The 118,358-nt window shown below is 39.2% G+C and overlaps 1 protein-coding gene across 1 annotated transcript; it reads right to left on the bottom strand.

The window, feature by feature from the left end:
- Positions 1 to 13,913: 13,913 nt before the first annotated feature.
- Positions 13,914 to 87,869, bottom strand: GOLGA4 (golgin A4; the record flags this gene model as incomplete). Its single annotated transcript, XM_082014819.1, has 25 exons — positions 13,914 to 13,943; positions 15,679 to 15,765; positions 20,828 to 20,931; positions 23,309 to 23,384; positions 24,048 to 24,116; positions 24,283 to 24,303; positions 29,380 to 29,493; positions 33,515 to 33,645; positions 34,691 to 34,812; positions 35,510 to 39,804; positions 40,691 to 40,846; positions 41,862 to 41,993; positions 43,077 to 43,255; positions 49,405 to 49,552; positions 50,417 to 50,500; positions 51,590 to 51,777; positions 53,067 to 53,205; positions 53,735 to 53,833; positions 57,423 to 57,479; positions 57,897 to 57,944; positions 60,404 to 60,718; positions 61,864 to 61,929; positions 66,503 to 66,601; positions 77,051 to 77,146; positions 87,783 to 87,869. 25 exons carry the CDS (start codon positions 87,867 to 87,869, stop codon positions 13,914 to 13,916), a joined length of 6,942 nt encoding a protein of 2,313 aa, XP_081870945.1.
- Positions 87,870 to 118,358: the final 30,489 nt, after the last annotated feature.

The following is a 118,358-nucleotide window of genomic DNA, read 5'->3' as shown; positions in this document are numbered from 1 at the left end:
AAACAGACCTCTACTCAGCGGTCTCTATTCAGCTATGCTATGTGCTTCACCAAGGACATGCTTAAATATGAGTGCGTGCTTGTGCTTTATTGACCTAAGGGGAACCGAAGGGCAGACCTGAAGCCAAGCACGTGCTCAGAGTGAATCAGGACTCAGGCTAACTTACAGATACGCTGCTAACAGCAAGTAGCCATCACGTTTTGCTCTCATATTTGCTCTCATATCTTCTGACAGCCATCGCATGTTTGTTTGCGTGTGGTTAGAAGTACAACCCTGTTGCACGTATTCACAGACTATATATTTAAAAAAGTACCCGCACAAACCTTGCAAACCAGACAGACACAGGCTTCTTTTGAATTGCTTTTTGTTCACTAGCGTTGGTCTCACTAGTAGAGCTGTCACGACATGTTTGTATTTCACACTGACATCAGTGAGATCGTGTGCTCAGTCACTCAGAGTTGATTGAACCTCATTACCACAGCCCAGGGATCAATGGATCAAAAAGCTTTTATCACCGTAACAAGAGGAGACACACTTTTATTTGGCAATATACTGTAATCAAATCCTCTCCGTGATATTTCTTTTGATTTACATATGTTAGAGTGGCTCTAACGAGGACCTGTAGATAAAAATGCATAAATCCAAAAATAAGACATGTGGCAATATATTCTAAAAGCACGTGGAATGTGACGCAGGTAGTTACCCCCAAGATAGCTGCGCCTGCCCCACAGGGCCTCTCTTAAGGGAAACAATGAAGAAATTCCGTTTCCTTCTTCTCTACTGACAGATGCCCATCAGGACCACTGTGAGGAAGGGGACCGGTTGTCCAGGTACGAGAGCTATGGTTAAGGAAGTGAAGCTCCGCCAGTGGACAATCCAGATTGCTCAGCACCTGAAGCTGGGCTTTCAAAAATGGTCAAGAGACAAAACCCTCCCTCACCCCTGACTACAAAGGAACTCCAGAACTGCTAACTTCACTACACCAGAGCTAGCCTTTGTGAGTACCTCCTAAATGGTCACTGAAACAGAGCCAAAAATATGATGGTAGCTCTAAAAGGTAACTCACGCATACTCCCATACTTAAGAAGGTTGATATGTTCTTAACTGAACTTGCTTGCCAGCATCATCCCACTCTCATCTAACTTGATGTTTCTTGGCTAACAAATGAGCTCTCCCCCATGGCTGAATTTTAAACTCAGACGAGACGAGGCTGTTGAATGTATCAAAGAAGTTGGAGAAAAAACGCGTCGCTAGCTTTCGAAAGGCATTGCCCGAGCCTATAGCTTTTCTCCACGATCTTCTTAATAACCTCATGGGGATTATAAGTAAAGGTGAATGCTGAAATTATAACTTTCCACCAAAAAAAAGCTCTTTCTTCCAGAGGACTGACTCTTTACTGCCAGCCTTGGGACTTCTGGGAAAAAGCGCTAGGCTCCCTGGAGAAATACATCAAAGAGAAATGATAGATCAAATCCCCCTACTGATTACTGCTCTTTGTCCAGCATCAGGAAGGGATTAGACCTGCCACAAAAAATGCAGCTTCTACATCAACCTCAGGCTGACAGGAATGTGCGTATCTGAGACAGGGACACAATGGATCCTTATCACAGTTTTCTTAAGTAGCTTAGCCCTATCCTCAGTCGGTATCTGCTTTGCAAACCACCGGCGGCTCTTCCCCTTTTTTCCAAAGGATCCCCAGGACAACGGGACAGTCTCATAAAGGAAAACCAACATGCTGCGACCTTGCGGTGAAAAGGATGAATTGTAAACGAAATCCTGCAAGCGCCATTTCCCATGCCGCAACCCCACCGCTTCCCCGCTGCGCACGCCCAAGTGCTAAGCCCCCGCAGCCGGAGTCTGCGGTTCCCCGAGGCGGGGGAAGCCACGCTGCAGCCTGTATGTCAGCAGCGCTACCGCAGCACGTAGGAACCGCCGCTTCAGAGAGCGCTAACCCTTCCCACTAGCTGCGCTCTGACCGTCTTCCAAGGGCTAGCCGATGAGCAGACCTGCAAAACAAATACAGGATTATAAACCAGGATTTATCCTACTTCGGGGGAGAGAGAGTTTTAAATCTTACTCTAAGTGGAATTAACTAGACTTAAAGATTATCCCAGCTTACATACAGTTAAATTTATGTACCTTTGTTTTCTCTAAAATTACAGCTTAAGACAAAACTGTCAGGTATTTCATTAAAGAGATTGCTGATTATGTTCTTCATTTCATTTTCCCTTTTTAGTGAAACTCTGGTGATAGAGACCCTTTTCAACAGCTTGGACCTAACCCATTGAAACTCAGGGAAAGGTTCCCAGAAACTTTAATGGATCTGGACTGTTTAGATTTTTTTTTTTTTTTTTTTTTTAAGCCTAATGAAAGTGGATTTTGTCTCTTATCTCATTTCACTACATCAAAACAAAAATCACAAGTGGGAAATGTGTACTAGATACTAGAAAGTCATGAAATACTGGCCGCATGGTAGATCTTGTGATCCACCACTTCTCTACAGGATACTAAATCTCACTGATTTATACATCGATGGAGTGTCTCTACTTTCCTATTTAGCCTCCATTCCTAAATCTATTACTCTGAGACCCCGGTGGTCACACAAGCTTTGGCCACTTGTCGAAAGGTCCAGTTTACATCGCAGCTTTCAAAGGTTTTGCTTGGCATTCTTGGCACATCTGCTTTCCATTAGGTGGCCACTCAATGTTTATTATTCCACATGTTAACTATCATACGCTGCTTGTGTGAAAAGTTCAGGTGGACAATAACCTATTTATCATCTTTGAGAGATCCAAACCTGTTCTACCCCCACAGAAAAGACACTTTTTGCAGTTGCATGCGTTGGCAGTCAAAGCTTGAGCCCTTAACCAAATAATTTTGGATAAACAGGCTACTTCTGTAACCCAGTTATTCCTAAACTGTCTAATGCACTATGGCTTAATTTGGTGTGTGCTTCATATACACACAGCAGTTCAGCAAAGTAAACCGTGGGACTCCATAGGACTTGTTATCGGCATGAGAGATGCCAGAAGAGGCATAGTTATCCAGCTTAGTAAGGTGAAAAACACTGAATTTGGGCATCCGGATAGCAAGGAGGATGCTGTGTTGATGCCAGTGATGAAAAAAAACCCAAACAACAAAAAAGAAAAAAAAAAAAAACCAAAACAAAAAGGCAACAAACCTCAACCCCTCCACTCTCTAGGACAAGATGTTTTGCAGATATAATTCAATTTGAATCAGTGGAATTGAGGCAAGGAATTTGCAATCCCCCGAGTGATACTCACTACAACTAATGCGAAGAGAGAAGCACAGCCGTTGCGGCAACACAGCAGGCTCTCTTGTCGATGAGTGACATTATTCACGCACCTCAGTGACTGGCCCAGGTATAAGAGAGATTCTGGGAGGAATCTGGCAGCAACAGCCCTGCCATCCTATAGACCAGCAAGAAAACAAGACAAATTTGGAGGTCGATATGACAGTTCTGTGGTTCACCTGCTGGTTTCTACTGAGTCACTTCTAGCAACACTCTATGAAAACAAAATTGTACGCTCCTAGCCCCCTCGCTCAGTTGATGAGGACTGACCAGGTGGAACTACCAATGTTAGAAAAGGCTTGGGACATCTTCCAAAATGGAGAGTGCGACTGTCACACCCAAGATATGAGACTAGGGTTCTGGTACAGGCTCCTCCCTAAGAATGAAACAGTCCAAGCTCAGCCTCATCTCTGATTTCAGAGAAAAGCAGAACCTTTGGAAAAAATGAGGAGTATGTGATGCTTCCCCACCCTCCTTGTGAGTGCTTACAGACCCGCACGTCCCAGGTGAAAGCAAGACATTCTTCTCTCCTCAGCATCACCAACAACACTGGGACCAGCCTGGTTGGGCTGGTCACAGTGCGCACGAAATCAGTCAGGCACTATGTTTAATTGCCTTGCCTTCCTTGACACATGCTAAATTAGTCCAGGCATCCCAGTACGATACATTCAACAAACTTACGCTCGCAATTAGTTGACAGCAGCAGTGACAAGAGATATATATATATAAGCAAAGTTTAATTGTCACCTTGTCAAAAGGGCATGAACTGAAGTTATTTTTACCTCCTCTTGCCCACCGCGTTTATTTGATTCCCTAACTATAGTATGCCATTCCAGCAGCCACAAAGGGCTTTCTGAAAACCATCAGGATCCTGCTGAAGGATGTCTATAACAATACATAAATTGACTTCTATTTTTAGTCAATATTAGAGCTTATCTAAAGTAAACGTTAATTCTGGCTTCCCAATAGTCAGCATCCCTCCCAGAAACACACACTCGTATTCTCAACCTAAAAATAAACGGGTGACTTCATGCATTTGCCTCTTGCGCTCAGTCTGCCCACGCTATATAAAACAAGCAGCGGACTCATGCTGTCTAGCGGCTCACGGAAAGTCACCCTCACCTCCGCCCCTTTAAAAACTTATTTCCAAGGAGACACTGATGCACAAGCCCTGGAAAGGGTCAGCAAAGACAAACGAAATAATGTGTTTAATGAAGAACGTTTAATGGATAATTGCACATAACCAGCAGATAAAAGTGGAGCTGAAGAGACCACCTGGACAATGCAATGCTGGCTGTCGCCCAGCAGCTCTCCAGTGCTCTTGCCTAGAGGAAGCTGCTGGCTCTGCCAAAAGCTTTATCGAGGTGCCCACACACGCCCATCCAGAAGGTGCGAGGTCAAGTCTAGCCCTCCAAGCAGATAGGCTGTCTCTAACCACTAAACTTTTTTTTTTTTTAAAAAAAAAAAAGGGTTTCATACCACTACAAGTAATTAAGGCAGGCATTTATATCTGCCTATGCTTAAAAGCCTAAACATAGCAGGTCCTACGCATAGCACTCTACAAAGCGACCACGCGTCTCCTTGTAAGACCTTATTCATGCTGGCCGTTCACACTGGTGCCTTCTCCCCTCTTCCTCTGTCACTGTATTAAGCGAGTCACATAAAAAATACGAACATGAAATCCCCCTACAGTTGTAGGTCAGACAGGCCCACAGATAAAGACACACCCCAATTCCCAGGAACTGGCACAGGAGTTTCATATTTATTCACCGTAAGACCAGCAAAAGTCCCACAGGTTTTTTTTAGCTAGCATGAGGATACCGTCGCCTTGAGGAAAAGTACAGGCAACCTGGATCTCTCCTGCTCGTCCTGTATTTAAAGCAACACTTCCATTGTCACAGGAGGCTGCAGGTCCATCTTAGAAATGAGGTCCCACCATAGCAGGACCTGCATAAAAATATATAAAACCTCTGCTTCATCTCAAAGAATTTAATACCTTGAGAATCATCACGTCCTGAAGGCGCTACATGAAGCCAGGAGGAAAAAGAATCCACACTTAACTAAGCTAGACTCTTCCTGCACTTAATTTACGGTTGGATCAGATTTTAATTCAGTGAGTAACAGCACTGGAATCTTGGGGCTGAAGCGTGCTGTGCTTTAAATAATGCACAGATAACGCTCGCCGTGGCTGCAGGGCTTCAAGGTGAGGACAGTTTCTTTCTATGTGGAAATGCTTTTCGGGGAAGTCGACACTAGAATTCAGTGTGGGAAAGCAAAACATTTGCTCTCTGAAGATAGCCCAGCCTACTTATTATTTTCATTACTGTAAAGACCACCTTAGTCTTTCAGCTCTTCCCTCTTTTTCTTTTTTTTTTTTCCCCCCCTTATCTAAAAGGGCCACGTAACTCTGGTCCTAGTCTAGGCTATGAGGAGGGGAAATAATCTCCATTATTTTAAGGCATACTACTTTGTATATTATAAGCCCTAAATAGGCAAGACCACAACACACACCAGTAAGAATTGTTGGACTGGATACATCATCTTTTTGTATAGTTTGAATTTTAATCATTTCATCTTATAAACCATCTCCAAATCTATGGACTGGAGATCTTTCGGATTTATCTTTTTCACTTCTAGGCATGGGGAAGTACTGCCCATTTTGTTAAGGGATAAAGAAAAGTGTTATTTTCAATCCCATAGTTCATTTCCAGAGTAAGTTGTTTCATCAGCAAGGACAATAATTTGGTAGTATCCATAAAGACATATAGATTTGTAAGTGAACCAGAATATCCACGGTTACATTAACACAGGATATTCCACTCCAGCAATTCTCATGCTTTGGGGCACAAAATCTCACAGGCAGTGGGGAGGTCTACTCCTAGGCAGCTCATGCCCACTCACGATAGATTACTTCCACCCTCTCCGCAACAGCTCATCAGCTGCGAGAACAGCTGGAGTGCTGGTGAGAGACATGGCAAATGTGGCGAACCCAAAATTTCTACACAAAACCAGTAACATGTTCAATGCTTCTCATGTGATCCACCATTCCATAGTGAATCCTACATCCCAAGTAACGTTACTCCGGACCTACTTCCCTCTTCCTTATCAGGTACTCATTCTCTTAGTTTCCCATTTCAGCTGTTTCTCCGAAGCCTGTGGCTTGAGTGAGGAAGACTGGCAAGACACAGTAGCAGAAAAAACTTGCAGTTAAGGAACCACAGAACATATGTCATGTTGGCTGCACAGAGATGCCCGCTCTAAATTGGTACATACTGTTTGTTTGATCATTTTGATTAATTTGAAAAAGATACAATACTGCCTCATCCAAGTTAGAAAACTTTTAAGTGCTTCCCTTACTCCAATAAAACTGGACGATGCATAATGCCGCTAAATGCGACCGCTATTTTTCTTGCAGACATCAGCACTGTAACAAGTATGAATCACAGATCTAAATAAGGCGGCTAAATACTTTCTTGGACCAGTAAAGTTTCCAAAGAATAAACAGTGGCAAAGATCACAGCACACACTCTGCTATTCATCTCTCTTCCTTTCAGTGAAGTTAAATGCTTATACAAATACCAGAAATTCAAGCTGCCCAGCCACAAAGACAGGCTGCTATGCTACAGCTCAGCAGGCACAGGCATCTCTGGTGCAGTCATGCTGACCTGCTTCGGCATCAGCCCCCAAGTTGCCCTCCAGACCCTGAACCTGGTGAGTCCCCAGGAGCCATGCAGGCCTTGGTCTCCGTTTGGAAAAGCCACCCATCAAATCGAAGCGGCTTTGGCTACAGCAACATGGCTAATTAGAAACCAACAACCTCATTCATTCGCCCAGTGGCCACCAGGTGATGAACGTGCTCTGGGCTGCTCTAGTAGCTGCAACCAAGAGAAGTAAATCATGTGTCACAACAGAGGTTTGCACCACACTTAACTCCTCCATCAACATCTGTTGCTGCACCATGATGTGCTACCACAGCTGTAAGATAACACGTAACTAGCATGGACTTAATGACGGCTTCTCTCAGATGTCATGCGGTATTAAGTGGCAACCGTAGGAAATAATAGCTGTCACTGTTGTACAATGAAAGAAATTGGTAGAGACGTGCTTACTTTGAGCCATTGTGCCTTTAAAATTGCTCCAATACATACAGGAAACTAACTCAATGTTAACAGAGGAAGGCTAGAATCAGTGTAAGCCAGAGCCTGCGAGAGAGAGAAAATTAAAGGTGGCAACTCCTAGATCATAGACACAACGTAGAATAACATGCGACTTACTGCTTACTTCTGTTCCAGCAGCTCTAATTCGCATCATTATGAATATACACAACCAGAGTTTGACAACCCCACACTAGCAATGCTTTTGAGGACCAGCGTCTAGGAACAGCCACGAGGATTCATACATATCTGGGTCTGGATATCCCACACGTAGGGGAGAGGCTGCCATTTTCTGCTCATCTTGATTTCCATAACGAATTAGTAATGGCCGTGCAAGAGAGTTGTCTTCTCTTGAAAAAGCAAATGAAAAATAAATTTCTCACTTTAATAAACTCCATAGAGGAAAAAAACCCCACAAATTTTCTGTAGCACATACAGATGGACTATAAAATTGTATGCAAATACGAATTACAAAATTAAACCAATCTTTTCAGTATTATTCCTAGTTTTTTGAGAGTCTGGAATCTTCATTTTAGAGGAGAGCACCAGATACCACATACGATGTAGGAGAGAAAATAAATTTTTGTATCGCTCACAGAAAGAGGAACTATATAAATGGCAGAACTAGAAGTTGGATGGATTTACAGATAATATTTTATAAAGTTGCCAATAAATATCAGCCTAGGCACTGAAACAATATGGGAATAAAAAAAACTGCTATTTTTAATCAACATAATGTTTAATCCTTAGGACACTAGAGTACACTTCATAAACATTTTTAAGTTTTATCTTTATACAGATCTACACATTTTTTTCTATGCACATGGGTATGGGTCCATAAAATTATAAATATGATGCATATTGCATGTAAGACTGGGGGAAAGTTCAACATGAGAAAATCCAAATACATTCTGTTGCAGCAGCATCTTTTAACAGTCCAGTCTGAACAAGCCTGGGATCCTCTAATATTTGCTAAAAAGGCAGCCAAAACTTTGATACAGTCTTTGGCTTTTAGCTACATGTGTCTAAACAAGAATATTTTATAATTAGAAGTATTTGTGGCCTGGAGTACATTATAGTCACATTTGAACTACTAGCAGTATTTTATGACACTCCAACAACAAAAAACCACTACTCAAAGTCAAGCTCTCATTTTCAGCTTTCACCCTAACCCATTTCCTTTGTTTGAACTCCAAAGAAATGCAGTATTTACATATTATTAAAAAAATAAATAAATCTAGAAGCAGTTAAAACTTCAGTCTGACAAAACCTGTACTTAACACACTTTCCCATTATGTTAAGGAATAGTTATGTGATTGCTTTTGAGTTACATATAGAAGGGGAAAAAACCAAAACTTTTTCAAAACATAAATTTGGGGAGGGGTTATGTGACTTTAGTTTAAAAAAAGAATCAAGGACAACTCCTTTGTGTTCTTTAATTAGATCAATTATTTACTCCCTCCAATGTTGTATGAATACTATGCAGACTATTTCAGTTTGTTCCACTGCACTTAGGTCATGCTTGACAAAGTACAGTCCATAACTAGTATCTTTCATGGAAAGGGAAAAGAACAAAAACAGAAAACGTGAAAAATAGCCTCTTTGTGAGGACAAGAGAACTGCAAGTGATCATAGTGATACCCCCTGTCAAAGTAACAGATCCCTGCATTTCATTTCCTAAAGCCTAAGACAACATATACCTTACATGGAAACCTGAAACTCAAATCCATGTTTTAGATTGCTGTAATGATAGCGATAGCAAAATCCTACAGATCCTCAGCCAGCTACGGGAGGAACATGCATTTTTCAGAACCAAACGTATCCTTGTCAGGTCTGGTCCAGGCTGCTGCTGTGTCAGGCAAACGTGCTGGAGGATGCTGTTCTGCTACGCAGCAGAAGCAAAGAGAAGCTCTTATAACTGAAACCATTACAAAGAATACTGGTTTTTTTAAAACCAAATTTGATATACTTATGTTTGATAAAAGGAAAAAGCTCAACACCCTCCCCCCCAAGCCCCCAGAAGCTACAAATAATAAAGCAGCATAAAAATGAAAAAGATTTTGCCAGAGACAAGGCAGTAGGAGATAAAGACATAGCTCTGGGTCCTTAACTATCAAAGGCAAGCCATAACCCTTTAGACTGTAAACAATAATTTAAAACCATATGTATTCCTTAGACAGCTAGTGGCCACAAGTGACCTTAGAGAACTCGAATTGTTGCACTTCTCCCAGTTTCCTTAGGATACAAAACTGCAAATCAGCTGCTTCGCTTCTTGCAGATGACAAAAAAAAGTGAATCCCAGTGCATTTGCAAAAAACCCCCAAAACAACCACCCCCCAAAAACCCCAAACCAAAGCAAACCCCAACTGTATCAACATCCTACATGTCATCGGCCTGCGTTTATTTTTCAGAGCCACGCACAAATATTAGGCTGCTATCTGTGCCCTGGCCTGAGGGTAAGCTAACTGAAGGGGATGTGGAAAGCCACTGGACATTACAAGAGAAATCACTGAACCTGACAGATAACAATATGAGAAGCTGACAAAAGGGGTAGAGTTGTGAGGAACGGCTGGATCTCACAGTTATGGTTATGGGGGGAGTTAGGTGAGAAATGGTTGGACTTCATAGATAATCAGAGGTGAATATTAGGGATGCAGAGTCTTGAAATGCCAACAATGCCGAGGTAATCGCAACTCTAATACCATATGAAGCTGAGATTATCCAGGTAACAGTATAATACAAAATTTGGGTACACAGAAATACAAAATTTTAGGTACTGCCCTTGGGCATGACAGCTGGAGCAGGACAACAAATCGTATCTGTCAGTGTGGACCACACCACACTAGCCAACCTGTTTCTGTGGTCAGGAGGACCCGCTGTTTCCTTTGGCTGACAGGAGAGCACCCAGAGGAACAGGCTGAGCATCCCCGTAGCAGGATGAACATTCCAGACCTGACAGCATTAGCAACTAACCATCACTTCCTAACAGTATTCAAAATACCTATCAGGCAGGCAGTATATTTAGAAGGCCTGCTTATGTTCAAAGATGAGCTATTCAGAGGACTACTGCTCCTATAAACACTTGTTGAAAATTGTATGCGTGGAGGACTAAACACCTTGAACCATCTAGGCAAGCTAGCATACGCAGTATAGATGACTGTTATTGACATGGTAGGTATCAAAGTAGATTGAGAACAAATTAAATACATCCATACTTGCATATCGCTTCAGAGGATCACAACTTATATCCCAAAAAGACCAGAGAGGCATTATTTAAAAGCATAAAAATACAGAATTAAAAACCTTTACAAAGCAAACTTCCCTACTTGCTATATTCTCATGCCAACTTTTCAGCTGTCCATACGTCTGTTTCACAGGTTGCGATCTCTTGAAAATCTGAAGATTTCCACTGACTTCTTACAGTTCAATGGACTTGAATAGCTCTTCTTATGAGAGGGATTTCAGCCTGGAAATGTCTCAGCTAAGGATGTCTCGAACAGGAATAAGAACAGAACTGGTGGATCCTTTCAAAAGAAAAATGATACCAAAGAAGTTCCAAAATTATACAGTAAATAAACTTTATTTCATCTCAGCTCTTGTCAGATTAGTGCTGTCAACTGTCACAGATCAGCATATGATACAGTCATGTATTAACTATTTACAATTTACAGTAATGTACTTTTTCTCCAGAAAATATAAGTACAAAAGCTAGGAGTAAACAAATGAGGTACGGCAATTTGGATTTATTGTAGGCAAAAGCATATAGAAGTGACCTTTAGCAAACAATCATAAGATCAAATCGGGAGAGAGTAGTCATCAAGAGTGCCTAGTTCATCAGGAAAATCACCTCAACCGCTACCCATCCAAAAGTGTATTGCACAATTCATTCAAAAATAAAAAAATAAATAGAAGAAACAAACCATTTATTTCAACTCTTAAAAAACACCCAGTAAAGCCTGTATAGAGATACAGTAGTGGGCAATTCCTTCCTAGGATAAAGTCTTTTCTCTCCTTTAAAAAAATAACCTTTAACACAAAATAGAAGACAGTGTTCAATAGAAGAGAAAGAAGACTCATCACCAGATAACCCCTGATTAGCAGTTCTTGTCAAGGCAGTTTAACTATATTCATGGTCCAAAGGTGGTGCTGAGTTTTGGTTCTTGCTGTTCCATTTGTGACCTTGAATAATAGCTTTTCTTCTTGTCCCTTCTCAAGGGACAACAACAGCGATATGAACATATTTCTAAGCAGCAGTGTCATGAGACATTCTTATCACAATTTCTTCAAGATGGTCGTAGCCATGACTAGAGGAATGAAAGGTTAAAACAAATGAACAAATGTTACCTTATTGAGAGCAACTCAGAAGCACTTGATATTAAAATCATAATGACGTTGTTTATTGATAGGAGCAGGCGATGGAAGGATTTCAGGTAAGTCAAATTGGCAAATTATTGATTTCAAGCAAGTAATTCCATGCCAGTATCTTCAAAACAGTTGAGAAAGTATGACAAAAACCAAACAACCTGTAGCAAAACAGTCAGAAGTCTCACTGGAAATAGTCTACCACATTGTTGCATCTTAATCCAATAAAAACCAAAGTTGTCCTTTCTGCATAAAGCTTGTTGTCAAAATGGAAATGATGAAGTAAAATTTTGGGGCTAGCAGAAAGCCTCCTCTACCAGGAAAATATTTATTGCTTTCACAATGAAGTATGCATCATCTGAATTTCTAAGGTTTATACATGCAAGAATATTATCCCATTTGCTGGCTACCTACTGACATAATACTACTGACTCACAGAAATTCTTGAGATAAAGTAAGAAACTACAATCCAATACTGAGGTCTGAACAGTTTCCATACATATTATCTTAAGTTACAAAAGTATAACAGGTAATTGCTGACATGAAGGTCAAAATCAAGCCCTTCTGCGATATGCTTCAAATGTGGCTGAGAAGGCCCGAACTTCTTACACCAGCATTGTACATAGCATGATGAGAATTTAAGTTTCAAACACGCTTTCTGCAACAGTGTTGTAAATAGCTTTGTCCTATCATTACCAACAATTGAATTATTTTCAACAGAGGGCTAGAAAAAACAGTTGCTGATTTTGTCAAGAAGTGATCAAGGCTAGGAGGCAAACGGTCCAAGCTCTATTGTGTTTTAAGTGCAATAAAGTGCATCTGCTATTGTATTCCAAGGCTTAAAAGAACACAAAATAAAGTATAAACCATGACTGTTTGCTAAGATGAATAGATTTTTTCCTTTGAAACAGATATTATTTTGTGTTGAAGGCTGAATCTGCATGACTGCAAGAGAGGAAGATAGCCTGTCAACTGCATTGTGACCACTGGCAATGGAAACAGCCTAAATTAATCCATTTTGCTCTGGCGGTGGTGCAGGCCAACTGCTGCATTTCAGCCAACAGATAGCGACTGCTTCGCATGCACTGAATCAATCCCTGGAAATTGTGCAAAGCTTTTCAGTTGCAAAGCAGGAAAAGGAAAGTTGGGCTGACTGTATCCTATGGAATTCATCTGAAGAGTTTATTAATCATCATACACCACCACCAACTCAAATTATAATCTTATCGGGCAGCGCATGAAGTTTTACCTGTGTGCTTCTATATCCTACTTCTCTCTCAACTGCTAGTGCTTGTCTGCTGCTGGTTTAGCTTGGCAGGTCTGATGCAAACTGCATCTTTAGGCCTAAATCAGCTGTTGCTTTTCTGTAACACTACAATTAGTCTTGCAGATTCATAATGAAAGTAGCTTAACAAAACCTGAAAACAGGCACAATAAACGGAGAGCATAAAGCTCCCCAAATTGTTCTCCCTAATGTCTGCTCTAGCTTCTCTTGATACCAAGCCAAAGCTCTGATTCAGAAAGGTGCTGATGTTTAAATGCAATCATATCCTAATTCCTCTACAGAGAATATTTCATCAATCTTTTAAAAAAAAAAAATCCTTTCTCATATTTATAAGATGCAGTAATTAATTTCAAGCAGTATAGTATGTTTCCCATAAATCTTATTTCCCTATTCAGAAAAGGAGCTCAGAACATGAATAAAGACAAAACAAAGCCAAGTGCAATACAATTTAATATTGCATATTAATTGATTTGAAATCAGATTTTTTTTTTTTTCTACAACTGAGATTCCTGTAGCTCAGTCAACATTTCAAGTTATGCGTATAACTCAAGATTGGTTTTGATCAGTATTTACCATTTTCAAACTTGGCTTTGTAAAGCAAAACAAAATTAAGGGTAGAACAAAGCTTATCATACAAATATAGAACAAAAAATTTGATTTTATTTTTAACGAACAAAAGCAGGCAAGAGAAAAAAGCAGACTGATTGATCTCGTACTACAGGTTTCATCTTTAAGTAAAACAAGTATGTATTAGGCTTCACTCACCCACATGCTAACTAAGCACAGACTGACGGGATATTCAGAAGATACCACTGCGAGGTGAGGCAAACTACAAAGCCAGGAAGAAAACAGCTTATTGGACTACTTTGTTAATAGTGTAGGTAAGAACTCTGTGGACATCTACTGCTTATGGATGAGACTGCTGCAATTAGATCACAACAACTATGTAGTAAAAGCTTGATTAGTAGAGATACGTTGATCTAGCATATGTTTATTGAGCTAGGAATTTGTTAAAAGTTTTAAGTAGAAACCTATTAAATATATGCCCACTAAGACGCTGAATAATTATTCACAGATACTTGGTACTTCACATACTTATTCTTTTCCAGTAGCACAGTTATTTAACAATTTACACATTAAAATATAGACATTTTGGCCATAAACTAACACACAGAAACAACAAAGATTTATGTTAAAAATGCACATTTATGTTGTACTTCAGTACTTTATGAGGTCTAAATGCTGGACATTTTCAAGTACCAGCATCACTTGGATATTAAGTGTGGAGAAACACTACTGTCATGTTAGTCAATGTCAATAAATAAAAACCAAAAAAACAAGCATATTTCTTGACAGAATAATTTATGAAGACCCCTCCAACAGTCCTAAACAGAATTACAAAAGACTCGCCAGAAGTTTACAGGAAAAATGTTAAAATATTAAATGATTTCCTCATATTTGATACTTCAAGCAGGTGAAATGCTAGAATTTTTTTTTAATTTGTTTCAATGGATCAACAGGATTACAATGTAATTGCTTCAATTGAAATGTAAAAATGTTCAAAATGTTACCTTATTTTCTTCCTCTCATTTTAATTCCTAAATAATTTACTAAGCTGACCCACAAAGAGAGGGATCACAGTGTTGACTCCAGATACAACACAGAGAAAACTATTACTGCAGTTTTTATATTAATAAAGATATCTCCAATACATAAAATAGTAATAGTAATATCAAAGAAATGTTCATGCTCATATATCTTTTTTTTTGTGTCTGCTTTTCAAACCCAAATTCATCTTTCTGGTAAATAGATCAGCTGGTAAATACCAAGCAATTGTCACATAGTAAGAAGTATACTTAAAGTGAGAAGAAAACCCCAACCAAACAAAACCAAAGTGAAGCAAAGACTCTTAATTTTGACCTGTCCTGACCCAGAGTGAACCTAACATATGTTGATGTTTTTTAAGTACAAAATTAAAGCAGGTTTTAAAAAAAGAAAAAAAACTTGTCAGGATACTCACTTAAGATAAGAATGACCTACATGTACATCTCACTTCAAACACATGTATCCCAGGTGATTGAGCTAACCAGTTTCCTATTCTACAAGCAAAATGGCTCTTATTTTTGCCAGAAATTTTATCCCAACATTGAAAAATCTCTCAACACATTTTTCATGAAAACTGGTATGACTCCACAGCAATTTCCAAATTTAAGAAACATGAATTTTCTGTCAGATTACTATTTTGATTAGAAAATTCATCTGCAGAATAGTAGCAATGACTGAACTTGCTTTGTTCTGTTGTACCCATAGCTCTCAGAAATACGGTTTAACTGATGACAAGAAATACTAGTTAAGAAAATATGCTTGCTTTTTTTCCTCACTTTTGTTATAAACTCAAACCTACAGCTGGAATTTGACATTCCACTGAAGAAGAGGGAAGGAGGGAAAAAAGGAGTTTTCTTGAATGCGGGAACAGGGAAAAAGGAGACTTAAAAGAAAGTTTCTAATTCCTTATTCCTGCAACCTAATCTCTTACATAAACTTGGTTTACTTATATAACTTACCAATGGTCGAGCATCTTCTCGTTCCAGTATCTTCTGAGTCTGATCTGCTGGGAACTTCAGCACTGTTGTTATAACTTTGGCCATTGTCTGGAAAAAAAAAAGGTCATCCATAGCTAATTTAATAAATTCCATATTCACTAAAATGTAATATTTTAAAATGCATTTCATTTAAGAATACTGGATGCTATTTTTAGTAATGCCAATGGAAAACATAGTGAAACCAGTAAGATATAACTACTTGTTTCACGTTGTATGTGCATGATACGTGATGTGAATTATATGAAAACCACAAAGTCTTTACTTCACGTTGTCATAAACTGCAGCTATTGTAATACAATGTAAGCTCTATGATATCTATGCTCGAATACTTGAAGTCCATTAACAAGACAGTGTACCGTTACAAATACTGGTCGTATCATATTTGATCTTAACAGGGCCTTTCTCAAAAATACATTTTGGGCACATGGCACCTGAGAAAGTCCTTATAGATTCAACTATATTTGCATCATCCAAATATTTTGTAAAAAATGAAACATCAAGAAAGTAGATCCCTATGTCAGATGTGGAACTCCAGTTACGTAAATATTTTTATCAGGTATACAGTAACCCCATATTTAAATAGAAAATCATGTAGCCATCCTCAGATGGAAGGTGTAAAAATATAAAAGCTTTGTGCAAAATACATAATGATTATTTCCATTTTATAAACAGATGAGTGGCAAGAAAAAACTCCAAAAGGCATAAAGCAATGTTCAGGTGACTTTTACAAGAAAGGCCGAAGTAAGAGCTACAGTGCAGCTCAAACAGAAGGTGATTGCTACAAAAGCAGTAACTGCTGCTCTTAAAGAATGTGGATGAGATAAGATTGCTGCTCTCGACGTCTACTGTTTATTACCAGTCTCACGTGTGGAATGAAGAGGAAGGCCACAGCAACAAGGCAGGACAAAGATGACTGCAGCTAAAAGTGAGAGGTAAAGCCCTAATTTGCAATGAGTGTTTCAGTATATACTTAACTAGGGATCAAAATGAAAGAAGGCAAAACAAGCCAAGCGCTGTTGAATCCTTTCAGCTCAAAATACTTATTTTAACATACTAATAGTTCCCATATTTAAGAGAAAAGTGCCTCTATGGCAGTTCCAAGATACACAAAGGACTGTGCTCAGTGCCACAAACTAACATAATACTTTTCTAATTTATTTTGCCAAAATACTCATCACAATTATTTAGGACTAAAAGATTAGAAAGCATTGAGCTTACAATCTATTCAAACTCTTTGTAACAGATCTATCAAGAAAGCCCTCTCCTAACGTTTTTCTACATGACATAATGGCATGCAAATATTAAAGAAAAATCTACAAACACTGAAAATACCCCATGAAAGCATAGATACTTATATGCCAACTTAAGTAGAGGGTATCTAAAACCTTCTTTCTGGAAAACATCCATTTTGTAATTTATCACTAGCAATGACTTGAAATCATCTCCAAGTTTTTGAGGCCACTAGGGAGATTTTGTAGCAGAATTATTTAACGTTATTCACAGTTGCATACTTATGAAACAAAGTTACAAGGATTGCAGAACTTCGGATACTATGTTTAACACAGGCTTCTACTATTAAAAAAAACCCTAAGAACTCTTCAAGTGTGTACGTACACACATAATATGCTCCTGTGTGTGCACCTCTGTATCTACCTATAGAAAGGCCCTGAGCTTTCCCAAACATAATAGCTAGTTCTGCTGTAAGAGATGACAGTTTGCATTCACATTTCTTTTTACGAGGCTGACATATTCAGGTATGCCATCTCTGAAATAAGTACTTTTTTCAATGATACTGATCAGTGCCCTCTATAATTTAAGAGCTGCTGGTCAAAGGCAGAACCTTCAAAATCAAAGTTTTACAGAAACACCCCTTATTTTTCTGCAATGTACAAGAGCATGTTGATGTGTCAGGAAAATAGCTGCATAAATTTACTATCTCTGACACACATGTGTTCCATTACATTTTTCCATGTACCTAATCAATATCAACACAAACATTTACTACAGACATACAAGCCTTGGATTGATTTTCCGGCCTCAGAACAGACTCTAAACAGCATAACAAAGTTACAAGTAGAGCATCTAGGATTTCTGCAAGATTTAAGATTTAGTGTGAAGTACAGCTGGATACTGCAATTGTTCACATGCCTGTAGAAAATCTTATTTTATTGGACCTAGTGCTTTATGCCATGTATTTCCAGGTTCAGATATTCTGAACAAGGTGCATGCTTAGAAAAAGCTGGCAATCTCATTTCATGTACCCTGCCAAGGACGAGGCAAAAAATGAAGTTGGACTGGAGGGCAAGACAGTAAAATCCCCCAGCAAAGACATGTGCAGTTTACAAAGAATGTGATAGGTGACGCGTTATGACCATAATTCCTGACCCTTCGATACTGAGCCACCACCAACCCTCAACATTTCTCTTATGTCACCAGCACTATAACACAACTGGTGCATTCATTAATGTCTCAATAGGATTCCAGGATCATTTACGAAGCTGCATAAATGGCAATCCACTTTAGATAGTTTGCACAGATTCTCTTGAACTCCTTTCAATAAAGAGGAAATAATGTCTCTAGAGATCACCGGTTCCACTGCTGAACCACCTCTGAGACATGGCATACATATCTGCACTATAAAAGGAGACAACCCTGCACAGAGAAAGGCCACCAGAACGACCTTACAAGAGAAAATTAGAAAAAATTGCCTTGTCTGGTCCAGGAAAACAAAAGCTGAGAGAAAGGTATGTCTGTACTGAGCAGGTGAACTTCAATACACATCTTTTAACTCAAAGACTATGTTGAGGAAAAAAAAAGTGTACATGTTAATATTTTGCTAACACATTTAGACTGTGTATTAAAAGATTTGCATTGTGATCAATCATGGTTTTCCAGTCAGTGTAGCAGGATGAAACCAGGTTTCAAGACACAGTTCAGTAAACTGAAGATTATATGATATAATCCCTATGAAAGCAGACATTAAGCTCAGTGTCTCCCAGCAACACATGTAATGGTTGAAAGAAAACCAGCAGATGACATCAGCTCAAAATTACTTTTTGAAGCAAAAGTGAAGAGACCAAAATATCTTCATATTTAAATTAGGAAAAACACTAGCTTTCATTTGATTTTAATTTTCCTTTGTAAGGGCCAGTACAGCTACAATCGAATAGAGGACTATACAATACCGGAAATACTTCCCTTCTTGCAATACATCAGAACATTTACTGTCAATTAGAAATTGCTATGAGGTAATCAAATTAGTATGAACACACAATAGAGAGGAATACAATTATATTCATTTTTAAGAACTCAGTCATCCTCCCTTACCTATCTATCTACATCTAACTTCCCAAGTTAAAAATTGTAGTGTTTTGAAAATTATTTCTGCTGGTTGCTTGTTTAAATATACTTCCCCTTTCAACAATATCTACTTTCAACCAATGCCTTCTCAAGTTACTGTACGAACCAGATGTCTATCTTTTCCGATTTATTTTTTCTCCTCCCAATATTCATCTGTTTTTTAGGAGCCAGTGTGCAGGCAATGTTGTAATGGCATCTTCTGGAATCCCCAGGGCAAATGAATACATACATATGTCTACAAACGCATACATACATATAAAAGCATACATAAATTTATTATATATAATTTTTCATATAACTTTTAATCAAAGCAATTGGAAGAAAGACCTAGAGTCAATTTACTTTAGCACTGATTGTTGTTTGTTGTTGTTATTGAAGACATCAACTGCAAATTTTAGTATACCACTGTTAAAAAGGAAAAAACCCTCACAATTTTATAAACCAAAGTTTTGAGGCATGTATAGTAATGTTTTGAAGATCTGTAAGAAATAGCCCTAATGAGTGAAAAACAGGTTTCAAATTAGGTTTTCTGGAATGCCAATTTGCTACATGCATCACCTATCTGCAATAGTCATCTGCAGCTGTCTCAAGACTTGTTTGAAGCTGAAACATTGCTGACATGTTTTTTAGCATTTTCACTTCTCTAAGTCCCTCACGATTCAAAATCATAAAATCCAGTAATACACATATTTTTCTTTAATTATTTCAGTTGTTTGTTATTAAAGTAGGAGAGCCGTCCAATGAGCCATAGGCTTGTAAACAGAAGGTAGCTAGTGATTCTGGATTTTTTGGATCAGGGATCTGTATTTTTAATAAAAAAGGCATTAATATCAAAGTGAAAAACGGGATAAAAAGAGAGAGAAAGAGGAATCCCATAAGAACAAGATGTCCTGCACAGACCAAGTTTTCTTCTGTACAGAGCACAATGAGAACAAAGCTCATTAACATAGAAACCTACATAAAACCTCTTTGCTTAATAGTAGTCCAAGTTGAAAGCAGGGCAACAAAGAATGGAAGAACTCCAGGGAGGAGAAAAAAACAAACAGAAAAAAAATCCATCCACATAGCCTTTATCATCCAAGAAAAATGTTTGTGTTATGTCATACCTCTTTTGAACCTGGTCAATCTCTAAGCATCAGTATTGTTAAAAGCTAGTAAAATTCCAACTTAGGAATGATTTCACAAGCTTGCAGCATACAACAAGAAGCCTACTGTGCAGTTTTTCACTACTTTTAAGAGTGAATTAATACTCTCTAGAGAAAGTATGCAGATTTGGGAGCCCTCTAAAATATCTTTAAGTAACAATTAAAGAGGTATTTCACCATCTTCAGAGCTACAAACTATTATTTAATCCAACTGTTACTTATCATGTTTGTGTCAAAATGAGAATCAAAAGAGCACTTTTGCTAATACCGTGCATACCAGCTTTCACAGTACATTAAGCTTGACTGACAACAGGACTTCTGCTAGTAAAACCATATCTGCCTATAAAGATTTTTGTTGTCTTAGGTACATTGGTGAGATATGTGACAATACCCCTTCCACCACCAGTCATCTTGGCATGCTGACAAAGTTTTTAAAGTATGGATCATGCCTCTTCAGGATTTCACTTTTTTTTTCCCCTATTGAACCCTGTGTCAGTAGTAAACAGCATGTAACGGATGACAAACAGTACTTCAAGTTGATACAGCAAAGATGATAAACTGCATTCTAACCTGAATCATGTATCACCATATTCAACTTTCCATACCTTTGTCTCACGACCCATCATATATTCAAAGACCACTTTCCTCAAGTATTCAAACTCCGTAGGCTCCCCAAAGAGGGAAACGTCAGTATGGTGAAGGTTTCCATCTGTATAAACAAAAATAAGAGAATATTCTTACTGAGAGTCACTCATATGAATCTAGGTTTCACTGATGAGATGAAATGGAAGAAGAACAAATGCTGGATTCTGCATCTGGGACAGAGTAACAGCAGACACAGAAAGGGGTCTGGGTGTGCTGGCTGACAGGAGGCTCAAGAGGAGTCAGCAGTGTGTCCTGGCAGCCAAGCGGGCAAACCACATCCTGGGGTGCATCAAACATAGCATAACCGGCTGGTCCAAAGAGGTGATTATCTCACTGTATTTGGCGCTGGTGTGGCCTAACCTTGAGTATCATGTGCAGTTCTGGGCCTCACCATTTGAAAAGGATGTTCAGGTACTTGAATGCATCCTGAGGAGGGCACCAAAGCTGAGGAAGGGGCTGGCAGGCTTGTCCTCTGAGGAGCGGCTGAGGACAGGGGGTTTGTCTAGTTGGGAGAGAAGGAGGCTGAGGGGTGATCTCCCTGCTCTCTCCAGCTTCCTGAGGAGGGGCGGTGGAGAGGGAGGTGCTGAGCTCTTCTCCCTGGGACCCAGTGCCAGGGTGCGTGGGAACAGCTCAAAGCTGCGTCTGTCAGGGGAGGTTCGGACTTGACATGAGTAAACATTTCTCTACCGAAAGGGTGGTCAAACCCTGGGACAGGCTTCCTGGAGAGGTGGTTGATGCCCCATGCCCGTCACTGTTTAAGAGGCATTTTGGACAACATCCTTAATACTATGGATGTTGTTATTGAAGAAATCAACTGCAAATTTTAGTATACCACTGTTAAAAAGGTGTATTTTGGTCAAGCCGTGAAGCAGTCAGGCAGTTGGACTAAATGATCATTATAGGGCCCTCCAGCTGAACTATGCTGTGCTATGCTATTCTGTTCTTCTTACTATCTCATCTTTTCCCTACCAGTACATGCTGAAGAAATCTGCAATGTCATTTCTTCCCAGCTCTGCGGTAAACATGTCTCAGCCTAGACACTGTCTCTGTCACGCTGTGGGAAGGAGGCATGTCCCTTCTGATGGGGGTGAGAGCTGTGGATCATCTCAAGATCATTGGACCATCTGAACAAATTTGCAAAAAGCAAATGTAAAGTGAGGTTTCTCAAAGTCTTCTGTTTTCATCCGGTTTACCTGGGTTTCCACAGGATGGCAACACCCCACATCTCTGACACTAGTGAGGCTCAAAGATCAAGCTCTCAGTTTGAAGCAGGATGTGCTCCTCAACTAAATGGCTGCAAATATTTCTGAGGTGACCCACACCTGTTCATTTCCCTGTGGATTCTTTTTTTGCTCCTTGTACTCATTTTTAGAAACTCCTGAGCTGTTTCCCATGGAAAAACCATGCTAAAACACAAGAGCCTGAGGACAACAGTACTCCATCAGAGAGAAGGTCCATCTGACCCAGCACTCTGTCTCCGAAGCGTCCAGCCATCAATGTCTAAAGCAGAGCGTATGAGCGGCGCAGGTCTGCTGCTGCCAGGGCCCTGGGGGTGCTCAGAGGCCTCGGTGGCCGGGACCGGCCTCCCCTGGGACCCCCACCCCCACCGTCTCCTGCCAGGGCCCCGGGGACGTGTCTCAGCTCAGCCTGGGGCCTTCAGCCCCTGCCTGAGCAACGCTGTAGGTGGGCCCGTCTCTGACCCTGTCTGCTGGTGGGCCTGGGGCCTGCACTGCAGAGAGCTGCTCTCCTGGATGCAGCCCTCGGGCCTCGGCCGTAGCGGGTCAGGCAGAGCTCTGGGCATAATGGAGCAGAGCTGTTCTGTTCTGGTCCCTGCGCTCGCCATGAGTCGGGTAACGATGAGACTGTCACTTCCCTGAAATGCCAGGGCTGCTTTCAGCTCCAAAAATGTTTTCAAGGACACATGAAACAAAGGTTACCAGTGGAAACAGGATTTTATTTTGTTTTATTTATGACTGTGTCAGAGCAGGAGGTCTTGCAAAGGAACTCTTAATCACAAGAAGAATAAATGCCCAGACATGTAACACAGGAAAGATCCATAAAATCTACTATTTGTATTGTTAAGAATTTTAAAGTGTCATGAAAATTAATTAGTGAAGACAAATGAGTAATTCCACCCCACCTACTTTTGAGTGCCACTGCCTATACTACTCTCCCTGGGGATACAGAAAGCTGAAGAACTCTGACACAGACCTCTTTTTTTAACTGTATGAAATAAAAACAAAGATCAAAAAAAAGCTGTGTGATTTGCTCATCTGAAATCACACACCAGCTCTATTATAACAGACAAAAAAAAGGATAAGATGTCATAAAAATATTATACAAGTGTTTTAAAGAGACTGACATTTTAATAAATTGTCTAAACCAAAGCATATCTTTCAAACAAACAAAAAACTTACTTGTGATGAAAACTGTGCACTTACCTCTGTATGGTGTTCCAACTGATGTGACGTACATATTCTTCTCATAATTTTTCAGCCGGTCTTCCAGCACATGAATCTAAACAGGGAACAGCCAAAATGATAAATGGTGTTCACAAGCAGCTAAATAATCATAATTGAAATGGTTTTGAGCTAAACATCATCTCCTTCTATGAAAGCAAAATACATTTGCTTTTTAAGGAAGGAAAACATTATAAATTGTGTTATTAATAACTGTTAAAGTATTAAAATTGTAAAATGTTAAGTATTAAATTACTTAAGGAAATGTGTATACATATGTATACACACATAAGAATATCTACAGCAAGTGTTATGCATATATATGTATTTATATACATATATACACATATCTATTTTAGACAAGCATACATAAAAAAGAAAACATGACAAAAATCATACTTAACATCAAAAAAGATTTAGTTTAGAAAAAGAAAAGATACATAATTTCTTGAAGCGCATTGTCCCATTTTTCGCTGTGCAAATGTTTTGCTAACTTGTATCACAAGCATGTGGTATTTTCATTCTCAGGGGATAGAGGAGTACTTTGAAAAGTGCACAGATTTTCTGAGAGCAAGTATGAGTCAAAACTATTTTACATGCATATTTTTCCACAGTACGTGTACAGAGATGTGCTACATCATTTGAAAAGAACAAACCTTTTAATAATGCAAACAATGTATCAAACAAGAATACTTTTTATTTGTTCAAACAGAACCCTTACCTGCTCTTTGAACTCCTGCTCTTTCAGTTTTGAATCATTGACTAGTGTTGTCTTCTGCGCAAGCTGTGCCTGAAAGAACAGCCACATACAGAAATCATCAAGAAACTGCCAAGGTACCTTTTCAATAAGCTTTTCTCCTTTTAACACACACAAACTTATAAGCAGTATTTCTGCTTTCAAACCGCTGTGATACAGAATTAGCTAGAAAGCAAAATCAATAAAATTTAAGACTTACCTGAAGTTCTGTTATTGTGACCTAGAACAAGAATAACAACAAATTTAGATTAAAATGTATGAAAAATACTGAGTATACCAAGCACTGGACATGGGTAAAAAAAGAAATAAATATCAATCACCTAGTTCTGATGCAGTGTGTTAACTGAGGATGATAAAAATTGAAATTACCAAATCACATATATACTCATAAAAATAAGTAGTTCCATAAATAGAGTTTATAACTTACATGTATTGACAGTACATAAAGTTATATTTAAATTCTCACATTTGATTCTGTAACACAATTACCGTAAATATCACTTCAAGATCCTAATCTTTCCAAATCTTTACAAAATGCATATCGGATATGAATAATAATTGAGTGAGTATGAAGCACATGATAGAAAACCCTAACTACTATTAATACAATTCACAATATTGTACCTTTTTCCTTAATTATCCAAGTTGCATTTGGAAATGTGAACATTTATCTGAAAATAGCTTCAGCTTAAGAGCTTCATGAGCTCTACATCTTGCAAAGATACCAACGTTTATGAACTACAGAAACAATTGTAAGTTGAAATTTCTATCCTTCAACGTTCCAACTCTAAGGAAAATAATTCTTTAATAGTCATGGGTATAACTCAAGGTTGTAAAATCATTTTAACATCAAATAATCTGTGTGTGAATTTTTTTTTTTTTTAAGGTAACCTAAACCTTAACACAGAAGTGGTACACACTGCTTGCTTCTTCCTGAGACTCTTTGGAATTGCATAGACGAGTAAAGCCATCCCCCATTTCTGTAGGTTCATAAAACCTGTGGGTTTTCCTACACTCCACAAACAGGATATAGGGGAAAACCTCTCCTCTATGGATCCCAAAACTGCAAGTATAATTCTTGCTTCTGAAGAGCTCAATCATCTGACCAGACATTTATTTTCTCCTGAAGAGAGACAGTTTCTGATATTTAATACATCCCAACACTAGCACTTAAGGATGTTAATATTTACCAACTGTTTATCACAGTCAGACAAATGTTGTTCAAAAGTATAGTTACATTTCATGTCAAAGTGGATCTGTTATGTGTGATGTTCGGCATAGGCTGACAACAAGCCACAAAGTAGGTTTTATAAGAGGTTTTTTATAAGACTTCTGAACCATTTTACTATTAGTGCCGAAGGAAAAAAAACCCACAACATAAGAGAAAAATGTTACAAAGCAACAAAACAAAAAAAGAAAGAAGGTGAGACAAAAGATACCCCAGCAAATACAAAGATGACAGAATTAGTTTGAATGCACATGTAAAATCCAGACGTGAATTTGTACACTTCTGCTCAGGCATGTGGCCACGGTACACGGGCCACATCAAATTTCCTCATTTAGCTCTGTAACGTTGCACATATACGCTATTGTATCAGTTGCAAATATATGTTATTGTACTAGGTAATAGCAAAATTAGTTTCCCACAGACCTATCAAGGACAGGTAATGGACAAATTAAGACAGGTAAGAATTAAGAAGAAGAACTCTTAATTTCCAGGGACGAAAAAAGAAAACTGCCTCTTGATCCCTGAACAGACTGTGTCTAAGAGTGAGAATTTGGTCCTGAAATACTGATAAAACAAGCCCACTTACTCACAGCACTCTAAATATTTGAGCTTTGACTGGACCAGAAGATGTACCAGGAGCTATCTGCACATTCAATAGCATAATCTGACTATTAGAATAGTTATGTTGTATTAAGATGAAGTCACCATTGCAAACAGTATGAAATATGAAATTCACGTTTGGTTAAATCAGAGCTATGCAAAAGAAACCTTGTGAAAAATCTGCTAAATTTGAATTCAGTTGGAATTCTCAAAATTACGCAAGAAAGCTTGATGCCTGTATGCCAGAAAAATCATGGATATTTAATAGTCTTACAGTCACCAAAAAATTCCATTCTTATTCTGCAAGCAATTGAAATCTGAATGCTTCAACTGTACTTACATACATGTGCTGCCACAAAACCTGTTTTTTCTCCCCTCCAAATAAGACATCATTTATCCTTTAAAACAAAGCTATTCACCACCAATGGAGTTCTCTCAACTGGTTTATATCTGCCACAGATAGAACAACTCCGAAGTTGTTTCTCCGAAGTCTGCCATGGAAACTCCACAGAGTGGAGAACTATGGACAAGATTCCAAAGACAGGCAAAATTAGCTGTATATTTTGTTTATTGTAAGCAGATTCATCTCCATATAGAGATGTAATATTTGCAATATTCAAGTATTTTACAGCTTTGTGCTACCATTGCAAATCTGTGTGATGCATTTCTGGAAAGAACTGAGAAATACATGAAATACCATTGCTGGTATGTAGATTTGATGTAACTTTCATATCCTATCAGTGAATATGTAATCCCGAAGATGCACGTATAATACAGAATCACAGAATCATTAAGGTTGGAAAGGACTTTCAAGATCATCAACTCCAACCATCAACCCAACACAACCATGCCCACTAAACCACGTCCTGAAGTGCTACTGCTACACGTTTTCTGAACACTTCCAGTGATGGTGACTCCTACCACCTCCCGGGGCAGCCTGTACCAATGCTTGACCACTCTCTCAGTAAAGAATTTTTTCCTAATATCTAGTCTATACCTCCCCTGGCACAACTTGAGGCCATTTCTTCTCATCCTCTCACTAGTTACTTGGGAGAAGAGACCCACACCCATCTCGCTATAGCCTCCTTTCAGGCAGTTGTAGAGAGCAATAAGGTCTCCCCTCAGCCTCCTCTTCTTCAGACTGAACAACCCCAGTTCCCTCAGTCATTCCTCATAAGACTTGTGCTCCAGACCTGTCACCAGCTTCATTGCCCTTCTCTGGACATGCTCTAGTATCTCAATGTCCTTCCTGTAGTGAGGCGCCCAAAACTGAACACAATATTCGAGGTGTGGCTTCACCAGCCGAGTACAGGGCCACAATCACTCCCCTACCCCTGCTGGCCACACCATTTCTGATACAGGCCAGGACGCTGTTGGCCTCCTTGGCCACCTTGGGCACACTACCGGCTCAGATTCAGCTGGCTGTCAACCAGCACCCCCAGGTTCTTTTCTGCCGGGCAGCTCTCCAGCCACTCCTCCCCAAGCCTGTAGCATTGCATGGGGTGGTTATGACCCAAGTGCAGGACTCGGCACTTGGCCTTATTAAACCTCATACAGTTGACCTCGGCCCATCGATCCAGCCTGTCCAGATCCCTCTGCAGAGCCCTCCTACCCTCCAGCAGATCAACATTCCCACCCAACTTGGTGTCATCTGCAAACTTACTGAGGGAGCACTCGATCCCCTCATCCAGGTCATCAATAAAGATATTGAACAAGACCGGCCCCAGAAACGAGCCCTGGGGAACAACGCTCATGACCGCCTCCAACTGGATTTAACGCCATTCACAACTCTGAGCTTGGCCATCCAGCCAGTTCTTTCTTTACCCAGCAAAAAGTACACCTGTCTAAGCCACAAGCTGCCAGTTTCTCCCGGAGAATGCTGTGGGAGATGCTGTCAAAGGCTTTACTAAAGCCCAGGTAGACAACATCCACAGCCTCTCCCTCATCCACTAGGTGGGTCACCTGGTCATAGAAGGAGATCAGGTTGGCCAAGCAGGACCTGCCTTTCATGAACCCGCGCTGGCTGGGCCTGATCCCTTGGTTGTCCTGCACATGCCCTGAGAGCACCTTCAAGATGAACCGCTCCATGATCTTCCCTGGTACCAAGGTTCCCTTCCTTCTGGCCTTTCTTGTAGATGGCTGTCACACTGGCAAGCCTCCAGTTGTCTGGGACCTCCCCTGTTAACCAGGACTGCTAATAAATGATGGAGAGTGGCTTGGCAAGCTCCTCTGCCAGCTCCCCCAGTACTCTTGGGTGGATCCCATCAGGCCCCATAGACTTGTGGGTATCCAGGTGGCATAGCAGGTCCCTAATGGTTTCCTGCTGGATTATGGGGAGTTTATTGTGCTCTCCATCCCTGTCTTCTAGCTCAGGGGGCTGAAAACCCTGAGCATACCTGGTCTGGCTATTAAAGACTGAGGCAAAGGAGGCATTAAGTACCTCAGCCTTTTCCTCGTCCTTGGTGACAATGTTCCCCCCAGAAGCTAAATGACTGCCTGTATTTAAAGCAGACTTCTATAACAAAGTAAGCAGTGAAACAGTTAACGAGGTTCATACTTTTTATGTTTTAGGGTTTAAGCAGCTTCAAGAATCTTCCTCCAGATAATAAGATTATGTAAGATCATCATCAGTGGGTGGACAAGGGTTGATTAAGAATACAAAGCAGTCTGATAAAAATATTTCTGCTTTTCCTGTTACGAAAACAACACAAGTCATGGAACAGTTAATAAAAGTAATATAAAGGGTGTTGTAAGCGATTGCAAGGCAGAGGGATGAACATTAGGACAGTGAGGTAATTTGTACTGTATGTTTGCAGTGTCAAATAAATATATTTAGTATCCCCATTGCTGCCTGTATTCCACCCTGCTGTCAAAATGAAAAATTTAAAAATCAGGTTAATATGAATTCTCATCAATGACTCAACATCTCATATACTTTTCCTCTTCTCAGTGTAATGATAACTAGTAATACTTTCATCAAGGAATTCCTCAAACTAAAATGTGGTCTCAGAAAGACAAAGCATGCACTCAGTTTTCTTTCAGTGAAGACCTCTCTGTCCACAGTTGACATATTCAAGGCACTATTTGAAAGCCCTTTGGAACTGGAATGTGTAAAAAAAAAAAAACCAAACCCCACACTAAAAATGACTCAATGGGATTTCTTTTCCTTCTAAAGGGCTTCCAGTAAAATCAATATAAAAAATACATGTAGAGGGCAAAAAACCCCACTGTAATAATCACAACCCAACTGGACTTTTTAACATACAATTAAAAAAGGTAGTACCAAATACTGCAGATTTTAAAAAGGTTCGCTTTTGAAGACGTTAACATCTGAAACAATATAAACTGTATAGGAAAGTGAAGGCCAGATATATAAATAAAATCCAATTAAGACCAAACTATAGAATTTTATGATGACTAAGCATTTCACACCTAAATATATATAAAGAAATGTTAGTGCCAGCTCACTTTTTCACTATTCCAACGTTCCTCTTCTGCCATCCTTTGTTTGTATTCCTTTTGTAAGTCTTCTAGCTGTGCCTGCAACTCATGAACTTTTGCCGTCATCTCTTCTTCACGAGCCTTCAAAACACAGGAAAAAAAATTACTTATACAATTAATCATCTAACCACTCAAAACCTCAACTACAGTGAACAAAGCAATCAACAAAAGAGTTATGCTATAAGTGTAAAGAATACGCTTGAGATTCAGTATAAAGGCTAGTTACACTACCGCACAACAGAAAAGAGCAAAAAACAAACATCAGAGCTCAACAAGATTTTGCAGGCCTGTGACAATTAAGATTACTTAGTTAGGATTACAGTTAGTTTTTTGAAAATTACAAAGAGCTTTCTACTGGGCACTAAAACAGCATTTGATATAATCCAGTGAGTGCATTACTGGAGAGATAGATGAAGGTCATATAAGCAAGCACAAAGGGACACATGATGATACAGAGTTACTTCCTATACTCTCAAACTGACAAGGACTTAAATCCTTTCCTCACTCACTCTCACAAAGATGTTGCTAAAGCAGTTTTAAACCCATTTTCAGAAATGACAACTTCCCACTCACAAAGGTTTGGAAGGCACTGTGCAGTGTGGAGGAAAGAAGCGGTGGCAAGACTAGTAGGGAGGAAACGAACTTTCCCTCTACGTTTTATAATGGGGGAAGAGTACATTTATCAGAGAAAAATATGATGACCTGAATCCTAGCAAGTTAATTCACCTATATGGTACTTTGCAAAAAGAAGTATTTTTAAAAATTCTCTCCCCTCTAGCCTGTTTGTGAGATAACATGTTAGGGAGCTTATAAAACAGCACTCCAAAGTGCATGTCTCCACTGCTGAACTAAACTAAAACTCTAATTTCACTCATGCTAATCACTCAGGGCAGTGAGCTGCCCTCTCTGCTATGCAGTAGTACTTCAGATCAAGTTAGTACAATTAATCAACTGTTACCAAGAACAGAACTGCTGATCAAAATTTTGTTCCATTCAAAAATCTCAGGAGTACCAATTATAGTGATACAGAATATTCACTGGAAAAGTTAAGTGCAGAATTGGAAAGCTGGTCCAGGCTTAACAGGTTTAGGGTATGCCATAAGTAAAAAAGAGATTTTCGCATAGGGCTACTTTTTAATGTGTTCCCTCGCACCCTGCTTAAGAATAAAACACCCTCCCCATGCAGCCCTTCGGCCCAAAAACCACCACCAAAAAGAAATAAAGCAACCCCCCTGCCTCAAAAAAGCTAGTGAATGGGAAGTCACAGTACCCAACCAAGTTGTATGGCCTAGAAGTTTTAAGAATATCCATCTTCAGTAAAAACCTTGCTCAAATATCTTGGCCTTCAAACAGTCGTATTTTTTTATTCTTTCACATGCTTTTCCTATGCCCTCAAAAATACATCAATAATTAACTTTTTCTAAGATTTCTTTTTTTATATATATAGGCGGTTATACTCCTCTGGTTAAAAACCCTCAATACCTAGCATATTCAGTTGCTTCTATTTTCCCTTGTTTGGAATTTTGGGTTCTTTGGGGAGCGTGATGGTTGTTGGTTAAGGTTTTTTGATTTTTTTTTTTTTTTCACCTCAAGAAGCTGAAATCTTACAATTTCTAGACTATTGTTCACTGAAATAAATCAGAATTGCATGCACATCATTCTTAGTCAAAGGTAGTTGAAGCACAGAAAATAAATTGAACGCAAAATGACGAATGACACTTCTCTAAAAGGGACCTGACTGTGAGCCATTATTTTTATAAACTCCTGAATAGAAATTATAGTTTAAAATATTAAATAATTAGAGATCACGTGGGGTTCCAACATGCTATAGAATCTGTATTTACAGTAAGAACTTGTTGTTCTATACAGTAGCTGGTATACTCCGAAGATAAACTGCATGCTATTTGGATTTAGTTACAGTTATAGACTAAGACTTCAATAAAGTTGTAATTTCCCAAATCTTAATCACAAGGCCTATCCTGTATTCACATGGGAAGCATTATGACAAACGAAAGAGTATACACCTGAAATTAGATATTTTATTTTTATCTCACAGAGAGACTTAAGATAAGCTAGCTGGAGCACAACATTCCATTTTTCTTTAATTATATACTTTAACTAAAGAAAAAAAACTTAGGCCTCAAATTACAGGCTATGCTGATTTACAAGTCCTTTAATTAGGGAGACTTTCATGAAATATTATGTGATAAAAGTGTTTATGAAAGATAAGCAAACACTAGATAAAGCAAGAGAAGTACCAAGGGAGCCCTTCACAAATAAATCATATTAAGTTTAACAAACTGAATGATTCCTGCTCGTCTTTAAGTATATATACTCAAATTCATTCTTGCAATTGGCATTATTTTTGCTTCATCTTCTTACCATTTATGACTGAGACAAACCTCTCTGCATAAATGTCTTGATGGGAAATTTCTCAAACCTATCACAAGCCAAGTCAGGTATAAGTGGGGTAATAACTGGCAACTTTAGGCTAAATTGAGAAAAAGCTATACATCTGCTGATGCATATGTTCCTATTTCTATCAATCTCAATGAATATGACACACACTCAATTTAACATAAGTGTTTCTTAACTGTTGAGATGCTTGCAATACTTTTCCAGGAAAAAAGGTAACAAATTTCCCCCCCCCTTCCCTAAAATAACAGAAACAAACACACATATACCACTACCTAAAAAAATGAAACATGCACTCTGAAATTTAAAATGTCAAACTACAGTTTGTGGCAGTTCCAGGCAACTGTCTTTGCCATCATTAATGAGATGCAAAAAAATAACTGTTCATGTCTTCCAATTGCACAGAAGTCAAATCAGCCTAAACCTTAAAATCACACACCAAGTACAGCATGCATGTTTCTGACATACGTACAGACTGATTGCATCAGAAAACAGAGGAATCACATCTGCATGACTTTCAAATCACAGACCTATTTGGGCCTGTAAAGTAAGGAACTGAATGGCAACACACTGCACATTCAGATAAGAGAAATATAAATCCTCTGGAAATGCAGAATTTAGACCTATGGTACAAAAAAAAAATCTCAACTGTTTTATATCATGCAATTTTTCTAAATTAGGAAACAAAAGAAAAGGACTCTAAATTTAAGACCGTACCATCTCCATCCAAATTACTTGAAGTTCAAAAATCATAGTGGAACACAACCACCTGCCTACAAGATTGACATTTTTAGTATAAAACACTCAGTCATGCTCACTACATAGCTCTTAGTGCTAGTAATTGAGCATAAGCAAACAGAAGTTAACTTACATTTATTACTACTAGCTTTATTCAAGGAACATTCTTTTTTATTAAATTATTTGTACAAACAGGACTAAAATTAGCAAAATTAAAGCCTGCATCCCAGTATGATGTACAGTCTAGCACTGAAAACCATTCAATCTTTTGTTGCCATACATGTCGGGCTGGGACAATATACTTGGCTAAAACAGGAGACATCCTTGGATGGTAAAGTATATTTAGACTGAAGTTGGCTGCTAACTTCTGGTTGAAATGTTACTGGAGCAAAACTGTGTCTATCTGCAAATATCATGCAGACAAACTGTTCATTTACAAGTAAAAATGAAAGCTTTACTAGCAGAAACACCATACAAACAGACTGCACCCTGCACAGAACGGAACTTTACTTTGAGGGCTATGGTGCCAGTCTGGACAGAGCATCAGAAAAAGCAGCTAGGAGTGAGGCTGACTCATAGACACTGTATTTAAATCCTTAAAAGAAACAGCTGACAATCACCACCACAACTCTAGTAAAGCCTAAATTTAGCTCACTCACTTTCCTAATTTCAATCTGGAACACAAACTGCTAAAGGACACAAGGACCTAACCATACAGTTTTTACTGAATGATTACAGCTTGGGCTTAATTTTTGATGTTCTTTCATGTTCATAAAACACAGAAACAAACATTTTAATTGCAAGCTAGGCCACCGCACATATCAAGTGTAATTCAAGCAGTAAGATCTTTAATAGTAATAGTTATAGTTATTCTGTCTAGTTGTGCAATGACAAAAGGGGAAGAGTTATTTTGAAATATATGTAGTCGTATCACTTTTCAGAAAGATACCTCAAGGATTTCTTCATATTTTTTCACAGTTCTTTTTAGATCATCATCTTTTTCCGCAATTTTTTTATGCAACTGTGTTGTCTCTATGTGATGATTTTCTATCAATTCAGTTTCTACCTCCTGGGCTTTACCTATAAAAAGAAGTCAGGCAATATAAAAAAGAAGCATATTTCTTCTGTAAAATTATGTCACAACAGTATTAAAAAAAAAGCTTAAAGACAACTGCGGAAGGCATCTATAACAAAAACTTGTGAAGAAAATTAATTTTTCACACTGTCAGTCATAATTATGTCACTTGATCTTAATTTGTATGAAGTTTGTTTTCTGCAGTTTGGTATCTGGAGCAATTTTTTCAACCTGACGCTGGCACTTTTCTCTAAAAGTTAAGATCATAACCAGTATGTATCAACTAGTTCTATCTCCTACTCTATCTAATGAAGCAATTGAAATGTCTGCAAATCTTCAGAAATTCCTCACTTGTAGGGGTACTTCCAGTAACTGTGGAGTCAAGAGATGCTTTCTGCTCACCTCTCCAACCTCAAACTTACACTCTAGTGGCAAAAGACGGACAGAGAATAGAAGCTGAAATATGGTGTACTCTAGTTATAACCACATGGCATAGCAATTAGACATCGCATCCAGTTGTTACCTGTTTGTCAAAGTCTGCAAGATGCATCTAAGAAAATGCAATTCTGATTCCCAGATGGATCTATGTTTCTCTAAAAGGCACCCTTCAGTGCCCTATATTCAATAATGGAGTGTTAAAGGTTTGTATTGCTGAAGCCTAAGTAACATTACAATGAAAACTTACCAACGTGCTTTCACCTCTAAAACCATATTCTCCTTTTTTAAATTTTGTAGATATGATAAAAAGATAGTACCTATGGCTATCTAAGGTAACTCTTGCCATGACAGATGCAAACAGAGTGCTAGATCAAAGATCCATCCTGCAGGGTAAGGAAGAACAGCTATATATGCTTTTTCCTAATTGTGCTACAATTAATATTTATATGTTATTTCCTGAGCAAGAGAAGTTCCTTCCCTGAGTTCTCTAGCCAGTCATAAAACACATGTTGTCTTTACCAGAGTCCCAGGTAAAACCCCTTCCCCAAAACATCTGATGATTTGGTTTTCTGGCTATTTTATTGATTTCAGTTATATTAGTATTTCACTTACTGATCGTTTCTTTTACTGCTGTTTCCAGTTCTCTTTCTTTTTGAGCCAGCTGAGTATTGAACTCTCTCATTAACTGCTTTAAGGTGGAGTTGTGCTTTAACTCAATGTCTTCTTGCTCACACCTGTACAAAAATGTCAGAAAATAGAGTGAGGAAATAAATGTCTAAAGGGAGCAAGAGAACAGTTTAGCAAGGTAGGAGATCTGGGAATTTCTCCAAAACTATTTTAGAATGGGATGGTTTTGAATTATATGAATTCTGTGGGATTCAGGGAGGCTTTTTGTTCCTCTCCCATTGAATTCGCCTGGAAGGTGTAGGTGTTTCATTTAAAAAAAACAACCCAGAATTGAACCCTTCCAAAAGATACAGAGTTTTTTCTGAGGAAGATGAAGAACTGAAAGTAAAGCATGTGCAGAATTTTTAGGGACTTCTTTGCTTGAGAAACTATTTAGAGTGCTGAGCAGAATACCTCATTTTTGTGCAGTACATATGAGCAATTCTGGGTATCATCTGGAAATAGAATTGTATTTTATGTTCTGGCAATGCTGAAAATTACCATCTCTAAAACAATTAAAAAGTGGTATTAATTTGCCAAATGACAAACCACTTTTTAAACGAATGACTCAAATGGTGTTCATGAACTGCTGGTTTCAAGTTGCTCTTTTCTTGCTGTTTCTCTAAGTCTGTTTAGAAAAATCACGGGAAAATACCAGTCATTATTTCATTGTTACAAACTGAGCTTTAAAAAAGTCTTCTTGAGGTCTTAGTAGTTCAAGATAAAGCAAAGAAATGGTAACAAGACGAGGAAGAAAGAATTTACCTGATTTTCTGCTCCATTTCTTCTAAGGACTCCTTCTTTACTATGTCAAGCTCCTGCTGATGTTCTTTTCGCAGAGTACGTAAGTCTTTTTGAAGACTATTCACTTCTTTGCGTAGTTTCTGCTTCTCCCTTTCAGTCTCTTCCAGTTTAGTCTGCAAGTCCTTCTGCTGGTTTTGCATCTCGCCCAGCAACTTCTGCAGCTCCAAACCAGATTTAGCCTTTTCTTCAGCATTTTCCTCAAAAACTTTCAGACTGTTATTTCTTTCATCCAACTGTTGCTGTAAACTTTTTAGCTTTTCTTCATATCTCAAACTCATATCTTCCATCTCAATCTTACACGCTTCATTTTCCTTCTCTAGATTATTTTCCAACTCTTTTATCTTCTGTTCTAAAGATTGACTGACTGCCTCCTTCTCCTGCAATTTTTTCTGGAAATCTCCAATTACATTCTCCATATGAAGATGTTTTTGTTCTTTAGCTTTTAATTCTTCCCTACTGCTTGCTAAATCACCACCACAACGAGCATGCTCATCTGCTAACAATGAGTATTTTTTGGTTTGCTCCTCAAGTTCTTTCCTGAGGCTTTTAGTCCTACTCTGCTCCTCCTGAAGGCTCTTCTCAACACATTCTAATTTTTTAAGGAGTTCTGCCTGTTTGTTTTGCAGTTCCAGGCGACAGTCATTACTCTCCTGTTGTTCCTTTTCACACTTGTGCAACAATTCATCTTTTTCCATTAAGTCCTTCTGTAACACACGCATTTTCTCTTCGTACGTCTGCTGGACACTCTCAAGCATTTTATTTTGTTCTTGTTCTACAGCAGCTTTTACACTCTCTACTTTTTGCAGCATTTCTTTCTCTAATTCTGTAGAATCTCTTGTTGACGTAATTTTTTCTTCTAAGGACTCAATTTTGGCCTCTCTCTCCTGCACTTTTTGTTCCAAGTCTCTTAACTGATTTTCTCTATCTTGCTTAAATTGCTGTTCCTTTTCTTCCATCTGAGACAACAGTTGCTTTTTAATAGAACCTATTTTTTGCTCTGCCTTCTTTTTCAGTTCTGCCAGCTTAGTGCTGTTCTCTGCATTCAGCCTCTCTTCTAATTCTTTCAGTTCTTCCTCTTTGCTTTTAAGTAACGCTGATTTCATTTGATCAAATTCCCTCTCCTTTGCTACAAATTCAGCTTTTAGTGAACCTATTTGCTTCTCAAGATTAAGGACTTTATCTTCAGTCTCCTTAAATCTATTGTCCTTTTCAAAAGCCACCTTCTCCGCCTGCTCGAGCTGCCAAGCTATCTCTTTTTGCTCTGTGTCTTTTTGTTCACTGTATTTTTTAAGTTCCTCCATCAAGGAATCATTTTCTGAAGTTTTCTGAGCAATGCATTCTTCTAGTTCAGCAATTCTTGCTGCTTGGATTTTTAACTTAGCAGTTAACTCACTTTCTTCCTTTTCCTTCCCATTCTGCTGTTGTTCCAATTCACTTTTTAAACTATCCAGATTCTTGCTTTGTTTAGCCAGTTGCTCCTTCAGTTTATTTAGCTCTTCATCTTTTTTATTGGCTTCAGTATTGCTTAATTCAAGTTTGCCCTGCAAATCTTTAATCGTATCATGATTTTGTGTAAACCTGGTTTGTGCTTTTGTCTTCCACTCTGACAGCTTGGCCGTGCAATGATCTACCTGCTCAAGAGCTGATGCTTTTTCTTGACTCAGCGTCTCAACTCTGGACGATAACTCCTGTATCTCATTTAACAACTGCAACCGATCCTCTTGATGTTGCTTGCTTAAGAGAGACATAGCTGCTTCCTTCTCCGTTAAACTTATCATGCTTTCAAGTCTAACATTAAGGTCATTAATTGTTTTGTTCAGAGCAGAGATCTCAGATTCTTTTTCCTGGAGTTCCTCCCTCATTGAGGTGACAGCATTGATATTTTCAGATAAGTCTTTCCTCAGCTGCGTTATGCAAGTTTCTTTTTCTGATGCTGCTTGCTGCTGATGCCCTTCTTCTTTTTGCAATTGTTCCTTTTCTGTTACAAGTCCTTCAATGTCAGATCTCATGGACATAATTAAATTGTCCTTCTCTTGCAGCTGTTGCATTGACTTTTGCAAAGAAGTACTTGCAGCAGAATGATGCTCTGTTACTTCTCTAAGTTGAGCTTCTAGTTCAGGAATCTTACTAATTTTAATTAATACTGCTTCTTTAACTTTTGCAGTTCGGCGCTCGCAATCTGCAATTTTGCATGTTACTACACCAATTTTTTCACTACATTTTCCAATTAATTCATTGCTTTTTGTTTGCAATAAAGCTTCAGCATTCTTCCAATAAGCATCTAACTGTGCTGCAAGTTCTCCTGACTGCCTCTTAAACTCAGTTTCTTTTAGTTGAATTGCCTCTATTTTTTTCTCATAATTTTCATGATCTTTATACTGAGAAGATTGCAGAGTTTGGAGTTTCTCCTCAAGTGTTTTCAGCATATCAGCCAGCTCAGTAATTTTTGCTTTATCCTTTTCTTCAACTGCTTTCTGTTCACTGAGCTGTTCCTGAAGTCCTGACTGCTCTTTCAGGGACTGATTAAGATCACCTTCCAATTTTTTCAACTGTGTTTTCAGGTCACTTTCCTTATCTGACAAAGCATTCACCTTAGCCACTGACTGCCTTAGTTGTTCTTGCAATTCCTTCAGGGACTCCTCTCTTTTCACCTGTTCTTCCTTCAGTTGGGTTATTTCTGTTCTGGAGCCTTCCTTCTCAGCACTGAAGGTGGCAAGTTTCTGTTTCAGGTCTCCAACTTCCTGCTCTTTCTCTTGCAGTTCCATTTCATGTTTTTGCTGGAGCTCTTCAACCTGCTGATTGAGTTTCTTTGCCCAACTCTGGGTGATTTCTTCCAACTCCCTTCTATGAGCCTCAGCAAGGCTCTCTAGTTGCTCTTTCTGATTAGATTCCAGTTTTGATACAGCATCATTGATTCCGGCTGAGCTGGCATGTGCCATTTCCAACATTTTAGCGTTGAATTCGCTCTCTTTCTGACTGAACTCCAACTGCTTGTTTTCAAGCTCTTTTTTTAATTTGGCTTCCTGCTCAGCAAGTTTCTTTTTGAAAGTTTCCTGCATATCTTTTGATTTCTGTTTAATTTTCTCCATTTTGTTCTCCTGACGTTTCAGTTTACTTTCATATTCTCCCTGTAAAGCACCAATTTTCTCTTCTGTGGCTAAGAGTTTCTGTTTAAGTTCTTCCACTTGCTCGTTCTGTAACTTTTTCATGTTTTCAATTTCATTTTCCTTCTCACTTAGACTTTTCTTTGTCTCATCAGCCTCTCTTTGAAGATCCTTCAGTTGACATTCATGTTGGTGTGTTAAAGAGGTTACTTTTTGTGTATTTTCATTCGTTTGCTCTTGCAAATGCTGCTTCAGGTCATGTACCTGAGAGATGTGTGCCTCTAACTCATTCTTGACATCATTCAGCTGGGATTTAGCTCTTTCTAGCTGTTCGCTAAGTTGTAATTTTTCACCTTCAAGATCTGTCAGCTTTTGCTGCAGCTTTGCTAATTCCTCTTCATAGGTCTTTGCTTGCTCATTAGAAGTACTCCAGTGAGATCCTGAAAGCTCCTCTAGCTTTGCAGACACTTGGACAAGTTCAGCTTCAGATCTTTCTGCAGATTCCTTTAGTTTCTGTTCATGTGCTTTTAGTTCCTCCAGATGCCTGTCTTTCTCCTCCAATGATTGCTTGAGTTGGTTGAGTTCCTCTTTAAGTACCTTCTCAACACCTTGAACAGACATTTCGTGCTCTTTTAACATCATTTCAACCTCTTCTTTGTGCCGTTTCCTCTCTTCTTCCAACTTGCCTTCCAATTCCTGCTTTGCTTCACACACTTTACTATTCAATTCTGAGAGCTCTTGTTCTAAATCATGACGTATTTTTAGTGCTTCTGATAGCTCAGAAGACAGTGCTTCTAACTCCGTTTGTTTCACGTCAAGTTTTTCTAATGTTTTTTCATTCATCTCTTCTATGTGTGCACGGAAAACTGTTTCTTTCTCTTTCAAAATTGTATCTATCTCTTGTTCTTGTTTCTCTTTCATTTTTTCTATTTCAGTTACTTGTTGTTGCTTTAAGATTTGAAGTTTTTCTGTCCAAAGCTTTTCCTGCTGCTGTTTCATGTTCTCCAATTCTTTCTTGTGTTTTTCAACTATATCATTGATTTCCTTATTGTGCTGCTTTTTTTCAGACTCCATCAGAGTACTCAATTCCTCTGATTGCCTTCTGTCATCTTGCGAATGTTTTGCAAGAGAGCTTTCCAGTTCAAGAATCCTCTGTGAGAGAACAGAGTTTTAAGAGAATATGAGCACTCAAAAGGTAACAAGTTGATTAAATTTTTAAAAAATTCACCAGGTTCACATAACTGCAAATCACTTTTTCCATTCTTTTTAATGAATATCAACTTTTTATATATGCCTTTCATTCATGTAGTTTGTTCTCAACTTTGCTTCCATTATGGTGATTTAGTTACTTAATAAAAATTTTTCTATTTCACTGTAGTGAAAATAGATACAATAAAAACTCAGAAAGAATTTAACTAATTCAAATAACATAATTCACATGATATTTGTAAGATATATGTTCACTTTTTCTTATTAAGCTAAAGTACCAATACATAGGATTAAAGTTTTTCGGAGGCTACACCAGTATTATGAAGCTTTGTACATATCTATTTATTTATTTGACTTCCAACTCTTATGGAAATGCTGCTGTAAAGTTAAAACACTTCTTACAGGCAAAACTTCCAAAGGAATATTTAGGAGTGGTGGTATAATGTACAGACTTGCATTAGCAGATAATACAATCTTACCCATTACATAAAGCAAAGGATACTTTAAAAATCTAAGCAATTTTTTTACTTACTCTAGTATACTTGTAACTGTACAGTAGCAGTATCCAGAAGTTAAAACAGTTTAAAGTTTAACTCTCCTGTATAACATACATAAAAACTTTTGTAGATGGATACAAATTCATATCCCATGTCATGATATAAAGTGAGTGTATTTCTATATTTTGCCATCTAATTTTGTAAAAAAACTAGGGGCTGCAGCATACCATGGCAATACATTAAATTTCTGTCACTACAAGAAGCATTATGAGATTAAGACAACCCAATCACGAATTCTTGTAAACATTTACCCTTTTGGAATCTTTACTCACAGTTCTAAAAGTCTCTACTTCTTGATGCATCTTCTGAACTTTCTTGTCACACTCTGACTGTATGGCTTTCTTCTGCAGCTCTAATTCTTCTAACGCAAGGGATTCTTGCTGCTCTTGTTCTTGAAGGGTTTTTAAACACTCACTCTGATTTTTTTCCTATATCAAAAATTATGATTAAAACAATAAACTATAAATATAATATCACACCTTCAAAAACAGTATAATAGGATATTTACAAACCAGTTAATAGGAGTCATACACTAATCACCTGTATTTCCTCCACTCACACACACAGTTTGTATTTCATCTGTGAAAACAAAATCGTTATAAATCACTTCCATTTTCTCTTCTTGGGATCTATTTGTCTTCTACTTCTCTTCGTATTAAAAACATAATGCAATCCAGCCTTTCATTTTGGTTTACCACGGTTAATTGAGAGTAACACCTCAGAGGAATAAAGGTCTGTCCTCACTTCATTCCACTGCTAATGTATTTTTAAGCTTCTATTCCTTGTAATTAAAAAATGACCTGAGAAACAGGTAGAAAAGTATAGCCAGGAAGGGACTGTCAAAAGTCCCTCAGTTCCAGTCACCAACCATCATGGAGGAGCACAAAGCAGAATCTACTATTGGTTAGGTAAAATTACACGATGATCTAAAGTGGATTACAGCTTATGAAGAAAAGCAAAGAATCCCAATGATTCCTCTCAGCCTGACCTAGAAGAAAATTCTTTTCTGAGGTCAAACATTACGAATAGTTAAGTGCTCACATAACACAACCAGACATAATCATACCAACACTTTTCAAATAACAGCCTCATTCTTTGTACCTCTTTTACTCTAGTTGCTGTGGCTAATAGCCAATGACCCAGAGGAAGAAATTAAAGAAAAACAGGTCTAACAAAAAGAGTTGTCAAAAAAAAAAAAAAGTCTTTCCCACAAAATGCAGCTGTTAGTGAGCAGTGACAGTGATTAATTATCATTATTCAGTCTGGATCACTGCAGCTGCTTTCCTTTCATGTTGCTGAAGTCTCTGAGCTCTTTGACTTTTGGAGGACACTCACATCTTTGAGCGCAGAAAGACTCTCACTGTGGAACAGGGTCAGATTAAGACTTCTAGTCCTGCCTCACACTTAGAGAAATGTCTTTCTACACATTTTAGGGATACTTACAAGAGCTGCCTTCATCTTCTCCTGGAATGCTTTTTCTTGGGCCTGTAATCTCTCATTTAGCTCGTGATCTTTGGTAGCCATTTCTTTTTTATGGAATTTTTCTAGCTCAGCAACACGCTCCTCTGAAGACTTCTGTGAATAAAAGTCAGAAAAAACTCATTTCAAAATATTTAATAACAAACTACTTTGTATTATTTCTTAATAAGAAAAGCAGTGCAACGAGAGAGGAAACCAGAATCATCTTTTTGCTCCCTTTGAATAAGTAACAATCACTTGGAGTGCTTAATATTAAACCCTGACAGTTGTTATTTTCAAGCTTGAAGTTATCCATCTTCCTTCTCGAGTCTTTCACAGTTCTACTAAAAGAAACACCAAATTTTCTAAAGACTCTTCTACCAAGGTGAACTTAGTGTTTTCAGTTTCAGTTCACATGTGATAATAAATTGGAAAAGGAAATTCTGTCTGTAGCTTTCCCTGTATTCTTGTTATTTCATGAGCCAGAAAGTCAAGCGGTGATGATCTATGTAGACAGCTATCTACAACCCACATATATACTTTACTTAAGAATAATGTAATGCAAGTAAATTGTCCCCCTAAAGCATCACTGCACTCTCTTAGAAAAATTAGTAACATAACAAATGTCAACACAAGAACTGCAAGTTAAAAGGTGTCCAAATTTACAGCTTTGGAGGGCATGTGAAGTACTCCTGCAATTCACACCTGAATATGCCAGATGAAGCAAATTTTAGCAATTCTTAACTAGCAAACAGTTTGGCAAGAAGTTCTTAAAGGTTTACGCATACTGGGCTAGGATAATCACTAAAAGTACTTAGTATTAAAACCCAAAAGCCTGGTGAAGATGTGTGAGCTGATGGCCATTAACTACTTCTTCTTGACTCCATTTAAAGTCTCAAGTGTACTTCCAGTAAATAATTTTATTAAATACTGTGAAACAAAGAGTAATACTGTTCATTTTTACATGCCTCTAACGTAGCGATTTTAAAATGTTAGAGCAAAAAAAAAATCTATATGGAGAGTTTTCTAATTTGCCTTAAGTAAGTCTTTAACCCCAGAAATTAATTTTTATAGAATTTACTAAACAGCAAAAATTTTATAATGAAGTTCTGATATACTAACATATTTTACAACTATAGTTTAATTGTAATTAATTATTAGGTTAAAAACCAATAATACAGGGTGAGTTTCAGCTTTTACCTTCATAATCTCAACCACCTCTTGTTTCACTCTGGTTAACTCCCGTTGAAGATTTACCCTCTCTTCCTCACTTGCCTTTTCTACTGCTTTGATTTTTTCATCCATTTCTGCTTGCAATTTTTTCCGGGCTTCCTCTGTCTTTTGGGCAATACTCAGAGCCCTCTCAAGCTCTTCAAAAGCTGCAAATAAAAAAACAGTATATGACAGATGAGAAATATCTATTTCCCTCGATAGAAGACCAGAGTTCTCAGTAACTGTAAATTACTTAAGAATAACGGAAGAATGAACTTAGGAATCCATCAAGAATTCACATGGGTTTATTATTTAGAAAGGAAAGAGAACTGACAAATAGCTGTGAATGTCTTCCAATACAGTAGTTTCTGTTTCTTCCCCTAAGATCACTATAAAATAAATAAACCACATAAATAAACTATGGCTCCTCTTCTGGCTGTATGTGCTGGATAACTTTGAAGAAGAGGAAAAAAGCTGCATGAAGAAAAGGCAATTCACAAGTTGCTCTTCCACTAAAACAAGCAGATGGAAGCATAAACCAAGAATGAATGCTATACAAGCCACTTTTTACTGCATCATGAAAGAGTTCTTCCTAAATAGATCACTGAAGTATAATATGAGGCAGTGTATTTACCTAAGAGTTACTCCTTTCAGACTGTACAACCTAGACGATCTTCTCTTTAAACTTTGGTTTTGGTGGAGTCCCTACAGATGGCTTTTGCTAGTTTCATTATTTTACTATTTAGTGTAAACTACTATCAATGCAATTCAGAGATGCTGGTAAAATGCTTGTGTGTTATGAAGACTGTCCCGTGCTTCTAAAGTTCACAAATAAAATGTACCAAAAAAAATATTAAGATTTGCTCCCGGAAAACTTGAATATCTTTAAGATGTTTCAAAAGAATACTCAAGCTGCAGTGATGAAATCTATTTTCATTTGCATAAGATGCACAAGTCTGCTGAAACACATTTTAATTTACAACTCTGAAGCAATAATTCCACAGCTTCTTCCCATGGTAAGAGAAAGTATTCTAACATACTTTATTCACTTCATAGGTGATAATTTAGATATAAAAAGAAAGCAAATAAAGTCCTATGTTGTGAGCTTCTGGGTTTTTTTATTATTATTCAATACCAGTATTCAAGTTCTTCACTGAAGCTGATGGCAGAATCTATACAGAATTACACAAGACTAGAATTTGATCACTGTTAGGGAAATCTCTTTTCCTGAATAGATCATGAATGTTGCATATCAAAGGAAAATTCAGTCTCCGAACAGTCTACTATATGGTTAATTTTTTACATAAAATAACTTTGGCAAAACACCTCTGTGAAATTCAAAACCACAATGCCAGTATCAAGACTATAATTTATCAGAGCACAAAACCCCTGAAAGTATATTATTCCACTATACCCTGGACTATTTGAACACTATTCTGGCAGCAGACAAAACAAAGTAATTTTTAAAGTTTCTTCCACTTAGTTCTATCCCAAAAAGAGAATCGTAATAGGCATATCTCTAGTTCCCTTGATTTACCATAACTTAGTAGGCATTCACAGCAATTCTTGTAATCCTTGTTTTTTTGAAACTATCTTTAATAACATTCAGGCATGAATTTGAGAAGTGAATCATAATTTCCATTCCACATCTTCTGATAACATTAAAAACTGAAGCTTTTAACAACAATCTACACTTTGGAGGCAATGCTGCGAATATGTTTTCAACTAACTTAATTCCCTGAAATTGCATTCACCCAAGCTCTGACCTTTTTCCAGAATTTTCTTCTGTTTCCTGAGGTAGCCCTTCTCTGACTACTCACAGCAACAATCATGTATTAGGGCAAAACAGGGTTGCTATTGTCCCTGACAATACTACAGCACATAATTGGATCCACTTTTTCACTCCCAATTCTACTTAAATAATAAGTACTAAAACTCATTACAAAAAATTAAGAGCATTAGAGATTATTTCAAACAGCAGAACAGTCTAAAACATAACGCAAGCATGCACGAGGCTTATAGCTCCTTATTTTCCAAGCACAGTTCTTCACAGTTCCCACCAAGGCATTTGCCACCTGGGACCCGCAGGACTCAACTCTCCTCCCCTCACCTCTCCTGGGCGCAACTTTGTTATGAACGCAGCCCGCGCAAATGCGTTTGGAGAACAGCACCGACTCCCATGATGCTCTTCTCAGCCCTAACAAAAGCACGCACAGCCAGCAAAATTGGCCAAGTCCTTCAGTATTACAGCATCATAAATGGCTTTTAAAAAAAAAAAAAACAAAACAGGCCTACAAAACCTTTACAAAGTATAGCTTGAGAATAAAGCCTGCAAGTAAAGGATTAAGTTATTTCACTTTTCCATACACATGTTCCAGTTCTTGTTCTGATCAACATATACTTTATTTTCATTTGAGAAACCTGTTACTTCTGACAAAGGAAAAGGAATGCATTTGCCATAGCCCACAAATCTGCCAAAGAGAAGATCCAAGTTCACACTAGGATTGACTACTGATATGTAACAGCTGAGCAACATGCAGTACGACAGCCTGCATCACAGTAATTGCAAGCAGGATGCTAATACAAAAGCTAGACAAAAGCTGATGAATAAAACATCAAGGGAGTACGAAAGCACAAAGAAGCAACACTTCACAGAAACACAGTTAGCTCTCTAAAAGTTAAATTGTATGCATCTCAGGCACTTTCAGCACTTAAGCAAAACAAAACATTTTTATTCAAAGTAGTTAATTCTAGTGTAGCACGACACAACCGAGTTTCAAACCAGCAGAGGGCTAAACTATCATCAAGTAGACAGAATACATCTGAATTATTATTTTTAATCTATGGGAGATTTTAATTGTACTGTGGATAAAAGGCTGTAATAAAAGTCAGTGTTTTTATCCAAATACATCTATTCTGAATGCAAAGAGTAAAGACACTGCTTGTGCTCTTCCCCAACCAGCAAAGCTACTGTTGAGGGAAAATCTTTTAATCAAGGTACTGCTTAAGTGAAGTCTCACAAAGGCACAGTGGCAAATCAGAAACAGTAACAAAGTCTCAGGTGGGTCTTGCAAAATCCCACTCCTGTGACCAAGCCAGCCAAACGAGAAACCCTCCTGTGCAGTATATAAATTACACAAAAAGATTCTGAGCAGAGTTTAAGAAGTGCAAGATAGCGAAACTGATTTTTATAAAACCCGTGCTAGAAAATTGACTACTTTACATACACTACTCCAAAGTACCAGTCTCAGACCCCTTTGCCTCGCCTCTGCCACCCAGGGTAACACCAGTCCCTACTGCAAAGACTTCTTGCTTGCTCTCCCGGCGCTGCAGATGTGTTCTCTTCAGCTATAGTGCCATCTGCTGCTGCAAATTGTGAAGCAAACACTGAACAGGATGGCAAAGGAAGGAATTTACATGTTTTCTCACTGAATGAAGGCTGAGAGCAGGCATCTTGTCAAAAGACTGAAGAACAAAGGTTGAATTCATTTCCTACAGATCATTTGTGCATCTAGGCAGGGCTTATAAATGCAGAGTCCAAGCTTTTTGTTTCTCTGTAGAAAGGTGCAAAGCATAAGTTAATTAAGCTTGCAAAAGAAATGTCACCTCCAAGGAACGGAAAAGTAAAGCAAAATGAATTTGCTTTCTAAAGACTTTTTTTTGTTTACTGTACAGAATATAAACAAGCCAATAATCCGCATCCTGAGAAGTCATAAAGGGCTTCTGCCAAGCGTTCTCAGAAGAAACAAACTTCAGCTTCCCAGTAAATTTACAAATACTATAAATAGCTTTGTTGAAGTAGAACGTAAATAATGTACAGTGCAAAGCATTAAAAAAAATCAGTTGCAATTACTTCAAGTAAAAGTGCCTGAGAAGCACAGAATTTACTTTTTAGAGCCCAGTTCAAGCACCCAATGTGTGATGTAAGAAAAAAACAAGAGCCCTTACCCCAGTCCTGTTCATACAAGGCTTGGGAAAGGCACCATGATTCACTTATTGGCATGTGTGGATGCACAAAAACAAGATGCTCCGTGAGATTTCAACATAATGTACCTCTAACTACAAAAAAAATGAACTTCAACTGGGCAAACTAAGGTACAGTTTACACTACACGTACAAAATAAGCATACATATCTTTTCACTATTTCAGTACACAAAAATGCATGAACATTATATCAAATACTGGAGCATTTCACTAAAGTCACTGAATTACAAAGAAAAAAGCCAGACACATAACCCTAGGCAAGTTAAAAACATGAAGTGGAAAAACATACCACTCTTTAGCACTACGAAAGTAAATGCCAAGTATAAGTGTATTATGCTTTATTTTGCCATAACATAAATGAAATCAACATTTCTACAAACACAATATTCCATGAAGTCAATTCTTCACTAAATCATGACATAAAAAAAAAGAAGTCTAGATTTTAAAGTCATCTCACATTAAACTCTCCAAGAAACAGAACTTTAAACGTGTTGACCTCAAATACATGAAACTGCCAAATTCTTAAAACTGGCACAACTAAAAAGGTTGTGACCTGGAAGTAATTTCAGGCTCTTCCAATATTGATGGTGGTTTTCTCAAATGCCTGAACAACTTACTTCAACTGTATTGAGCTACACTTCCATTGCACATCATAATTTTTTTGGAACGCATAAAGCCAAAGAAGTAATAGGAAAACCTAATAAAGGCCACCTTACAATTTTGCCTATCTTAGAAGTAGTATTAACTAATTTTCCAAGGGTTCCAACATTTATTTATGCATGCATAACACAGTACAAAAATAAATGCACTCAAAGGTAAAGTGAATGCTTATGCGCCAGAAAAGTTACCAAGTAATACTCTAAAATGTTATTTAAAAGAGCACATATTTAAAATACAAACCTCCCCATAGAAAAGTGCAGTGTACTCAACACATTATTCCTAAGTGAAACTACTTCTCACTACAATAGTTAAGTTTTCGAGGTATCCAGACCATCATCTCTAACACATTTTCAGCTTCTGGCTCAGCAAACATAAGGAAATTACTGTATTAACCAAAGCGTGTAGATATTAGTTCAAAATTAAACGTTGCCACTGCTTCAAAAAAATGCTGTGTTTCAAAGAACTATGACAATAATGTTGTATCTACAGAAGCATTAAAATATTCTTCAGGTTTTTTTTAAATCATGAAGAAAAGCTTCCTAGTCTCCAAGAACTGAACAAAATGCAACTTTAACAGGATAGACTTACTTCTGAAATATGAATTCCCAGAGCTAAAAAGACACATGAAACCTGAAAGGGTAGGAGAGGAGGGCACCTAATCAAAATATTTGTTACTTTCACAAGATGGATGTTCAAGCTGCTTTTCTGTATTACAGCAGAATGATCTACCCAAATCAACCTTTAAAATTGGAAGTTCTGATCTAAATCTACGTAGATTTAAAATAATCCCCTATGAACTGTATTGTTTGAACTTCTCATGACTTTTCAGAGAAAGACCATATGCATAATGTTTTATGCAAACTAACCACATTTGAGCTTCTGGCAAAAGAATAAACTCCATCAGATGCCTATGAGCGCAAACTAAATTGTCCTGAAAGAATTTTGATAGATCTAGTGCAAAACAATTTCACTGTTTAAAAAACAAAGGTGGGGTGGATTGACCTTTTAACTTAGTTTCAAGCAAAAAGAGAACTGCAAGCACACATAATTAATGTTACCTAATTTCCATCAAAAGCAAACTACAGAGTGTACTAATTACACAACCGCTAGGTTCCAAGCCTGAAGCAAAAGGAACCATCACTGCTGTTTCACTAAAAAGAAATCGGAAATGCTTACACTATGATTATTGTAAGAAAATGCTTATTATGGTTACAACACATCCTCTTGTTTCTACTTCTTCCCAAGCTCTTACTAGCTAATAATAATGTAAAAGCTAGTAATACACTCAGTGTTATGTTTTCTATGTAAAATACTGGTGGCATTATAATAATTTACAGATAGTTCCAAGTTTCCCTCTTGAAGTTAGACCAGCACAAAAAACTATCAATCTTTTATCCCACAAGTGTGAAACTACAGCTGCCCTTCAGCAGTTTCCTTCCTAACTCTAGCTGAGTTGGTAACACAGACAAATCAGTCAAAAACATCCCCAAACTCTGCTGACCAGAAGTGAACTTCGTAATGACACTAGCAGGGGTGATACGTGGAACATTAGGAAAAAGAGCATCTCTTAATATCCATTCCAAACAGTAACTGATGAAGGAGTGGAAAAAGACCATGCTGAAGCTTTTTCATGTTCAAATGTGAAAGCTAATAATCTCCAGAATTTCTTACCAGCTCTTTCAGATTTTTCTTTCTGTTCTTTTAACTCCTCGCCTTTTGTAGTTATATGTTTGATCCGAGCACGCAGTTGGGCTATCTCCTCCTCCTTCATTTCCAATGTTTCATGCATTTGTCGCTTTGTCTCTGCAATTACCATGCCCTATGGAAAAGGTCCTTGTGATAAAAAGCTAGCAAATAAATAAAACATACAGCTAAAACAATTTCAAGCCAGGACACAATCTTTGTCAGGAATAAATTTTAGTCTATTATTACAATACTAGAGATCATGTTTTCTATGCCAGGAAACAGAAAATGCTAATGAAAAGAAGGTAAGAAATAGGGATTATTTTGAAGAGTAGCCAAAATTTATCTAGCAGTGAAAAGAACTCCTCTGGCAACTGAGGACCATCAGAAAACTTGCTCCTCCTGATACAGATACTTTTCTTTGAAATATGCACTCTGTAAACAAACAAAACCTAAAAGCATTGTAGTGTGCATGCTTCTCCTTAGAGAACATGCATATATAATGAGTGTCAGCCATGTTGCTTATTACACCACCAGAAGTTACTCCAAGTACCAAGACTGTAGTAAAAAAAAAACAAACTTGAAGGAACAAAACCTGAAAAACTTCGTATTTCTAAGAAACTACAGTTACTTTTACTTCATTGGTAATTTTTAAATTAATTTACATTCATTTACGTTGTATCCCATCTTCATTGGTGTTTGGGGTTTTTGGTTGGGTTTTTTGTGTGGTTTTTTTTTTTTAAAGCTGGCATTGAGGAGTACATTCAGCTCCATCTTAAATAACATCATCTTGCAGTACTAAGTATAACCTAACAGACAATCCTACAGTATCTATAGAATAAAATTCTCAGGTAGCTTCAATGATTTGCTTATTGAAACATAAACCAAACCACATCAGATGACTAAGAACAGCTTCTAATACCAAGCAGACAGGTATTTGGAGTTTTAAACAGTCTTCTTCAAAAACTACACAGAGTTTAAAGAAAAAATTTTTGTTTACCTTGTCTTGTTCTAGCTGCTCAATCAAATTCTTTGCATCACGCAGCTGCGTAATCAGTTTAGTCTTCTCAGACATGTGAAGGTCCTAAAAAAAGACCCCAACCACAAGTTTAAAGCACTGCCATCTGTAAGAAAATACATCTCTTGGCTCTTTCAAAGAATCTTTCCCAGACTGCCACAGGATCAACAAGGCTGTCATAACATTACAAACATGAAACGGGCTAGGACTGAGACTCTGCACTATGCCTTGGTGGAAGAGCACATAACAGAATCCAGGGAAACGAAAGTATTTAAATTACCTTTAAATCTCCCAGCGCTAGGCTGCCTCATGGTTTTCACAGTAATTCAGATATCTGAAGGCTTTGTTACAGCCTCCACAGGTTCTCTCATGGATGTCAGACTGCTACAGTAAAACAGGCAAGAAACATGCCTAAGGCATCTCCTCTACTCCCTGTGTCTTGGATTACAAGAGGATCTCAGCAATGCAACATTATAACTTCTCATAACTGGTCTTGTGCAAAATGCCCTTGAAATATTTGAATCTTTCAGAACTCTTTCAAAATTGGGCTGGTGCCTAGAGACCAAGACAGTGAAGAGAAGCTGATCCCCACAACTGAAGTTGAGTACAGCTCTATTTTTCATGTTTTCATACTTCTGTTACTATCAGTCACCTTATTTCTACTCCACACTTGGCATTAATGGCCTTGAAAGGAAAATTGAGCAAAATATTAACTTAGCTTTGGGACTGCACTTACATTATCTTTACTACACTGTGCTCTCCACTGTCCTGTCTTCCTGCATTTTCTGTTCATTTACATAACTACTAATGTCTCTTCCACTATGCCTTAAAAGTTCAGCTCTGCTCGCTTTTTCACTTTACCTCCTGTCTTACCTCCTGTGCTAAGACATTCTTTTTCTCACCCAAACTTCCCACAGCTACATGATTTCTGATACCATTTTGATGGTTATTCATACACTCAGGTTTCATATCCTTCTTTACAGCTTTTTGAATAATTGCTCAATGTGTTAATCCTAGGTGCTTTTTGCACCTTTAACTCCAAAAAACTACCGGGACAGTTTGTTTAATGGTGTGCCCTATTACAAAATTCTGCAAATACTGCAATTCTTACTGTGTGCTAGTAGCTACCCATAAAATTAAGAGCATTCTCCATACCTTCATTTTCTCCAGTTCCTGAAGCCTTTCTTCTAACTGTTCTTGAAGTGCCTCTTTCTCGTTGGTTAACTGGGCACAGCGCTCTTTGTGTGACCGAATCATTTCCTTACAACGCTGCAGCAAGTTCTCTTGGCGCTTCACCCTCTGATTAAGAGTTTCCAGTGTTTTAACAGAACCTTCATTACCCTCTACAAGACAACACAGCAACATTCTCATGTGCACACTGTTTCCAAAAATGTAGATTTGCATTCATCATTCACATTGCGGGTGATTCACAGCTCTCTAAAGAAAGTTGTGCAAAAAGTCTGCAAAACTTCCTAGTGACTACTGTAACTGCCAGAAACATGCCACACACACACAGAGAATAGCAAATACAGTCTTTCACCCCAAATGAATTTACAAAACTCCAGTTACTATACAAGCTTCAAAATCAAACTATTACTCAACGAGGTTTTCTATGCAATTAAAAAGTTACCATGATTTATAAACCTGCCTGCTGCTAGTAACAGAACATTCAAAAGCAGGAAAAAATGCAACGCAAAACCAAATCACATCTCTCCAGGGCTAGAAGACAGATTCCTGCTTTCCCAGGGCTGGGTATGACATTAAAATATCTGGGTTGGCAATACTACATTTGGCAGGATAAAGGCCAAGTTTAGCGTCTTTCTGAGCTATACTCCTCTGTATAACTGGCACATGGGTAATACTTTACTGTGTGTTCTGCTCTGATGCTCTAAAGGTTGTAAGAGTACTTGGCATGGAAACAGGATCAAACAAATTCAGAGGCCCAGGTCACGACCATAGGTCTTACATCATATAATCCAGAAACAGACTCCAGCACAGGAAACATCCTGAACCTTGATTCCTGGGGACTGGATACTTACGTTATTTCCTAAGCACTACAAAGACATGACGCTGGATAAGAAAATCTCTGATCTAACCTTCATATTATCCGAATATATGAAAATCATGGCAGGTGCTGAACAAAGATAACTTCAAGATGCATGTTCACCTCTGTCTGAACCCTACCTTGTATGAAGGATACCAATGAATGACACTTTCATTATATATCAGCATTACAATGTTCCTTGCTGAGTAATCAAATATACACAATACTGGGAGTCCCATAACTCAGATAACCTCCTGATATGAGGAACACTTAAATTATTCAATCGCATGACTACCAAAATTGATCTTTGGTCTTTTAGGTAACAAACCCTACTGGCAGAAGTAACATGATACTATCATCATTATTGACAAAGGCAAGACATATCAAATTTGAATCCTTACGGAAATTTAGTGTCTTAGAAGAGTTATCCAGTCCTCTAGCTGCCAAACTATTTTCAAAACAATTGTGCCCTTCTAGAAAATATATCCTTACTATATGTTGAGCCCTGAGTACTGTTACTCCATCATAAATAACTGCAGGCTTATTCCCCAAAATTCAAGATCTCTTGAAAAAAGCCGCAATACCTACCATTACTTCCTGGTTCCATAGTATTTTCTGTACTGATTTCTTTTGTTGGACTTTGAACTTGTGGTTCAGACTGGATATTTGGATCAGGCAATTCAGTGCCTATCTGACCATTCTGTAACCTCTGTTTCAGCAATGATACCTAAACAAAACATCATTTTTGTTAAAAAAAAACAAGGATTCTAAGACGACTATGTTGTCATCTTCAAAACTAGAGTTAAATAAAACTGATACCAGCAAGTAGAGAAAGGAAAATCTGCCTGAATTTTTTTAGCATTTTTTAAAATCAGAATTATGTTTCCAATTAACAAAAACAGTATAATTATGAGTGGAGAAACAAAGACCAATTAAGTAAAACACACAAATTTTGCCAAAGCAATTTCAGCTCAAACATCTGCTAATGTTATGTTCTTGATAATAAAGACATTACAAAGGTATTTAAGCACAGATCAAACAATCATATTTACCACAAGTGAGATTTTCAAAGGTATCCTCTACTACATAAAGATGCACTTGATTTCTAGGTAATCATAAATTTTCAAGAAGCTTTACAACATAGCAGCAATTATAAAAAAACATGGGCATACATTATAGGAAATACATAATTAAAAAAAAAAACAAGGTGTAGGAAGAGCACTTCTAAAGAACATCTGTTGGGTAAGGTATCTCACCTGAGTTTGCAGGACACTAATAAGTTGATCCTTTTCTTCTAAGGAAGCATCAAATTCCTCTTGGAGATGTTTCTTAGCTTGTTGATCCATCTGGAGCTCCTAAGAATCATAAACAAATGCATCTCAAATGAAAACTGAAATGTGAATTTACAAGTCTTATAAAAATATTATGAAATAATATTAAAAATACCTCATTGCAGTTGTAATCCCAGAAAACAACCATAAAGCAGGTATTTCTTTTACTATACAACGTTCCACACAACATAATAAGAACATCGCAGCACTAAAACAGTCTAGATTTGATGCAAAATTATCAAGGATTCTTTCTTCCTAAAAATAGGTTTGTGTAGGGATCACTTCAAGCCTGCTCTTGAAAAATGGTTTCCATGCATACATGGAAACCCCCTAGGAGTTGAAGACTGCACTTTGGAAAACTAGATTCTTTATTTAGCCACCATATTAAGTCAACACAAACAGCAGAAATGTAAATTTCTCTTACGTTCATTCAATATGTTAGTATTCTAATATGACAAATGCCGTTTATAACGGCAGAAAGTTGTCTTTTTTCCCCTCAAATGAGAAAGCCTGAGAATGCCAAACAACTTAAAACTATGTGGCTTTACTTCCTACATGCTTGCATTCACCTGGCCAAACACCTTTAGAAACTTGTATATGTTGCCTAAATGCATTAGTGTTATCTACATAATCTTATAAAATACTGCTTTAGGGAGGTTTCTTTTATTTACTTTCTATGCTTTAAGATTTACAATTTTTAATGTCTTTAATTATTGTTCTAATAGAACAATAAATGTATTTAAAGTTATATTAATTCACATCTAACTTCCCTAGAGAATTGGAACCATACACATTTCATGCATGCATGCCAAATAATTTCCCAAACTTCTATTTAAATTTTTTTTTTATTTATGTGTTTACTTCGTCCACATGTAACTTCCCAATGATTTACCCCAGGAAGCTAATGCTTCTATGATCATTAATCTGCAAAGGCTGCTTGTATAAAAGCAAGCGCCACGCATAAACATTGGTTCTGTTAGCAAGGCGAAGGCAGATGACAATAGAAAGCCAAAGAAAGGATGAAAAAAGTTGAAAAAGCAAACCACAGACAAAACACAGGGCACTGGATGCTACCTGTGTAGCCTTCCCCCAAGTCTGAAACTTTTATGCTCTCTTGCTGCCTATCCCTTACCTCCAACAGTATATCCCAGCTGCCATAGTTGAGCCTGATCCCAGCTTTGAAAACCACAGTTGTGAACTGAACCCGCCCTGCCATGCATGGGCAGGAAGGCATCACTGGGAAAACTATTTCCCTCTCTTCTCAAGTAACTATATCCACTTTTTAACCCTGCACTGCCTCAGGTTCTCAACAGCTACTAATCACGCTTCCGCCTTGTGCTTCTGAGCTTTGGAAGCGATTTCTTCCAAGCAAAGCAAAGCAGCTCAGTGCAAGAACAAGTGACACAGAGATTTATTGAAACCAACACAGAAACAGTCCTCTTTGGATCCCAAAGTCCCTTCTGATGCTTGTCTGAGAAGGAGAACACTGAAGACTGCTGTTGAGGAATTACTCTTAACAGGAAAAAACTAAGGTAAGCAAAAGATATGGATTTCCAGCAACTATTTCACACTGTCAGCACGGCCTCACAAGAGGTTTAGTTTATTCTTACATGGCCCTCTTAGAAGAAACTTGTCTGATTCAACATATTTATGGGAAAAATGGACTGTAGGATGAAGTAAAGGATTTTTAAAATTAATTTCTGATAACAAATTATTACATCAATGAATGATCTATTTTGTACCATTTTAGCTTCCACAATGGAAACGCACCATTTTATTTGTAAGTTTTCTTTTAAGCCTTTTTTACCAAATGCTACACTTGGGCCTCCCAAAAACCAAAAACCTACTTCTTGAAGTTTTTCAATTCATAGAAAAGAACCTCAGTGTTAGAGTTGAAGGAATCTTTAAATCTACAAACTTTATAAGGAAGAAATTAAATTTCACACTATATATATATACACACACATATATACACACAAGAATCAGAAAAAAAACCCCATACATATCTCTCTCTCAATCAGAAAGACAATGACAGAAGAAGTAAAAAATAAGTATGCACACGTGCAACCCTTTTTCATACTCAAAAGCAGAGAGAGAGAGAGAGAGAGAGAGAGAGAGAGAGATGCCTTCCAAACTCTACCAAGCACCAGTAAGCTGGAAAACTTACTGGGAGCATGTGGATATAGACTTAGCACAGAATGAGCTTCTTTCATTTGACCTTGTAGTGACCTGGAAAAAAAAAAATTGGCAAGCCACTTCTGCCAGTAATGCACTGGGTGTCCACCTCTTATGGGCTGACAGTTCAGCTTACGACAGGGTGACAGCCCAGGAGCAGGCTCTGGCCCAGACGAGCACAGGACACCCAGCACGCTGAACTACTGCTCTCAGCTGCTGGGGCAGAGCAGCACAGATCTGAGCCAAAATGCTACCCCCATGCAACCACAATTCACAGCCTGCTTACCTTGACTATACCCCGCATCGCTGAAGAAGAGTGCCCCGCAATTTGCCAGTGACCTCCTTTGAAGTGACTGGCTGCCCAACTGGTTGCACAGGGGCAGCCCCTTGCGGGTGAGCACGAGCGTCGGGTACCTGCATGTCCAGATGCTCACAGTCACCGTCCCTCACCCTTGAGGGACTGACCCTGGCCCCGTCTGCAGGCAAGACTCCCGACTACCTGGAGGCTAGTCTGCCTTCTGGCAAAGGTGGGACCTCGCCATGGTCTGATGTCTCTTGCAACCTCCAAGCCAGTGCTGCTGCTCGGCACGGTACACACCAAAAACAGGAGCGCAGCCACAGAGAAAGCCCATGGCTTTGAGCAAGCTGGCACCCAGCTCCCAAGAGAGCTAAGAACATGAACAGAGAGGTCCCTGCACGCCCGTCTCCAAATCTGATGCTGCACTGGCTCTTGGGGCAGTAAAAAGGCTTCAGCTTCACATTCTGCTTCACCAGGGTTTGACAATATGGCTTTTGTGAGCTTGCCCTTTTAATTTGCTCTGCCCAATAATTTGTACATGTCTTTTAATTAAGTCCAATGTGTTTATTATCAATATCAAATACATTAGAGCTTCTCCTTTTCATTTCATTATAACCTACGGAGACAATAAATCATAACACAACCTACCTGATTTTATGATTGAAATCAAACTATATTACAAATCCATAGAAACAATGTAAATATTGTAATTGAGATCAATATGAATATTTTTAAAAATTTGATCCTAAATTTTTTTATTGATAATCATTAAAATCTTTATTAAATGTGCCCAACATTGGTATTTCTCAATATTAGAAAAGCAACAAATTCCACAGGGACACCTACTGCTGAGCCCAACAATACTACAAGAACTACACACATTTCTACCTATTTCACAATAGAAAAGCAGTTCAGTCAGTATAAAGAACTGCTCTGCCTTAGAGTATGACAATATGCTGCTGAATGGGAAACAAGCTAGAGAAATAATCCCATAAACAAATCAAAACAAGTGGTAAAAAATCCCTGCTATGCAATAGAAAATATTTTGTAAAGTGAACAAAAAAAACCCAAAAGTTAGGCAGAGAAAGATCCTATGTATATGTGGTATAAAGTAAATATTCAGTCAATAAAGGAAATTACCTCTCTTAGTTCTCCAATTCTGCGAAGTGCTTTATCCTGACTTTGACTCAGAATGCCCTTAAAAAAAGTTGGAATAAACATCAGGTGTATGAAATGTAACTATATATAAAGTATAAATAAATTAATAGAATTGTAATTCATCAGAATAATTAATGATTTGTATTTCTCTTTCAAGTCAAATTTGGTGTGTGTTATAAACTGCCAACTGCGGGTTGGCAATCTATCACCTGAATACAGCTGATGCAATAAAAAAGGCTGGAGTACAATTGCTTCACAGTTATTTTGACAAGCCAGTATTAGCTTGGCTTCCTTAGAAATCCCAGGTAAAAAAAAGGTCTTTTGTTGTATACACACACAACGTATTGTGTAAAAACACACACACACAATGCACTGAAAATTAGATCTGTATTTGCACTACACAACTGAAGATTCAGGAAAGCATTCAGGTAAGAGAGGATGAAAAGTAATGCTTACCTGTAGCTTCTTCTTCTCCCGCTGCATAACTTGATAAGCAGACACTAGCTAAAATATAGAAATCGGGTATAATGATGATAATGCATCCACTTATAGCTATCAAAATAATTTGCTTAGTCGTACCACTACCTTCATTTTCAAATTCTTCACTTGAGAAAGCTCTTCTGACAAAAACACACTTAAATTTTATCAATGTTTCCTTCTTCTGTTTATAAAATATCTCCAATGTGTTAAAAAAATGAAGCCAACATGACAAAACAATGAGGTTACTCAGCATTCATGCAGTTCTCCTTTCACTAAAAGGGCCTCTAAGAACAGCCTTGCTTCAATACAGTCAGTCAAACAAACAACTGTATCAGAAAGTTACCTCCCAGACAGCTACCCCACAGGGATGTACATTTGTAAGGGCTCACGTCCCAGTGAGCTTAAATAAAATGAATTTTACAATGACTATGCATTAAAAAATACACTCACAAGTCTAGCAAAAAAAGGTCTGTTAATACTGAATAGTGTCATCCCATGTGCTTTGCACATACCCAGCAGAGACACAGACAGACTGGAAGTGGACAGTATTTCTCATTGTAAGCCGACTTCATGAGTAATTGCACAATTTAATTTAATTAAAAATTTGATCACAATTGCCTAAGCTGTCCAAAGCTGAAGTAGCATAACGGCACCTGGAATTAGAATATTCCATTTTCAAATTGCTGAAAAATTAAAGGAAAACTAATACAAAACACCAAAACCAGAAATCTCTCAGTCAAAAGATAGCTTCAAATTCTTATTTAAAATAAACTAGGATTTTTCAGAATTCAAAATTACTTTTCATTTCGGAGTCACACTTATTTTGCACTTAAAAGAAAACTAAAACTACTATGGATGGTTTTTCTTGCCATGTTTTTTGAGATGATAACTTTGTATCCTACTTTAAATAAGAAAAAAATTTACATCTTACATTCTCATTATATATTGAAACTACTTTTTTCCAAGCTCCAGCAAAAGAGGTTTTTTCCAACAGAACTAAAGAAACTCACAAAACCAGAAAAAATTCCAGACCCTTTCAACAGAGAAAATTAAGACTTGCTGGAGCTAATTAAAAAAATCAACCAAACCAAACCAAACCAAACCTACAAACTGAATAATTTTCATTTTGGAAAAACTTTACATAAGGTTTTGGTTTTGTTTTTTTTACATCTCATTACACTAGCGGGAAGAGAATGAAAAATTAATGGAAGACAACTGTTTTGTTGGGCATGTGCTGAATGCTATAATTGCTGTATACATATTTAAGATTCCAGGGATTTTGACAGTAATAGCCAAAATTCTGCACAGGAATTTTTGTATTTGAGGGCAGTAAACATTTAAAGAACTATAAAGAACACTGCAAATGGACAACTTTAAATGCAGAACACATACTTCAAAAAAAAACCCCAAAAAATCCAACACCACCACTTGGAAAGCTTTACTTTTATCAACAATTTGGAAAATGAGTAGCAAAACTACTTATATATATAATTTGTTTTCACTAAAATAGCAAAAGAAATAGTCCTTGAATGAACTACTCCAGGGAATACCTGAAAATTATGGGGAGTAGAACTTATTTATTGAAAACAAAATGCTTGCCCATTGCACGTACATGGAGTATCACAGAATCACAGAATGGTAGGGGTTGGAAGGGACCTCTGAAGATCATCTGGTCCAACCCCCCTGCCAAGGCAGGATCACCTAGGGCAGGTTGCACAGGAATGTGTCCAGTCAGGTGTTGAAGGTCTCCAGAGAAGGAAACTCCACAACCTCTCTGGGCAGCCTGTTCCAGTGCTCCGTCACCCTCACAGTAAAGAAGTTTTTCCTCATGTTGAGGTGGAACTTCCTGTGCTGCAGTTTGTGCCCATTGCCCCCTGTCCTGTCACTGGGCACTACTGAAAAGAGACTGGCTCCATCCTCCTGACAGCCACCCTTCAGATATTTATAGACATTGATAAGGTCCCCTCTCAGCCTTCTCTTCTCCAGACTAAACAGCCTCAGGTCTCTCAGCCTTTCCTCATACGAATACACATGTATTCCATGTACGTGAATATACATTCACGTACGTGGAATATATGTTGTGTACTTTTAAGTTTCAGAAGAAAAGTGAATTTGCTGTCATGTGAGGACAAGCGATTCTCACCTCTGTACTGAACTCCACCCCTTGCTACTGCTGTTCAGCAGAAACCATCATAGGCCTACTTTGTGTGAGCAACTACTCATTAATATCTACTGCTTACAACATGAAACTATTTACAAACAAGAGAAGAAATGGATTTCCACATTTTGTTACCAGAAAAACATCTGGCCTATCTAGGCCAAAAATAACTGGACTTACAACAATAACTTAACTTCCACGTTAGCTCTAAGTTGATCCATTTGCTCCAAACATGAAAACAGAAAGATTATCCACTACTGCAGTACCTGCTAGCCTCATCTCTTTCCCCTCTCTGCCCAGGTAAATCAGTAGCACCATTGCCTACCTCTGAGTATTTTCCCCTATAGTTGCCCAAACTGCGTTCCATTCTGCGCAGTCGCTGCAGCAACTGCTCTTTGCTGAGGCTGTCCATATTTCCCGGAGGCTCTTCTGTTTCACTTTCAATGTCGGAAGGTGGATCAAAGGTGGGACTGGCTACATCCAAGTCCAGTCGATTCAATGAGTCTCTTGAAGAAGTTCGTACCAGGGACTCCTTAGAAGAAGAGCGGAACAGGGACTCCTTTACTGGGCTCCAGAACAAAGACTCCATGGAGGGAACTCGGAGCTGAAGCCTCTGGGCAAAAGACTGAGTGTCACTCAGCTGCAAAAATTCAAAGCAAGTGATTACTTCTGTGCTGCTTTTTTTTTTTTCAGACACACTGAAGCCCAGGGAACAGAGACCTGGCCTGGGCAAAGGAATGACTGTTGCCTAACACATGCATGACACCAAAGAGTTACCACTCCCTTAGAAGAATCATCTCCTTGTGCAGAAAAATCAAGCATGCAACTACCAGATGTGGGCAATTTCAGACAGCAACTAAATCCAATAAACTACAGCTCCAATTTAAACTTCTAAAAGAATGTATTTCTGTGTAACCCCTTTAAAGAGTGAAAAAGATGTAAGTAAAATAAATAGTTGCATTTACTGTTGTTCCAAATGTAAAAAAAAAAAAATATAAAATTTGCATGACTCACTCCTTGATGTATTAAACAGAAGATTGTATTTGTATCAAAGACACAAAGATACTTTCCTGTGATTAAGAGAACAAATTTATTGTAAAAGTCCTTGTACAATAGTTAGCTCCAGCATGCTGTCTTAAACAGTCCCTTTTTTTATTTTAAATGGCTTTATGATTTTCACATAAAATGCAATTATTGATTTATGCAGCTAAAATACTTACGCTGTTCTGAAACAAAAGATTCTGTGCTATGGTACCATATACTGCTGTTACTATAGAAGTGATTTGAAAGCATTACTGTTGGGATACACGCGCTAGGAGCCACTGCTAATCCCACTCGAGCAAGCTGAACATTTTCTGAGATATTAAAGAATGACCTCCACCTTTATCACTTGCGACAATTTTTTTAAGCCTATCAGTTCTTTTCCTTCAGCTATGTATTAGCTTTCTAGCCATCCAATATGTTCTCTATTTTTGAAAGCGGGGTTAACACTCCGTATCCCATGCTGGCTGTGTCTGTGAGCAATGAGACGCACCTCAACGCAGGCAGCCTGCGGCACGCTGTCAGATACTGCTAACCTGTCCCTACAAAAAAAGCTCCATGCGTCAGCGGCAACACTTAACACCAGCTAATAGGATTATCCACAAAACACCCTAGTACCCTGACAGGCAAGCCCTTGTCACCCCTGCTCCAGCACGAAGATATATATTGGATACTTTAGCCGACATAACACAAAGACAACGCGGCGGTGAAGGAGGAAACAAACCCCCCGTATCCTTCCCATACCTGCGGAGAGGCTGGTCCACTTCCATTGTTTTCTGTGGATCTGGGAAGTGGTTGTTTAGTTAAGCTCTACAGGAGGAAAAACAACAGTTAGAAGGAATAGACTACACAGACTAATTCACCGATTCCTACGAATAGCAGCTGTGCTTTTTCCTTGGTTGTGTTTTTAGTACTTTCTTTTGAATGTTTATTAAGATGTCTTCATGCAAACAAGCTAGTTTGTTAAATTCAAAACAGATTGCTGCAATATACAGAACTACAAAGCAGCTATGTGTGCATGGATTAGTATGAGACATCTGCAAATGCTGACATCTCCATTTAAATTATTCATAATGATTATTTATGTAACATTTATGCACAAATCAAAGAAACACCAAAAAGACAAAATGATAGCAGGAAAAAAATCTAATTGATGACCAGTGCTGTTTACAGACAACATGAGTAACACTGCAATCACACCATTCCTCTGTTTAAGCACATTTTGGGGGTATGGGATAGAAACTACCTGTAAAAAAAGTGCTGGTAACAGGTTGTTTAAGACTCCAAACAAGCACAGGAAGGAAATTAGACTTTCAGAAAAAAAATCCTGTGCAAAACTTCACATGTACATTCCTCTGCACTTCCAAACAAAGAAGAACAAACAAACAAACAAACAACCCTACCCACAAAAAAACAAAACCAACACAACAGAAAACAATAGCTTTTTTTTGTTTTGGTTTGGTTTTGTTTTGTTTTTAACAGAGTTTGGACATTGCTGTTCCTAGTTTGTCTATCCTGCTTTTCCTATGTTCTGTATTCAGGTGTGTTTAACCTGTACAAATGCAGTTTTCTGGTGTTTAAACCAAGTCAAACTGAAGTAGCAAAACATGCTAGAAACCATTTTGGATATGATTTTTTTCCAAGAGAAGCAACCCACTGAGACATATCGAACAAAGTATGAGGAATTCAGCTAAAAGTAGTGTAACTTTTAATTTTTAATCAAGATGTACCCTGATAGTTATATGCAAACTGTAAAATCTAGGGTATATATACAACTCAAATATCAATCATAATATCCATGTATCTGCTACATGATTACACCCACAGCTTGTACTCTGTGTGGATATGCAGATAAGCAGATATGCAGATAAGCATAAACATAAATGTAGAAGAATGATTCAGTGTAAAACTGCTTCAGAAAGCTTTGATGGCGAGCACACTTGAGGAAGTACAAAAATACCAAAGAAAGAGAAATCCAGACAGTTAAGGAAGCCAGAGAAATGAGCAGTCACCCAGAATCTAAGCAAAATGAGCAATAACCAGCCATACAAGAAATCTGTTTGGATTTGGAAATCGCAGTTTACCTGTCTTGAACAAAATCTGCATTCTGCTCCAGAGCACTATCCTGTTGCAGTGGATTTATTCCTAATGGACTAAGAGCTCTTACTGGGTTTTAAACTAAAGCGCTCCTACATTTTATTCTTGGCTCCATTACCTGTTCTTTTTCACTTCCTAACTGGAAAGTTAATAATAAGGGTAATCCAAATAAAAATTTATCTTCTGCTTTATAATTTACAAGCATCTACCGTGATAGTATTGCACTGACAACAGAGGAAGACAAATACTTTACCAAGAACTACAAACTAACTACAAACACTTCTTTCAAAAAACATGTATTTTGAAACCCATAAAAAGAATTAAAGGAAACTATGGAAGGTTCGTACATCTAATTCGTAAGAATAATATAGTAATATTTAAGATGTATTTTAAAACACAAGATTGAGTAGATTTGTTAAATCTAATGAAGTGGTTACAAATATAAAAACAATGGGTGCTGCTCTTTTCTGTGAAGATCCTTAAAAAGCTGCCATTTAAGGATCTATGAAGATTCTTTAAAAAAAAAAGCCATTTCAAAACTGAAGTCGCCACTTTTAAAATTTTCCCATTAATTGTGCTGACATCTTCGTATTCAATCTGTGTGAACAAAAATAGAACCTATATCTGGGATTAGACTGTCTATTGACATAAATCATAAAAGGGATACACTGGTAATCTTTTGTATAAAAACTGGACCACCACAGTTATCTAGCTGTTGCAATTCTAAGTCACTGTGCTCTAGGGCAAAGGGTCACATTCTGGTGTCCACCCAGCGAAAGGTAAGCATGAATGGAAGTTGCTATATATAAGTATGGATTCAAGAGGCTTTGAAGAGCTTAAAAGCCCATGCCTTTGCTAAGCCTTACGAGACGTTTCAGTAAGGCTAGAAACACAGAGCACAGGCTGGCACTTTGAAAGCCATAAAACCAGCAGAGTTATGTCAGGGTTTCTGGAGACCAACAGAAGACTTTCCTCCATGAACCCACAGAACATACAGAACTATATTTCTATCCAAAGAGAGCTATACTTCAAATTCCCAATAACAAAAAGCAACCTTTTTATTAAGATGTATAAACCAGAGCTCAGTTTTAACTGGAGCACACCAGGGCATTCCAGTGACACTTGTGCTTCCTTACTTCCTTATTTCTGAAATGCAAACTCACTCTTTTATTTCTCAAAGGTATGAATAGATTTGTAAGCATAAAGAGTGAAAGCTTAAATGTCTGCACTTAAAATCATTTTACTGTTCTACCTCCTTCTCAGGTATTCCAAAATTGAGTAAACTGCGGAGGAAGGGAGGAAAGCTTAGTACACATTTTCTTCCCTCATTTTCCATTAAGTTTTCTTCAAAACAACCCCCAAGAATATTTGAACTGTTTCTTCATGCAACAAAACCCGTGCAGCTCAGTAAAGTGTTTATATTAACTTCACTTATGCTAAAAAATCCACAATTCCAGTCACTTCTCTACGATGCTCACTCTTGGATCACACATCACTTGCACACACACAGTTAAAATACTGGTCTGTTTTAGCAGAATTATTACGCATTTGTGTGTGTTGGTTAAACCTTCCCCTCTCCTGCATCCTTAGTTCACAGGTTTCCCAAATGTATACAGTGTTTTTTTTTAAAAACATATATTTGTATATAACTGGCCCTCCTCTTCCCTACAAACTTTTATATAATTGTTTTTTCCCTCAATTCTTACTGTAAGAGTACAGCTCTAGAGCCTTTATAAAGTTCAGCGAACAAAATCACTTTACAGATATTGTATTATTAATACACATTGGTAACATTCACAATAACATTAACATAATTATTTGCTGTGTATGCACTCTTGTATATAAACATGCAAGTCAGTGATTCCTGCCACTAAAGTATATACTGAAAGATAATATAAAGACAACACTTGAGCATTCACAGAAATATGTTTTTCAAAATGCAACTGCAGTAGGGGTATTGTGTAGTGAAAAACAGCCCACAACTGTTTACTACTATAAGTGTAGAAAAGCTTAATTAAATTTGCAGTGAAACTTTAATTAGTGATCACTAGACCAAGAATATGGTCAAAATACCTAGAACTGAAAAAAAATCTAGTAACTATTTCTAAACTACAGATTTCAGCACAGTATTAATGTTCTCTTTGCTCCTCGTCAGAAAGCTCAATCTTGAGAACTAGCAATGAATCTGTGCTCTTAAGGACATGCTCTAAACAAGCATAACCCTTTACAACAGATGAAGACTTTGTACAGATCAACTTTTTAATCACTGTTTCAGTCCAATCTTGCTTAGCTTGAGAGAGACAAGTCCAACACAACATGCTGTGTTGTGCTATGTCCATCTGCTTATCAAATTTCTATCCTGTTACAGCTTTCAGTGACTTGTCATTTTCAGCCTCTGCACGAGCAGCAAAAAAGCCCTTGCTAAAATGGAAAGGCAAAATAATCATGAAGTATAAGGATGTATAATCTAATAAGGATGAGTTGGGACTCTAAAAAACACTGCGTTTTGAACCACTATGGACTCAGGAACGCCATGCCTTCGAAGCATGTGAGAGATGCCATCCCAGGTCTGTGACAATAATGAAAAGAATACAGCTTTGTATGTACATATGTTAGAAAGCAGAAGGCTGCTTTCCTCCCTATGCCTGCTTCTTTTTCTTCACTTGTATACTATGAAAACATTTCCAGGCAAGGAAATAGATATGTAAAATAAAATCTAATTATTAAAAAACCCCAACTATTTATCCTCACAATAATAGCTGCCAGGTTACCACCTAGAAGTAGCTGAATTTCAGTGTCTATGTAAGATAATTATTTCCTGCTACCATTAGTAGTAAATGACATTGTGAGGCTTTCACTGTACACAGCAAAAAGCATGTAGTCTTTAGACAAAAAACGATCTCAGTGTTTATCAAATCCATTTATCTTGAAATACATACAGACATACATAAAAATGAAGAGGAAGACTTTCAATGGCATTAATGAATACTAAGCAACAAACATACAAACTTGTGCAACAATTATTTAAAAGTTGTGTAGGGTATGGTTACCTGTGTAACAGAAAACGTGTTAACTTTTTTATGTTACAATAAGTTCACATCATACAGCACACCAGCCAGGAGCTACCAGGTACTACCTCCGTGAAATTTAGTGCAGGGTTAGCAACAGGGTAGTTAAGATAGATGCTTTTGTGAGAACAAGCCACAAGCAACACTAGGTTTGCCTTCTAGTACAGTACTCTCCTGCCCCTGCTAAAGGCATCACTAAGAGGGGTGGGAGGACTCACCACACCGTCACTCTGTGGCTTAGGTTGTTTGGTGGGATCCAAAGCAAAGATAGTATACTCAGAGAGAAAAGCAGGTTCTGCTATCATCCCGGCTAGCAGCTGTCATTCAATGCAAAAAGTAGGAAAATGAAAATAAATCAAGTAACAAGGTAAAGAATGTTGCACGATTTTACTCAATTTTTCAACACCATTAAAAACATCATAAAACAATACAGCAGTTTATCAGATAACAGATATTGATAGAGGCAGGACAAAACCAGAAAATATGCATTAGATAATTTCAGAACCAAAAATACAGTTTTGGTAATTCAGAAGCAAAGAAACACAAAATTAAAAAAAAAATCCTAATTTAGCAAAAAATAAAGATTATGTTTCAGGCACTGATACTGTAATTTTTTAAAAAACGTCTGTGGATGACTTCAGATAACCATTGAGCCTTCTTTGCTCCCAGTAATGCATGAAAAATTCAGTATTCTAAAAATTCTATTTCAGTTATAAACAATATAAATTGCATGCATTTGACTGTTTATCTTCCAGTGCTCTTATACACTAGAATTCTAACTACATTTAAGAAAAAATTCCTTACATAATTTTTCAAACTACTAGCAGACTATTTTGTAAAAACACCACAAGTGGAATCAACCATTTTATCAAGTCAGTATCAAAGAAGAGATTTAAATTCCTAGAGATGAAAAACAGGAAGAGAAAGAGACTGGAATTTGAATTCAAACTGGTTATATACATGTAATGTAATGCAATCTAATGCTGTTAGGATGGTGTAACAGACTTCAAAAAATATCCCTCTCATGATTTTACTCACACACAAAAGTTCAAGATTCAACTTTCTTATAGCCTGAGATTTCAGAATTGTGCTGTCTGCTGACTGAATCAAAACACTACATGGTTTTTCTTTTTCATTATTTCAGAACAATTTTGGTTTATTTCAAGTTACTAAATGGTATTGTTAGAAACCAGATCTATTACAATGTGAGTTAGAGTTTGACTACGGGGGAAGACACTGTTACATTGACTCCAGTGCTCCAGCAGATTAATTACATACATTCAAATTGAGAGAGAAAAAATATTTTCATGTGTTAAGATCTGGAATGCTACATGACTTGCAATTTGTGTCCACCCTTTCAGAAAACGTATTAAGTGCTTAACATTCAGCGACAGCCATGGACAATAGCCTCTGAATGTTGGTACTGACTCCCTGAGTCTTTTCTCTCATGTATTTCTATACTGAAAAAAACCAAATAATTACTGAAAAAAATGCATAACGGACCTAAATTACCAATCCTGCAGAAAACAAAACAAAATAAAAACCTACACACTGTGCTTTTATTGCCTTCTATTTGATTCACTATACTATATACACATATACATATGCACACACTCACACATACACCTAGTACAAACGTCCATTGCTGGACAATCCTGCTAGTTCTATCAGAAGACCTTCTAGAGCTACAAAGGGAAAGAAGCTTTGGTTCATGGCCAAACAACAAAAACAAACAAACAAGCAAAAAAACAAACCCCAAAACACTACAAAATTGTGAACGGCCTTTAGAGACAGGGTATCTGCAGAGCACTAATTCTAAAATTCATGCCAAACTTTTACTTCTCAAACAGGGAAGTACAGTGACAATTAATTCTGACGTCAATTATTCAGCTGCCCTTGTCTTGGCACTCCCAAAGCTGGCATGCGACAAGTGGTCCAATAGTTTTGGCATGGGACAAGTGCTCTAATAGTTTACTTGATTTGCCAAGAACTAGCTAGGTCTGAGAAACTCAGGTGGAACTTCTCACTTTTAAGCTACTATAAACACAAGCTGCTAACAAAAGAGATGGTCCCATTTCTCCAGCTCCCAATCTTCTTCTTCCCCAGCCTGGATACACTTGCCCAGTCGTTGCAACCACGTGCTAAGTTTGGTGAGACTGGTCACCAGTGCCCCTCTCTCAACCTGTTAGATGTACAATTCCTAAGAATCAATTGTTTTAAAGCTCCTGCTACACATTTATTTAAGTGTGTAAAACCCACATAAGTTTCTTTCCTTATCTGAGCGTTTAGGCAAAACAAAAATAAGGAAGCTGACAAGCGTTAACAATTCCGGAAAGTCTTTGTTAAGTGGTGATGGTTGTAGAAGCTCATGGCTTTGGCTGTGCTATGCATGTTGTACATGTACCTCTTGAAAGGGTACATGCCAGAAAAAGAGAAGGCAAATGCTATGTATACACAAGTGTACAAACATAGAGCAGCAGCACTACAAGCAAGTCCAATGGCCTCATGAATTAGAAGCATGCAAATTCTCAACCACAAATAAAATAATGAAAACTGTAAGATAAAAACTACTTTGAATGTTTAGAGAAAGCCCATTAAGATGATAAAATACAGTTTGCAAAGCACTCATAATGGATTATGGCAAATATTATTAACCAAGAGATTATGAACATTTTCAACATGTAACATATATTATCTTCAGCTTAGTTAACTCACTTTTAAAAACATGTCTGTCAAGAACTTCAGGAATCACAGATGGTTCAAATTATCTCTTCATAGTAACAGTATGCTAATATTTGCTTCTCAAAATATTAAGATGTGACATTTCACCAGGGCATTATTTTGCTTAATCCTAATTCCATTAAATAGTACACCAAGAAAATTGCATTAAAAAGAATTCCTATTTAATCTCTAACAAGTTATTATTCTTCACCCAAACATAAAAAAAAAAATGGACTGTTGGTATGTTCAGCATCCATGAACATTGTATTTTCAAATCATACCCTGAAGTCCACGACCATGTCAGTGGAGCCAAATTCTAACAGGAGACTTAAACAGTAAGTCTTTCACAAAACATTACAATTATTATGTATTACAAAATTACAAAACCCAAAACTTATGGGTAAGATGACAAAGTGCTTTAAACAATGGGAAGAGTGAATTTTAAAAATTCACTCAAACTACCTGGTAGGCAAGTGACAGCGAGTGTATGTAACTCCTTTTAAGCAAGATCAGAAGATCCAAGCCATCCACAGCCTAAAATATGCCAATCCACATTACTAACTATTATGGTTTTGAGAAAAAAAGAAAAAAAAAGATAATGAATATAAATTGATGCAGTACTGCTTGAGCCTGCAGACATACAACTCCAGGGTCTCTATCATAACTAATAGTTTATACAAACAGTAGAATGCAATTAACAATACTGCTGAGTTTCACAGATGTTAGTCAAAAGTTTTATGCAAGAACATCACTAAATCATCTCAGCTTCACACTACTGTTGCTTGAGTGAAGGCAAGCACAAAAGTGAAGGAGCCGGCCCTACAAAAAAAGGCAGAAGACAACAATGCTGAGGCAGAATAGTAATCATAGAATAGTTTGGGTTGGAAGGGACCTTTAAAGGTCATCTAGTCCAGCCTCCCCTGCAATAAGTAGGGACATCTTCAACTAGATCAGGTTGCTCAGAGCCCCATCCAACCTCACCTGGAATGTTGCCAGGGAGGGGGCATCTACCACCTCTCTGGGAAACCTGTGCCAGTGCCTCACCACCTTCACTGTAAAAAACTTCTTCCTTATAGCTAGTTGAAATCTACCTTCTTTTAGTTTAAAACTATTACCCCTTGTCCTATCGCTACAGGTCCTGCTTAAAAGCCTGTCCCCACCTTTCTTAGAAGCCCCCTTTAAGTACTGGAAGGCTGCAATAAGGTCTCCCTGGAGCCTTCTCTGCTCCAGGCTGAACAACCCCAACTCTCGCAGCCTGCCCTCACAGCAGAGGTGTTCCATCCCTCAGATCGTTTTTGTGGCCCTCCTCTGGACCAGATCCAGCAGGTCCATGTCTTTCCTGTGCTGAGGGCTCCAGAGCTGGATGCAGGACTCCAGCTGGGGTCTTACCAGAGCAGAGCAGAGGGGCAGAATCACCTCCCTCGACCTGCTGGCCATGCTGATTTTGATGCAGCCCAGGATACGGTTGGCCTTCTGGGCTGCCAGCGCACATTGCTGGCTCATGTCCAGCTTTTCCTCCACCAGCACCCCCAAGTCTTTCTCAGCGGGGCTGCTCTCAGTTCCTTCATCCCCCAACCTGTACTGATACTGGGGGTTGCCCTGACCCAGATGCAGGACCCTGCACCTGGCCTTGTTGAACCTCATAAGGTTCACACAGGCCCACTCCTTCAGCTTGTCCAGGTCCCTCCGGATGGAATCCCGTCCCTCAGGCGTGTCAACCTCACCACTCAGCTTGGTGTTGTCTGCAAACTTGCTGAGGGTGCACTCGATCCCACTATGTCACTGATGAAGATAATTAAACAGTACTCACTGTTTCAAAATGAAATCACAAAATATTTCCTCCCCAATAGCCAAGACAAGAATTTCACACTTCAAATAGCTACCAAAGACAGAATATACCCAATCATGGTCCAACAGTGGTATTTCCTTAGCACATTTAGAACTGGCTGCATCTTCTCACTAGTGAGTTCATCCTCCATTCTTGGATGTTGCATGCTCAACAATGAAAATATTTAAGCACTTGCTCACAGTATTTTTGTTACTCCAGCAGCTCATTACCTGCTACGTTTTTACAGCTAAATTATAGGCAGAGCTGTCTAATGATTCCTATAATTACGCTACCTAATGTTTTCTAATAGGTACATGTGTTTTTATCTACACTTTCTGATTTTTTTTAATCAACTATTCAGTACGGCTTTAAAACTATCCGTCTAGTTAACTTGGGGAAGGCAGGGGGGTGTTAAAAGTCTCAAAAATTGATCCACCTATGCCTGGAAAAAAGGCAAGAAACAACGTGCTAGTCTGCCAAAATTAAACAGACATAAATATTTCCACAATGGCTTCTTGCACTTCAGGATCTGGCCTAATACCCACTCTGAATTATTTTAGTAGCTTCAGAAACATTAAACATATCTAGCGCTATACTGTCTAATGTATCACTAGCACCACATTAAGCACTATGCCAGTAATGCGATCAATAAAACTAGACAAGCAGGGAATCCAACTGGGCTGAAGCATACTGGCAATAGACAGAATGAGCAAAGATGTAAATAATCCTTTAACTAACCTCTAATTCTCTAATCCTCTGAATGCCATCAAATCACTCGCAGCTTGCTATAGAAATCCAACCAAGATCTTCCAATATTCTGTTTCAAACATACTCCAGGCTAAATGAACTCCCTAGCCCATACTGACCTTAATCTCAGGCACCAAATTAAGGCTATGATATTGCTGATTTTTTGTGACAACATTTAACTCCTATTTTTTTTCCAAGTAAAACCTTACTAACTAGCAAGCATTTTTATCTTGGAGAGAAAGTTACAAATAAGGTAAATTAGGTGATGAAGCCAGACACCATATGATGCTATATTTCCTTCAGTATTACCAAAGAACAATACATAAAGTTATTTTTTAAGTAATCTTTGCATTTCCAAAATTCTGAACAGTTTTTGTAGCCCTCAAGTTTGGCCTAAGTTATACAGCCTTACTTGTTCCTTAAGGACTTTCTGAACTCCAGAACCAACTGTGTTCATATTATTCTTGCTATTCCTCCTCCCTCTGAAGAAGTACCATGCTCAAATCTTCCTTTGCTATGATTCTGATGAGTGGGGTACAAGGACCGAAGTGCCTGTAACCCCTAGATCAAAGGGTTTCCTTAACATGCTATGAAACAAAAACCAGAATTTAACAGGGATTAGTTTGCCCCAAGTCTCATTGCTCTGGAGATGGCAGTAGTTGAATCAATGCATGTTACACATATATAGTTTGATTGCTGAAGGCAGTCATTATTCCCTTTCAGCAAAAAAGAAGAGAATCAATGGTGCGAAATTTCAGATTAATCTGTTATCAAGCAAATTTGAAAATTCATACATTTTGTTAGCAAAGTGCATCATGGTATATGTGCATTTGTAGTATGTTAATGCTTAAAAGCTTCTATAAATATATGCGGACAGTTTTGCTATGTTGTATACAAGCCCAGTGAGACAGAGGGAAAGACTGTAAGCTTGTCTAAGAGACAAGCCAGTATTTGCTCAGCTAGTTTAAAGAGCTGGGGGATGTCATCTATCAGGCTAAAGGTGTAGATTGTCTTACTGACAAGTAACTCATTCCCCACAGTAAATAAATAAATAAATAAATTTGGTTATTTGTCCAAGTTGGGGAATGCCAGAAGAAAGTTGTGAATAATTCAGTAATTTGCTGATTTACACAAATATTTATTTATAGAAGATTTATGCAATTTGCAACATAACCTTTTATGCCTCATCCCTACTGTGATCAAGGAACAGGAAAAACTGAAGTTCAAGGTTTCCTTCTGCAACTAAAAAAGCCCCAGAATCTAAGAATGCAGAATTGCATTTTCAGAAAGAGGTAGTACAGAAATCAAACACAACTCTCTCCTGGTTTGTTTTTTGTTCTGATGAGCAAACTAAACATGTTGGTGTATGCATCAGGAGTTTTAAAATCCAGGCTTTTGATACAGCCTCCAAAATTTAGTTTTAAATTTGCATGCCACAGAGGAAAAAAATATATAGACATATCTGAATCACTACCATCTTGCTGGCAACATCTATTTAGAAGTACTTCAAATTAAGTATATGAATACAAGAAAGATGCAGCATTAACAAAAGTACTGAAGGAATATTATTTCAGCTTTACTTGTCCTGCTTTATTAATAGCCCATCCTAGAAAAACATTTCAATTAATTTAAAAACACAGTCATTATATAGCTCCAAAGTGAGAATGAGAAGTACCTTGGCTAGCTTATCTTTAGCTCGAAGAAGAGCTATATATATTGTGCTCTGCTGTCACTTCCATAACACTCGTGAGGCTGAGAGTGGTATTTGGATCTGCATGACTGGCAGGTCATCCACAGCAAGTTATCAGCTGTTTGCTCTCAGTTGATGGGTCTGAACTAGTTTTGTTATCTTCTGCAGGTGGGCCTGACTTGTAAATAAGTGTATTATATATAACAGAAAGAAAATTTTGAACTTCTAGGAACAGTACTGAATATGATTGATGTATTTGACCTCAAATCCTGTTCAAGAGTCAATGCAGTAACAGTCTGAAAACCAAGCACTATTCTTCTCTGGAAAAGACTGGAAGCACAGAGTAAGCATGTTTTCATCATCCAGGGCTCTTTCAAATGGCACCAAGACCAGCTTAGAAAGCATCTGATATATGAATTTTCTGAAAAAGTTCTATGGAAATACCAATATATGCTTTTAGCTCACACTGTAGTCATATTTTACGGGCTACTTGCAAGAACACAATACAGAACTAGACAGATTTCTGCGCTTTCCTTATACACAAAAAAATTATGATCTTTTCTATAACACTACCTCTGGAGATCCACAGCTCTACTAAAATAGAAGCTGAAGAAGAAAGTGGACACAAAAAAGAAACTTATCTAGTATTACATGAGTGGAGCATACAAGTTGTTGTTTTTTTAACTGAGAGTGTTTTGGAATTTTGAAAAATAGACAAATCTTATCATTGCAGAATACAAAGCAACAACATTTGCCTGTACATTTTGTTATAATTCTTTGATTAGACTAATGCTGTTTACAACTGTAATTCACTCTGAAATTGTTTTTCTTCTAAAAATACTGAGTTTAAACCAAAGCATTCATGTAGAACACTTGCAACTTTGTTACTACTAAAAAATACTTTGCAACTTTGATAGCACTAAAAATCTGAAAACATGATCTACTAAAGACATACTAAAACATAATAGCCAAGAGGGAGGACAGAGAAGATACAGGAGAACAATGAAACAGCGTAATTTTGCTTAGCTTTCAGTACCAGAAGGTTTAGCAATTATTCATGTACTGCAATAACGTTTTAGCATATGATATTCTTCAAAATCCAAACATTTCCAGTATATTAAACGTTGTCCAACTTTAGTTCATTGTAATGGCATTGCCATTGACACTTGTACATAAAACATCTGCCTGATCAAATGAGAACATTGCAAAAAGTGCCCCGCAAAAGACATAATCAGGGCACATGTTTTCAGAGGTAGTATGTAATAGCTGCATCTTTTTTAAGCATAGGAATACTGCCACTGAATTGGATTTTATGAAAATCTAATCCAACAACCAAATTCCAAAGACAATTTGGTTTTAATCATTCTGTAAACACTTATGAGAAATATTTGGAGAAAGATTTCATATCTTGACCATACAGACGTATCTTTATTTTAGTAAAATTTTCCATTTGACATAAAACCAGTCCTTATAAAAAAAAGAACATGTTTTCATTCCCTTAGCAGCTTCACTACTTTCTGAATTTCTAACTGCAGGGTAGGTTTCAAAAGTAATACTAGCAGCTCCCTAAGCCCAAGAATGACTGTAAATCTGAGGTCACTTTAGTATTCTGTTTCCATTCGTAATCTTATTTCTCCTTCTGCCTCTCTGATCATTCCACCGTAACCACTGTATTTAGAGCATCGTGTTCTTCCCAGATAACTTGGTATGTCCTGTGGGAATTCTTCGCTTCTCCTATTTTCTGGAAGAGCACTCTGAAAAAACAGTCTGCTGGGGGACAATATATATCTGATGAAGAAGTACAAGACAAAATGTAGTTCTCCATAGAAATGATGAACACTACGGAAAGCATTGATACATACAGGTGACACATCAGTAGCACCCAACAACTTTGAAAATGTTATTTATTTTTTTAATGTTGTCCAAATTGTGAAGAGAGCTAGTATTTTTTAATAAATCAATTGATAAAACTGAAAAGAATATAAGTCTTCATCCTCACAACCCTTTTTCAGATCAGGAATAAAAGCAGACATCCTTAAAAATAAATACAAGTTAAGGAAAAATATTCTGCCTTTCACTCAATGTATGAGTTATACTATTTGACCAGAAAAGCAGTTGGTACTTGTATAATAAAAGGAGTGACAGTGTTACCACTTAATCTTTCCCTTCCCACCAAGAGGGGAAGATTTCTTCCTTCTGTGTAGGCAGCACCAAGTTAATGACAGGCAAAAAACACTGAATCAGTCACACAGAGGAATGTCACTGTGTCTCATGGCTTCAATATTTGATATTCCATTAAGCTTTTGCTGCTTAAAAAGTCTGAAAACTTTTAATCAGTTCTTTAACCTCTAGCACATTCTACAATGGATACACATAATAAAATAAAAAAGAGAAATCTTTATGTTTGCACTGGTCACTGATGACACCAACTTTTGGCACCAATTCATTCCTTCTAGGCCACAATGGTAGTTCTCATATGGCAATACACCACTTCTATACTCTGCATTAAGAGCAGAAATGCCGGTTGTTTTTCCTGAAAAAAAACAAAGAACCAGCAAACTCTCCTTTACTGAAACACTTAATAATTTATCCTGGGTGACACTGCTTGCTGACATTTTGGAGCATCAGTTAACAGAAAACCTCTCTACAGGGACAGAGGGAAGTCATTACATCCATACATATGTATATAATGTTAGAGAAAATAAGCATTTATTAGAAGGCTCAATACTGCATTTCCAAAATACAAAACAAAAATCATGAGGTACTTTTCCTTTCATTTCTATTATCATTGCAGGATCAAACTGCCAACCTGGTTTTGGCAGTGATTACCACCAAGTAATCACTGGTAACGTTCATAATGGAATCTAAGACAAATTCAAGGTATAGCTGATCATCTCCTAGAAATATAGTGTTAAAAATTCAAGTGGATTGTCCCACTGCAAGAAAACACATCTTTTTTGTAGCAAACCCCAGCAACTGAAATTTCTGGCTAGGAACTCAACATTTCCTCTGACAAAGTTCACAAAATCACAAAAGTTCCCTGCTTTACTCCACTGGCTTACTTTCACGCTAAGTCAGGACTTTTTTTGTTTGCTTTTCCTTTTCAACCAAGCCACATCAAAAAAGCCATAGTATTCAATATGAAAAAAGATGAGTATGGATTATGTCCTCTTATTGTTCTATTATGCAAGTCATGGTTACCCATCATCCTGATAGTGATTTTAATATTTTATCATTGATAATTTAGACTCAGTTTGATTTGTTCGTTTGGGGCTTTTTTGTTGGTGTTTTTTTTTTGCGTTGGGTTTATTTTGAGGGGGCTGTGTGGTGGTGTTAAATTTGATAGTTATTACTGGTATGGTTAGAAACATTCACAATGGCTCAGTTTAAGCATTGTTAGGCTCTTTCACCTCAAACTGCCTGTGCACTTAACTGGATTCCCCCAAATTTTCAACCAAAAAAGGCACAGAAGTCTCTCCGAATGTAACTTCTGTCCCACTACCTCACCGAGTTCAGTTCAGGGGTAAGATTTTTAAGACCTGAAGGAGGACTTCAAAGGTTTCCTAAACTGGGGGTTAACCACAACAGCTTAAAGGTCTATTTTACTAATATTAAATGCTTCAGTATTTAACCTAAAAATTAGACTATTCATATCTATAAATGCAGAGAAAACAGTGAGATTGAGGAATACACCCCCCATGTTCATCAAAGACACAAACTTAGATTTTTTTTTTTTTTTTTTTTAAGTTGAAAAATACAGAAAATCAGTTTTCAACTGACCTCTTTGTCTGGTGTTAAAGTGCCTTCATCATTCTGATCTGTAAATGAAGATGTCCTGCTTCTGTTGCCAGTTGGTGGAAGGGACTTGGAAGGGACCTACACAGAGATCACTTATATCAACAAGTAATAATATTAAGTCCAGAATTAATTATTCCATCTCATAATTTACTTCAACAATTACTAACTATAACATCTCAGTAAAGCCTGGTCTAGATCTTCCTTTTAAAGAAAACAACCAGTTCCACATACTGTCTGTGACAAGTTCTACCTTACTACAAAGTCTGCAGAGCAGAATATGTCATGAATTGGCCACGAAAGCATGCAATAAAATTAGTTATTTTGATTATTTCTGACCACGGTCCTCTTAAACCATATTTGAAACTCAAGCCTCCTAATACTTTAGCAACATAGTACAGCTGCTTAAGGTTTAAAAGTTTTGCAACTTGACAGGGATTCAAGCATTTACATATGGACTACCATCTGATTCCTTTACGAAATAACTTAAAAAAAACCAAAACTGACAAAAGAACAAAAAAAAATAAAACCACTTATAAAATTTAATCTAAACGAAGAAAAAGGGCAGAAGAAAATGACATATTTTACAATATTAATATGAACTTGTTGTTCCTGTCAGCACTGAACATCTATTCAAAGAAATTTCAGAACTTCATGCTGAGTGAGGCTGCAACAAACCATGCCAATCCAACCCAAATGTAGCTTGCCAGCCTCATACTTCAAAATTCAAATATAAAATTTCAGTAGAAATGTAATGAACATTCAAATATCAACCAGCTTTTACGTACAAAGAAACTAATTAGCAAGATCTCTCATTAGGTATGTTCTACAATATACCCAGAATGAACAAAGTGTTGCAAACCCAACAAACAAAAAAAACCCCATAAAAAAGAAAAAATAAGTACCATAAATCCTTTAACACTTTGTTGCAGCACCACCATTGAGGTTGCATACATAAATTCTGCCTTCCAAAACACCTGTCTCACAAGACAGAGTTTGATGTTCTAAAACATGACTGACAAGAGTATCAGACCGCTGAAAAGATACATGGTGGGCTGACCCTGGCTGGATGCCAGGTGCCCACCAAAGCTGCTCTGTCACTCCCCTCCTCAGCTGGACAGGGGAGAGAAAACATAACAAAAGTCTCATGGGTTGAGATAAGGGCAGGGAGAGATCACTCACCAATTACTGTCATGGGCAAAACAGACTCAACTTGGGGAAATTAATTTATTACCAATCAAATCAAAGTAGTGCAATGAGAAATAAAAACTAAATCTTAAAACATCTTCCCCCCACCCCTGCCTTCTTCCTGGGCTCAACTTTACTCCCAAATTCTCTCCCTCCCCTCCGAGCCCCCAGCAGTGCAGGGGGACGGGGAATGGGGGTTGTGGTCAGTTCATTACACATTGTCTCTGCCCGCTCCTTCCTCCTCAAGGAGGAGGACTCCTCACACTCTTCCCCTGCTCCAGTGTGGGGTCCTTCCCATGGGAAACAGTCCTCCACAAACCTCCCAGACTGAGTGCTTCCCACAGGCTGCAGTTCTTCATGAACTGCTCCAGCCTGGGTCCTGTCCACAAGGTGCCATCCTTCAGGAACAGACTGCTCCAGCCTGGGTTCCCCATGAACTCACAAGTCCTGCCAGCAAACCTGCTCCAGCCTGGGCTCCTCCCTCCATGGAGCCACAGGTCCTGCCAGATGCCTGCTCCAGAGTGGGCTTCCCATGGGGTCACAGCCTCCTTTAGGTGTATCTACGTGCTCCAGTGTGGGGTCCTCCATGGGCTGCAGCTGGATATCTGCTCCGCCAGCAAACTCCATGGGCAGAAGGGGGACAGCCTGCCTCACCATGGTCTTCATTGTATCAGGATATGCTACGTCAGTTTCATTTGCCTTGCGTGGCCCTTTGCAGAGAGGAAAGCATGGTCTTAAGCACTGGCTACCAGTCCGTTTTCAAGCGTAACTCAAAGCATAGCTTTGAGTTTTACCTCATAAATCCCATGTTGTTTGAAATCCATGCTACTTAAACACTGTCTTTTTCCTCAAAGCCCTCGAGACAGGGTCACTCATGGCAGGGGAATTTGTCTCTAGTCTCACTCTGCCTACTGATCCCTCAGATCCGCATTAGGACACATGCAAGAGCCTGTCTTGTCACACTGAGCTTGCATCAAAATATTGAGATTCTTTAACTCAGCAGACAGAGTCTGGCAGCTTTCTGCTCTCATTGCACCAGTTCTGCAAACTCATTACCACGTGTGTGCTAGAAGATTGTTTTTCATAGTTCATTTATTAATTTAAAAAAAAGTTTCTTCGTATCTCAATGACATCATCAGTAATTTCATCATACTGGTATTCTCAGGTCATTTCAGATGGGCATATAGAAAGTACAATCTTCAGTCCTTCTCTGCAGCTATCTTACAGGTGTGTAGGGCCTCTTAAAGAGAGGCAGTTGCCTTTTAGTGCTGGATGGCCACCTGGCCAGCCACCTCCTTACCCGTATCAGCATTACCAACAACAACCTTCCTCTTCACTAAATGCCTGCAGAATTCATTTAAAAAATCATCAGCAAACTTTACTCACACTCCTGGAGAGTAAAGCATAACCCCGCCAACAGCAGTGACATGAACTGCATCACACTGGCCCACCAGGGTTTCGTCTCTTGAGGCTTTTTCAGCATCTGGGCTGATTTGGCACTTTCTCCAATGAAACCTCCAAAATGGAAGCTCAGTTAATGCCAGCTGTGGATATTTTCTTCCTTAAGAGTCAGACATCCATTTTGAAAGGGACTGGACTGACACCACCAGCTTCATGGTCAACGCCCACCCACACAGCCCGTCTGTTGCCCAGTCGGCTAGTGGAGAGCTGGTTGCGACTGCGTGGAGCTGGACTCCAGCAGGCTACTGATGGGTGAAAGCCCCATTAACACATCTCTCAGGGTTCACCCTTCATGCTTTGCTTCCATCAAATGTATGAGAGAGTGAAGTTTGTGGTTAGGTCTTTTGAATTTACATTGCAGAAAAGCATCGTTCAAGAAATGCAGGTTTCCTTGTCCACATCATATTCTGGATTTCATGGCACCCATGGGGCAGAAAAAGCTCTGACTCATGGTATAGTTCTATGGCCCCCATCCTCCCTACCAGCTGAAGCTCTGACAGAAGAGACATCCTCTACATCAATAAACCCTGTGTGAGGAACTGCAGGGTAGAAATAGGTAACACAACATCATGAGGGACACCATGAGTTTCTGCTCCAGTCTGAAAAGACTGGTGTAGGCAAATGTCCCTGGAGGCATGAGTAGATCACGGAGTGACTGTAAGCCACCAATGTGATACAGGCAAATGCAGTCTTGTGTGTCAGCCAAGCATATTTCCATAGCAAAGGCAAGCATTGTGCAAAGCCCTGGTGAGCACTCACCTGTACCGCTATTGACATTTCTCAGTCCTCAGGTTCAAGAAAGATAAATGCCATCCGAGATGAAGGCGAACAAAGGCTAAGCAGCTGATTAGGAGCATGGAGGGGCTACAGAAAAAGTTGACAACTGGAAGGAACAAGACAAAGGCTGAGAAGGCTACTGTTACTTTCAAGAAAGGTATAAAGGATGAAGGCTGAAGAAGAAAAAGGGTTACTGAAGTGCTAAGAAAAATACGATAAAGAACACAAAACAATTCAGGACTTCCTTCCAAGAAGAAGATCTCACCATAAACAATGCAGTAGCAAATGTCCCTTGGTGCACTGGCAAGGAATGACGAGGAAATCATGCATGTTGCTAGATCTCTGCAAAGTTCATACAGAGGGAACCAAACCCCTTTCTTTCACCTCTGGCATCACCACAACCAAATGGATGTCTATGGTATAAATGGCCTTGTTTACATAGTCTGAAGGTACATACCAATTTTGTCACCAACATAAAAACCCAAAATAGTACCTTCCTAACTCTTTCAGTACTCTAAAAACTAAATTCTGAAGGAAAGAGATTTGCCAGGGTGTTTACTAATATCTGAACATCCTCCCACAAAATGAGGTAGGCAAATAACTCTCTAAAAGATTGAAGTCAGAAATGAGATGCGAAAGTTTTCACTCGTAGCTGAAGTGCATCCTGCATCCTCTATGAACACGGCCAATATGCGTGTTTAACAGAGGAGCTGCACAGCTTGGTTTCAGTGGGACAGGGGGATGTGACAGCAACAGCAGTACTGGGCTATTTTCACGGTTTGGAAGAGTCATCCTTTGCCTGGCTGTGCTTTAGGCACAGATCCAAACGTTCTAGGTCTGAAAATGACCAGCCTTTCCACCAAGCCAGTGTAAACTCCGCTCACTTGTTTTTCATAGCCTGTGTTATTTCCATGGTGGTCTGTTGGCACCATCCATCCCAGCCTATGGCTCTGGCTACACTTTGGCTTTCCTCCAGGCTGCAGCTGCCGAAATCCTGCCCCTTACACCCCAGGAAAAGGGTTTGTGTCCAGCCAGATAAAGTCCCTGGTCCTCCTCACTGTGGGGCCTTAAGAACATTAGCTCTGGCACAGAGAGGGACAGTTAATGGCGTGGTGTCTGGGTTGGAGGGCTGGTTTCTGCCATGGCCTGAGAGAAGAATGATAGCACACATTTGTCCCCGAGAGCTGAGCTGCAGAGGAAGCACCAGGGACACCCAGAAGCTGTGCCCAGTGCATGGCCACCAAGGGCAGGGACACCCCCCTGGGCCTCCTGGGCATAGGGACTGCCTTGGGGCCAGCACCCCAAAGGCTTCTTCGAAGGATGCTGGGCAGAGGATGGGGTGGCTGGGGCTGCGCATGGAGTGCCCCATCATCCCCATGTCACAGTGCCACCACCCAGCAATGCAGCAGTCACAATGCCCCAGGGCAGGATAAAAGGGAGCACCCTCCTGTGTCCCGCTGCCAGAGCTGGCCTGGGGGCAGCCTGAAGACATCTGAAAGGAAATCCTTGAGGAGCTGGTGGAATTACTTGATGGAGGCTGAGGGAGGAAGACTGGAGGCTGGACAAGACTGCTGAAGGTTCTCTGCTGCAAGGCTCATCTGATGGGAAAGAAAACCTTTTCAGCTGGACAGCAGTGGCAAGACCAAGGGAATGCCTTCTTGAGGAGCAACTGCAGAGCTCACCATCCTCATAACCTGCAGAGCCAGGGCCAGCAGCCATGAGAAATGGGATGCAGAGACATTGCAAGTTATCCCAGTGCTTTGGAGCACCCACTGGTTTTCTGCCAGGCACAGGAAGGATTCTTGCACCCAAGGTCAATCAGGCCAGGGGCATTTGGGCACTCTTGGAAGCCACTCAGATGGCTTCAAGTTGAGGGAGAAGAGAGCTTGGGCATCTCTGGGAGAGCAGCCGGTGGGACGAGGAGGCAGGTCGTGCTCACATGCTCAGGGAACAGCCGATCGCCAGCTCTGCCTGGGGTCAGGAAGGAATTTTCCCCCGGGGCAGATTGGCACTGGTCCCCGGGGGTTTTTTGCCTTCCTCTGCAGCACTGAGCATGACCACTTGTCAGGGCTCCTCTGGTCCATTTTGGCTAGGTTCCTGCCTGCTGCTCATGCACCACCAAGATGGCCTCTTGTGCCCTGCAGCTGGGGGGAGGAAGGCTTTTTCCCCCCGCCCCTACAGTGGGCTACCAAGTGTCCCTGGGGGTTTTTTTGCCTTCCTCTGTAGCACTGAGCACAGCCCCTTGCCAGGGCTCCTCTGGGCCCTTTCGGATCGGTTCTTGCCGGCTGCTCGGGCCCCTCCAAGGCACCACTCGTGCCCTGGCTCTCTCTGGCTCTCTTGCCCCGTGTGAGTTGGGAGCGGGAGCGAGCTCTGCTCCTCCCTTGGCTCCATTTCCCCAGGGCTTCTTGCTTGTGCAGAACAGCCTGTGCTTGGAAGGGCTCCAGGCTGCTGCCCCATCCAGAGCTGCCATTTCTCAGCTCTCCCCACGTGCGATACAGGTGCCGGGCAGGCACGAGAGCGCTTGTCAGGCATCGCTGGCCAAGAAGCACAACAGAGCAAGTTTTGGAAGGCAAAAAGTGTGCCTTTCATCAATATGCGTCATACTTTGGAAAATACCCCACAGTACCACACACCTCTTCTTCTTCTTCTTCTTTTGTGTGTGGTTGGTCCTGATGCTCATTCTTCCCATTCTCACACTTCAGGAGACAGGGACTGCGTGGCCTGTATTCCTGCTGCTACTGTCCACAGCTCTCTGGCTTTCCTTTGCCAGGCTGCAAGGGATGTTTTTTCAAGCTAAACTGAAGAACACATCAGCCTGCTCCTGGCTACACATGCACACTGTATTAATGCTTGTGAGCACTGGCTCTGAAACAGAGTCAGAAAATAAAAATACTATCCTGTCTCCACTTGTAACCTTTGTGTTTTGTGTCCTTGAAGGTGTTTTTGGAGCTGAAAACCCCTGGCATTTCACGCAAATAACAGTCTCATCATTATTCGACTCACAGTAAGTGCAGGAAATAGAATAGCATAGTTCAGCTGGAAGGAACCTACAACAATCATCTATTCCAACTGCCTGACCACAAGTTAAACCATGGCATTAAAGACATTATCCAAATAAATGCCTCTTAAACACTGTCAGGCATGGGACATTGACCACCTCTCCAGGAAGCCTGTCCCAGGGTTTGACCACCCTCTCAGCAAAGAAATGTTTCCTCATGTCAGGTCCAAACCTCCCCTGACAGACGCAGCTTTGAGCCGTTCCCACACATCCTGGCACTGGGTCCCAAGGAGAAAAGTTCAGCACCTCCCTCTCCACTGCCCCTCCTCAGGAAGCTGGAGAGAGCAGGGAGGTCACCCCTCAGCCTCCTTCTCTCCCAACTAGACAAACCCCCTGTCCTCAGCTGCTCCTCAGAGGACATGCCTGGCAGCCCCTTCCCCAGCTTTGGTGCCCTCCTCAGGACACATTCAAGTACTTGAACATCCTTTTTAAATGGTGGGGCCCAGAACCGCACACGATACTCAAGGTTAGGCCACACCAGCGCTAAGTACAGTGGGATAATCACCTCTTTGGACCAGCCAGTTATGCTATGTTTGATGCACCCCAGGATGTGGGTTGCCCTCTTGGCTGCCAGGGCACACTGCTGGCTCCTCTTGAGCCTCCTGTCAACCAGCACCCCCAGGCCCCTTTCTGCAGGGCTGCTCTCCAACCACTCCTCTCCCACTTTAGACTTGGGTCCAGCATTATTCCATCCCAGATGCAGAATACAGCCTTGTTCCTGTTCAATTTCATGCCATTAATGATTGCCCAATGTTCTAATCTATCCAGATCCCTCTGCAAGGCCTCTTGTCCCTCGAGAGAGTCAACAGCTCCTCTCAGTTTAGCATCATCAGTAAACTTGCTAACTGTGCGTTCAACTCCTGCGTCCAGATGACAAAAAATTGAACAGAATTGGCCCTAGAGTTGAACCCTGAGGTTCACCAGCCAGACGTAGCCTCGTTCACTGCAACCCTTTGAGTCCTGCTGTTCAGCCAGTTCTGCAGCACACCATGTATCTGCTCATCCCACAGCTGCACAACTTGTCCAGAAGGATGCTGTGAGGGACAGTATCAAAAGCCTTACTAAAATCTAGATGAACTACATCTACCACCCTCCCTTCATCCGCTAGGCGGGTGACCTTATTGTAGAAGGATATTAAATTAGTTAAATAGGACATTCTCTTTCTGCATTCATGTTGACTGTGCTTGGTGATTGCATTATGCTTAGAATGTCTTTCAATAGCACCCAGGATGATCTTCGTAGTTTTTCCGGGTACTGAGGTTAGACTAACAGGTCTGCAGTTTCCTGGGTCTTCCCTTGTGCCCTTCTTGTAAACTGGAATAGCACTGGCTAGCTTCCAGTCAGTGGGGACCTCCACAGACTCCCAAGATGACTGAGAGCGGTCCTGCTATAACATCTGCTAGCTCCTTCAGTACTCTGGGATGAGTACCATCAGGCCCCATGGAGTTACGAACATTCAACTGACATAGCCAGTCCCTTACAATTTCATTGTCCACAAACAGAAATTCACTGTTCCTGCAGTCATGGTCCTCCAACTCAGAGGACCAGGCAGCCCAAGGTCTATCAGTGCTATTAAAGACTGAGGCAAGGAAAGTATTGAATGTCTCTGCTTTTTCTTCATCCCTATTTGTCAGGTAACCATCTTCAGTAAGTATCTGTCCAAGAGACATCTGGAATGGCAACAGCATTTTTTTTTTTCCTCCATGTCAGCAGTTAGAAATGGATGTGTTCTTCAGCCTGTGAGGTGCAGAGCACAGGTATTCTCAAGCTGACATATGACATGTGTTAGCTAACGGAGGCCTACAAAGGCCTCCTCAGAAAAAGTGTTACACTTGAGAAATTTTACTTCTGGATTTAATCAGTCTTACGTCAGTAAATTTAGTCTTGGACACTACAAACCAGAGTACAAATTACAAGTTCGAGGTCTCAAAGCAGAAGATACGAATAGAGCAGACAGGGTACGGTGAGTGCAGTCTCCCTACAACTGGGTGTAGGAAAGAAAAGAGAAAAAATGAATGCATGCAAGAGTCTCATAAAACTAAGAAATTTTCAATATTTGGAAAATTTGGTTTGATAATGTCTCGATAGAAAGTAGCTGATAATCTATATGATGACAGAGTACCCAGCAAGTGGAGTGCATTTTAAGGATCTGAATTAGTAAAAGCAAGGTAACAAAAGTATATTCCACACTCTGCAAGACTCCAGTACATTTTACAGGCCTCAAAACCTTCTCACTCCCTCCTCATTTACAGAATCTGTCTTCAAATGAGATATAAGGAGTGAGCAAATCTTTACTTTTAAGATCAAATTTAACTCCAATTTCCCTCTAGTGTTACTTGAGAGCAATTGAGGAAGCAACGATACTAGAAGACAACTATTTTACATGAAAACAAATACCTGTTCACATTTTCTGCTTTTCATTCATGTCAATCCTTGGGTTACATGATCTACTCTGGTCACAGTATAGCAGACTGGGTAAAAGTATCACTTATACTAAACTCTTGTATTAGGTTTCACAAAATTTGTCAATGTTAGTTTTAACAGCGAAATAAAGACTACAATCTATCATGCTGTTGGGTGCACATGTGCATTCAGGCCCAAATCTATTCAGAACGCTGATTTTCAGCAAATACTGACCCTTTAACACATGCACCAAGTATCCTGAAGTGAGTGGGTTACAATATTGTGTGCACAGTATTATAATTTAGCTGCTGCTTATTGAAGATAGTAAGCTTTGCAGCTCAGTCCCAACACTGTACTGAAAACTCACCACATATGCCAATTCAGGACAGCACTCAAAACTGCCACTGACAAAAGTGTACTTAACTTCACTAACTAGAGAAGACCCAAAACTAATAACTATGAAAAGGCTTAAAATAAAACTCAAGCAGCTACATAAAGATTTACAGTAGATTTGTTTCCAAAAATACTGCCCCTATTTGACAAACAAGTGATTTAAAAAATACTACATATCTGAATGTCAGCAGTTTTGAAACCATGGTCTAATACTGAGACTATGCAGTGTCAGATCTCCCAGTGGTTCAAATTACATTCAGATCAAGCCCAGGCAACTGACCGCCTATTTGTAAAATTAACCGAATTCTCTGCCTATAGCTTAACATTCAAATGATACAAACTTTATACCAGTTTTATTCTTTTAGATTCCAAGAGGCAAGGGATACTTAATCCAGCAAAAAGCTAGAGACACAGTTAGACATCTTTTTCAGCACAGTTTGCCAATATGGCATTAACTTGTCAAAATCTTTCTACCCAAGTTTGAACTGAGAGAGTTTATTCTGCTTTGATACATGCACAAGAGTGATCAGAACATTTTTTTGGCCATTGTCACTTTCAGAGATACTCCACCCATGTCATATCTAATGTTCATTATTACAATTTAAAAACGGTAGTTTCTAGAATCCAATACTAATCATAATTTTCTGAAACTACACATAAGAGAAAAATGACCAACTAAGTTATAACAAAAAAAATAATGCCTTGCTCTCAGCTTTAGCATAAAGCTCAATATTGTCAATTTTTCCAGAGTTTAAAAAAAAAAAAAAAAAGGTAAGAATAAGGTTAAGGTAAGCAGACCAGCCCTCTGAACAATGGAAACAGAAGGGATTTACTGAAAGAATAAACATTAAAACGAGAGAAAAAGGTAACTAGCGATTTCAGTGCTGGACTGTTACCCTGTGCACCTCAAAGCGTCATTCCTTTAAATACTAAAGAAGAAACCCACTTCTGCTTCGCTCCGTTTGCCATTCAGGCACCAGCCAGTTTTTACAGTCCTCCAAAAGACGGCCTTTGCAAAGTAGCCAAAGAGAAGAACAGCCTCAGCAGCCCGCGGAGAGGCTTCCAGGACAGGAGCCGGCTCGGTAACAACAAAGTTGGCTTCCAAAGTTACGGCGAAGCGGCTCCGCCCCGACAGACAGCCGGGGCGCGGGCGCGGTGCCTGCCAGCCGGCCCATCCCACCGCCCTCGGCCGCCCACCACACGCAGGACGCCAAGGCCTGCGCTGCGCGACCCTCCCCGCGGCCGGGGCGGCAGGACCGCTCCCACCCGCTGTCAGCGGGAGGCCGAGGCCCTTCCCGGGCGAAGCGCGGCCCTGCCCCGCCGGGTGAGAGGCCACCGGCGCCCGGCCAGAGGCTACAAGCCGCCCAGGGCTCCGTCCCGGCCCCCCACACCGACCCGGCGGACACCTCCGCCACCGTTCCCCAACACCCGCCGTACCTGTGGCGGGAGGGGGACCGCGCGTCCCCCTGCCCCGCGCGGCGGTGCCTGCTCCTCGCTGATCTTCTGCTTCAGCTTCTTGAACATGGTGGCGGGAGCGGGGGGGGGGGGGAGGAGGTCAGGGGTCGGCGGCGAGGGGAGCGAGATACGACTCCCCAACCGGTTACGCAGTGCCTCTCGCTCAACGGGCGAGGGGCGCCGGGGGCGTAGGGTGGCGGTGATGGGACTGAGCTTCGGTCGCCCCAGCCCCGCTGAGGGCAAGCCACCGCCACCGCCTCTCCTTCCTGGCTCCCCCCCCCCACCGCGGAGCAGGTGAACGCTGCGGCTACTGCGCCTGCGCAGCCAACGTGGACCCGAGCGCTGAGGACGCTACGGCGTGCGGCGCGGCACAAACTTCCCGACGGAATGCCCGGCGCCATTCCTCCCCCCGCCACCGGGGGCGGGCGCTGGCGGTGAGCCGCCCGGCCGGGCCTGGGCGCCGGGCCTCTGCCGCCGCGCTTCGCCTCCCTCCGGGCGGCCGCGGGCCGGGAGGCGGTGCCGTGCTGGGAATAGGGCGGGCGGAGGGGCGGTGGTGCCCGCCCGCAGTCGAGGCGCCATTGCTCTGTCAGGAGCGGGGAGAGGGAGCGGTAACCACCAGCGGCGGGGTACTAGGGGTTGTAGGCCCTTCGGTGACACGGCGCCTGCGTGTTGGTTAGTGACAGTCTCGCACACAAGGTCTCAAAAGCCTACACGCAAACTGCCGCGTGATGACAACGCGCCCGATTTCTGAGCTTGTGAAAGCTTCTGACTAAAAAAAATGCTCAAAAGTTGCCTTTTGAAACTGTCTGAAAACGTATCTGCTGATAAGTTACGTTGTTTTCATTTAGTCCACCCTGAAACCTTTCGAGTACTCTTCTATTTGTAAACCTGAGGTACTGCAGACTACCATTAAATGGTGGAAAGGCAGCGTTTGCCACAGTATGTTGTTACTATCTCTTTAACACGGTGGAGGGAATGTTCTTGGCTGCTTTACGTTAAAACCCACGGCTTTAGAGCCCTTGTTGGACGAGGTTTGTGTCTGTGTGTTCAGGCCTTTCAGCGTAGATGCAGATGCATTCTCCAACAATGGGACTATTTTGAAACTTGCTGTGTTGACAGCGATGTCGTATGAAGGCTACAAATGCACCATGCTATTTGCAAGAAATGCTGAACCATGAGGTCTTCTGTACAGCGCCATACAAGGAAAACTGTATGCGATAATCACAAACATCCAGAAATGTTTTCGCTGAAACACACTCCTGTCATCTTTAATTTTGAGGGGAAAAAAGTGGATAGGAAATAAATGGTTTGCTGTACAGTGACCAAAAAAAAAAGCAAGATGCATCTTAAGCAAACATAAGCTGATGTTAGTTTTTCCTAATTTTTTTGCTACGTTAAAAAAAGAAATTTTCATCAGTCTGTTTAGCTGTAGAGAAACTGAAGTGATCATTTTCTTCGTGTTCCCATTAAGGCTACTATGCATACCTTGGATGGCAGCAGCGACTTGCACACCACCGATTTCTAGTGAGAACACTCAAAAAAAGCTAGTCTGAACTTGCAGGGTGTAACAGTCGGATAAGTATTTTGAAAATTTTTACGTTCTCTTTTCTATAGGTGGACTTGAAACAGATGTATAGGAAAAACACCTGAATAGCAGCCCATGAGGAAACGAGATAAAATGGGCAATTAAGTTTACTGCAGCCATAAAATCCAAAAATTCTCTACTTCAGTCAGGTAGCCTCTGTTCCCTCTAAATACGACACGCAGCAGCACAGTTGTACAGTTCTGAGGTCAGCTAGTGAGAGGAGCATTGCTTGATGAATGCTTTGGGAAGCCCTGTAATAACCTTCCATCTCCCAATAAATCTGCGGTTCTCTCACACCTATGTGCTCTATTACAAATGCTAGCTCATATTCTCTTCTTCTCTTCAGTTTCTGCAGATTACACTCTAATTTTAAACCTAAGTCACTAAATGTAGCATGTGAGTTTGATGGATAGGTGCATAATTGAAAGGACACTAGCTCTTACAGCTATCAAATAGAAAAGCAGAGCTTTGTCACTTCTTCCATAAAATACATCCAACACAGAAGAGCACGCTGTATTATTTCCATGAAAATCTAAAGCTTAAGATAGTATGTTCTGACTGTTTCTTGTAGTGCAGATATTTTCATAGGACTAAAGGCTATGTGGAATAGAAGAAGTATGAGACTAGAAACTATGATAAAAGAGAAATTATTTTCTCCTACACTAAAGTCTTAGTTGCTACAGAAAATGGTGATTATTAATTAACTGAAAACTCTGTTAAGGACTTACAATAATACTAACCCAACGTGGTAATCATATGGCAGTCAGATAATTTCCAGGGGATATTTTTACTACAGGAAGGTCTTCTGTTGTGTAAATTCCAATGCACATAACCACCTCCTGTTCTCCACAGGTGGTACCTAACCTGGGTTTTAGGAAGAGGTGAAGTAATATTTGTATGTATCATTTAATCATATATAGATTGGTGGCATTTAAAAAATCAAGGACAACGTGAATTTCTGTGCTTTTGAATTGGTACAAAGCAGTGATATTTTGTGATATTTAATACGTGTCTATTGTTGCTCAGATAATACAAAGTGGTATCCCATATTAAGCGGTAGTATACAAATTCTGTAGATAGATATGATAACTCTGCAAAACACTATCATAACCCTTCTAAAAGGGCTTTAAATGTTTTAGCGCCTGGGCAAGTTTGATTAAAACATATTGCAATATACAAAGCATTTACTCTAAACCCCACAGAAGTCCTGGGGGAAATGTCTGGAACCATATTCTTGCACAAACACACACACACATACATACATACACACACTCTCACAGTGTCAGATTTCCTTATTTAATTGAATAGTACCTTATTTCTAGAGGGTTGATCTGATCTTAGTAGATTTCTTTGTGAAGTTAAAAGTAGTAGTTGAAAGATTTGCCTCTCCTTTTTTATCTTCCTTAAGTACACCAGTTAACATAGGCTAAACAAGAGAAATACGACATTATTGTACTGTCTATGAAAGATAAATGCACATCTGCAAACAGCACTGGTTATGGTAAATACTTAAGAATAAAGGTCTGTTCCAAATTAAATGTATAGCAGTTGTTAATGTATTTCCGTGGGAAAGGGAACAGAACATAAATGTAAAAGACTGTTTTCATAGCAGTCTAGACTTCTCCAATCATCAGCGACAGTGGCCCACACATCCCTGCAATTCCATTTCTTGCCCTTTGCTAGCTCCAGTGCTCGTCAGACCTTTCCCTTAGTCATTTCTGCAGGAAACTAACCTGACAAAAGAGCAAATAATTTTCTGCTGACTTACTGTGCCGAGTCCCCCAAGTACAGGAGCTGCTGCAAGAGATACAGGGGCAGTCAGAAGCTGGATAGCTTTACGTTGCCAGAGTTATTTCAGATTGCTGAGGAACGTACAGTCTTTGCTGAGCAATTTGATTAACTTTAGGGCATAAATTATGAATATGGCTTTCAATACTCTTTTCCACACCTACAACTCCAAACACTTTGTGAAAAATGTATGAATTTGCTACCAGCTAGTTCTTTCAATCCAGTCATCCACCACAAATATGAAAAGCCATAGAAGAAAGCAACATAACATACGTAGTGTTTCTGATAACTTTTTAATGTTGGTTCATATTTCATTGGTAAAGGTTTGCCATGTTTGAATTTTTCTTTACATCATCATCATGCTGTTAAAATAATGTCTGATACAAAATATTCCTATTATTGCTACTGGATAGTATTTGACATTGAGGGAGTTACTTAAAAAATAAATGAACATGAACTGGTAATAGAATAAACAAACCAAAGCAGAAGGGAGCACTAATCATGTAAGAGGAGTTACTGTTCAGAGTTTATGTACACACCACTGTTCTTTACAGACAGTTTATGAAATGTTGGATTTGGTAACAATTGCGGTTTTTACTCCTACTCATAAAATTCAAAATACTAATGTTGATGTTCAAGCAGTCAGAGAGTGTACCATACATAGATGCACAGGTGATTTGTTTCAGTTAGGAAGTGTTTGGATCTTTACTTTAGCACAAAGGTTACAAAATGACAGCATGTTACCTGATAGTGCAGTGAAAACTGTGACAGCTCATTGTAGCTGTGACAGCCTACAGAATGAGGAGAAATAGTTGTGCAAAGCAAATCCTTTATATTGCTGTGATTAGATCCCTAAAAGCTTTAATATGAATAAAATGGATAATCAGAGCATTTGTCTAGCCTGATTTGATTGCCATTTTTGCTTTTGTATCTAAATGCTGTGCTTACAGCCACCACCAGATGACAGTGTTCTAAAGATTACAACTATGCCTCTACAGAGTCGCTGTCAGTATTATAAATGCAAAACTACACCAACAGTGGGATGAGAGTTTAAAAGCATTCAGGTCAGGGAATTTCTGACTTCAAGTTTCTACATCAGCTGTATAATCCTGCCGTGTACAAAGCATGGGCTGCTCTAAGTAACTTGCTGGATAACAAATACTAAATTTTTTTACCATGTGGCTGACTTCATGGTCGCTTATCAAACAGTCTATTTGCTGTTTATTTGTGTATTCATATATTCACCTGTGGTGCCCAGATCTCAGTGGTCTGATCTCAGTAAAACTGAGCAAAAAGGTTCATTAATAGCCATTTGAATAAAGACAGTGAGTGACTTGAAGGGAAAGTCAGATTTGTGAGTGTGTTCAAAATGCACAAGGCTATGAAAAGAGCAAGGGCACTGTCTGAGAAAGCTGAAAGGCAGCCTAAAGCCTGCAATTGTTCAAACTGACAAGACAAGACGAATTAACTCACTTCAGAGAGAGGAAAAGCTGACAGGCATTGCTGCTCTGCACCTTGGGAGGGAAAGGAAGCTCTCTGCTCTAGTGGGAAAGTTGTTCAGAGACCACATTTCATGCCACACGCCTCTCTTACCAAAAATACAAAGTGCAAGCTCAGGCTCTGAAGACTACTATGAACCACTGCAGTAAACTGACTCACTAGTTCAGACCGCAGAAGGAAGAAAATGATTTGGATTTATTCAGCTGAAAGACCATGACCCATCTTTTTGTGAATGGGAACATAAGACATGCAGAGATTTAAAAGGGAGTGACAGGAATTGACCCTGCAAGAGTCTTACTTTCCTGAAACAAAAATCTTAATTTTATCACTACCTTGTTAAATGGCATTTCCTTTCTGCTTTGTCTAGCGTGTCAAAACCTTTCTCTTAACTTCCATTTCACTTTAATTGTACTTTAAAAGCTCTGGATGCCACAAAAAGGGAGACGATGCTATAAAACAGTAGATCCTTTCTATCAACAGTGATGCTAGTCACAAATATGATTTTAAATTAGCTGGCAGCAGACTCTCACTTGAGTAAATTAATTCTTATTTCTGTAATCACAATTTAACCCTTCTCAACCTCCCCTCCCCCCATAAAAACACCCCACCCCCCCCCAATCTATATGGGCAGGGACCTTGTATCTAAAGAGAGAAAATAACTTGCTCTTGAAGGTAGAGCTTTTTCATGGCAGAGGAGTGGGCTGATTTCAAGGAGACCTGGGTTCTATTCCCAGATCTCCCAGTGCCCTGGTCACCCACCTTGGGCAAGCTATTTTGCATCTTGGTCCTTCTACTGGTATTTTAATGAAGAACAGTGATGCTACTCAATTTCCTGGAAACACCTGGTTAGTTTTCCTCTTTGTTTGCCCAGCTGCTGATAGAAAAGTCAAAGGAATGAAGGAATGAGTGCTTATTTAGATGTTTTTTAAGAATACCGAGTATTCTTATGAATACACATTCATAAGAAACAATCATCTCCCTGCTGGGATTTTTCTGATTCTATGATAATATTTTCCCTTTAAGCACTGTCATTAAGAAACAGCAAATGATTTTGCTTAATCATTTCTAGTCAGCAGGGCTAAGAATACATAAAGATCTTGAGACGCTGAGGTTATTCAGTTGGGAAGAGCTAAAAAGCTAATTTAATTTGTGAGATCACTTTAGCTAAAGTGCAGACCATCTAAAACCACATCACTGGAGATGCTACACCCAGCAGAATTCCTTGCTGAGGAAAGTCACTGAGTCATACCATGACAGATTCTTAAAGAAGGGTACTGAATAACATTTGCAACTAGCAAGGTAAGCAACTATTTCAAGGAGAATCAGAAAGGTTTTTTTCCCAATTACAATACTGTATAATTTGATGGGTCATTAAGGAAAACATTCACTTGCCTTCTGTGGCATCAAATTCATGAAAATGATGGATGCAGAATACAACAGTGATTTAGGAATAATTATACTACTTCCCTGCATCACAGTTTCTAGAATTTGCAAAACAGAACAAATACACATTTTTGTTCTGTGATTACACAAAGCCATTACATATAAAAGCACAGAGCCAATAGTTTTATGTAGCTATATCTATCAATTAGTGCTTGAATTCAGGAAATATGAATGTAACTGATCTCTAAGAATATTCAACTAACTTCAAATTAGGAATTTGTCAGCATTTAAAACAATATCCTGATACTGCTGTATTGTTGCTTGAGTATTGTCATACTCTCAATTTGCTACTACTCTTACGTTTCAAATGTTCTGGAAGGAAGTGTTTCTCATCCTCCTCGACTCCTTTTTCTAGCTCCCAGGATTTACTACAAGCTTTGCCACCCACTGAGTAGGGTGGAATATCTGGTTGAAGAGACTGAAGGCTTTAGGCCTGAAATTCCTTTCATGTCTGACCTACTTCTCAATGACAGGCCCTTAGGGCACTTCTACATGCAGAAGAGTAACTTACCTTTCAGTTGAAAATAGTGCGTACTTCATCACCTCTGTTGAACTACTACAGGAGCAGAGTTATTATTCAGTATTGATTTGCATACATGATGTATGGCTTTCTTGAAGTGCTTTAGAAACAAATGCGTGGTAGGCCTGGTGGAATGTCCATAAAATAAATGCAAGTCATTTTACAGGTGAGTAAATTGGGTTCTGGAAAACTCAAGATAGTGCACAGCAACTTAGTGATGGATATGGGATTGAATCACAGACCATTTGATATTGTTCCCAGATACATCATTTAAAATATTTTTAACTCTGTGGTCCAGAAGACATCCTTTCTTAACTACGTACACACATAATGAAAAGAGATGCTCCCCTTGTTGTATTATCATGCTATTTCATGGTCTCTAGGAGCTCACCTGTATGTAGGGATGACATGCTTCCTTTTTATTATCCCCCTTGTCTGCAAAGAAATACTGCCAATGCAGAATCTTGAGATGTGAAGCACTTCTTTGACTTGAGAAAACTGTTATTTAAAAGGAAGCAATTGCCAGACTGCTCAGAATGCTCCAACTAACTGTGTGATTTTGCGTCTTCATCTGTTAACATACACTATTTCAAATTAAACTCAAGTTCTAATCATTAAATTGTTCTCTCTCAGACTCTGCTCACCTTATGTTGTCACTTGATTCCACACTCCTCTCACACACATCAAGTTTTTCCCTGCTTATTTCAAAAAGGCCAGAGACACTGGGTTTGCCTTAACAAATACCAGGTACAGCTCACAGCATAGTCATGTTTAATTATTAATATAAAATATACCTTCGTGATTTACTAATATAAAATATTCCTTACTTATTTTTTATATAAAACATTCTTTATTGATGAGTGTATCTATTAAAATGGATCATTTACCTTCTATTTTCCAACTACACAAAATAAACTCTGATGCCTGTAATTGAAGTATTACAACATTACATTTACAGAGGAAAAAAATGCTTCAAAAAAAACCCCTACCCCCACAAAACAGTGACAAGTCTTCACACAAGTATTTCCTCTGATAATTTACTTCAGACCACTTGGACTTTCCTGTGGCTGTGAAAGGGGAAGGGGTATTAACCTAAGGGTTGCAATTATACAGTTCAATTTATAGTAAATGCAATATGAACTCTAACTATTATATCAACAAAAACTAAGCTGACCCCAGCTTGTCCTCCAGCACCTGAAACTTCATTTGGAATAACACCTGTGGGAAGTAAGACAAAAAGAGACACTGAGTTGATGGGGACTGCCTCAGTGTTAAACTGTATTCAATGTCCATTGGAGGTCATAATCTGAAAGTTCATGTCTAGAAAGATACTACCAATTTTACAAGTTTGTTCAGTACTACAACATAAAGCAAACTAGCTTGGCGTAAAAAAAGCAAGACAATCGTGTCATTTATTACTCTGTCTGGCTAAATTAAAGGATTTCAGGATATTTGATTATTATTTCCAACACTGCCAGGTCCTTCTTATGAAAGTAGGAGCCACATTGTGAGCTTCATATTCTGATTTAGCAGCAATTTGCATGCAACTGAAGAAACTCAAGAGTTATGATGCAAGTTTACTAAAGAATTTACAGTATGATTTTTACTCTGTGAATCTTTATATTAAACACATGTCATAATACTTACTCACAGAAGTGCTACACTGAATTATTTACCAGAGATGAAGGCCAGACCTTGTGCTCAGGCCAGGGGACCTGCTGTGGATGCTTGGGTCAGAATACACAACACTCATGGAAACATTGAGACGTAATTCTATCTCCTACCAGTAATGACTAGAATAGAGACATGTTATTTAGTCTTTGATTTCCAAGCGTAGTGTCATGTATTGTTCTTCTATTTTCCTACCTTATACAGTTCATCCCTGTAATTATCCAAAATAGCCAGAAATGTTATTTCTACATCACGTAGCTTCCTCGATCTCTTTTCAACTCCTTCAATATAAACTGCCACAATCCAAAGCACCAAGATAATCTTGCAGTTAGGACACTGAGAGAAAAGAAAAATCCCATTACAGTCAGAAAAAGTGTTGCAAACAATTAAATTTGCATAATTATACTCTAAATATGCACACAAATTCTTAGAAGGAAGGCGTAACTTCCTTTTGGCTGTTCAGATATTGTAAGAAAGATAACTCTTCACTTGCTGTCATAATGTATTATATAATTCTTGTTCAAAGTGTACTCTAAATCTAAGTTTGCACTGAAAATGTTCCATGCAGTATTTTCTCCTCTTTCTCCATGTACTAAAAATTGCTTTAAGTTAAACTAATTAAGCACAATACGAAGGTTCATACATTCATTAATTTTATTATTGAAATATTTTTTAGATAATTAATTCTTTATAGTCTAGTGGTACAAACGTTTTCTAGGCCATTAGGGACAATACAAAGCAAGTAACACACTGCAGGTAAGATCAAATTCTGTTCTTGCCAACCTCTGTTGCAACCTTTTAATTTCTTGTATTTATGAACCACGTCAGAAAGTCTCATTGGGCAATATACTGCCCACGAGCCACGTGGGGCTTGGGTCTTCAGGGGAGTCCATTTAGCATGTGCTCAAGCAGGAGCCATGCAGGAAGGTTAGGTATAGGGAGGTAACTGCGGACTATGATGAAGTAACAAAACACCATGAATGTGGCTGCTTTAGCTTCTGTGGTGTCAGTAATCTAGAGTACACAGTGCATACTTACAAAACATTCTCTTGTTGCCATCACCTTACAGCCTGCAAAGCAGCCATGAAGATACCGAGCAGTTTTGGAAGCGACTTCTCTTACCCAGCTGGCCTGAAATACTTTAGAATCAAGGTGGTACTTCTCTGGAGTTAAAAGGAGAAACGGCTGCTTCAGCAGCAATACCTAGTGTTCAAAAGCAAAACTGGAAAAGCAGACATCATATAGGCAAACACAGTGGTTGCTCAACATGAGCCTCAGAGCAAAGAGAACACAGGCGGTGGACTGCAAACACAATCCAGAGCAGAGAGACAGGTACATGAACAGTCTTCAAATCACTCTTTGTCCAAAGCAAATCAAATTTCTGAACTTGAAGTTCAAACATTTGCACTTTCTGAAGGCAGTTTTGTTTTTTTTAGCACTGAATTACATACAAATAAATCCAGTTGCATCATTCATGCAGAGATGCCTGAAGAAGACAAAAGCAGAAAGGATCAAGTCAAAAGCTTTGTTATATGGTGCAAAGGAAATAATGAAGGGGAGAGAGTTCCCTTATGGTTATTTTTTTAACTCTTATGAAATAAACTCCATTAATCACAACTAGTAATTTTACTTCTAGTTAGTGAAACTAATTTGATTTTTGCTGGAGTGGAAGAATTTTGTTCTTTTGTTAATTTAGTCTAACACTAAGACTGCTTAAAGATAGAAATACTGAAAGCATAGAAAATGGAGGTTTGCTTCTAATGTTTCCAGAGAAGATGATTTTTAGGAGGGGAGGGAGAAAAATGTAAATACTGAATATACTTAAAAGGCCTACTGACTAAAATGAAATGTTTTCTTTAAGAATCAGAAACATATCAGGTACATTAGTCAACACAGAAAATATTTCTAGTTTTTAAATCAAAACCAAGAATTGTTTGCTTTTTAACATCATCCTACTGACTACTGTATTTTAAATACTTAAGTATATTTTTGTTTGTTGGCATATTTGGAAATAGGGGAAAGCATAAATACAGAAAATATAAACTATTAACAGAATTCGAAACATGGGGCTCAAAAATCAGACCTCACAGTGCACTTACAGAAGAGACAAAGGATCAGAAAATGGCATCACTGTAGAGACAACAGCACAGTACTAAGAAATGAGAGCAGTGGTACTGCCTCATGTTAAGGAAGCAAGTATCAGATCTTCAGTACACCAGTGTAACAACCTTCACATCTGTGACCCTGACCTTCTCAGCACTTTTATTATAGCAATCTGCAGCCAGAGTCTACTCCCTGCCAGCGAGAGACTACAAACAGCAGTGGCTTCCATCAGCTGATCAGGGATAACAGCTTACACTTTTGCACCTACTTCTCTCTCTCCTTACTACACCCCTGCAAACTCCTCTGTCTTCTCCATGCTAAACCAAAGAGTTCTCAGTCCTGGGTTCTGGCCAGCTGCCTGGTTTAGGGTGGAGAGCAGCTGCTTCCCAGGTGGCCAGCCAGTAACGGCAGCCTTGCACCCTCGGGCTCACTGCTGGGGCACCTGGTAGCCCACGGTGCTTCCCACCAACTGCTGACCCCTTGTACAGGCTTAGCACCCTGCCACTCATGGGCTGGCATCAGAGCCATTGCCGTTACTTTCCAGGCTGTACACTGGGCTCTAAACTTGTATTTGTCATATGACGTCAAATTAAAAGCCTCTGGATTTTTTTTACAAAATCTCCAAGCGAAACCCTCACATTCCTCATCTTAACCTAGCATGGTCAAGGGCAAGTGTGAAATAGTTTAATTACGGTTTCCCCTTTAATCTTATATAAGCTGCCAAAAAATAGAGCAAATAAGTAAAAGATCACATCTAAGAAATGCTTAGATGAATTTCAGTTCAATGTCTTCCTTACAACTTTTTTCTTGATCCCAATAAATTTCTGGGGTAACTTTTTACAAAACACCTCTTAGTAGCCTTTCTGGATACTACTCCTTCAGATCTGACAAAGATGAACAAGAACAACAATCAAACAGCTAAACTGAAATTAGATAGTTTTTACTGCTTTTCCTCATCCAGCATGAAAATTTCTTTTTGTTGTTGTTGTTAGTTTTTGTTGCTTTTTTGTTCTTGTTTTGTGAGGAAAAAGTGTGCATGTTTTAACAGAAACAACATATTCTAGTTAACAAGGCACCTTTCCCCTATTCTAGGTTATACTCCAGACACTATTTCTACTAATCGATGGCAGATTATAAGGAACAAAACAACTATTATGTAGTTTCAAAGCAACTAAATATCAGCTGCATCGACCCAGACCTTTATGTTTAGATACCCATTACCATTCCACTGGTTATGTTTGGTACCATCTTTTACAAGCAACCCAGCCAAATGTCCTCTCATACACAAGTAGATAAACGCAGCTGCAGAATTGGTTGTTCTAAAAATGAACATGGCTGTCTTGCTTACCAGGAATTGAGAACTGTGGTATTTCCCTCAGGAAACAGGCAAAGCTTGAAAAGTCAGTATACATCTTACTTATGCTGGTCTGGTGCCTATTTAAATTTCTTCTCAAAGGTTTTGAAGTAAAGCAGACAAGGAGAGTTAGGAGAATACTGTGACATCTTCAATGAAGGAGTAACCTAACAGCATAAAATGGTTATTTAAAAAACTGCTTGTCATTAGACACTGCAATTTCTTTGAGATTCCATTTAGCTTAGTTTTAATATTTAATTTATCAGTACGATGTTCTGGTTTACACATATTGCATGTATGTGTATTTTATACATATAAGCAAAAGTTACAATTTCAGTTGGTGATTTGAAGGATTCTTAAATTGGTGGGTTAACCCATTCTATTTTCATTAATGAATCCTAAAAGTATTTGTTTTCAGCCTCAAGTGATTAAATAATCTGATGCCTATAACAAAGGAGCAAAACTAAATTGTTGCGTAAAAGCTTAAGGTGTGGTTCCAAGTATAGCTTTGCTCTGAAAAATTACTGTTAAAACAGTATGAAACAAATCCATATTTGTTGTGCCTTGGTTCTGACACCAGATAAGCATTTTGCAGTCATGTAGAGAGTTTGGGTGGTTTTTTGGGAGGGAGGAGTGTTAGTTGGTTTTCCTCCAAATTGCCAGGCCCACAAACCCAGCATTGGCTCCTGTAGTCACCCAGCGTTTTTGTTTCCTCATGTCTCACTTCCTGTAACAAAAGTTCTCCCTGCCAACCAGTGTCCTCATTACAGTTGTGTAATCCCGTTTTTTACAAGTGATGCCCTTGGCGACACCTGTGCAAGCTGAGCTGAGGTTGTGTAAGTAACCAACTGGCTCTCTTAACTGGATGCTAATAAACAAGTCTGCACAAGAAACTATAATCCAGTTTGTGTGTGCTCTTTCTCTCTTTTTTAGCTGAGCTGGTTGGAATAGTTAATAAGTGTACAAAATATTCAGGCATGAATCATCACAAAAGTTACTGGATCTCCTTTCAAATGCTACAGAAACGTTGAGCAAGACTGTCGCGTCACCCTTCAGAATTAAATCATGCCTGGAAGTAGAATTGCCCAGTGTGTATTTGGAGTGACATCTGCTTGCTTTTATACTGCTTTTACACTTGCTCAGCCTAGAAACAGTAGAAGACCGATTCTTTCCCTTGCATCATCAGTAGCTTTGTTTACTCTGTTTCAATTGGTTTGAGTTCTGCTAATATAATTTAAGAAGTCTCACAGAGTTGCATAGGTATCATGCATAGATGTAGCTCAGGACATCCCTTAACAATTATGATTATTTGCATGATTGCCTTAAAAACCCCTGAAAAGGCAAAAAGAAAAACCCTTAGAAATTGCAAATAATCTTTTCTTGTTCATGTATGAAATACAGAATTCTATAACGTTAGAGGGTTTTTTTTAGATCAGAACTGCAAATTACATATAGAAACATAAAAACTTGCTTTTTACTCCTTCTAGGTCACAAAGGTTGAGCTGCCATAAACCTCAGAAGATTCAACATGAAGTATACATAGAGATCAATTTGCTACAAAATCTAAGTAATCCTATGTTCAAGCTCCAAAATGCAACATAAATTTAAAGGAATATTATCCATTTCATTTAGTTTAATTAATTGGTTAAAATATTTTCAAATCATATATTCACTTTTCAGTTTGGCCAGTTCTAGCGTGACAACTAGACATCTGGAGTCTTCTAGTAGCTTCACTCCAGCTGAATAAAAGATCCACATATTGTCATAAGAAAGACTGAAGAGGGATATGCTATATTACAATCCTGTATAAGGTAAATGATTACATTAAAGACAAATGTCAACAGGTTAGACTTTACAGACAAGTAAGACATGATTTAAACTCTATTTAATTTAAATGAATTATTATGAACATTTCTGTGAATTTTTCACATTTTTCTTCCTCATTGTTTTATTGTGTTTGAATTCCATTGGCATAGCATTTCTCTGAAATGTTAAGAATAGGAACTTACTTTTGTTTTGTTTTTTTTTTTTAATTTGTATAGTATGATAGTCCTAAAATCTCAAGCATTGGAGCTACTATCAGCTCTAATCATGACAAAGTTGTTTTTGCTGTAGATCTTGGGTACATGTACCTTATAGACAAATATTACTTAGCTCCCAGTCTTCCAGAGCTTGTACATATGCTGAGCTTCAATTCAGTAAATGGAATTCTTAAACCAAATCTGCTTAATTGGAACGGTCTGTTTCTCTCAGGAGTGCTGAGCATCCACAGCTGCCATTGACTGAAGTGGCAGCATCTGCTCAGGAGTTGGAAAAAAAACGGATCAAAAGTAAAGGTGATTACTTCTACAAAGAAGATACGAGTTACCATGGACAGGCTTCTGTGAGCAATATACAGATTCGACTCTAAAGTGCAGTACAGAGCCTGACATTTAAAATTTAAATTTCAATGTCCTCTTCCTTCTCCATTTTAACAGTACTTCTGTGAAAAAACCATACACCTTCAGCTTCAAATAATGATGCAAATTAATGTCAGACATACACCAACAGAGAAGTGCGCTGAAGCGGCAAACAGCAGCATGAAGCATACAGGCTCAATACTAATGGAAAAAAAAGCATCTCTCTCAACTTGGCTTTCAGTTACTCCATTTGGTTGTTTTTTAAATGCATTGGACAGAGGGTCAACTTTGTTGCTGGAGAAAACGAGATGAAGGCTCAGTGAAAGCTATTTTTGTTACATGGAGAATCTGTGCACTTGAGATTTTGAAGAGAATTGTAGAATAATGTTTCCTTCAAGTAGGAAGCAAAAATAAAGGAGTAATTTTTTTATTATATTTTCTAAAGAAGACAAAAAAATCATAGTAGATATGTCTTAGTTACATTAATATTTTTTTCAGCTCAGCCTACTTGGTGGGAACACTGTAGTAGGTGAAGGTAATTTGAGTTGTGTGGATGTAAGGCATAGGAAAGCTCTGATAAATGCCTGTTTGATTTCAGTGTGTTATAAAATCTAAATGGATTGAAAAGTCATCATTAGAATGTAAAATTTAAATATGTTTCTACCTAAAAAATAACAGGCATGAGAAAAGTGACTAAGAAAAACATATGAGTATATACCAAAAGATCCATGTGTTTACTCACTTATGCTTAATATAGACACTGCTCGTTAGTTTTGCAAACTCAACACAACAATGTAAGAGTGAGGTGATTTCCTCTATGTGGCTTGTGTGTCATCAGTAAAATCAGCTAGCATTTACACAGTCTCTTTTGGGGGATATATAATGCACAAAGAATATATCATGACTTCAAATTGAGTTTTCAAGAACTATATTTAGCATAGGAAATTATCAGTATTTCTATATATATCAAACAGAACATAAAGACATTTAGAAGTACATCTATCAGGTCTGCAAGGACTATGATACCTGGATCTCGAGTTGTTTTTACAATGGAATAATAATTAAAAGCTTATATGAAAATTAAATATACTGCTATGTATAACATAAAAACATTCAAATTTTAAAAGAATACTTCAAGGTTTAGATTTTTTTTTTCAGAATATAGCTTCACTTACTCAAAAAAAAGTTTGTCACAAAATCCCAGTCCACAAAACTTGTTAAGATATTTAATGATTTGTCTACAATCAAATAATGCCAGTATCTTTCCCTTATTTCTTATTTAACAAGCTAATCTTTGGACACTGTTCACGGTACTCTAGTGCTTAAAATTCTACTGTATAAAAATGAATACTAATCTACATAGCTATTACAAAAATCTTCCTATAAACATTCTAAACATAAAACACAGTATTCTAGTGCTTACCTTCTTTCTAAAAGACTTAAAAAACGACAAAACCCAAACAACCAGGACAGTGAAAATAAATATCTGGAAAGTGGTGAGCATTCTGTTCTCAACTGTTTGGTCAATTAACAAATCTGTGTTAAAGCAGATGTTTTCTACAAAAGATTGCATTTACTTGGAAATGTAGATTTCTGGGAAAACATTGGAATACAAACTTTCCAGTTAGCCCTACCCACAACTATTCAACAGACAGTTTAACCCTTTCCCTGCTGAGGATGCAATGGATCTGAACCAGAAGAACTCATAAAATTCTACTGCTGGAGTGCAGCGAAAAGACTTGTTGGTACTAATCCCCATCAAAATGCATCCTATATGCATAATTGCTACTGTGTCCTACAGATTTTTACACTACTAAAAGTAAATGAGGTAAAGGGAAAAACTAAATCCCACTGATTCTGCAGTGCTAGATTCTAGCACTACCAGAAACCTTCTAGTCTATATTAACCCCTACAAGAACAGCTGTAAAATGTGCATATCCCCACCACAAACAGCCAGGAATTTTGAATGCTTGTTTTTTTCCCACTACTTGGTAAATGTCATATGTATGCCAAAACCTTACAGAGGAAACCTAGTAATAGTCCCTCAGTACTCCAATGAATTCTACAAAAGATTTAAATAAAGAATTTTGTGATTATGTTCAGCATACAGTCTGCATGCATTCCGCTTTAGTAACTACTTCAAATATTCTCTTTAAAGTCTTAAACTGTTTGCCATCGTTTACATTTAAGTCATGCAACCCTTCGCTTATTGCTTTGAATGTAACTGAAAATCAACGTTAGTTTGAATAATGACAAGTGCTTCAACAGAGCTGGTACTGAATCATTTTAAAGATCTTTTGACTGTGCCACAGGATTACTCATTCCTTTGCTCTATTTAGTTTTCCAGTAACTAAAAATGTATTTTACTAGTCCAGTACCTGAATGATAAAGTGCTCAGCATCTGTTTATGTAACTTTTATATTTAACTTGGGGTAGAAACCATTGGATTGCTATGGTTCCCCAGACCTTATATTTTGTAAATATATTCTGGGTCCTAATAATGTCTGAGTTAAAAAAAGGTCATCCGAGGGAGGCAATGTATCTTTTTTGTTCCTTTTCCTCTTGAATTAAAAAAAAAAACACACATAAATACTGAGATCTAAACCATTTATTTAATATTAGTGTCTGTGTATCTGATGACAGAGATGTATCTTTAGCAAAAATTAAACTCTTAACAAAAGGTGGGGGAGGACAGGACTGAAAGGGCCTGGCAGAAGCCTCCTGTAAGCACATCCGACAACTGTTTTGAAAAAACAAAACAAACAAACACGAAAAAGTTGCTCCCTGCACTCCAGAAAGGGTTTGCACTTATTTTACAGTTTAGCCACACAAAGTTGATTCTTCCACCTGTCACAAGGGAGTAGTAGAACACCCTCTTTAAGAGGAGTGGGGGAACAAGCAGTTACTAACAACATTCGGAATCTCCAAAAGAGGATCTACTACAGCTGGAAAAAAAAATGTATGTTCAATTGTGCCAAATGAATTGTTGAGTGATGGTATCTGAACAGAGGAGATGGAAACTACAGGAAAGGAAGGGGACAAAATGGGAAAGAGAGAAGTAAGTGGATGGAGGTGGTCAGAACTTCTTAAAATGCTATGTTAAACCAGTTGGTCTCCATCAGTAAACCAATCTACCAGTTTAATAGCTGGAAGTTATTAAGTTATTCTTTCCATAAGAGGAGGGTGGGGAGAGAAGAATAGGGAAGACACAGAAGGGAAAAATACATGGAATGACATCAGGGATTAAGTTAGACTATAAACCTACATGTGTGCCATCACTATTACATTCTTAAGCAGAAGCTGCAAAATTCATGAAGAAAAACCGTCATGGGAAGATTAGAAATGCTAAAGAGAGGGACAAAAAAAGAAATACTCAAAACTGCACAAATAGCAAACATTACACAGAAAAACATCTTTTTCTCTCATCAAAGTTGTGTCTGTGACAAAATCTCTTTAAAACTGCATACAAGTTATTGCAGGAAGTTGACATTGTTGAAATGGTTCCATACAACTGACTTAAAAATTCATCCTAGACATACTTTCTTAGGTGACCATCACTCTAAAAAGAGCAAAGATTTCACCCATGGAATGCCCCAACTGAACAAAACAGTTTTTAGACACAGATTTCCAGAGAAAAGGGAAAGGAAATAATAAATCAGCATGTTCAATTACATATGACAAGGAACCTATACTAACCTACTGTATAAAAAGACAACGAGGAGAAAATACATTCAAAGGTGCATGCAGTGATACTTCATTCATTCATTTATTTATTTTTAGCAGAAATTCATTAACAGAGCAAGCTTTATAGTAGCTTCAGTAAGAGTTTGTTCAAGGCAGAGTCATAAATAATTGTGTATTTTGTAACTGCAGCCATTTCACAGCAAAAGTTCAAACACAACTTTCATTTTCTGGCTTCTAATTAAAGGGTTGTACTGAAACTGTATATAACTTGACTGTTTAACTACTCATTAATGATGCTGAACTCAGAATTGCTACTGTGACATCCTGTACCACTGCCTGTAGTAACTGCACTGTGCATACACTGCACTGTGCACCGCTTTTCAGTCAAGTAAACAACTGCTCTTTCAAGCCACAAAAATGCATGTCTGCTCTCAAGGAGACATGCGTTTTGCTGCATCATTAAAGAAAAATGTGCAGCCTATGACATCAATAGACTAAACGTATGCAAATACCAACACTTCATCGGAGAAAAATGTACAAACAATTGAAAACATTTTTCCCCTTTATATGGCAATATATTAACAGAGAATCACCCCACACAGACCTGGGACATCCCACATTTCAGAAGATTCCACACAAACCCTCCACTCAAGCAGGAACTAAAGACTTCTCATACCAAATAGACCAAACCAAAAGAGATGTTTTTAATGAAGACTCTCCATAAAGCCCAGAAAATGAGCAGGTAAGTCCTTCTGTAAGAGTAAACTTCAAATAAAAATGCAGTTTTTAAGCCAGTACTCTTTTTTGGTCTTTCCTACTGATGTTCCATGAGAAACTTTCTAGTTCATCTCCCTGTGGTGAGATCATCATCTATTACTACAGAAATTAATATCATGTTAAAAATAAGCACGGTGAGGCTATGCTGTATGATCAGCTCATGAAAGAGACTGAGACAGGATAGGGTTTCTCAAACAGAAAACTAGAATAATGAAACTCAAGGAAGTTGTTTTATGTCTACTGTAACAGATTTAATTCACTTTGCATGTCCCTTTTTCTTTACGTTATGCACATCCACTTGAGCTTATTTTAGTAAGACAACATTTGACCTCTGCCAAGGGCTCTGGTGAATGTTCTTGAGTCCTACCACTAGGCTTGTCATTTTAACCGTGCTTTTTCATTCCCATGTGATTTCTAACATATGAAATGCCACCTCCTCCAAACCCCTGATCATCTCTGTTTTACAGACACCTTGCACTTACTGACGGGTGTTGAAAAGCCAGTGACTACAGATTTGATCCCAAGTCTGTCTCACAGCAGAGTCTCATCAATACTTTCACCAATGTTAGTCGGCTCTTTGTGTGTAAATTGGGATATATTTAGTGGTATAATCATTTCTTTCTTTTCTGTATGTTATCCTTAGGGACCCCGATGCTTTCTCGTAGTCAAATTTCGAGAGTACACGAGTCCGGTCGCGTTTGGGCCAGCCTAAGATAAAAGGTGTAAACGCTTGCAGAGGATTTTTACCCACAACCCCTGCCTGGCACCCATCCACGTAAAACTCCTGAACCACTGGGGCGGCGTGCCATGTGAAATGGTGGGAGCAGCACCCACAACTTGGTGGTGCGAGAAACGAGCACGGCGCTTTCCGCGGGCGCGGCCGCGGCTGCTGGCGGCGGGTCGGGCTGCGGTTCTGCAGCGGCGGCCGCGGCCCTCCGGCGCTCTCGCCGGGCGGGGCCCGGGGGAACACCGCTCGAGGAAAACAAACCCCAGCGAAAACCGAGAAGCAAACACAAAGGAGAAGGTCGCAGACCTACCTCTCCCCGCCACTGCAGTGAGTCAGCCGGCCTGCCCGATGATAAGGCGGGGGGGCCGAGGCGGCGAGCTGACCGCCGCAGCCCTCCTCACCACAGGGCACGACCCCCCTCCCTTCACTACTTGCTGAGTGAAGCAGAAAGGCGGGGGAGAGGAGGACGCTTCTCCTCCGGCAGCGCACTTAACGTCGGCTGGCGGCCGGCCTCTGCCTCGCCTTCCCTCCGCTGACAGGGCGCCTCAGGACACAGGCGCGCGCCCGCCCCCCTCCCCCCCCCCCCCCCCCCGAGAGCCGGCCGGGACCCCGCCGCCCGCCAACAGCCCCACAGCCGCGCCCGCCGGCTCCGCGCATGCGCGCGCTCTCCCCTCCTCGCTGGCCCTTCCTCCGCGGCGGCGGGCGCCGCGCTTGCGCAGTCAGCCCCGCCGGCCTGTGCAAGGGGCTGGCGGCAGCGAGGGTGCGTGCCGGTTTCCGCGGCAGCGTGGGCCGCTCCCGCTTAGGGCTGCCGGCCCTCTCCTCCTTCTGCAGGGCCCTGCGGGGACCGTTTGAAATTAACCGCTGTTTCCTACCCGCGTTCCCGATGCGGCTGTAACCGCCCAGCTTTGAAGGGGAGGAGGCAAGAGCGTGGGGCGGGGAAGAGGAGGGCGGCCTGGAGCGGTGCGGCTCGTCTTTGCCTAAAGCTCCGGTTCCTGCGGCCCCCTCACGGGGGAGGGAAAGGGCGAAGTGAGGAAGCAGCTGCCTTGCCGTGGCCCCCGAACGGCCTGTGCCCGGCGGGCACCCGCGCTGGCCTTGGGGTGGCTTCTGCCTCTTCCTCGGGCTCTGGGCGTGGGGAGCGAGGGAAGGAAGGAGCCTGAGGCGATTCCGGGACCCACGAGCCCCTCGCACCCGTGGAAGGGGGTTAGGGTAGAGTGAACCACACCCCCAACTCCCTGTTAAGGCGTTCCAGTGCTGCAGCAGGCTGGCCCGCAGGTAAGGGACCCTTGGGGGCCCGGGCAAGAAGAGGGTGAGGGCGGGGGGGAAAAGGGTGTCATACACATACAAACCCGGGCGGGGCGGCAGGGTGGGAACCCGGTTCTTCGGGTTTGGAGGAGCGGGGAGGGCACGGCGGCTCAGCCGGCACTCCCCTGTCAGGTTGGCGAACAGAAAGGGAAACCATAACGGCGGCGGGCGGCCCCCGTCTTTGTGCCCGCCGCTGATGCGGGCGGACGAGGGGAAGCCGGGACCGGCCGAGCCCTTCCGGCGGGCTCTGTCCTTCGCCCCGGTCCGGAGGCCTGCGGGAAGGTGCCGTTCACGCCTCGGTATGGAATGGAAACGGCGGGATGAGGGGCGAGGAAGAGGAGGGAGAAAGGAAGATGTCCCGAAATCACAGCTGCTTGTGTTTCGGGTGCCTCACACTTCCTCGAAGCACGTTACCAGAGCCTCACAGTTTCTCAGAGCAATAGGGCGTGCCCCCTCTGTAGAGAGCTATGGTAGGGTTCAGTCAGGTCTCCTGATGCTTAGTCGGGCTTTTTTTTTTTATTTCAGATCGCGTTTATTTATTTATTCTTAGTATGCCCTGCTGCTATAACTGCAAAGAGACTGTTGATGATGGGCACATGCATCAGTTTGGAAGGAGCCCGAAAACAGCTCTGGGCTGTGATCTTCTCTGTATTTTCTAAGTGATTTCCAGCTGGAATCCTAGCGTGATACTCTGAAGGGCAGTGTTATGTATTTCACTGACCATAAAAACATTTTGTAGCTGAAGCGATACTACATTGAGTTTCTACGATCTTAGTGACTCCCTCTATTTTAGAGAGACCTCTAGCTGTCTTTGGCTGGGAATGAGGGAGGTCTAGGATCAGTTTTATCCCTTTAAAGTGTTGGTGTTAGCATCTGACATCTTTGGAGATGTGTGGAGTTTTTTGTTTTGGGTTTTTTTTTTGTTACAAACTTCCTGTAAGATTAAATCAACGGTTGTCTGGTGAGTTCTTTAAACATTAATTGTGTCTTGACTGTTAAAGAGAGGTAATTAAATGTATCAGGGCTCAGAAACAGTTATCATCTTAATATACAGCTGCTTCCTTCGTTAATGTAATTGCTTGGTGATGATGTAAGAACAGATGAAAGGTGCTCAAGCAGTACAAAATAGTTTGATGTATGTGACATGCTTTTTTCATTGTTTTGTGTTACTTGGGTTTGGAGATAGAGTTTACCTTAGAGTGTGAAGTCAGTCTTACCTGAACTGAATTCCGGGCTCTGGCTGAGAACTTGTGTAGCAGACAGTTGTGTGAAATGTGACAGCAGTAACTTTGTTGCCCTAAACATCAGTACTTCTTGTGAACTGACTTCAAAGGAGCTCTTTTTTCAGATTACTCTCATTGTCTCAGAAGATGGCATAATACTTTAACACGTGAACTTTTAGAAAGTGCTATTTAAATTGGACTCCAAGTAGTAGGGGTCTGTAGAACATCTTAAGGTCTAGACTTTCACATAGCACACAAGTTGTCATGTGCATATACCCCAGAAACCTAGACTGATATATTATTGAATGCCTCTGGTATATAATGCCAGCAGAGGATTAGAAACCATTAACAGTTTTGATACTATGTTGTTGTTTGTGTTTGTAAAATGCTGATGTGAGGGTGCATGGTGATAGTTAGGGGTCAGTACAGTTAACAAAAAAATTATTAGAGATGCTTTCTGAGAAAGTAATGAAAATTTGTTATCTTGAATGTCTGGAAAGTAGGTAACATAAATGTGTGTAATGGACAGTTTATATTGATGCATTACATGTTCTTCAAAATAGTTTATGTAAATAGTGCTGTCTGCTTGTGGGGAAGGTGAAGTTCATATTTTTTTCTACTAGGCATGCAGAGTTGGAGGTGCTCCATGGGAGGAGGTGATGGGGCGTGCCCCAAAGGGCCAGGTGGGAACGGATGTTTTTAAGCCCACCAGCCTGCTACCACAACAGAGGGCTAGTCAGCAGGAGTGATGTCAGCTGATCAAGGAGGCAGCAGGTGGAGAAAGCTCTAAGGGATCTCCTGGGGAGAATTTGTCCTTCTTGCTTCAGTAGCTTTTCTTCATTGTACTGTAAATGTAGCAGTAGTAGAAAAGTGTGTAGGAGCGTACTAAATATTAAATCGGTAATGGAAAAATATCTTAAATAGTTGCAGCTTGTTACTGAACGTGGGTTGTTACCATGGGGCTCTCTGTTTGTTTCATTAAAAAAACAGAGCCTCAATATAGTAGCAGTGTTTTCTTTTGGGTTTTTTTTTTTTCAATGAGTAATGAGTCATTCTTTTGCAAAATGGCAGAAAGGATACTCATTTTCAAAAAGTTGACAATGTAAACATGATGGTCGTTCAATTCTAGAATAAACACGGAAGATTCTTGTGACTTCTTTTGTCGTGCACTCCTGTCACTTTTCATAGTGCTTGTTATACCACTGTCACTTCCTCATATTTTAAAATCACATTTGATTTCTTAGTTTGTACCTGGATCTTCAGCATTTATGGTAGCACTGATTTCTAGAAAAGTCCAACTGTGTTACACTGCTTCTCTGAAACCTACATATGCTTTACATTGTGCCCTGAGATATCCTCTGGTGAATGACCATTATAAGAGCTTTGCAGATGCTTCTTGTCACTGATGATAATACCCTGTATGTACTGTTTTATTTTATGGAGTAATGCTATCTTCCAAGTGCAGCTGTTAGCAACTGACTGGCAGAGAACTCATGCCTCATAAAATAAGTGCCACTGCTTGAAGTTGCATCGCTGCATGATGTTGTCTTGGAATTTTGGCAATTTGCAAAGTCTGAGGAAGGTCACCAAAGATACCTTGGTGGGTCTGGAGGTGCCTAGTAGTTCTACAGGGCTATAGGATACACTGGTACAGTTACTGTCTTGCATTGCTTTAAGTTTACCAATACTAACCAGGCACGGTTATGCTTTATGGGTCCATCAAGTGATGCTTTTGCAGGCTGTGTAAGGGTCTTAACTGGTGACCTTCTGTTCATCTATAACATCATAACACCAACAAACTGAGGAATTTCAGTCCCCTCTAAGGAATTGTTGTTCTATTGCTTAACACCATGAACTCATAAGAAGTTATATTTCTCAGATTCTAAAACTGCAAATAAACTGCAAATATGCTGCATTAAAGGGGTGGATTGTGCAGTTGTCAGCTTGTACTGGATTAGCTGTCAACTATCTAAAGAGTAACTTTTTTTTTCCTGAAGAAGCTGACACAAGCTTGTCGGCTCAGAGCAGAAACTTGGTGCCAATGGTTTCTGAAGTGGGCCATGATTAGAGATGAACAGTTTTGTTTGTTTTTTTTTAAATGGAAACACTATTCAAGAACTGGAATAACTTTGCCTGCATCATAGTGGTAAGCACTGTAATCTTTTGGCAGACAGTAATTATATGCTTTTCTCAGTCTTTGCTGCTTCCCTTTAATGTTAGTCTCTTTTACTCATATTAGCAGGACTTTTTTGCAAGAGCTCTATTTTCAGTTAATCTTTTTCTGAACAAGGTTATTCTAAATGAGTCTTTAAAACTTGCATTAAAACCCTGTTTATTTCCCTCTCTCACTCCCCACACACTCCTTTTTTGGGTCATGGTCACCCTGTGATCATGCAGCTCCTTTTCTTTCTCAGGTGCTCTTGGGGCCCCTGGACAGATATATTAATTCCAAAGAGCATGCCCTTGTATAGGTGCATTCTTCTGGGGAAGACTTATGTTAAAATTGTCTTGCATAATTTTAAGTCAAGTAAAGTAATGTATTTTTAGTATGTGTCCATTTATTTGTATGTTTTCTTTAGAGTTTGCTTTGAGAAAGCACTGAAGGTTAAGCAAATAAGATTGTGATTTCCAATGTGATCTTTCTGCTTCTCAAATATGAATGCTACTTCTGCTGTTTTGCAGTATTAATACCTCTGGTTTGTTTGTAGCTTTGTGTTGCAAGAGCTGCGGTTTTAAGAGACAGTTCTTCAGAATTCCTGCGTTGGTTTTTCCAATGTTCTTCTGAGCACATTAACTTTTAGAACTTTGCTTTAATTGCGGGTATGGTAGATTTTATACCCTCACTCATCAGCAGTATTCACTTGTTGAAGCAAGCGTTCAGTTAACTTATGAAGTATATTTAGGTTCTATCATTTCAACTCTGTCAGCATTGCATAGCACTCCTGCTTCTTAGGTCTTTCTTTTTAGTTACGTATTTTCAAAAATATTTTGCTGCTCTTTAGTCTATTTCACAAGTATAATTTTTGGTATATTTAACATTCGTGGAACTGTCAAAAATCAAAATGAGTTACTACTATTTGTGCTTTATCAGCAACCTGTGGTGGGTTTGCTGGTGAGGAATGCTGTAGGTTTTTTTTCTCCTGCTTCTTCCATTTATTCTCCTTATTTACTAATGTGTTTCTAACATTATTAGTCCAAGTAACCTTCATTCAGATTCTTTCTTTTAGGGTTACAGACTGTTTGGTTTCAAGAAATTCACGCCTTCCTCTGTGTTAATGTTGCCCTCTCCCACTGGCTTCATTGCCTTTTTGTTCTTGTGAAATCAAAGAATTTAGCCACTAATTTAAATTTAATCAGTGTATAACTGAAATTGATTACACAGACCGTTACTATGTATTCTATAAGGTCTTTGGGGTTTGTTGAGAAAATGCTTAGTGCTATGTCTTGTTTGTTAAGACAGATAAATACCTAGGTTTGTTACAGAGTTTTATGTACTCTAATATTGTGAAATTACATTCAGATGATAATTTATAATGAACAACTTCCCAGTAGTGTTTATTTGTCTTATCACATGTCAGAGATCAGCTTCCAGTAGCGGGGGCAGTTAGCATTATTGCAATATTCTGTAGAACCTCCTTTATGGTCAACTCAATTCAGATGTTTAAAGGTATGTAGCAGATAGAAACACTAAATTTGCAAGTGGACAACTGAAACTGCAAGAAACTTTGCCTGGAGATTATGGACAAAATGTGCAACTACTTCCCATGATTAAAATAATTTACTACTTTAAATTTACTACAAACTGCGATGTTTGTGGCTTTGGACTTGAAATGCAGGTGTTGCTGGCTTATATTCCAGTATTAATTAGGAAACTCTGAGGCTGGTTTTAACAGCCAGTGGTTCTAGAGCAAGGCTGCTCTTTTCTGTTGGTGGATCAAATATACAGAGATTGTTTCTACACAGGTGAATTTTAATTATCTTGTGGTCTTACTTGAAAGAGGAAAGGAGACTTTCAGTCTGTTTATTTATAGCCTGTTCACACTGTAGTATCTGAATGCCTTGCATGTATGTGATGCCAAATACACTGGCATAGACCCAGGCATCAGAACAGGTGGTGCCGTAGAAGGTGGTGAGTGATAGGGCCTTAAATTATAGTGTAGCTTCTCTTTTACATAAGACAGGTCACAGTTTTTTTCTAGGAAGCAAAAATAAACAAAGAAAACCTTTAGTCAGAAGGTAATAGGAGGAAGAAAAATAGACAGCAGAGACTTGGGGAAGATAAAAAATTTATAGAAGCCTGAAGTGAAGACAAATAAGAGCGGGAACTTGAGGGGTTTGCTTACAGGTCTTCTGGTTTGTTTGGGGACTTCAGACACTTTGGTTTTTTTGGAATGAAATACAACAGGATGTCACTTCATCAGTCATGTAATACTGTAGGCTGGGTTACACATTGTAAGAAATAAACATGTAATAGATGAGACTCAGGAATTCTGAGCTGTAAATGCAGCAGATCATAATGTACTTCCCTTTCATTATCTTTTATAGTTTAGGAAGGCCAGTGTAGCAAACTGTTCTTTGTGTGGTTGTGTTTTGATTTGGGTTTCTCTTTAGTTATTTTCTGTGAAAATTCTAATGTTACAGCATATATTAAATTCCTTATAGCATGCAGCAAAATAATTTTTCCTGCAATTAGCAAGTTATGGAAGTGAAGCACCTAGGAAACGTTTCTGCATGCATGTGAAATGTTTGGCACCTTTTATTTTTCTGAGAAGTAACATCATGGTACCTTTAGTATTAGACTAATTAGTCTATTAGCAGTAGAACTAGATTTCTAGTACTGAACTGCATAACAAGACATGAAATACTCTGACATACATCAGCTCAATTAAAAGTTACATGGAATGGAAGAAATTGTGATATGACCCTTGAAGGAATATTAAAATGTCTTATTAAAGAAAGCTTATATTGAGATTCAGTTTCAAAGCTGGCAGAAATAATAACTATAGAATCATGTAACTTTTTGTTTTGGAAGGAACCTCTGGAGGTCACCTGTTGCCGAAAGTATGGTTAATAAGAACAGCTTTTTCAGAGCCTTGTCTGGTCAAGTTTTGAATATCTTCAGGACTGGACTTTTCACAGCCTCTCTAGGCCAATCTTTAACTATCCTCTGTTCTTCAACTCCAGGCCCCCTCTTTGCCCATGATTCCTGTTAGAGGTGTGAGTGCTCTAGGTTTGCATGTACCTATGCTGTTCCCTACAATGCCCCAATGCACATGCCAGTGAGAGTGCACCTCAAGCTCCCATTCATGCACCAAAGGTGTGGGTTCTCCTCCCCTGCTGCACCCTGTACTGACCACCTGCTAGCTGGAGTGCAGGACCTTGCATCCTCCAGGACGCATGCTGCGCTGTCTGGCTTGGACAGATACCATGATGCAGTCAACGGGGTGACTTCTGGCAGCATCGAACCAGATTTTGAATGCTGCTGCGTCTTCTCCAAGGCCTCTCCCACAGGTACAGCTTTTCATATTTTTTATACCTCTTTTCAAGAGGGCTCCTTTATTTCAAGCATTTCTTTCTAATTCCCTAGTTACTGTTTAATCTGATGATCCACTTGCTCTTCAATGTGACCAGTTTGGGGCCAATATCCTATCAGACAATTGTGCATATTTGATTCACACACAAAAATTCCTATGTTCACATTTGTTACTATCCAGACCATTTTGCCAAGAGTGGGCCTTGCAAGCACCCCCTACCATGTCCCCTGCATCCCTAAGCAATGTCCCTACAGTTAGTCCTTCTTTTGTTAGCAATGCTCTTAGAGTAGCCTTTCTCTTTGTCCTTATCAGCCTCTGCTAGTTTTGACTTCAGCTACGCTTCAGCTTTCCTAACTCCTCCTTGTAGGCAAAGGCAACATCTCTATATACCTTCTAGGTAATCTGTCCCTGCTTCCTTTTTTTGGGTTTGGGCTCCGTCAGGAGTTCTGCGCTCATCCTAGGCGAGAAGCGTGGCAGATGGCTGGAAGGGATGCCACACCTGCCTTCCTCAGCAGTGACTTTGGCACAGTTACAATGCAGCAAGACTGAGATGAGGTGCTTTTTGCTCATTTAAAGCATCAGCTTCTAATGTTTCTAAATTCACTATGTATATACAGTAGTACTTACTGTCAGTCTGAACATAGCTGTATTAAAAATAGCTATATAACCTATTACATTCAATTCCCCAAATCAATCTGCCAGCTAGGAGAATCTCACTGAATTAACAAACCAAAGTTGGTTGTCTGTTAGAAGTGGTATGTTTAAAGGATATCCACAAATACAGTGCAAGTCTATGGTATGCGCAGTTATTCTGCGGTTTTTACTTACGTGGTAAATATTGAGTTAAGAAATACAACCCTTAACATATCGATAAAAAAAATTTCATTTCATGCTTAGTGACTTCTTTTAGTAGGTAGGTTTGTGTTCTCTTGCTTACATGAACTGATCTATTATAATAACATTATTTCTTGCCTTTTTATTTTTTGCCAATACATAACCTTGAGAAAACCTTCTGTAGTAGGGGAGTATTATTTTATGTGTCGATGCAACTTTTATTTTGGGCCCTATCTGCTTTTCTTATTTGAAGTTAACCAATAAGAATCACTGAAGAAAGATGCAGATTTTTGGAGACATTTCTTCTAATTGTGGGCAGCAACCTGTAGCTCTGAGCTTAAAAGTTTGCCACAGAGATCTCCAAACGTGAGATTGGAGTATATATATCTATATATACGTAGGTATATGTATATCTATCTTTGTGTGTATATCTAAATTAATCTGAGTACAAAAAAAACATAAGTTTGCTTGCTTGTTTTTAAGACTAAAAAGATAGACTCTTACTGAAAGGATTAACAATGGCAATACTTGTCCCAGGCCTTATCTCAGAGTCTCCTTTCACCCTGAGTTTGAGCTGTGCTGTCCTACTTGCAAGACCCATCCCAGCCTGTGATAATACTGAGGTTGGAATCTTGTATTTCTTCCTGAAAGTGTGCTGCTACCTAACACCAAAATTAAAGCCAAAACAAACAGCAACAACAAAACCATGTTGTGGGGGAGTAACAAATCAATTGAACCATGAGCCACAGGCAGGTGGTAAAAACACTCACTGGCAGGTGAGTCCTGTGTGTTGGTCCAAATGCCTGTATTTTATCTGAACGCTCTGCACTGCAGAACGAATAAGCAGTCTGTGGAAAAATCAATGGAATCCATGGAGAGTACTTATGTCAACTTTTCCCCGTCAGGAGTGTGTTCATTACTGGACACATCTTCCCTGGCCCCTTCAGACACTGTGGTTTTATTCTTTTACTACTTATCTGCAAACACTGCAAGCTCTCCTTTAAGGTTTTTACACAATGGAGTTGTTGTGCACCTGCAGTATTGAGTATGTTTAGTTTTGGTCTCAGAATAGCAACTGGGAAGAAATTAAGATTACTGCATAATTGTCGTATTTATCCTATGCAGGAGCTTTTAAGAAGGGGGACAACTAGTTTCAAGTCTCTGTTGTCTTTTCTCTCATCAGCAAATATTTTATTTCCCTCATCTAAGCAGATAAAGAGTAGTAAAATACCTGCAGAATTTGAAGCAGAATTAAGGACTTCCTGCCTGCAAGGAAAAGAGAGGACTAGTGGCATAAAATTATGGGGGGGTTGAGGGGGAAGAAGTAGTATAGAAGCTAAAGTACAGAATGAAGAGAGAGCTGTGATGCCATTTGGTATCTTTGAGTGCCAGAAAGTACCCCAATATATTTTGGCTTTGTGAATGCTGTATAAAAATAACATGCTTACACAAAAGTACCCCAACGCATTATTTTCTGCGCCCCACCCCCCTAAGTGTAACGAGTTCTTGAATGTTTGCTGGTTAGACCCAGTATGAAAGATAGTTCTTGCACCAGTTCATTTTCAAAAGGATAGCCAATAGTAGTTCCCTTCGAGACCTCATCTATTTGTATGAAGAAAATTTGGTTCTAAATAAGGTGTTTTCCCAAGCCCTGTGTGTGAGACTTAATCTTGTTTCTATCAAATAGCTGGACTACCACCAAATTCTGATCTGGCATTTGGAAGGACCTGGATGTCTGGAAGTAGGGTTTCTTTAGGATATTTGGAAAAACTAATTTAGCTTGTTTTTTTTCTTGCATAATGTTTTGCTGTCTATGGCTGTATGTGCTATGTTTTGATTTGGTGGTGATTTTTTGTGTTCTTGCAATTGGTAACAGAGGTTTCTGGGAGAAGGCTAAGAGGATACTTGATGTATTATTCTGGGTAAATGATGCTAGGATGTTTTGCTCTTAATTTCCCAAATTAGGAATCTTGTTAGGCAAAAGTATGTATGTTTGTTTGTCTAGAAACATCTTTACTTTTGCTTTAGTAGAAGACTGCAATTCTCATTCAGTTGCAGCAGCATTAAAATGTAAGCAAGCCCCATCTACCTGCTTGGAGGTTTTGAAAAGTTTG

Source organism: Phaethon aethereus, assembly GCF_964289735.1.
Source record: "Phaethon aethereus genome assembly, chromosome: 2".
NCBI lineage: Eukaryota > Metazoa > Chordata > Aves > Phaethontiformes > Phaethontidae > Phaethon > Phaethon aethereus.
Note: the sequence above shows the minus strand (reverse complement) of the source record. Positions and strands in the feature narration are given on the sequence as shown.